This window comes from Argiope bruennichi, chromosome 3 (genome assembly GCF_947563725.1).
Source record: "Argiope bruennichi chromosome 3, qqArgBrue1.1, whole genome shotgun sequence".
Taxonomy (NCBI): Eukaryota; Metazoa; Arthropoda; class Arachnida; order Araneae; family Araneidae; genus Argiope; species Argiope bruennichi.
The window spans coordinates 77,690,897-77,835,075 of record NC_079153.1 but is presented as its reverse complement, the minus strand read 5'-3'; the positions used below and the strand labels follow the sequence as shown (position 1 = coordinate 77,835,075).

At 28.1% G+C, this 144,179-nt stretch overlaps 1 protein-coding gene and 2 long non-coding RNA genes across 9 annotated transcripts in view; all 3 read left to right on the top strand.

Annotated features, from left to right (window-relative positions):
* The window catches only part of LOC129963486 (uncharacterized), a 21,759-nt gene extending 18,684 nt beyond the window's left edge, over positions 1-3,075 (top strand). The window contains exon 3 of the long non-coding RNA XR_008783979.1: positions 2,363-3,075. This is a non-coding gene — a long non-coding RNA (uncharacterized LOC129963486). The remainder of the gene's footprint in view (positions 1-2,362) is intronic.
* A 13,450-nt stretch (positions 3,076-16,525) lies between these two features.
* On the top strand, positions 16,526-21,194 carry LOC129963444 (uncharacterized). Its single transcript, XR_008783977.1, has 3 exons — positions 16,526-16,742; positions 17,660-17,737; positions 21,063-21,194. It is a non-coding gene; the product is annotated as an uncharacterized LOC129963444 (long non-coding RNA).
* Positions 21,195-29,651: 8,457 nt separating this feature from the next.
* LOC129963443 (transmembrane protein 68-like) lies at positions 29,652-138,099 on the top strand. Of its 7 annotated transcripts, XM_056077811.1 has the most exons (10): positions 29,652-29,799; positions 64,921-64,998; positions 122,551-122,710; positions 124,381-124,555; positions 125,799-125,966; positions 126,901-127,094; positions 127,892-127,955; positions 130,647-130,722; positions 132,301-132,364; positions 136,729-138,099. In XM_056077811.1, the coding sequence occupies exons 3-10, from the start codon at positions 122,579-122,581 to the stop codon at positions 136,837-136,839; spliced, it is 984 nt and encodes a 327-aa protein (XP_055933786.1). In that variant the 5' UTR covers positions 29,652-29,799; positions 64,921-64,998; positions 122,551-122,578; the 3' UTR covers positions 136,840-138,099. The 7 variants fall into 7 exon arrangements, with proteins under 7 accessions (XP_055933786.1, XP_055933787.1, XP_055933789.1 ...); XM_056077812.1 differs by lacking the exon at positions 64,921-64,998; XM_056077814.1 differs by lacking the exons at positions 29,652-29,799; positions 64,921-64,998 and adding an exon at positions 99,548-99,684.
* Positions 138,100-144,179: the final 6,080 nt, after the last annotated feature.

Genomic DNA, 144,179 nt, shown 5'->3' with positions numbered 1-144,179 from the left:
TGATAGAATGAAACGCTCTTCTAAAATCGGAAAGGAAAGGAAATTTGATGAATTTAGTAAATATATTTCTAACAAAGTAAGAAAATATATAGTTAAATAAGAAGGCTCTTCTAATGTTTCAAAGATTTATTAGATATTTGAAGTGTCAATAGAATAGAATATTGTTCCGTGAAATATTGTTTTTATTACTTCTTTATTACTTTATTACTTTCTTTCTTCAAATATTAATAACGTCATTTTTTTTATGAAATTGTTTTGAAATTAATCAAAAAATTTTTTCATTCAATTTTTGCTAAATAAATAATTTTAAGGTGTATGTACACACTTGAAACTTCGAAAATCGTTCAAAATATTGAATATTTTTTAATTATTTAAAAATGTTCTCTAACCGTTTAGCTTTCAAACGATATCAAGATGTTGCCAATATCCGAAATATTTCTCGAGTTATAATTATTTTCCTTGAGGTGCTTACATTAAAAACTCTAGTTACGGAGTTTTTAAAACTCATTTTATGAAGAATTATATTTATTCAAACAATCATAACTCAACAAGAAATTAACCTAATACAGTTATTTATATATCAAAATAATTTGTATGAAATAGCGGATGTTTTGAGCCTCAATAAGTTATATTTATAGAAATAAATTTTTAATAGCTATTTAAAAGTTTACAGAAAAAATCTCGCAATTTCTGTTGATCGATGATGAAAAATTTGTTTAAAAAAAAACTATGTATTTTTATAACTTGATTGAGGCAGACAACATGAAGACTAATATTAGGCATAATTTCCAACTAGAATTGTGTGTCTGTACAAATTAGAATTTAAGATATCATGTTTCAAAAAATAGGCTAATTAGCTCATTAAATATTAGTTAATTAATTAATAATTAGTGTAATATGGTTTTTTCTCACTGAAATGAGTTTAAACATATTTTAATGACCAACTGTGAAAAAACTGGATTTTTAAAGTTAAAATTGCAGAAAAAACTTCTAGTGTGTACGTACACCTTAAATCTAGGGGAGATACACCTACTGGGAAACCTGCCCTGCACATAATGCAAAAAAGGTAATGCATACCAAGCGCCGTACCTCCTGGGTGATGTGGAAAGCGGCTGCATTTTAATTATTAATGAATTCTACAATACATGTGTGTTTAATTGCGTATGGACTTATATGAAATGATATTAACAAGTGAAAGGTAATTTCTCTTGACTCTCTAGCGCGCAGAGACTTAACTTTAAGGGAATGAAGTGTACCGTCTCGTTGTGACGTCACGGAAGACGGCAGAGGTCTTGTCTACAACGGGTTGTGGTACTGTACATTGAATTTTTTTCACTATAAATTGATTTTTTTTTAAAAATAGTTGAAACATTTGTGGATTAAAGCACTTTTGGATAATCCTCCAGAACTGTAAAAACAAGCAATTTTTCCAGTTTCACAAAATATAATTTCTAAAAACGTTAAGTATCATTCTTTTCAATTTCCATCTTAAGTGCAAATTCTTTGACCACGATATCAACATTAGTAAACTCGTATACATGTACTCTTTGAATTGTATTTTTTAGCTATAAGTAGAGAACAAAAATAGAGTAGCTTCTTAATACATAAGGCCTATCTCTTATTGCACTGACCTGCTTCATCTTTTATCCTATTATACGATTTAGATAACGGTCACGTGGTTCAACATATTTACATATTCCCGAACCAATTATTAAAACCTCTTAATCTGGTAATTATGTCAGCTTCGTTTAGTCCTCTATAATTCACTTCAGTATACAAAAATTTGCATTTAATGTTAGTCCTTTAAATTATGAACATAAGAATAAGTCCTCTAACAAAACGAAAAGCTTGCGGCTGGAGTGCACCTTAGTCTCGTGCTGGACAAACCTTTGGAGCGTACACTTTGGTGATTAATTAGACGCAGTCTTAGAAAGTGAATAATTGCAATGGACGGGGAGGCTTTTTTTACAGAAAAAGAGGTTACGATTCAGATTCTGATGTATCTTCTAACTAGTTGTTTGTTTTGGGTTTTATGCTACTTTCGAGGTACAGAGCTGTCCCTGAAAAAAATTCTTAACTAATTTTTTTTTCTATTTACGGAAATGTTTATATAAACAGAAGAATTGAGTCAATTGAAACACTACTGCACTAATAAATTGATTTCATATTTAATTTTAAAACGCATCTAGAACATTTGGTCCATTCTGTTTAATGTCTTCTACATATAATTTGTGTAAAATAATGAAAGTGAAATGAAGCCATCTTCCAATTGACAGGTGATACCTCCATCAAGGAAAAAATATATATATTTTTAAATTTTTTATCAATTAAATAACTAATGGATGTTCTTTTACTATTCCAGAGGCTCTTCATCCGCCGTGAAATGTAATGAAATAACGCAATTTTTTTGGCCGGAATGGGTATCCCACTTCTGCCATACGCTCGTGCAAAACGCAAAGAGAAGGAGAGATTCAGCACTTCAGGATTACATATATATATAAAATTTTAATAGTTTTATGCATTATTTATTCATTTAATTACTTTTTTTTCGAGAAAGTGATATCTGATGATTCGCAAGAAATTTGCATACTATTTCGAATTCGTTTGAAAGATAGTGTAAATTTTAGAAGTTAAGTTAAAATTCGCATTTTTTTCAGAACTTGCATTATATGTAATTAGGCGGTATACTGCATAAATCTTTCTCCTCAAGGACTGAACCAATCATTTTTTTATTTAAATAAGGATATCGCTTTTTTAATACATCGTTTTTTTTAAATCGATTGATACCGCTTTTTTAAAAATTTAGATTCAAAACAAAAGCCAAAAGATACATATGGTACACGAATTCGCGCCGAAACTGTTGGCTAATTTGTAAAATATGAGAAGGAATATACAAAATCTCATCTGAATTTTAAGTTTTATAAAATTTTATCATAAATATACTTGTGAGGCTTTTATTTATAAGGCTTGTAATGCCTAGTTACAATAATTCATATAGTTATTCAAATCAGTGATATTCCTTTTGTACACATATTTTTTAATTTGAAATTTGAAAGTATCAATTTATCAAAGAGAGAGTCAAAGATTTTAAGATAAAATTCTGTTTATCCAAAATTCTTAAAACATACAAAAATATATGAAAACGTTTTTAAATGCACAAATAAAACAAAGGAAATGTTTAACTAAAATGAGAATTTTTTTAAATGAGTAAAAAATAGATTTTGTAACCAAAAAAAGTGTAAAAGAATGAAAAGAAAAGAAAGAAAGAAAAACACATTATATGAAAAATTTTCACATAGTTTTATATATTTTTGGTAACTATTTAAAAATTGGTATTAGATAAAAAATTGAATCCAAATAAATAACAGAAATTAAAATTCTCCAAATAGAAATAAATTATTCTTAAAACTGCGAAAAATGTTCTTTTTGAGATACATCGAGAAGATCTATATGTTTGAAAACTAATTTCTTCAAAAGCTTAATGCAAGAATCACGTAGCTGAATACAATTTTCATAAGAATTTAGGATATGCAATTATTGTGTGATTCTTTTACTCTCGAAACTAAATATTTTCATTTGTTTTAATTTAATGTACAGACTGAAATAACTTTAATTTTAACAATTTCAATTTAGAGATGTCTTCAGTATTTTATGAATAAAGCAATAGAAAAATGTAGATTTAAAAAAATATTTGATACAAAATTATAGAAAAATGGCAATATTTTTAATGCATTATGAATATTATTTAATCATATGATGGCGATCTTAAATTATGTGGAAATATTTTTAAAGTATAGTAAAACAATATAATAAAAAAGTTACAATTCGAAACTATGTTAGAATAGTGTTACAAAATAATAATGATACTTAATTTAATTTTAATAAGTATGAGTATATGGCTCTTGTAATTTACATTAATGTTAATAATAAAATTGCTTCGTAATATCTATTAAAAGAAGGTATTGAGAATTTTAGATAATTGGCTGGTTTATCTGTTAAATGTCGGTCTGCAAACAGCAAATGAATTAAAAATATTGAGTATCACGATATTTAATTTTAAAAGATTTTTTGAAATTAAAGTTTACTTGAATAAAGTAATGTCCTTTCAGAAACAAATAAAAAAAAAAGATATATTTTGAAAAAAAATGTATATATTGCATATTTTTAATAGTCAGTTGTGTTTAAATCAAACATTAATTAATTAGTTATAACTAAATATACATTTTGTTTTGCATAAAAACTTATTGCAAATCATTTTTTATCATATAACTTTTATGACATTTAGAAAGCGTTTTTTGATCTATAGTTCATCTAAGCGATATAGTTCATCTAAGCGAAAAAAAATGTTTTAATTCAAATTCTAGTTAAGGTAATTGTGACTGTTAAATGCTTTAAAAATTACTTATGGTTGGAAGACTTAAATTCTTATGCAATAGAAAATATGACAAAACACCACCAGAAGAGGAATTGAATTACACACAAAAAGAAAAAAACTCAAAAATACAATAGAAGACAGCATAACAGAGAATGAAAAATCACTATAGTGATTCCTGTTTCTTGATTTTCAGATAATTGTTATTTCAGATTTTGATATATTAATCTCATCACGCAGATGTAAAGATGAGCTCAATGTCACAATGTTTAATTGTTCTATTGTTTTCTATTTTGTCAGAAGATTTGTAACCTTTTAGAAAAAATTTAAATTGTAAATTTATTATCTAATAAAGGTATGTTTTGAAATATATGGAATTATGTTTTTTGAATTTGCACGAATTATTAATGTACGAACCTGTTGTTCAATCTGATATTCAGTGCCCGTCTAGATGCTAGGAAAAGTAATATTATATATTATGAAAGTGTTAATCATTTTTTTATTGTATTCCCAGGAGTTACATGATTATTTTCTCTAATAAGATACAATATGTAGTTTTGAGATCCCTTACTGCAACTTAAAAATATTTATTTTTATATAATTTGTCTTTGGTAGGTTTAATTACCATATATTGAGATTGGCATGCACACCTTAATTCTAAACACTCACATTTATGTGTCAAATTTTATGAAATTCCAAGACTAATGCTGTGGCTTTACGGTGAAACAGCACAACAGCACAAAGCTTGCACAAAATCACCAATTTTTATAACCCACTGAAGAGACGCGGAAAAATGGCAAAAAATAACAGCACCTTCGCTTAAAAGAACCATGCAGGAGAGAGGCTTCTTTCAACTATTTACCACTCCTGTCGTCTGCTACTTTCAACCGCTTGAATTGAACTCATCTGCCGACTCACTACAGATGAGTCAGTATTTGATAAACTCTTAGCTCTGTTTTCCAGTTTTCTTATAGCTTCTGTGACAGGGCAAAGAAGCTCCTAAAAAATAAAGTAGGAAATATTTCAAATTCGAAACAATAACAATTCATGGAGTGTATTCATGTTGTTTTTAAAATTTCTTTACTTGTTCTAACTTATAATATAATATAATATAGTATTATTGGACGTCTAGATATAAATTTTTATCGGATGTGTTTTAGTCATGTATTAAGTTTATTCATTTGATTTATCATTAGTATATTTTTTATTATGCCTGTCTTTTCCATATAAATGACCTGTTATTAATAAAATATATCTAATGCAATCCAACGAATGCCTAGTTACTGAGTCAGTACTCACCATGATAAAATAATAATATTGACAGTTTGATAGTATTTATAATTGAAAATATTATATTATTGTCAGCAGAAATGTGACAAGCTTCTCACTTTTTTGAGAGTGACAGACGGTTTAAGGAGTGGACACACAGTAAAGTTGTTGTCACTTTGGATAAACGTTGAAGTCTTAAAAAAATGTTTCGTGGCATGTAATGTTGAACTGTCATTGCGCATTGTATAGCATAATATATTCGATACGATTAATATTAAAAGTGATACGATCTATTTGAAAGCAGTATTTTTTACACATAGTACAATATAAATAAAAAAAGATAAGATCATATGAATTATTTAAATCGCACGCAATGTAAATTTTATACATTTATGTATACTCGAGGACCATAAATTATACAATTATTTTGGAATCGTAATTATCATTTAAATTGAGAAAATTTAGAAGTGAATTTATTTTTTAAACATTAAGGTAAAAGAACGGTATTATTATTCCATAAATTTTTAAATAAATTGTGAATTCAGGATTAAGAAGCAGGAAGCAATTAAAATAAATTGTAATATTTAATATGCAAATAAAAATAATGAAATTTCCATAACTCATAAATATTTATTAGCTTTAATGGAGCAGGAACTTCAAAGAAATGGAAATTATGCTACTACCCTTCATCGCATTCTTTCAAAAGACGTATTTCCAAGATAATTTAATCTCGAATTTATGTTACACAAGCACTTATAGAGACTAGGCATGAAGATAATTTTATTTTATTTATTAAAATTACACTTAAGGCATGTCTAATGTCTAATAAATAGTCTTATTATATTGTTACGTAGAACTATAGTATAGAACTCAATGACACACACAAGAGGTAGACCTAAACAAATTTATTAACTGAACTCTGAATCTGACAAATCTTCTGCTTTTATACTAGCAGAGAAAGTTCCAGAATACTCTTTGGGAGACAGTAAGAAAAGTCCAGAACACTTGTCTGGTAAACTAAAGAAATGTCCAGTATCTTCTGGAACATGAAATAAAGGAAAACATAAGATCAAGGAACTAAATATTTACATATACTATGAATCGCATTGTCTCTAGCGGGATTCGAACCCACGGTCTCTTGATTGTGAGACCAGTGCCATGACTATTCGGCCATGAAGATTCGACTGTCTTCTTTCAAAGCGGCAATATTCAATTTGAATGTTCCAATTGTAAAGAACTCAGTTTCCGATGTCTAATTGACAAACATCCACTCTCGAGAGATTTGTAGAATAATAAAATAGTATGTGTAATCACCTTTTATATTTACCATTATGCGTTTCGTAGACAAATGAAAATAACTGAATATCATACAACATCCTAGAACATTCTATTTCAGCCCAAATTCCACAAATATAGTCTTTACATTATTAAAAAAGTTACTAGGTTGTATAGATTTGAATTCCGATTCTGAACATTATTTTTACAGCAATAATTCTTATTCTTTAATTCATTTCTCATTGGCCATCTAAATTTATTTTCAAAAATGAGTAAATTATTTAAAATTAGTTTAATTTAAAAATTAATAAATTACTTATATAATATTAGAATAAAAATTGTTTTAGAAAATTCATTATTTAAAAAGCATTTGTATTTAATTTACAAAATTATCATATATGTAATAATTTATGAAACTGCATTTTGTTACATTTACAAACCGTTAGAGTTTTATTCTAAACTTTAATGATCACCATGTTGGTTAAGAATGATAATCAAATGTTTTTTTTTCTTTTACATTTGTTGGCTTTCTGATTAGTTAACTAGTATAGCCATTAGTCATCCTGATGCCTATGCTTTTAAAATACGGAGGAATGATACTGCCACATTTGCATGAAACATTCTGCAAAATTGGAGATAATATTTTGCTTTCGTTTTTTAATACTAATAAAATTACTACTTACAAACAATTAATTAAAGGAAGTGAACAGATTACTTGTAATTTGATAAATTTAAATACGTTATTTAAAAGAATAGCAAATATCTTTCTCAGATACTTTGGCGCATTTCCAGGAGTCTTGTTCCTAAACTGTTTATTTTGTGGGAAAAAAGAACTTGCTTCAGATATCTATTCTTATTTGAATAACTTAATGAAAGTTTCATTCACTTGCTTCTTTTTAATGTTAAAACGAAATTTTAACGTTGACCGCTGCGGTTTTAAAAAAATTTATGACACATACTTGAAATACAAGTATTTTTGTATTCATTTTTACTTTTAAATGGTTTTACTTAAATTGTTTCATACTTCCAAAACTGGAATTATAATAGGTTGATATTCTATGAGTCAAATTTCTAAAATATATTTTAGTTGTCTATTCTGAATGGCTATATAGTATTTTCATAATTTTAAGATTCTTTGTAATTAATTAATATTTTGATTTTTATAATTATTGATTTTTATTCGTGGCATTATCTAGTAATAAATTGGATAATTATGGGTTTTTTTTCATTATATTCCACAATTTCGATTTATATTTTTCATAATAAATCGAAAAGTGTATTAAAAAATTAAAAGGTAAAGTCATTAAAAGTAAGCCTTTTAAAATGTTTTTTCATAAATGCTTTTGAATTAATATATATTTAATGAAAATGAAGAGCAATATATAAAAGAAATTACAAATAAAACACATCACAAGAATAAAATTTCTGCTTATTCAATAGAAATTTGTAGGGAAGCTAAATTAGTTGATAAATGTCGAGGATAGCAAATAAATGAAATAGAACTTATATTTTCTTAATGAAAATCCTGCACAATATTCTAAATTAAAATAAAAAGTACATCACGAGACAGAAATTCCCCAGAGTTAAAAGTTAAAATATATTATAAATTAAAATTCCATTCCACATGTTATTACTTGATATGCTTGCGTCCCTAAGGATAAAAATAAATTCAAATTGAAATATGCAAAACAATTTCAAACTCAATGAAACAGATGCTTCTTGACATCTTGCGTTAAATTAGTTTAATGTCTTCGGCTAGCGTTTGACCTTTTGGCCAGCAACTAAATCCCTATCATTTGTATTTGTTTCTGATTTGAATTATGTGGTACAAGTCCTGCAACTCTTAGGACTTGAAGATATGGATTTAAATAACAAATTTAAATAACAAACTCTTTTAGAGAGCTCTCGAAATTCAGGTCACTGAAATATTATTTTTCTAACTTTTAATGGTAATCAACTGGATATTTTTAAAGGTTAACATAGATACTTACCTTTGAAATTATGAAAATAAAATAAGCTATAATTCGCATACGAGCTGTTAAAATATTAAAATAAATATTTTTTAACTGCCCAACTTTGATTGCCTAAATGTTTTAATTCGTATTTACTGTCACATATGCCTATTTATTTGATTTTAATTCAAATAGTATTTCGATGCAATTTTCACATAATTTGTATTGCATGATTTCGTTAAGTTCCCTGCAGTTTATAAGCATACAAAATTAATTAGATTTTTTTTATTTTAAAAAAATTTAACTTTTATTTCCGAATATTCGGTTATTTTTACACACGTATTTGTAAGTACATCCGCAGCAAATATAACCACTTTTGAAAATGTAAAATTATCTTTTTCATCTGTTTCATGTCAGTCTAGAGATACACAAGGAATTAAAATTCCGTCTCAAACGTAAATAAAAATATGTTGTAAGGATCATAATTCAAAGATAGTCCATCCTGCCTTTTTGGAGAATTCCGGAAACAATAATATTTTGGTATTTTAATTCAAGTATTCGATGACATATAAGTTTTTTTAAAAGTATCAGATTTTTATTAAATTTCGGCATTTAAATTGTCTTTAAAGATGATTGAAAATTGGTTTGCTACAAGTTGATAGATTTTTTAAACATATCGATATTCAAATGTAACTATTTAAGGACGTGGCCTGTAAATTTTTTGAAGAAAGAATGACAAACAAAAATATACTGTAATTTGCAATTGTAGTGTTAAACCTTAAAGAGTGGAAATATTCATTTTCTCCAAATATTCAAGTTATCCACTGTAATTTTTAAGATAAAGCATTACTTATCATTACCAGGCACACATTTTCCCCAAATATTCAAGTTATCCACTGTAATTTTTAAGATAAAGCATTACTTCCATATTACCAGACAATCAATATGCTTCGTAGAGTTCCTTGAAATCGCTGAACATAATTTAAAAAAATAAGAGGAATTTAGAAATTTAAAAAAAAACGCTATATCCACTTCAAATATACGATCTATATTTACGAAAACGAATTTACAAATTGCGCAAAATGCACAAATCCATTAATAAATTTTCCAAACCATTAAGCCATAAAACTGGATGAACCTAATAATTTTCTTCTTCATTAATTTCGGGTTATATATCCCTAAATGCTTTCGTGAGCGAGGACATTTAAAATTTTACTTAAACGTATTCTTTAAATGGTTAATTCTCAGTTTCAGTTTAACCTACTTTTCCGAAAAATTTAAAAATTGGGTATGATTTTCTTTAAACTATTTATTTACATTGTGATTGTTCAGTCGGAATTTGCCCTACCTGACTGAAATTTTTTTTTTAAAGGATGGTTAAATACTATTTTATGAAAAATCAAAAATTAATATAATATCTGCATCCTATTACTAAAAAAAACATATCACAAAGTGTTGAGTTAATTTAGCGTAATTCTTTCTCAAATTTCTTATGCAGGTTGCCATAGCAATTATGCATTCAAGCATAATGCAAGAGGAGGATTCATCTTGAGGATCTCTTACTATTCAAGCGATAGATCTCCTTTATCGCAATATGTGTTATATTCAGCATAACTGTTCTTTATAAAAGAAACATGGTTTATTTAATAACATATATAGCATTTTGGCGAAATTTAATTTTCGAGTGGTTCTATCTGCCTATAAAGTAAATCATTTTATTGGTTATCTAAAAATTTTCGGAATTTAAAGTCCTCCTTATAAATGAAAATAGTAGTTTCTTTTATATCGATTAACGATTAATATAATTTATAATACTTCACCGAATTTAAATTACGAAATTTAACTAACTATCTTTTCGTTAAATCACTTAATTATTATCTATGAATTTATAAAACTGCATACCATTCTTACATATGAAAAAAGTAGTCACTTTTATTGCCGTAGTGCATCACTATCTAATCCGAATGAGGTGTTAGAACTAATTTCTCAAGTAATCTATGTAATTGGAATACAGACTCTGCAATGATATTTTGCACAAGCTGTTGTTGTCTAAATTTTTAACATCCATACTACCAAAGCAACTTTGCACAGTTCGTGCACATTTAGCAAATAAAAAATATAATTTTAATGGCACATTTATAATTTTTAGATTTTATTTCTGATGTCTTAATATTTGCCATAAGCAGTATTTAAAAATTCCTAATACTTTCATAGTTCTATACAACTGCCCGAAGATAAAAATAAAAAATAATAATTAGTTGTCACTAAAACACTCATCATTTATCTTTTCTTCAAATAAGATTGAAATCCATTCTACTTCATTGTCAATATCTTTCCAAATCTTAATGCCATTCAACTGGAATTTTTATTTAAGGTGCACGAAAGATAAAAGAAGGAAAAAATCAGCTGACATCAAAATCTTGGTGCTGCATCTTGTTTAAAATCTGCTTGTTTCGAGGTTTATGCTATGATAGAGGTAGAGCACTTCTCGTGACAGAAATTAGCAACTAATATTTTACATTAAAGAAAAAGATGTTTATAAAATGGGAAGAAACTAATTAATGGACTCACTTCTTCTCTAAATAATTGATTTCATATTTAATTTGAAAATATGACTAGAGCTTCTGGTGCATTCCGTATAATTTGTTTTAGATGTAACTTCAAAGACGTCTTATATAAAAACAAATAAATATTATGATGTATTAGCTTTACCTCCAACGAGAAAAATATTAATTTTTTTTAAATATTTAAATAATAAAATGACTCATGGATGTTCTTTTTCTCATTCTAGGGGGAAATCATGTGCGAATTATTATAGAATCTAAAACTTTTTCAGGACACTGCAGTGTTTGGATCTTCTATAGATGGATCCAATGTTCCAAGAAATAAAGAATACATGCTTTTCTGTGTCTGTATTTACATGCTTGTTCTTCTTTAAATCTTAACTCTTCAATGACTTATTTTAACCTTTTTAAAGTCTGTTTGTTTTCCTTAAATAAAAAATGAAATCTTTTTTTATTTCAATTTGTCCAAAAGTTTATGCGAAAAAATACTTTTGAACTATAATTAAAAGTATTTAATCGGGAAAGCTGGAATTCAGTTGAGTAATTAAATTTACGAGCTTTGATACATATAAACTTAGATGGAGAGTTTTTCTCGTTCAGTGACTTTCCATTCAACATTGAAAAATAAACTATGATATTCTAAAGCAATAAAACTAACCCAATGGCCAACAGAAACCAGAAAAAACGTCTAAAAAAACTTTGGAAAGGTTTGTTTGAAAATGCTCATCCGATATAAGTTTTAAAAGTCTCCGAAAACTCAATCCCCTCTAAGACTGAACCAATCATTTCAACATAAAATATTAAATAAATAGTACTCGAAATATATCATAATCGAAAGAAATGGAAAGTATTCTCACTGAAAAACTTCTCACCTGAAGTCTGTCGAGTGGACCTAGATACTAAAATAATACATGTTTGAAGACTAGTTTCTTCTGAAAGAAAACGTTGCAGTGATGCTATCGGATAGAACTTTAAACTCTTGGGAAATGTAATTTAAATAAAAATTAACAATGAATTTACTTAGATAATGGTATTGAGAATATAATATTTAATAATATGGCTTAACAGCTGTCTATTTAAAAATATTTAAATGTCATGATATATAATAAAGATTTTATATGCACATGGAAAAAAAATGCCTTTTCACAAACAAAAATTTATAATCTGCATCGTTTAATAAAAATCTATTTTAAATCAGTAAATAATTAGTTAAAATAAAATTCATTTTTTTTCGCATAACAATTTGTCATATTCTTTTCATCTTCATAAAATTAATGCAGCATGTCTTGATCAATATTCACTTAAGCTTTAGAATTCTGTTGTGTATTAAGTAATTCGTTTACTGGTCGAAACTTCAAAATAGTAATAATAATAAAATTTCCAAAGATATGTCTTATACGCATTCCCATCATGAAAATACAGTTGCTGGTCGCAGTATATCTGCATGTTTTTGCTAAATGCAAATGTTTTTGAATCGAAAACTCTGGCTGAGATTTTTGAAATAGCAACATATTTTATCATTGTAAAATTATTAGGAGTTTGAACTGCAATGCTTAGTCGTAATTAGGATTTGAATAATTCTTTGTTCTATTAAAATGTATAAATCAAAGGAGTAAAATTTTGTATATAAAATTCTGTAATGCAATGGGACTTGACGAATTTTTTTTCCTTTTAATTGATAATACTTTGAAGTAAATCCCTCTCCAATGAATGATCCCTGAGTAAAATATATAAAAGGATTTTACACGGATTTTTTAAGCTCTTTTTCTTTGATTAAAGCTTTTTCATCCAAGAAAATGCCCAACTAAAACAAAGTCTGAAATGTCTTATAGTATTTGAATATAATGGAGAAGGCGTTTCATTGCTGTCAGACTCCATTTTTAATCAGCCGCCTTTGGCAACTAGTTGATTTACTATGCTTATTTAATTAAATATGCATTTTACAAGGATCATATTTGTGCTAGAAACTTTTGAGAAGAGGAAATGAATTATTTAATTAATTATATGCTAAGTTAAATTTTTAAATATAAATGTGTAAGTGACATTTCCACCTTTCTAAGAATATATGAGTCAATCTTTGAAGTTCTAGGGCGTGTGATTGATCAGCATGTTATAATGCTGCGTTAGAGTAGTCACCCATATTTTTTCCTATATTTGTAGCATTCAAAATAATATTTAAAAGTCTTGTTGGTCCCTACAGTACAAAAAGAAATGAAAAGGTAAAATGCATTCTATGATATCTTTGCTAATGTATTTGAATTGCTCTGTGAAAACTATTATTTACTATCTGTTTAAACATTGAGCAAATGATGTAATAGTCAAAATCTTGTTTTCAAAATATCATACAACCTCATTGCATAGATACAAAAAATTTTGACATATAATATTTCATTATTCTATTGTTTTGTACTTTTAAAGAAGCAATGCATTTAATATTTTGAAAAGAAATTGCATATGTAATTTGTGTTTAGTAATAAAGATAATATTGAAAATGTAGGGAAATAATGTTTGTCTTCTGAATTGATTTGCGTTTTAAAATTACACACCAAAGAGGAGGTATCTCAATATGATATACATTACCGGTCTGGATGCTGAGGTAAGTTATATTAAGTGTGCTAAGATTTGTAGTAATTTTTATTGTATTAACTTTATATAAGTGGCAGGAAACAATTTCTTTAATCAGATAAAATATGAGTAATTATTAGTCACTTATAACTACCTATAAACATTGATAATCAGTTAAACTATTTTGGCTCCCATGAAAATTTGGACGATGAGATTGATGCACATTTGTCACACGCATATATTAGCACAAAGCCTTCATATTTTTCTTAAATTTTGACGAAATGTAATATTTTGTATTGTGTGTATACGGAGAAACAGCACAACAGGCGCAATAACTAATATTAAATCTTTACAACTATTATTAACTATGGAAATTTGAAAACAGGAACAAAAACAGATGCTCAAGCATATAAAAGATAAGCATACTTAATAAATAACAACATACATTTTGCATATTGGTAATAAACGATCGTAACGTTTTGAAATAAACTTCGAAGGAGAGAAACTTCATTCATCTACTTAGTTTCTCATCTTCTGCTACAATCAAGAACCTGAAATAAACTCAACTGCTCACTACTGATAGATCAATACTTGACCGACTCTGAAATCTGTGTATGCGTTCCGGTTTCATCTGTAAAAGTTTTATATACGTGACAATGTATGCAACTGTAAACTATCCATTTTACCAATAGTATTCTCTAAAACATGTTAACCACCATGTTGATCAAGCATGGTATTCAAATGATTTTATTTCTTTTTACAATTGCCGATTTCTGATTGATTAACTAGCATAGCTATCAGTTATTCTGAGAGCTAAGCTGATAAAGCTGTACTGAATGATACGAAGTACATTATTACCGAGTAATGTACTGAATCATGGAATCATTTTCAACATTTTTATGACGATTTACGAAAATAAAATATAATAATGTTACGAATAGCATAATAATGAGCCAAACAGCAATTTATTTTACAAAACGTTAAATAGAGACCCGAAAATACTGATTTAAGCTGTATATATAGTATTTAAAATGGGTCCATATTTATCATTACTCGTACATTGATACTTAGAGCATTCCTGAATTTGCTTGAATAAGGAATAACTCGGGTGGAGGATAAGGATAAGGAATAAAAGGAGACGCGGGAACAGAATTCAGTACCTTCAGTTCCAATTATTTTGCATTCGGGATTTTAAATTTTAGTATAATCCGTTCTAACAATTAATTAACTGGCGTTTTGAGACGTTATAGTTCATTTGAAATTTCGGAAAGTTATTTTTGATATCATATTGTCATATACACTATTAAATATTTATAAAATTTTACCATATTTTGCATCTGGAATTTTCAATATTAAGATCGAATCATATACAAAATCAAGATTAGTTTATCGGATGTAGTAAATTTAGATGGTTTAGATTATAAACGAAATTATAATAAGTAAATATGATATTCATAAAAAGTTTAAAAAAACAATTATTATTAGATATTATTTCAACTAATGCTTACTGATTCATTTCGAAATTCTCCTAACACTTTAAAGACGGATGTCGTGATAACAATGTTCTTAATAATGCGTGTTATAGGTAGAAAAATATAAAACATTAACAATTATACAAATATAAGGGCTACTTTTAATGCATAAATTTAATATTTTTCATACATTTAAACTATAGGAATTAAAAAAATATCATGTAACATGTTAAGTTTCAACTATTTTTTGTCAAAGGACGCTATGGGAAAATTTTCCTCTTTACATTTGTATGTAAACAAAAAAAAATGTTAACCAAAGCAGACTTATACCTGTCACAGTTTAGTCGGCTGAATGTAAAGAAATTTTAAAGCGTATATTTCCAATTGCATGTTTACACTTTGGAATAATAATTAATTTAAATAGCAAGAAGAAACATTCTCACATTTAACAATTAAATATAAGACTATCTTTTCTGTGCTATCGTATTCCAATGAGCGAAGGAAACAAGACAGTGAACAAACAATCATTAAATATTCTTTCTGAATCTGACGTGCGCATGTATTGATATTGAGAAATGTCAAAAATAATAAAATAATAATTTCATAAATTAAAGAAAAATTTTAATAAAAACATACGACTCTATGAAAATATGGAAACGTCTGCTGAAATAGTTTAATATCAAAGCGCATGCGTGGATTTTTTATATGTGTGTGGACAGTTTATTGGTTGCTCGCAGCTCACATAATACGTTTTTGAATAAAATTAGTTACGGATTTTCATAGAAATTGTGTAAATGCTCTCACTCTATATTGCTTCTAATTCATGACAATGTATTTCGGTCTTCTTAATACTTTTCAGGACCACTTGTTGCGCCTACTCCATTTTGATATTGATTACTTAGATTATCACGTATTTACCTGTATAAATGGACTCCTCCGGCAGCAGCGTAAAAATCGATTTTATCGATTTTGAATCCTTGTCTTGTGTCGCATAAATTTGTCATAAGACGCCACCTGTTGGACGAGCTTGTTCTGAGTATGCATTGATACCAACGACGAAGCTTCGGACATTTCCAGTTTCCCAAATAATTGGAAAGATCTCCAGGATTCTTTTTCGTAGCCTTTCTTTAGAAAGAGATTTGATGATTTGATTATCACCAATCTTATTGCAATAAGGATGTCATCCTTATTTCCTTACTTTCTTTTACACGTTAAAATGAAGTTAAACATTGATCGCTGCTGTTTCAAAAGATTTATCGAACATACAGGCAATGTAAGTACATTTATGTTCATTTTTATTTTTTGAATGCATTCATTTGAATTGTTTTTATGCAAACAGACAATACTAAGATCACTTTCCTTTCAATGTATCAGATGAATTTTAATGCATTTTATGAATTTTAATGCAGTTATCTATTTCCGATGTCTATATAATATTTTCATAGTTTTAAAACACTTCTTTATCAACTAATCCATTGATTTAAGTAAGCTTTGATTCGATACTCGTGCCATGATCTAGTAATGTTTGAGAATTGTTGATTTTTGCAATAATTTATTGAATTTTATTAGTATTCAAATGGGTATTTTTAAGAATATATCTTAAATATCGTCTTTTGAAAATATGAAATACAAAAATATGCTATGCCTTATACCTATAATGTTAAAGTGTAGAATAAAAATATTCATTTACCTCCAATAATAAAGATATCCAGTGTAATTTTTAATATAAAGCTTTGATGACATATTAGCATGTAATCAATGTTTTTCGTATAGTTTCCTTAAAAACTCTGCACAGAAAAACGTAAGAAAATCTTAGAATTTTGTGAAATAAGCATGATACGTTTACGAAAGTGCATGTATGTATTGTGCGATATAAATTAAATTATTCACGAATATTTAAAGACATTAAAAGCTTAAAAGTGGGTAAACCTTCATTTCTTTCTCAATAATCTCTATTTAAATGTCCTAAATGCTCTCCTGATCAAGAGCCTTGAAAAGTTTCTTTATAGATATGCATTACATAGTTAGTGTTCACGCGCAATTCGCCCCATGTCTCTAGAAAACTTCTCAAAGAGAAATGGGCAAATACTTTTTTTACCGTTAGAATATTGGTAAAAAAAATTATAACTGGAAATAGCATGTCATAATGTTGAATTTCCTTAACATATTTCTTTTAAAATTCCGATGCAGGTTTCCGCACCAATTTTCCATCCTGGTTCAGCGGAGGCGATAGTGAAGGATTTGAGGATCCAGAACTATTCCAGAAAGGTAAAAATTTTCTTTACAGCATATTGCGTTTTAATAAATGTAATCAATCAGTTCTAAAAGAAGTAAAATTAAAAGAACTAAAATTAAATTTATAAAATATAAAGTATTTTCTCGAACTTTAACTGTGCAATGGCGCAATATCTGTTTATCAGGTAAATCACTTTATTTATCATCTTCAAATTTTGAGAATCAGAAATCATTCTTAGAAAAGAAAATAATAGTCTTTTTTATATCGATGAAGGATTTTGAAGTTTAAATCGAATTTGGCATTCTAATTAATCCCACAGGCAATGGGGTTACAATTCTATGGAATTCTTCTGGGTTTCAATTTTATGTAATTCTTCTGGGTTTCAATTTTATGGAATTCTTTTGGGTTTCAATACTTTGGAATTAAAACCCAGACTGTGCACAAATATTTTTCACAAATGGAATTCTTTAACATCTATATCTTGAAAGTAATTCTGCGCTGTTCTTACATTTTAGCATATAGATATAAGAAGTTATTCATGATACCTCATTTAATTCATTTTTATTATATTTAATTTCTGAGCAAAAGCTGTATTTACCACATCTCTAAATATGTTAAATTTCAATACAACTTTTCGAAGATATAAGTTTTAAATAAAATTATGTTAACAGTAAAACCCTCTTCATTTCTTTTCAATTCAAAAGGGATTGAAATTCACTACGTTTCTCTGTCTATTTATTTATGAATCTTATTACTATTTAATAGGAATTTTTCTGTCAAGTGCTCTATATAATGTGTTATGAAACTGCGAAAAGTAATATAAGTAAATGAAATAACTACACATGTGCAAGTTATAACTGATATATAACTGCAGGTATAAAGTTAAACTGCATATGTACATGTACAACTAGCACATGAGCATTTAAAACTTATTTAGTCGAATTTAATAACATTTTTAATATCAAAATTTTCAGACAAATTCTCAGATACTCAGTAATTTTCGAATGGTTTCCTTGAAAATAACAGATGTTATGATGAACAGACAAGAGAAAAAATTTTTAATATTTCAAAATCTACATCGTTTTCAATTTACTTTAACAAAAATGCATGTAAACAATGTTCACAGTTTACACTGATTAATATAAGTTTCCAATCGATCTCCACTTTCAACGAAACGACGCGAGTTCAAATCATGCTTTTTTTTCAGTATTTGATGAGTGCCTTGAATGTTCTTGTCACCAAATCTTCACATTAAAATTTGTTGTAAAGCATGCTTTTTTACACATCAATAGTTTAGGTTTTGTCCTCTAATACTTTTTGGAGAAATTCGGAAAAATCCTGCTACTCTTAATTATTTCCTGTCTTCCTAATTATATACCACTCCTGAATATATAATTAGGATCTAAAAGCAAAAAAAAAAAAAATGGCTGCATTATTTATTTACAAAATAGCCTGTCATATAAATGTCAAATCCTTTTTTTTTTAATAAAAACCGCTTTAAAAGTAAACTTTATCATTGCTTGTTTTATGAATGTAAACGAATGTCCTTTATTCAGTTTATTAGGAAAGATTAAAAAATGTGCACATGTCCACGCATGTACAAAAATCAGAATGTTTCTTTTTAGAGATGCATTATAAAACAAAATATTCGTCATAAACTGAATGTATAAATTTAAACCAAAAATGAAACAATAAAAATATGTATTTTTATATATTGTTTGAAATATACACTATTTTAATGCGCGAAATTCATTAACATCTTTCTACTTTGTGCATAGAAAAAAATTACATAAATTATTATATGTAATTACATATTAAAATTAATATAATTACATATTATTATATTAATTAATATAAGGATTTAGCATAATAATCTATACTTATTATATTATAATGCTAATAATTGAATAGCTGAATTAGAAAAAAAATCTTCTATCAAAGAAATGTGTTTAACTATATATGAAAGACGTTTTCCAACTAAATCTCTTGCAAGGTTTTAAAGTTTCAACGTTTTAAACTCTATTTTTTTTAAAAATCTATACGTGCTGGCAGCTTCTAGATCATTAAATATTTTTTTCTTTTTAACACACAATTTATAATTCTAGTAAATATCTACAAAACAAAGTCATTATAAATAAACTAAGTAAAAATATGTTCTATAAATATTCTCCAAAAAATAGCCATGGAAAAAAAAATGTACGTTGACTAATATAAAAACATATTTTTTAAGAAGCATATGTTTTATTAATGTATTAATACACAAATCTTTGCATTTTAAGATGACCTGAAACAAGACCAACAGAAATCGTAGGTTTCATTTTTTCATAATATTCCAGTGATATTTTCATGTTTCTGTCAGTTTGTACGTGATTATCTTTGTTTGTATTCGAATTGTATTTACCTGCAGAGGGGTACTGTATATTGAAGGGTACTTTATATTGTATATTGATTTTTCTGGAAATAGTTCATAGTTTGTAGATTAATGCAATTTCGGGCTATCATCCAGAACTGTAAAATCTAGTAAATCCTCCAGTTTCACAAAATATCTTCTTAAACCGTGCAGTATCACTCTTGTCAATTTCGATGTTAAGAGCAAAAATCTTTGACCGCAATAACTCCACTGGCCAAATCGTAGGCAGGTACTCTTTTGATCATATCATTGGCTATAGCCAGGTAAAAAATAAACCTTTAGATTCATAATGCATATGTGCTATCGCTTATTTCATCAGCCTGCTTCATTTTCTATATTAGTGTAAGATTTGGATAATTGTCACTTGTTTCAACTCATTTGCACATGCTTGAACCTATTATTAAAACCTATTACTACTAACTAGTAATTATGTCAGCTTCTTTTGTTATCTAAAATTTCATTCATTTAACAAAAATTTGAATTTTATAGTTGTCTTTTAATTTATTGGCATCAGAAAGACCTCTAACGGAACGAAAATGTTGCTGAGGAATCTTCCTGGAGATAAGAAGAGGAAGCTGATATCAGAACATTGTGTCGTAACTCCTAACATTCGCTTATTTTGGGTTTTTATGCTATATTCCTGATAAAATTTAACTAATTTTATTTCGTTGGAAGACGAAATGCTTATTTAACGAGAAATATTCTGTTAATTGGCCCAATTCTACGCTAATGAATTGATTTCCTATTTAATTATAAAATGAATCTAAAACTTTTGGCCCATCCTGTATAATATATTTTGCGTATAAATGCTATAAAAAACCTGAAAGTAAAACAAAGAAATCTTCTGATAGTAGGATAATGCTATTAGCAAGAAAAAAAATAAATATTTTAAAAAAATTTCTAATAAATAAGTGTACTAATGGATGTTTTTTTTTCTATTTTTCCAGGAGAACATCGAATTGGGAAACATTAGGAGCATTTATCTATGCACGTTTATTAACCAAAATATTTACTAGAATTACTGCCTGATATTTTGGAGTGAATTTTTTTTAAAAATTGAAATATTTCTTTTTAAAAAAAACATTATTTTTTTTTAAAAAAAAAAACATTATTGTTTTAAAATTAAAATGCCATAACAAGAGAAAGAAAATCTCCTTTTTTAGTATATCCTTTCTTATCTGACTTCTCTTTATTAGTTGATGATGTCAAACCTGATATAGGATTTCTGGTATTTTAAAAATGAGATGCTTGAGTTATACAATAGCGAAATTTCCCCTAACTCTAGATTACGTTTCAACAGATTTTGCTTTCCTGAAACCTGGAAAAAGAAAGCATAAGTAAGGTTGTGTTGTGAAGAAGCGTTAGATGTAAATTGGAGGTATTCGGCTGAACTCATTCTCCTCAAGGACTGAACCAATAATTTTCGGCTTAAATGAAGACATCATTGGACATATCGCTTTTTTTAAGAAAATATTTAAATCCATAACATATGCCAAACGATACATATGGTATGCGAATTCGCGAAGATCCTTTTGGTTTAGCCTTAAAATATATGAAGAAATGCCAAACGCTGAACTGCAATTAAAAAGTTTATTAAATTTTGTCGTAAATGTATGTAATAAAGCTTGCAATGCTCTTTTGTGTTCATTCATATAGCTAGTAACATTCATAACAGTCAGCTATCTCCTTTTGTACACATTTTTTTTTTTTTAAATTTGAAATTTGAAACAATCCACTTATCAAACAGAAAGCTAAAGATACGAAGGCAAAATTCGTGTTGCATTCAAAATACTGAAAACCTACAAAAGTTAAATTAAAACAGATTTAAAAATGCAAACGAAATAAAATGAAATGAAAAACTATCAAATGAGCAACAAGTATGTTTTTAACCAAAAAAGAGAGATAAATAAAGAAAATAAAAGAATTAATTAAAAGTACAGTTTATGAAAGATATTTCAATTGCTTTATATATATCTGCAAATTATATAATAATATTTAATAAAAAAATTGAATTGAAATAAATGAAAAAAATTAAAATTCTTCGAATAGAAAAAAAATTCGTTCTTAAAAAAAAGAGCAAGAGACACTTCGGAACACTCCTCGGAAAGAACTATTCAGTAGATCTTGATACTAAATTAATATATGCTTGAAAGATGGTTTCATCTCGAGCACAATGAAACAATCACATATCAGGATATAAATTTATAAGCCCTACGGATGCGCTCTTTTTCCTTTCCTTAATTTCAAAAGTACATATTTTCATTAGTTTTAAGTTCATGTTTCGAGTTGTAGTTTTAAACTCAAAATATTGACATAATTAAATAACAATATTTTTAATTATCAGTAATTTTATTGCAGATATGGCTTCAATATTTTATGAATAAAGCATTGAGATTCTTACTTGAAAATTTTCATTGAGTTTTACAAGAATCTCCTAAAAATTATTAATGTCATATGAAAATTGGCGAAGAAAAGCTCTTTATCCTAAATGATTTTTTGGGGGGGTTTCAATATTTAATTCCATTTTATTTACTTTTGTATTGAGCTGTTTTTAATCCACCATAAATTTACGGGTTTTTTTTTTCCTTTTATTTTTTAACACATACAAGCAACAATTCTTTTTTTACGTTCCATAAAATATCTCGCAATGTTAAAATGTCTATGATAATTTGGGTTAAAGTTAATAAGATTAGGATTTCTGTTGAATTTTTTTTTCAAACAATTAGAAACAATTGCATTTTACTATCAGAGTATATAGAAAGTAAACAAAAGATTTATTCAATGCCTTATTTGTTTTTATGTGTATGCTTAATTTGTATTATATGATGCACATCAGCTATAAATGGAAGTCTAAATCACTGTCTATCAAATATATTTTATCATTGTTATAATTATGTTAGAATCTGTACTGATTTGTCATGTGTTTATAAAATGATAATGATACCATCTTCTTTATTAGAAAGGAGTATATAAACAAAATGAGTCCAATTTTTTAATAATATTGTGTCATTTAAAGATTGAAAAACATTTTCATTCCGCTGTGATGTTATTTAGGATTTTAATAAAATTGTATTGAGCTCTTATTTGTAATGTGTGCCTGCTGAAACTGATATCCTATGTGAATGTTAAAAATTCGTTTAAATTATTAGAGATTATTATTATTATTATTATTATTGTAATGAATAAATATGTATTTTTAAGACCAAATGCTGTCATCTTCTATTGTCTTAGAGTCAATGGTTGTTTGACACAGGTTACATCCTTGCGAAAACTGTTCTAATAACAAGTTTTTTCAATATTAAATCGTAACTGTAAAATAGGTAAAGAATTACTTCCTTTATTCAAATGAAATATGTGTTATGATTAAAGTAATTATTAATTTAATTTAATAGAATGCATATGCAAATAAGTTTTTCTTTTGTAACTAATGCATCTTATAATGTAATATGTGAAAGATTTATCATGCATATTCTCACACTTTTATTCTAAAACTTCCTTCTATAGACAATGCTGGATTTTTTTTTCTTCATATTTATTTCTTAAGTGTGTTTCTTTTCACTTTTGTTAGTTCCCTCTATTTCACTTCTATCTTAAAGAATTTATCAAACATTGTAAGATTTTTTAAAAAAAGTATTAAATTTAAAATATATAAAAATATTTTTCTTTACCATAATTCATATTAAATTTCATTAGTTTTCATGCATTTTTTCTATGTTTCATATATTATGTTATTAAATTATTGCAAACATAAAAAAATCCAATGCTTATGTCGTTTTTGATTTCTGGAATTCCATGACTTTGATGATGATTTAAATAAAGCATTTCTGTTCCACGTTCTGTTTCTGCTTTCTGTTCTGTTTCTGTTTATTTTAAGATCTTGTCACGATAGATAGAGATCAGAAAAAAAAAGAATTCGAAATAAAGCAGATTAGATATGGATCAAAAAGTTCTTAAATTTTATTTTATTATCGACAATATTAAGGTTTCTATTAAGCTTCACTTGTAAATTTTTGATTGTTTAATATGTATTAATTCCTAAAAAAGAAAAGATGCGAAAATAATGGACAAATAATAATATATTTTTAATGAATAATTGCAAAATGAATACTTTTTTCAATGACAAACAACTTGATTTTTCTGTTTAGAATCTCAGTTTTGTCACTTTTATATTTCATCCTACCAAATCATTTAACAGGTAGTGTTTCCATCCTTGAGAAACAGCTTTTCATTGTCAAAAAAAAAAAAAATGGTGTCGATTGAAGATACTGGCGAAATGCCACATTGGAACAAAACTTAACCACTTCGGAGTATTTTTTAAAAATGTTTTTAACTGATTAAAAAAACATTTAGAGTTTTTAAATTAGTTAATTGGTTTCATCAACAATTCGCATTATATTTTTACGGAGGAAAATTTACTTATTGAAATCATTTCTTTTGACCAACAAATAAATTCGATTTATTCGGATGAGTTCTTAATATGATTTGAACTCACATGATGAATACAGTGCATCTACAATTCACAAAGACTCATTTTTGCTTTGCATCTGTTGTACTCTCTACTTTAGTTCACTGAAATGGAATAAAAGAAATGGAATCTTATGCAGAATATACCATAATTTCAGTTTCATTGTACAAGGTGCATGTAAAAAATCCTGGCCATATAAAAATAATACATTCGAATCTCAGTGTGTAGAGATTTGTTTCTCCGAATGGTTTTAGCTGCTGAAATTTCATTTACAATACTTGTTTAAGTACTGACGAGCATTATATAAATATATGATCCTTTTATGGCTGGTCGATGTTTGTAATTACCGAACTGTGCTTTACATAGAGATTATATTTAGAAATTAAAGTGTTGAAATAACGGAACATAATAAGGCAAATTAATTTTCATTTTATAATGGGATATAAAATTCTAAAACTCTGATAAATTAATGCAATGTAAATGCAAGATTTTTCAGATAATTTTGGGAAAAATCTGAAAAAAATTATAAATCACAAATACATGAATTATGAAAATTCGATAGCTTAAGAATTAATGCTAAGGACTAAAGAACATCATCTTCGAGTCGTTGTTGGGGGGGGGGGGTAAGTAGATGTAATATGAATCAAAATGTCCAATTCACTTCTACTAAAAGATTGACCGGCATCCTGGCATAGGGGAAAAGCGTCTTCCCCTTGATCTGGGCATCCCGGATTCGAGTACCAGTTCGGGTATGGTTTTTCTTCTTCTGTGTTCTATCTGTGAGGTGTGTGAATGTGCCTCCCTGTAAAAAGGGGTTCTGCAAACGAATGTGACGCATGAAGTAGCTAAATCGTACTCTTGAGCCTAGTTGGCGCTTCTGAGAAAACAAGAGACGCTCACTCGGCTTAAATCACTTACAGATCTGTCAGCAGGCTTGTAAAGGGCCATAAGTAACAACAGACATTTTTTTTGCCTGCGTCCTGACATAGAGATAGCGCGTCTACTCCATGCTCTGGGCGTCCCGCGTTCGAGTTTGGGTTTGACCATGGTTGTTTTTCTGTGTTCTACCTGTAAGGTGTGTGAATGTGCCCCCCCCCCTGTAAAAAAGGGTTTTGCAAGCAAATGTGACGCATGAAGTAGCTAAGTTGTACTCTTGGCCCTAGTTGGCGCTGCTGAAGAAACAAGAGACGCTCATTCGGCTTAAATCACTGACAGATAACTATTAGCGGGCTTGTAAAGTGCCGTAAGTCACAACACAACAGCTAAAAGATTTGTTAACTATTAAGGATCGAAATTTCAGAGTGAGAATAATATGAAATGGAATCACGAGAAATTAGAATTTCATTAGTATTTTTATGGGGGCGTTAAATTCTATCAAAAAAGCAACTATGTTTTATTTCGTCACAAGCAGTTTGGCAAAATTAGGATTTTTGCCAATAAGGTCTGCCAGTAAGTGAAGAAAGCTATCCCTTAATCTAAATTCAGATCTCCGATCATCACTGAAAATTTTTAAGCTTACAGTTAAATACTGAATATATAAACGGTATCAATTAACTATTATTGTTCGTAATCATTATTACTAGTTTCAATTATGCGGGAATATTTGATATATATACAGAACAGTGTGTTCTTATACTGTTTCAACCATTTTTATAGATTTTTATTTTCTTGTATAAGAAGCATAAAGAAAGTATAGTAAAAGTCAAAAAGTTCGAACTCGAGATTCGGACGAATCTACAAGTTTTAGACCTACACCCTGAGTTCGAAAAACACATTTTTGAAAAAAGTCCGTTTTACTGTGTGTATGTGACACAGATGACTCAAAACGCTTTCAGCTAGATGACGGAAATTTCGTATACAGGATTAAAGTCAAATTTGTAGATTTCTATCAAATTCTGAGTGAAATCAGTTCAAAGCAAGTCTGTTTTTCCGGCTGTTCGAATATAAGTTAAAACGGAGAGAGCTAGATGGATGAAATTCAGTACGTTGTTGTTGTTTCTAATAGCACTTGAAGCCCGCTGAAAAAAGCGATTTTAAGCCGAGAGAGCGTCTCTTGTTTTTCAGTAGCGCCATCTAGGGCCAAGAGTACGATTTAGTTATTTACACTTTACAATCCTTTTTACGGGCTTCATTCACGCTTTTCAATCACAGATCGCAATTTAGACCTGAATCAGAGGACGATCACCTCTGAACCAGTACCCCCAGTGGTATTAATTTCGGCATGGAGGACTTTGTGACCACGACAGATTTATACATGTGCCAGCCACTGCACACACGGAAAGTCTTCTGCCGGTAGGGTTCAAACTCACAACCCTCGGGATGTGAATCCAACCCCCTACCAACCAGGCTTTCCCGGCCTTTATTCAGTACTTAAATGTGATATCAATGCTGTAGACACCTATCAAATTTTGAGTGAAATAAAACTAGGGGGTTGACCGTCTGTTAGTCTATACTTTCGGAAACATGTAAACACGACTTAAATATATTAAATTTGGTCAATGATTTTGCGACTTAAAGTAGTACTTAGTAAATTTGTGACTTAGACTTTTGATTTAGTAAATTTTTGTTTCAATCGGTAGGGAAGAACGCGCCTGAAAACTAAATTCTTTTTCTGGATACTTTTGATCACATGCCAGGTATTAATCGCCTAAACACTCGTCATATATCACACGGTAGATTCAGTAAAAAGGCTAAGTTCACACCAAAAATCAATACTTCCCAGCTATTGTACGTCAATACCATGCAAGGCGTTCACTTGGATAACATCTTTGTTAGAGAGTAGGCGAGAAAGTTTTATGAAGACCACTCTCATAATATTACGGATTATCATATTTATAATACGGATTATTGCTATCTGAAATCAGCTGTTGCTAAATTTTCAATAGCCAAAATTTAGTCAAAACTGTATTTTGTTGTACCAGTCTCTCTTCCAATGAAATCTAAATGTGATAAATCAGAGGAACTGAGCTTTCCACTTAATATCTCGTCTTAATGAAGCATCTGTTCTTGAATATTCGATCAAGGATTGCATGCTAACAATCTTTGATAGGTTGGATACAGTTTCGGAGGATAGGTTGTTCGTATAACTGGATATTTGGATTTTCTATTAAGTCATTAAATTTCTAAAACTAATTTGTTTCGCCAAACTTTATTATTAGTCCTCTTAACTACTTTCTGAATGAAATGCATATTCATACATGATTTATTCAGTTTTCTGTCAAAATTCTGATTGTATAATTCAAGATTCTTAGGCATTTTTTTAGGATTTTTAAAAAATCCTCGAGAATTATGAATTAAAAAAAAAGAAAGTTCCTTGAGAATTTTTTTTTTTAACTTTAATAAAATAACAAAATAATGCTTAATTTATTAAATGCGTTTCTCTTTTGCTACTTACTTATCACTCGCCTTTGAAACATGAGAGAGAAAGAGAGGCCAGTTTTATATTCGGACACTTCTACAAAATCTAATTTCTTGATACTGATTTCGTAGAATTGATAGTATTTTGTTACTGCATTCTGAAAAAAAAAAAAATTCTTCTGGTCAAGCAGAAAGACAAAGGTAGATTCCTTTAGATCTAAGTTATTATCTGGCAATGAAAATGACTTCAGCCCCTAACTTCTAAGATAATGCAATTATCGAAAACTTTTAATGTAAAGGTTGTTCGACTTAATGAGGAGCTAATTTGGATAATTGGACCATTTCTATCTTCAGTACTAAGAAAGTTATAGCGAAATGAAAATCCCTCTTTCCTTCATTTCTTCCCCTTTGAGCTAAATGGGCCAATTAACTCGTCCGAGATTTCAGTTTTCTCAGTTCAAAAATTACTTTAGAACCCATTTATCGTCTAGCAGTCAAAACGTTGCTTTTATAAAATTTTAGACACATACATCGCATATAAATAAATGTATTTAATACATTCATCGAAGCAGTTAGAATTCCAAGGGCATAAAAATAAAATTAATAATTAAAAATCTCATATGCATGAACATCATTTCAGAACTGGTTGTTTCAGCTTCATTCGAGTCTGAAATATCAATTCATAAGGTTGAATTTTTAATAATTGCAATATTTTGCTCATTTCTTTTATAACAAAGAAAGAAAGCTTCATAATTAAAACTAAAACTATTTATGGACTTTCTAAAAAAAAAAGAAAGAATAATCTCCATTATATTATATTAATTGTGGCTGCTCTTTTTACAATATTTTTTTTCTTGGCTTATTTGGTATTTTGTCAATTAAATCTTTAATCACAGGATAAAAATAAAAATCTCATAATGAAGAAATTTAGAACTTCTTAAAAACAATCAAACACTTTTGGCAAAAAGCCAATATTTCTAATCCGAAAGCACGAGGTTAGAATGAGATTAGTTTTTTTCGCACTCTAATTTTTTCTTAAACGCAAAAACTTTCTCTGCCCAAGTTATTAAGTACTGGTAACATTTTAAAATTTTAAAAACCTTATTTATAATAATAATTATTATTAAGATGATTTCATTATGATTATTTTTTAATAAAAACCATTTTAATTCACTTGAAGAAATACTGTTCAATAAAAAAAATATTCCCTTATCATTCGTATTTCATTGTTTTCGTTATTTAATTTGTAAATATTATCTTTTTAAACTATCTCGTTCATATCTCACGTAGTAAAATCTCACTTTATCATTTAGTAAAAAGAATATTACAGCAGGAAAAACGAAACTAAAATACTTTTTTAAAGAATTTTGATAAAAAAAATTTCAGTTTCTCTATGTTCGTTTGATATTAAATATATTTCAACTCGTATCCTAATTGAGTAAATAAAGTGACAGAATTTTGAGCTGTATATTTGTATTTATTATTCGCTTTACATTCATTTATTTTTTAAAAAATTCAGTTTCTAAAAAAATTTTTAAAAAAAAACGGAAGTGAAACGCAAGTGTTTTTACGATTACTGTAAAAAAGGGAACTATTTTGTAATGAAAAAGAAAACTGAAGCGTTAACTGAGACAATAGACGATAGACGGCGCTGACTGACAACAAACTGGTTTCAAATTCAGCTTTGTCAAATGTAGAAACCTCCGGCGTTCTGCGCTCCTAGGAGAAAACGCGGAAAACTTGACATTGTACATCGTGGCATCAAAATAGAATCGTCTGCAGAACAAGAACAATCACAATCACATCAGGTTTCTTGCACTCTCGGACAAAGTGTTTAGATAATTCCTTTTGGCGTTTTTAAGGTAAGTTTTTATTTATTTATTTATTTATCTTTGAAGTATTATTTAATGTGTTTGAAAAGTTAAAAAATCAAAACTGGAATTGTAAAATAAGGATGGAAATTTGGAATTGTACTTCATGACATAACAAATAATAATAATAAAATGGCATAACAATAGAGTTTGGGATTCGAATTTTCATGATTTGTTTCCAATTACATTTTATATTAATGTTTTATTTTTAGAATGTTTATACTCTTTAAAAGATATGGTTGTGCAGAAAGTTTAATTCAAACTTTTTTTGCTAAAGTTTTTACTAAGTTTTGGCTTATTTTTCAAAATTATTTATTACTTGAAATAGCAAAATTTTAATTCGCGAGCAATTTCGTTTCTTCATTTTCCTTTTTGTGCGTGTTTTCCGAACTAATTTTAAATCATGAATTATTGAAGTAATGAATTAAAAATTCATTGATGTGTATTGGATTAAAAATTTGGAACCATGTATAATGGATTAAAAATTCGTAATCACGTGTACTGGATTAAAAACAGTCTTTAATAACAGTCTTTAATAAAAGGTAAGCAAGTTTGAGTTTGAAATAAACACATTTTTTAATAAAAAGTAAACAGGTTTGATTTTATAATTTTTATTTTTAATCCAAAGTTAGTGCGTGTCTTTTTAAATATTGCTTTATAGTTTTAAGTGTGGTAAATTACTCGTGTTTGCATCCAATTTCGTTGATATAATCGATTTTCGTTCAACAATATTATTTCAGTCTTTAAATGGAACGGTTGCTCGGAAGCAATATGTGTTTTTTATTGACTCTTATGATAGATCGGCATCCCCAAATATTTTACATGATTATTGTAAGCATGTTTTCATGCACAGATTTCTGGCCCTGTATGTATGTTTCATTTTGTCGTTAACACAATTCCAATCAAATGGAGAATATAACACTTCTCATTTGTGGTACCTATTCTCTTCAGAGTAATTGCTTATAATCTTTTTAAATCAGCGCATTTACACACTTTTTACTGAAACAACTTGTTTCATGTTTTGCAAATGAGAAATTTTTCAGATATTTTTTGAATCTTTCTTGAGTTATTGAATATTTCAAAGAAATATTTTCTTGAAATATAGAATATTTTTACAGTAGTGTGCTCTCGATTCCGATACATTATCTTAATACTTTTAGAACATAATTATCAGTTAATTAATTTGATTAAAATTTTATTTCATAATCAACTGTGGTGAATTTCGGGGGAAAATGTAAACATTCCGTAATTTTGATAATGAATTATAAATTAAGGATTGAAAATCAGGAAATATTTAAAATAAACAAATATACTTATTAGTGTGTTATTATAAATTTGCTTTTACAAAAATTCAATTGGATTTTTACTTTTTGAATGAATTTTGTAGTAATGTCTGAAATGCTGACTGTCAAGCATTTTGTATACTAAGCATCTGCATTAAATATAATAACAGCTTTTAATACGCCTTTAATTTTTAATAAAGATTTATTGAGATTTTAAGCTTTTGATTTTAAAGTGATTAAAGCTGTTATATGTTTTGGATACTTTAAGGCCTCTAAAGAAATTTTGAAGTTAGAATTTTGTGTCACCACTCAACGCAATCCACTGGCATTAAATATATAAAAAAACACATTTTATTTCTGATAAGACTAGGGAAATAAATTAGAAATCATTTTATTTTTAAATGAAAATTTTAACAGCCTTTTCTTCGTTCATTAAAAATTATTTTTAGAATATGTTTAAATACTTTTTAGAACAAAACAAATTGCTGTGAAATTTCCTAAAGGATAAAAAAGAATCCCATATGGACTTCAAAAGAATAATCCATAAGTGATTTGATTCTGTTTAAAATTATTTTTCAATATTTTTGATTCAAATAATCAAAAGTATAAATTACATTTCTTATGGTAACTGTTCGCAGATTGTTTGGTCTGAATATATAAAGAGATATTGAATAGAATAAGAAGTTGAATGAGAAATTCTGGCTTCTTTCCTTTTTGTCAAAATATTTTTGTCTTTCAATTTAGAGCAATCATCTTTTTTAGAAAAGGAAAAATAAAACATCCGCGAATTTGTATTTGACCAAAACTAATCGGGACAGTTTCATGTGCACATTAAACAAGTTCTTTGCATTTGTTATACTTTAATCGGCTGGTTTCTGAAATCGTAGAAGTTTTTTTTTCGGTTAGAAGGAGATGAAAAATTTGATAATTATCAAGTTATATTTAATATTCTGTACTAATCATATAATTAGATGCATATAATAATATATAAAATAAAAAAAACTTTATTTTAACTATTTATTGTTTTATTACGTCTTAAAAATCTTTAACTGACATAATAACCAAATATGGCTATCAAAGACATCTTTATTAATATATAATCTTTCAAAGGAAAGCAAATGTCATTGAATTATTAAATGATAAAATAACGTAATAGATAAAAACTCTACAAAATAAACAAACACCCGGGTTACTGACCTTAAAAGAACTGCATTGTCTTATCAATGGCAAGTTCAGAAATGCAGATAAAAAGTAGAGCCTTAATATTACGTGATAAAAAAAAAGTACGGCCTTCATGTTTTGGTGTAAAATTTGTTAGATTCCCAATGCTTGCATTTAGGATAAATTTAAAATTTGTATATCATATCTTGCTTTTAAAATTTACAAATGACAAAATTCATTTTATCTCTTTGCCTCATCTTATCGGAAAATCGTTAAAAGCTTCAGTGACATGCGATATGAAAGTGAATACAATAAAGAAATTAATCAAGACTTTCATCATTTATTTAAAAGTCTAAAACTTTGGGATATTTGTACAATTTAGCTAGATGTATTTCAGAAAAAAATCTATCTCTTTGATGAGCATGTTTTAATCTTACAAGAAATAAATTAAACAATTATATGTTAATATTAAGCTGATATCCTACTAAATTGATTCCTTTTCTCTCTCTCTCTCTCTTTCGGAAATGTTACTTTAGAGCATTTTATATTTTAATCTTTTTTATCATTGATTTTATAATTACATTTGTCGCTTTTATAAGCTCAAATTATAATAAATCATTTAAATGTGATATTTACTTTGCAGTTATTTACTTTGCAGTTACTCATTATCCATTCAAAAATGTATTAATAATTTGAGGAAAATATTTTGATGCAGTTTCTGCAAAACCTGTTTAATGTAGGATTTTTTTTAATGTAGGAAATTTTTGCAATTATTGGAATTGAGGGGAGATTATAATTACTATTTTAAGTACAAATTACATTTGTCTAAATATACATTTTAAAATCACGCAATACCATGTGCTTCTATTGTAAAACTACAATCAAAATTATGTTTCCGTTCAAATGATTTAAATAAAATGATGGCACAAAAGACATACCATCAAATTTGAAGAAATTAAAGCTGAGGAATTAAATATTAATTTGGAATTGGTTTTACGAGAATACAGATTCCTTCTTTAGCCGGAAATAATTGGCAAGAATCTCTTTAAAAGATCACTTATAAAAGATTACAAAAGTGTAAGTCACTACTATTGAAAACGAAGTTGTAATTGGTAAAGGATATTGTAAAGGGATATAAAGGAAGTAGGAAATTGTAAAATATTTTTTATGTTGTATATGCTAACATATTTTTAATAATGCAACTTTATTAATTTTCATAATTATTGAACATTGTGCATTAATTTAACTCCATATTTCTGCATGATGTTTTACAATTATTATCCAAAACATTTCATTCTTAAATGAGACATTTTGTCATCTTTTTACTCTCTATAAGCAGCATGACTGGAAAATTTTTAAAGCGAATATAATATCGAATAATTTGAAAGAAAAAAAGCCAATATAATCAGTGCATCAGAAAACTGGTTAATTTAAATGCCATTGTTTCTCGGTTTAAAATATACAATGAGACAAGATTTGAATTTATAATCTTATAATTTGATTTTATCGGATAAACACTAAAATCTTCCGGTGGTATGCTGATTAAAAAGAAAATAGCACGCAATATAAATATTAATCGACTCTTTCATAGTTTATTTTGCTGTCTAAAAGTTTGTGAATTTTTTACAATTGCCTCTTAATATTCTTCGTTGACAGCGAATGATAAATTTTGCTAAAATTGTTAATTTGCAACGCTAAAATTCAGGAAGTGATTTTAATAGACTTTCAGCAGCTTTAAATTTCAAAGCAGCAAATTTGAAAGTACTTAATTCGATCAAAAGTCATTATTTTTAAAAATTCTTTTCAATGAAAGATTTCCAATTTTAGAGTTGAAGCTCGGCTTAAAAATGAACACACTGAACTGCGTCTACAATAAAAGAAGAAATTGAATTTTGTATGGAAAATTTCATTTAGGGAAAAAGAAACTCCTTTTTTTTTCCTTTTTTCTTTTTTCTTTCTCTTTTTCGAATATGAAATATACAGAAATTTTGCGATCGTCAAAAAGTTCGAACCCGAGATTTTGACGAATTTCCATATTTCAGACCTCTTTGAGAACGAAAAACAATTTTTTGAAACTCTGCCCATCAGCCTGTTTATGAATGCAAATAAGTCAAAAATGCTTTGGGCAAGAGAGGTGACATTTGGTATTTGGTCTCTACTTCAAAATTGTAGATACCTGTTGAATTTTGAACGAAATTCCGTTTGAAGAAATCTGGCTGTCTAGCTGTCTATCCGAATATAAATTACCACGGTAACTACAAATCAAAAAGAATTAGATAAAATTCGGTACAGAGATTTAAAGTATTCATTTTAGATAAAAGGTAAAACTAAACTTAAGTGAAAACGCATATAGAGATAATAATAGTATATGCATCGCTTTTATCAATAAAAACGTTAAATATTTATAACTTGGAACTAACTATTACAATTTCCAAAGAAGTGAAATTTTTTCTATGCTCTGAAAATAGAAACAATACTTTATTCCTAATTTTCCATTGGCTTCAGATGAAGCATATATCCAATAAGTATAAATATGGAGGTTATAACACTTTATTTCCTTATATACCATAAGAAACCATGTGGATTTTTAGTATGCTCAAATATTATTTGCTCTTCTCTAAAATGATCTTAGGATGGTCAAATGTACCACCCCAAAATTAGAACAAAATATTTTAAAAAGTACCTTAGCTTTTTTTAGATATGGAGCTTAAATTAATAGATTTTTGCTAAATTCCTGTTTGTTAATTTATTTTGAATAATATAGTTTGGTTTATTCTCAGGTTATTAAAGAACCTGTATTCTTTATTTTTCACTCATATGATTAGAATCTCTTTTAAGAATATGAAGAATAAAAGTGAAACAAAAGCATTACTCTTAAATACAACAAACTAAACTTTCCCTCTTCAGCTAATTCAAATTCTCCACTTACCTTACCCTAGTCATGTCACTACTCTCCGGTGATTTTGGAATGATTTGTCTAAGATTATATATCCGAAGATTTCTCACTATTGAAAATTATGTAAAAGATATAAGACTTGGGATTGCAATTGGAAAATTTCAACATTTTACTATTGTAAATTTGTAAATGGTACCTTATATAAATGCGATATGCACTTTAAATAAAGCGTTCATCATCCAATTTGAAAGACATATTTTTCTTGAATTTAGCTTTTATAAATTACGAGAAATAAGAAGTATCCATATAATGTATTGACAGTTTATATCAGTTCTAAATCCGAATCCAGATCTCTTAAATAGTGAAATGTGGAAGGAAATACAAGAATTTATGTATATAAGAGAAGCTACGAACGCAGGATTACCCTAATAATATTTCAGCATCTGTTTGAAATTGAAAGGTCTGGCCCCAAACAGCCTTAAAGTAGCTCCAAATATAACACTACTAAAATCAAAATTGGCTCTATATTCTTGAAACATCTCCATATTTTTTCATACTGCTTAAATCGTTTGGACAGATTTCACATTAAAACGAAAAGACGTTTCTTTAATACTTAAGACGCTGTCAAATAATCCATCAGACAGCATTTGTCATTGAAATTTAAAACTATTGTGTAGAAAAAGTGAAAGGTAAATATATTTCCATGTTATTTACTCAAAATGAATTCAAATTTTATCATTTAGCTACAAGTAAATCTAAATTTCTAGGAAGAGGCAATCGGAAAGTTCAATACAGCTTTGTATCTCTCTCAAATATCCAAACTTAATGATACGAATACTTAATATCAGGTGATCGCTTGAACACCTGATATCGGCCAATTTGTGCACATCATGTGATAACATCTTTCTGGTTTAAAGCTAACCACTCATTAAGATATCAATGACAGCAATATTAAAATTGACCCTTTTCAACCATTACCGGCAACAGGGAAAACGTTAATAGCTGCTCTAAAAAAATGAGCAGCTTTCCTTTATAAGACGTCACGGTAACCAGAAAAAACGAAGAGAAACACTTTCCTTTCAGTTTTGTCTCAATTATAGAATACAACTAAAAATGGAGAAATTGGGAAAAAAACATTAATCGACTAAATGACCCGAGGCGCTCTAGTTTGTAGCCTGCTGGAAGTCATTGAAAAATAAATGCCAGTTGAAGAAGGAAATATTTTTTTCATTTGTTTTTGCTTGTATTGTTTTGCCTTGAAAAGTTTGGAGAACTTTCCTTTATTCTCGGCAGGTTAGTAATTATAAAGGCAAAGCGAAAGACACCTCTCGTTGACGTTGTTGGAATACCCGTTAATTGAAATTTTTTACTTTTAATTTTAATCTCACTTGTTGAAAGATAAATATTTTTTTTCAAAAAATTCGTTTTGTAAGCGACAAATTGCATAATATTATTTCAGCTGTATACTCTCGTACTTTGCAGCGTTTGTAGTAAAATTTTTAATATATTAAGATAAAGTACCTTTTACATTATTTGTATATATTTACCTTTAACTACTGTAGAGAAATTATACATTTTATTTTTTTATTATTTTATATTTATTACATATTACATATTTATTTTTTTATTATTATTTTCAAATGTAGCATTTTATATTTTAATAAAAAATATCGTTTCCCATTTAGCTTAATTTTTCAGGCTCCTTTTTGCAATATTCTTTGAAACTTTTTTTTCTTATTTTGTCACTCCTTAGAATGGTGCATCATGTTGGAAATTGCAGTATTCAGATCCGATAAAATCTGGCGATATTTTACCTCCTAAATTAATTAGATTTGGATGAGCGAAGATAGCAAACTGATACAAATTTTAATTAACAAATATTTCAAAATAGTTTTTATATAATTTTTATAAAGAAAAATATATTGGTAATCGATTTTTCCTATGAAACTTTCTCCACCTCAGAATACAATTTTCTTTCCTCTTAACTTCCATCCGGAAGTAATGTTGACTGAGAAAATATAGTGTGTGAGTTTACATTTACCCACGGAAATCGATTAGCTAGCGTACAAAGGAAAATCCCAAATGCATACCGTGCATTGTCTCTAAGTGCTGTATTGAAAATAATTTCCTGATAAAAGATGATGATTTAATCTTTGTATTCTTAGATTTCTGAGTTTTTTTAATAAGATTTCGTTTCATCTAGACAGTTTTTATAAGGATGTGGCATTTGTGTGAATTCTAAGAAGGATTTTCAAAATTTTATTTTATAAAAGTTTAATAAAAAAAATACTGTAGATGAGATTTCGAAGAGAAGTCAAATAAATAATTTGATTTATCAATAATGACTACAAAATAATTGATAATAATTGGTGGGTCAATAATAACAACGTAAGGGTTAGGAACAGCATAATGGTTAGACATTATGTTAATCTCTATGAAGCTCTGAATTAAATAATTTAAATATCAATGATAACGATAAGAAATCAAAAAAATATGAAAGAATTTTCTCCACAATATATTTGAATTTTATTCAAACTATTTCTGAGGATATGAAAAATTTAGTAATTCTCAAAAATTAGTTAAATAAACTAGCTTCAAATCTAAAAGGCAATGTAATAAACGAAATATAGTTGGAGATACAATTTGTCAATACTGTTGTGGTTTCATCTCAAAGCTTATTAATTCCCATACTTCCTCCCATTGATAGGATTTCCTTTTTTTTTCCCATGGCAGCATGTTATAAGTCATGTGCAAATCATTTGCTTAAACCTTTTTAGAACATCACTCTATATTATGCTATATAAATTGAGTAACATCGTGAAAGTATTCAGACATCTAAGAGTTTTGAAAATCATGCGATATCGATTCCTCATAATAATCCACCACATATAATTTCTGGAATTTTAAAATAACGCCAGTAGATTCCAATTTCTACAGTTAACAAAAAAAAATATGAAGATACGTAGGCTATTCATATTAAACGAAAAAAAAAATCGGAAATTTGACACTTTTCAAATCTTGTATCATGAAAATAAATTAATTGGATGCAGAACTTTGTCAAATAAAATTATATAATAGTTCATAATAATTTAAATTATATTAATTTATATTGAATTTATATTATTTAATATTAATTTAACCCTTTGAAGGGCCATTTTTTTCTAGTCATATTACGTTGAAATATTTTTAGGCTTGAAATTAGAATAAGAAAAGGGATTCACTTAGCTTATTCGATAAATTTAATTTGATTAATTAATTAATTTGGTTAATGAATAATTCGGTAACAAATCAAGGGGCATCATTTTGTGTAAGATAAAGAACTGAAGCATCTAAGTTTGTCTTTCTAAAAAAATTTGTCAGAACTTATGCCAACCTACATAATTTCATACAAAGATTGATAAATTTGATGGGAAGCATACTTCCCACGGCCCTAGAAAGGATTAAATTAAAATTAATTTAAATGTTTTTTCTTCAATAAGTCACATTTATTTACATGTATCATTTCATAAAAAGCAGCTAAGTTTATTATGTTTCAATTGATTGATGCTTTATATTTTGTAACTTTAATGAACAATATTGCTAGAGAAAAAAACTTTTATAAATCACACAGATGTGAAAGTACCAATAATGTCAAGATGCGTGTAAATATCTCTATTGGAGAGAAGAAAGTATATTTTGAGTACATTAAAAGAAAATTGGAATAATTCAGTACTGGAAGTTAAAAAACACAAATAGTTAAAGTGTTAATGATCAGTAAGAAGGGAATTATGACATAAATTGTTTTTATAAATCGAATCAATTCTATAAAAATTAGACAACATTGTTAAAAAGTGATTTAACCCTTTCTAGGGACGTGAGAAGTATGCTTCCCACCAAATTTATCAATCTTTGTATGAATTTATGTAGGTTGGCATAAGTTCTGACAAATTTTTTCAGAAAGACAGAAACTTAGATGCTTTAGTTCTTTATTTTACACAAAATGATGCGTCTTGATTTGATACTTAATTATTAATTAACCAAATTAATTAATCAAATTAAATTTAATAAGCTAAATGAATCCTTATTTCTTATTCTAATTTCAAGCCTAAAAATATTTTAACATAATATGACTAGAAAAAAAATGGCCCTTTAAAGGGTTAAAAGGAAATATTTCAGCATTCTACTTGACCAAAATTTGATTAAACAGAAAGTTGGTGATCCTTCAATTGGACTTCAAGCCATTTGATTTCACTTTAGTCAGATAAAAACCATACCTAGCAGCAAAAACATGTAAATTACATACAAGAAAACGAATTGAATATCCTCAGTTGTGTTCTTTTACTTTTATTCATAAAATACTCGATTTGATTTCAGTTGCCTTTGTGTGTAATATATATATATATATATAATAAACACATCAACTTGCTTAATGTTAAATTAAAAGATGAATTTCTAGATGCCTTGCTTTTCTTATTGTAAATATTTGCTAAATTTCGATTTGAATGTTTTTTCGGAGAAATATTTTGAACCCATTATATATCATTGCTATACATATAAATATAAGAGCTGTAACCAATTAAAACTTCAAAATTAGCTAAGAAATAACACAAAAAAATGATAAAGAAAGAACATAAGAATGAAGCTGAATGTTGACAAGCAAAGAATAATAAAACTAATTATAAATCGATCATTCCAGTTTCTTTTTGCTCAGTTGCAGAGCGATCTAAAAACATTTAATACTCTCATTGTTCATGTCCTCGCTATTTTCTGTCACATGACAGTATTTCTATCTTGCGTGAAAATATTTCTATCTAGGATCCAATTCAAGTTAGTATTATTCAAAAATAAAAGAAAACAATATATTCCAGAAGAAATTTATCATATTATAAATAATTTATTTTTCAAAGCATGTGACAGCAATAAATCATAATATATTCTATTGTCTCTGATAAATAATAATTTCTTTCATTAAAAATTAAAAATATACACTTTCCCTTTCACCTCTTTCTCTTAAGTTCTGAATACTAACAAAAGTATTCGACTTCACATTTCGTATCTGCCATCTCATTCATTGGAGTTTTATAATATTCATCTATTTAAATCAAAAAATTATCCCATTCATTTTCAATGATCAAACAGGTGATAGATATTTATATTAACAGTGATATGATATTTATATTAACTTTCATTTAGATATGTTTCCTTACTTTTATAATACAAACTCGATCTTTTTTAAACTCTTTTTTCAAGTGTTGTTTTGCTTGCTCGAAAATTCTGTGTGTTTTGGTTTCTCCTTTAAAATATATTTACACAAATGCATTATAAACACAAAAAGGTATGTTTTTTTTCAACGGCAAATCCTTAAATAGGAGAATTTCCTCAGAACTTTGCAATGGAACACAATGATATGATTCATTGCAATATTCTATGTATTGTTCTTCAGATCTCTGTGAAGAAACACTAGTGTTCATAAAATGGCAAATTGCTGTGGAATGCATTTCAGAAGATGCAAAGCATTTAAAAGAACACGAATGGTGCACAAAATTTACAAAAGATTCGAATTTCCAGTTCGAAACATCGGGGCATGAAAATAGCACAGAAAACGTGCCATTGGAAATGGAAACGTCACACAGATAATCTTTCAATACCGTAACAATGAGTATATGTATAGATAAATACAATAACTAAAGCAATAAAAAATTTTCTTGTAAAAATTATTTCAGTAATTTATGAAAATTAGTGAAAGCATTGTACAGAATTAAAATAGCTATATCTAAAAGACTTATGTTTCAATTTTAAAGTGATGTAGAAATAGTTTTCGTAGTAACTTTACTCCGATAATGTGGAGGAAAAGAGTTATTAATATTTCGTTAAATTTTTTATCAAAATTTTGTGAAATTCTTTCTTAGTGAGACCTATTACACCAGAAGTAATTACATGTTAAGACAGCCATCAGGATTCGAAAAAAATCGAATTCGAATCAAATGATGAATATCGATACTCCATATCGAATTCGAAATTCGAATCAAATGATGAATATTCACTATTGAATTCGAATATTCACTATTGAATTCGAATATTCAATATTGAATATTCGAATATTGAATATCGATATTCAATACTGAATAACGATATTCAAATGATAAATATCGATATCTCCGACTTCCCCGAGTCCGAAACCAGCATTTTTCAAATTATGTTTTTATTTCTGTCTGTCTGATAATGTCTACTTTATTACTGATTGCGAATGTCTACTTTATTATTTTTTATTTTGACTATCATTTGTTTCATTTCTAATTAAATAATCATGCATTTTTGAATTATCATTTTTGGAAATTTCAGCACTTTAGACTAAAGTAATTTAATATTGTAACAAAAGGGGCTAATGTCTATTGCGAACTTACCGAATAAAATAATGGAATTTTAACAAAGATTTAAATATCACTAAATTTGAATAAAATTTAATTTTCTTCTTAAATAATTATAAAATAAATTGAGGAGAAAAAACTTCACCCATTTTTCGATTAATATAATGTTGCAAACAGAAGCTTAAAATAAAATCAGTTTAGCAAATTTTGCGATGTTGTAAAACTAATAGTCCTTCTTCGCTACAAACCAAAACAGCTCTTTTTTTTTTTTTTTTGTTAAACTTTTTAATTCTGAAATTGAAGAGAAAAATATTATTCTAATTATGAAATATATCAATTTAAATTGCAAAAGATTTAATTAAAATTATAAAGTTTTTAAAAATTTTCTTTTCGAATGAGTCTTTTATGAATTAAATTTGAAAAACAGCGTTGTTCCATGCTTAGTTTAAATGATTTTAAATGCATTCATTTTAAAAACTTTTATATGAATTTTCCATTTGTGAACAATATGATTTTCTTTTGAATAATTTCACATCCAACTTTTTTTCAATAAAGTTTCTTTTTTTTTATTTTATTGAAGAAACATTTTTATCATTCATTTTAAATTCGTAGTTCAATGCGGTGAAGCATTCAATTAACGTATTACAGTCACGAATATCTTTATGAAATATTTTCTCCTTTGCTTTCTTAAATCTTTAAGTAGAATACTTATAATTTTATATCCTTTAGTTTTCCTTTATTTGCTTCCTTATAAACAGTCAAGCAAATCCGAAAGGATCGTGTGTCTTAGTTATCACTAATCTACTAACCGGAACTCAGTTTTAATTTTTTCTGCTATGCAGGAAACGTAAAGTAACATTTCGTTTCTTGGGTTTATTAATGGGGTATGGACAATTATATATAATTATCTTCATCATCTGGCCAAATGTTTTTACTTACAGAGTATATGTAAATGAAATAACTAGTTTTACCAAGACACCCGTGCATAAAAGTTCTGCTGGAGGCCTCAATGATCAAGGCAAAGGAATAATTGTTATTTGTTGCTATCATATAGTTTTCAAAAGAAGCAGATATTCTTAACCTTGAATCGGATTCAAAAGGAAAACCGCATCCACACTGATTCACATTTTACGATAAACTTGGGGAAGAGTCATTTTCGAAGAGAAAGTAAAAGTATTGTGTACTGCCCAATCAGTGTACTTTTGTATTATTAATTGCTTGCCATTATTGCGCGACAGTTACGAAACAACATATTAGAGTACAATGTAGCAAAAGTAATACACAAGCACCAGAACGCCAAATATGTATTTTGAAAGCATTTTTTCCAGACCGCTTGAAGCCAAAATTTGACACACAGCTACAACTGTAGTAGGAAAATCGCCTACTTACAGACAGAAAGACAGCCACTTGACGGATGTAGTTTCAAATTTAATATATATCTACACGTTAGATATGAAATCCCTTCAAAATGCATCAAATTTTATCCATCTAGCTCTCATCGTTTTGTGTTTATCGTGTTATTTTCTGGCAGTCGGATAGATATAATTCCTCTGAATGGATTTCATTCAAAATATTATAGAACTTACAAATTTAATTTCATCCGCCTGTCTCAAAGGGCCACAATGGCCTGTTAGTAAGGTCTCGGCTTCAGAACCGGTGGGTTTCAAGCTCGAGTCCCGATTCTACCGAAGAACCGTCATGTAAGCTGGTTTGGTGCACGTTAAATCCGTCGAGACCAAACGCCCTCCAGCTGGTGTGGTGTGGTATGGTAATTTGGAAAGGGGGAAAGCTCGGGTGTCGCCCTCTTCATTTGACCACGGTTCAAAATTACAAGGTTCGTCCCAAATAGCACTAATATTGTTTTAAAAACGGGACGTTAATGTAACAACCAAACCGATAATCTTAAAAAAACTTTCAGTTAAGTTCATAGACAGTCGGGAGACATAATTTCAGTTTGTTTCTCGGACTCGGTTAGGTCTAAAAAGTCAAGATTCATCACGTTCTTCGAATTTTCTAACAACCGCCATACCTTCTCTGTGTACTTCATACATGAGAAAGCAAAAATAAATTGGATTTCTCATAACATTTCAACAAATGTACTGTACTTCATAAGTACATCAAACTATCGTATTTTTAAACTTATTCCAGAAAATTGAATCATTGGTAGATACTATAATTAAGCAAAATTGCACGAAACCGATAAGCATATCAAATATCCATGAACTTCTAAATAAATTCACACATTTCCAATGCGGAAAATGTCATATAATCAAACAGTAGAAGAGCTAAACAGTTACGGGGTTTAAAAGGTGTTTCCGATCTTTATATTCGTAAGCTCTCTTTTTCTTAACACTATTACGTGTATAAAAACTATTTGAGAAAAATAAAAATAAATTATATGTATATGTGGCAGTAATGTGGTCACATTTCAGTACTGCCCTTACGATTCGATGTTCAACTATTTTATTCGAATGTGAAGTTGTTACATTTAATTGAAACAAAGCCTTATTTAAGTATTTCTAATACTTTTAAATATAGAAATTTTAAATAAATATTTATCAGTACCCATCTCTATCTCACGACACTTTTTAGTGTGTTTAGTAAAATTAAACACAACGCATATTAGTATTCTGAAACAGAGTTATTAACAGAAGTCATATGATAATTTACAGAGTAGTTTCATCATATATTCAATGACTGATGTCACAATAATTTACATTTAAAATAACGTTCCGTTTGGTCGACCTCAATGTGACCTCAGTGTAGGATACATTTTAATATGCGAGGTTAGTGAGGACACACAGTATTACCTTGAGATGATCAGTAAATCAAAATAGAAACAATACAGAATTATCTCCTTGAAACTTTCCCTAATTCTCTCTAATAAATATATTAGTGTGTTTGCATACTATAAATCGCATGACATTGACAGAAAATAGTTATGAAGCAGCCTATTAAAGTGCGAGTTTTGACGATGAATGGCTGGGATGTGGTTAATAACCAAACATCAGAAAAACAAAGTAGTATTTTGGACACCGATTAAAACCAAAATTTGGCAGAACTGCAATTGTAGTCACAAAATCATTTACCAAATTTCTTAAATATAAGTTATAGCGGTTTTCAATTATCGCGTTTACACGTATGCAAGAGTTCAGAGAGACGGACTGGTCAGCCAGAGTGGTTCAATATTCAGTAAAAATCCACTTTTAAAATGCTGAGCTTGTGTGCCAAACTTCATCTGCCATTTTAGGCTTTGTATATATAATGTTCATTTGTACTAGGACAGACTTTCTTTGAATGAATTTCGTTCAAAATTTGGTAGATATCTACAAATTTGGAGAAGAAACTACATAATAAATATCATCCCTCTAGTGCAAGGTTTTTTAGTTATCTTGATCATAGACACAAAGTTCCAAAAAAAAAAAATGCGTATTTCGAATCCAGGGAGGTCTAAAATCTGGAAATTCGTCAAAATCTAGAGTTTTTTTTTTATTTGACGATATATATATATTTTACGAAAAATATAAACAGTCTTTAAAGTGCTTAGATATATTGAATGTCAACAAAAAAAAATCACTATAGTATTACCAATTATTTGCCTCAAATAATGTTTTACAAGCATAAAATGCGCAGTTACATTGGTAGGATATGCCTAATGAGGTAGAAATTTAGAATTTAGCTCCATTTATCTTTTTTTTCTTTATTTTTTGAATTATTAAAAACAAAATTCAAAAAAATAAATTATGATATGCAGTTTTTCATACAAAAACTGTGACGCATTCATAATTCAAACTTATTGCATTATATAAAATCCTAATTAGAAATTAGAATATTTCATTCGGAAGTTTATCGCTTCTAATTTTTCTGGGAGAATCAAATTTAACTTTAGAACTTAAACCGAAAAGAAAGACAGGCAGAAATTTCAGAATAAGTAAAGATTTTCTCTCTCCTACCTTACTAAATGTAGCAAATTCTTTGGTTACTAGAAGATGTGTCCGTCTAGATGAGCTGTTAACAAAATCTCGAATATGATTGTCATAGATTAGCTAATGAAAATTATAATCGATAATCTCATGCACATTGAAATAGTACTTTAGAAATAAAAAGTATGACTATATTATTTGTAATATACTTTAGATGTAAATAATCATTAACATTAGAAGTTTTGTTTCCTTAAAATAGGATCTAATTCATGAACACTTAAATTAAAATTAATCATCTAAATGGGATTGAAACAAATAGCGTTTCATTAACAAAAAATGCAGCGTTGAATACAAAATTTATATAAAATATGTAATTATAATTTTGCAGATAAGTGGGGTCGAAAAATGAAACATTTGAAATTCTATCTTCGATTTATTTCACTAAGAGAGGCATAATTTTTGTACAAGGAAGCGAAGCGATAAAATGCCGTTCATTTACATTGCGATACAAGAAAAAAGTGACAGAAATATTTCCCTTCATTGATTTTACTATAATATTTTTGTGGGGATTTCTTAGCCACCTGTTAGGCAAGCGAATCTTGAATATCTTTTGATATGCAGGAGTAAGGATTTTTATCTGTTTCTGGCGTGGGAAAGACGGAATCGGCAATTTTGTTAAGTGCGTATTAGAAATAATTAAATAAAAAAAGTGGGAATTTGATCAGGAAATAAATGAATATTTTAATATAAAGTTGACATGGGCTAAATTACGATAAAATTTAGGAAATTAACCAAGATTTAATTTAAATTAAGAAATATTAACAATAACTTTTAATTTGGGAAATATAATAAATAATGCGTGGTTCGTGGTTGGTTGGTTGGTTTATTTGGGTTTAATGGCGCAAGAGCCAAAAGTAGGCTATACTGCGCCAATCGTATGGTTTGAGATGATATCACGTGAGAAATTTAAAATTACATTAAAGATAAGCGTGGTTCGTGATCGGAGAATATAATGAATTATCATAAATATAAAAATGATAAATATTGCATATTTAAGCTCATTGATTTTTGCTACTTATTCATACTTAAGTTTATTTGCATATCAATAAATTAGATATTTAGAAAGCAAAAAAAAAAAAAAAATGTCTCGATCACAGAATTTGGAATTTTATATCTGATAAGGATCATACCAGAAAAGAGAGGAAGTTTTTAACTCCACACAGTGTTGTAGACGGCGGTGGACAATTATATACAGCCACTCAAAAAAGTATTGGGACACTTGGCATGATTAACTACAAAACTATTTATCGCACTAAAATTAAAACAAAATGAATCAAGAAATATTTTAACATTTGGTGTGCAATTTGTAAGGAAAATTGTATTCGTATTTCAGAATTATAATTTGATCTAGCTTTTCAAGTATAATTCAAAGGCAAATAGGAATCTAAAAAGTATTGGGACACTTTTGAAATGAGAAATTTAACAAACATATAGCACATGATTAGAATTGAATTTACTACCACTTTTTTAGACTATAATTTTAAGCATCAAAATTTCAACCGACAGGATTTTTAACAGAAAAAAATGGCGAGAAACAAAGATATATCGGTAGATGTGTGAAATATTGTAATCATTGGAAAAATAGAAAATTAGTTTGCTGTATAGGACATATCTTGAAACTGAGTAAGTCTACTTTTGGTATTACTACATGTTTAAGAAAACCAATAATATTGAAAACAAGCAAAGATCAGGGCGTCCAAGGACATTTAATGAAAGTGAAGAGGTGGATTGTGATACGAGTTTACTTTAATCTAAAAACTAGTGCGGTAAATTGACTCTGCAATGTAAAATTAAGTTTGTAAAATCTGTAAATTCTGAAACTTCTTAACACATTTCTATCAGGGCCAATTATCTCAAAGAAAGCCCGACATCAGCAAAGCAAATTGACAAGCTAGGGTGGCATTCGCTAAAATGGATATAAAGCAGCCAAAAATATTTCCGGAAAAAGTATTTTTTGTTGATGAAAGCAAATATAACATTTTCGGATCGGATGTCCAGCAAAAAGTTTGGCAGGAACCAAATACAGCAATGCATGTAAAAAATGTACGGCTTACTATCAAATATGGAGGGGGCAATCAAATAGTCTAGGGTTGTATGATAAGCACTGGTGTCGGGAACTTGCATTTTATTAATGATACAATTAATAAATGTATCTAACTGGAAATTCTCAAGTGAAATTTAAAGCAAAGTGCGAGCAAGCTGAGAACCTCAAGACATAAACTGTGCATTAATTTTAAGATTTTAACTGTATCAAGGTAATGACCAGAAACCTGCTGCTGATATTTGCAAGATATGGATCCTTAGTGTTATTAAGACTCCTGCACAAAGTACAGACTTTAATCCCATTCAGCATGCGTAGGATTATTTATAGCAAAAATTGTATAAATATCAAATTTCTAACAAGCAGGATTTAAGAAAACATTTGGTAAAGAGTGGGCCAAAATCGATTGATCATTTTGCCAAATTTACTATGTTGGGACGGCCCAACAAGATATTAACTTTTAAGTTTGCATTGTTTTTTTTTTATTTTATTTTATTGTGAAGTGTCGCAATACTTTTTTGAGCATGTTTATTTTTTGATTTTTTCTAATTTCAATTATAACCATATTAACATTAATATGAGAGTTTGGTTTGAATTATTATGATTAGTAAATATCAAAATAATATTCCTTTCTTTGTTTTGGTTCCATTTGTACATTTAAGTAAAATATTATGATAAAAAAAATCTGCGAATTTGTAGTGTGACCGAAACTTTTTTGACAGTCCGTCTATTTACAGTATCTGTATGCCTTACATCGAAGCATACTAAAAGGAAAGCAAGTGATCTCTATATTGTTTTCTCTCCTCATTCACACATCTCTCTCATGTTCATGTTAGATTTGAAAAAAAAAAACGTTTATCTATGCAAACTCATTTTATTTTATCTTTATCATATCTTAAATGCCTTGAAGGATCTGTCTACTCAACAGCATCATTAGCCTGTATTTTTGCACTTAATGGTAGCTTTGTAGCCTACTTAAGAGATTTCTTGCCAATTCAAAGTGGAAAAATACCATATGACTTTTCATGATTTGAATCTCATCAGTAATAATCACGTTTATCGCGGAAGAAAAGAAAGATAGTTAGTGTTATATGCATGCGCAAAATGACCAAAAGGCAAATGGAAAACGTGCTTTTTTCATGCTGAAGAAAAAAAAGGATACGTGTAATAGAAATTTGCTGATAAAATTGTGTTAGTTTGTTTTTCATAATCGAATCACACTAGATGTAGTAATGTATGTTAATTGTTTCTTTAGTGTAATACTTAACCCTGATTAATAATGTGATAAAACTCCTATAAATTAATAGAAGTTAATAAAAAAATTTCTAGGTATAATTGTATTTTGGGAATAATTTTTTTTTCATATATTGAAAATAATCATCAACCAAGTGATAATCATGATACCGAAAGAGAGAAAAAGCGCCCAATCTATTTGAACTTTCATATTAAGGAATATAACTATAAATTTTTAAACCAATTACAATATTAACTGCTCTCTGTCACCATTCAAAAAGGTGCATCATTTTGACATTTTATTTATTTTTTTAATGTTAAATTTATGTTAAAAATGATGTAGATTCATTCTGCAGGGAAACTCAACTCAACAGTTGCATGTATTTATTTTTTGGTGTAATAACCAGGTTATTACACCAAATGCAAATTACAATTATGCACCGAATTTTCCGAGAGCAAAGGGTTAATATGAGAAAAATTTAAATCGTATTTTAAAAGAGTAAATGAAAACTTTAGCATGTGCTGATTTTTTAATGTAAGCCAGATTTAAAATTGGTGCATTTCTTCACTATCTGAATACATTTTAAAGTATATAAACTGCTATTTTTTATACTTTCCTTGGATCGACTCTTTATTTTCATGCATGTGCTTTCCCTAATTTAGCTTTTGCATATACAGATTGTTATGAAAAATGTCATGGGAAAATGGAAAAAAGTTTTTATGATGACAAAAAATGATATGATAAAGTACGATAGTAGCGATTTTTACAAGTTACATTTGTAAACTAATAGAATTCACATAGTATCTATAAATTATACTGAAAGTCATTCATATTTGGATGATGCATATAGATATATTTATTGGTTCACAGGATAAAAGCAATATACAAATATTATAATTGTTCTGTTTTATTAACTTGCTATCCTTTCATAGTAAACCGTAAAATTTTCAAAAGATTCAATTATATTTTTAATTAAGTTATATTGGCAAAGTTATACAATGTAGACTTTATATTGTTATATAATATGATAAATATTCGATGGGGGTTTTTTTCTGAAAGAGTTTAAGAGAACAGAATTCTATTTAAAATGTAAAGTTAGTTAAAAATGGAGGCGAAAGGAAAATTGTCTGAGTGTAATAAAAAGCAGACTGAAAGCGAGAAACGTTTCTTTCGTTTCTTAAAACGGAATTTTTTTTTTATAATTACACAAATTTCAGGCTGTAGCTGTGCCCAGAATATCTCCTTTTAGAATGCTTAGTTAAATTCAACATGGTAATCAGTTTTTTAAAAAAATGTTTGTATAAAAATCTATATCTTTGTTTCTTTAAAGGGTTAAAAGTGTGTTACTTATTTTCTATTCAATTTGTCTTTTAAAAAATCGCGGATTTTTATCTTAATTCGATACTAATTGAGCAGAAACAGTGAGAGAAATTATACAATACGAATATTTAATTTTAACCTTCTAACAATCGAACCCTGTTATTGTTCACACATCCTGTTATCACTACTTATAAGATAAAATTAAATCAAGAACTTTATAATTCGATGCAAAAATAACATAAAATTCACAAGTACCAAGTTTTTAAAGGTATTCTTAATAATCAATAGAACATTTATAAGGTATTCTTAGTTGATCAGTAGGTTCACTAAATAAGTTTCATCTAAATTAGATCGAAAAGAGAGCAAAGCATTTAAAGGATTAATATCTTAAATATTGTCACGAATGGATTCGCTCTATGACAATTTCAATAACTGTTATCGATTTCACCCCAAAATATCCTAATTTTCGAAAAATTATACACTGAACTTTTCTATTGATGATTTTTTTTTTTTAGATATTATAGAAAATTTTGATAAATAGGTAAAACTTTTACTAAATTACGTTTTCAGTATCCATTCACATTTTCAAAAAATCGCCGAACCTCTCTTCAATTAAGCATTCCTTAATGCATTGCCTTTAGCAATCTTGACTTTCTTTTCATTAATTTTTTAATTTGGTGCATGTATTGATACTTAAAAAACGTCGTCATATTGTCTTAATTACCAATTACCCAAATTTTACCAAATTGCAATATGGTAAAATTTCAAAAGAACCTTTTATATTGTTTTTATTTTATTAAAAAAAATCTTTATTTTCCTTTTCGTAAAAAAATAATTTAAAATGTGCTCCTGTTGTAAAAGAGCTAAGTTTATATACGCAAATTTATTTTCTTTGCGATTTTTTTTATTTCATGAAATACAAATTGCAATTGTAAATTCGTGAGATATTTAAATATTTCTGCGCATTATATATTAGTATTTTAAACGACAATCATTTAAGGCCATTCGTTTCAAAACAATTGGATCCAAACCACAAAAATACACCTCTCAACTGTTTGCATTCAGGGCCAGCAGCGTCCTCAGCTTTCCAGTGTGTTGCTCTGAGGTCGGTTGCAGCGTCCGGACTGACGTGAATTCCACGGAAGTTTTCTCTTGGCGAGGTAACGTAAACTGAAAAAGGTCATGGGCATGCCAATTAATAAATGCAGCAGCTCCAAGCGTTACTTTTTCTTGCCACAAACTCGTTTCTCTTTATTTATATTGATGGCATTTTTTTTAAGCTGATGGAACTGCGACCTTTCTGGTTACAAAATAATATTTTCTTTTTTATATATTTCTGAAAATTTAAAGAAATTTCAAGAATATTAAATAAAATATCTCAATGAATAAAAATATAGTGAAGAAAGAGTAATTTCATGCGATGAAAGGAATATCTAAGACTATCACAAAGTGAAATTTTTTTTTCAGTGTACACAAAAAAGATTTTTATTTGAATTAATCCCTTTTTTAATTGCGATTGTGTGGTTTAAATAAAACAAATGTTACATTAATAAAAAAAATACTCTGGATTGGTTATTGAAAAACATTTATTCAAATTAATTTTTTAGAAAAGAAAAAAAGAATGATGATTAGTGAAATTCAATGTTTAAATAAGAAAATAATTAAATGCAATTTTAATGGGATGAAAAGAATAAGAATGGCAAATGATAAATCAATAGAAAGTAAAATCAACGAATACATTCGGTTTTGAATCTGTTAGTTGCATTAGCATTCTTTTTTAAAGCAATATAATAATTACATCTCAATTGAGTTATGGTCGGAGGATGAATATGATATTTGAACCGATACTGCTTTCTGAGGCTTTTGATAAATATAAACCCGAAAACATTTGATTCTTAACCCCACTTCAAAAATGCACTGCGTCCTATTACACTACATACGTTTTGAAGAATCGAGTTTCGAACTTGGAAACTTCCAATTTTAAAGCTGAGCACTTGCCACCAGGCCATTGCGGCTTATTCCATTTTATGAATATTCTACCAAATACGATCACATGCTTATGTATTCAGGTAAAAATTTCCCTATTCCTTAACTTTAACTATTAAGCATATTACAATTACCCCTTTGGAATTAAAAATATTACATCGTTGATTATAAATAAAGCTAATAGCATCAATTATCTATAATAATCTGATAATATTAATTAATCAATTATTAGAACAGATAGCTGGCTTAACAAAAATAACTTGTTCTCCATTTGCAGATTCTAAAACATCATAACCATGAAAATTTCGATTCCATTCCATGAGAGTGCCAAAACCAAAAGATTATCAATATTATATCATATAATACCATAGAATGTCAATACCAAACATATATAATATCATGCGAGTACCAATACAATGCATTCTACACTGTACACTTAGAATTCTCAAATGGGACATTTGTAGTATAAAGAGATTCAATTATTATTACTCTCGCCAGAAAGAAAGCAGCATGGTGAAAAAGTGACAAATTCTTATTGAAGTTTAGATTAAGGAACGACATCAAAAGATATTTTTTTAACGTTGAAAAGAATTTATCAGGTGATATTTGACATAATGCAACTTCGAGAAGAGGTATCCACAGAACTAAAAAGATCCATTAACTTTACTTTTTTTTTCTAGTCTGAGTAGAAATTACTTGATAAACGGAGACTCCAGCATTCTATCGAGAAAAAATATGAAATTTACCATCGTCAGTTATCACGAAGTCTCTTTCAACCAACTATAAAACTTTCTTTTAAAGCTCAATTCTACAGACAAATAAGCCAAGAGCTCTTAATAGGACTCGGTACCACTTCTGCTTGTATCACTAATGACAGAATTATGGCTGCAGAACCATAATATAACTTTCATCTCCTTTGATAATAGGTCATTTGCCCCTACGATCCATTCAGGTGGGTTATTTGCTTAATGATCACAAAAGCCAAAACCTGCTCTAAACACCCACACAAAAGTGTAAACCTCATGACTTCCTTTCCTTCGTGACTTTGAATTGTCTCTTAAACATTACAATGAACGCACTATAAAAATTTTTTAGCTCATTGTAAGAATCGCAGAAAAAGAGATTCTTTTCAGTAGTAAGAATCTGAATTAATGTAAATATAATAAATAATGAATAATTTATAATTATATATATAAATACAGCGGAATATTTCAGTTCATTAAACATCAATAGGTACAAAATGTAGATTTCGCAATGAAAAACTGAATAACGAAAAATTTAAGAAGAGAAAGCAACAAAAAAAATTTTAATAAAAAGAATTAAAGTCCTAAAATTTGTTTTTTTAAAAAGTAACCGGATATTTAAATAAGAACCTATTTAAATATCTGAAATTCATACGAAAATCAGATTTTTATGTAGGGTGATTAGATTAAAATGCGGTAAGTATGAATTTATAGAAAGTGAAGTATTTAGGAGATCATACGCTTTGCATCACTGAAAACGTACTTTGATATTGCCATTTAAACGTAATAAATGGATTAAACATAATAAATGGATAATAATAAGTGGATTAAACAAAGAAAACAACTTTTGCCAAAAGCAAACAAGGCAGTTGGTTTAAAGAGTGATTAGAAATTTAAAATATTTAAAATATTTTTAAGCAAATTCCTTCTCTTTTAACTATCCAATGCTGTTTTATTGTTGAAACCTAAGCTTCTTTACGATTATAATAAATATTTTGCCATTTTGGAATTTTCTTTTTGACATTTTTTTGGTTTTTACTCCAGGACATTCAAAAATAGATTTCTTGTAATATCTTTCCATTTGGAAACGTATAAATTCTTAAGATTTTAACATCTATTCCTGACATCTTAAATATTTTGTAAAATTTAATAATTTTGTATGAGTAGTCAGTAAAATTTCTATTTATATAATATCAATTTCTCAAGTTTAAGCGCTAGTCTTTCTGTTCAAAAATAATATAAAAATTGCTGAACAATTGAAAACAAACATCATGCATAATAAGTTATAGTAAACGAATTCATATCACATAATACCTTCTAGTGATTTTGAATGACACTAAAATACAAAAGTTGAAAGATGAGTTTTGAATAAAATTTCTCATCTTATTTCAAAATAAACAATACCACTTTGCATTATATTTTAGAAGTAAAATGAATATTCTTTTAAGTGAATTTTAGGGCTACGGGAATAATAAAAAGGGCTAATGAGTGACTAAAAAATTTAATATTTTGAGTAAAGAATTTTTTTTTATTGCTAAAATATTTGTCTATAATCATCTCCGAGATTAATATTTTCCAACAATTTCAGTAGATTTTTTTTTGTTATCCTTGACAATTTTTCGAAATCCAATAATTTTTAAGATATTACTTATTTAAAAATGCAATTTTATTTTGAAATTAATGTAATTAAATTAACCTTATTCTTTTCAGTAAAGTTTAAAATGAATTATATTTTATCATAGGCTGTTTTATCATTTAAAATGATTTAGATGTTTTATAAAGTGTTCAGTTTTGCTTCTGATATTTTAATTTCTCCTTATATAAATTTGCCCGAAAAATTCTACATACAAACACATATCAGTAATGCAAATATTACAATATTTATTTATAGATAATTTATATAAATTTTATCTAGATTTTGTTTTTGTTCAAAAAATTAAATCTCACTTTTAATTAATATAGCATAGGCAGAGAAATCTCTCTAAAGATAAAGAAAACACAAAAATTGTTTGAAATCTAGCATTAGTCTGAATAATTCACTTGCTTATTTATTTTATCTATTAGGTCCGAGCTATTCAAAAAACTAAACCACTACGATATTATCAACGAATTTGCTATAAACTTGTACGGAAATCAAATATTTTATATTGTAATCTTATTAAAAATTTGCAAAAGATTATATTTAATGCGTTTATTAAGCAAATATTTTTATTATTTAATTCATTGATTAATTCCTTAATTTATTAATTATGTGATTAAATGTTAATTTTAAAGTAATCTATTTATTATCACCGTGTTTTCCTTAAGTCCTTTCTAGACCAATCCGTGTAATTTAATAAATATTAATTATTTTCTTACATTTCAAGGCCTCTCTTTTGTTAGAGCTGACCCTGACTTTAATCAAAATATAAATTTAAACCAATGTCTGTAAAAGACAAAAACGTAAAAATTCATATATCCAATAATGAAATAATAGGATAATTTTTAAAATTTTTTTTATCTTGAAGACATGAAAAAAATGCATCTTAAGCTAAGAAATATTTAAATTCCTATTATAGGTTTCAAAACTATTAGTGGTCTGTTGTTTATATTTAAAAAGCATTTAATTTATTATAATTAAAAAGCATTTTTAAATCATTTTATTTATTATCCTAGGATTATCATTTCAACAAGATAACATTAGCATTGCATTGATCAATTTTGCATTAGCTTCCTTAAACAACTATTGTCCAAAGAATGATCGGTATCGATTGAATAATTTTTAATGAAAATGTTTGTATTTACAAATACTTCAAATAGATTTAAAATTGCATGAGACAAATTATGCTTTAGGAACTCCTTTTAATGATTTTACAAAGTGAATAAAACGATTCAAGAAATTTTTCCATAAATTAATTTTTTTATGCAAATGTATACTTTTATTTCCTTTGTAATGAATCTCTATTTTTGTACCGAGCCTATTTTTGATGCAAATTTACGATAGATATGATAGATCATACAGCTGCCTATTTGTCATAAATTTGCAGCAAATAAATAAATTTGCAGGTATCAATGGTATTAAGCATTCCATAAGTAGGATACAAATTTACTTTACCAGTGTTTTACAGTTCATATTTTATAATAATAAAAAAAGGGAAATTTTATTCTTATTTCTACAGAATTCTTGCTTTGTACCAAATTAAAATATATATTTATCTTCCGGTTATATTAATATTCTATCCAAGTATGCTTAATAGTATTCTATTCGTTGATGAAAGTTTTAAAAATTTATAAATTTTGTGCTTAAGAAATAACTTGATAAAATTTATTATGAATATAAAATTATTAACAAGAAAATAACTGGTAAATTTGGTAGTAAAAAAATTTGGTAAAAATAACTGGCGTTATTCGAAATTTGATATTAAATCTGAATTTCAAAGCACTCAATACTTTATTTTTAGTTAGATTATTTTAAAAAATGAAATAAAAACAATTTTTTCTAACTCACTTCTTGTTAGTATTATACTATGATATAAAGTTTTTTAAATCTAATTAATTTGTAATTCATTACTCTTTAATAATACGGTTTCTTGCAATCATATTTTCTTAAATACACTCCAGATGACGCTCGTCATTTGAAAATTAAATTAAATAACTAATTAATAACTACAATCTGAAAATCTTAATACTTGTGAAAACTCCAGCAGAAGTGATTGAAAAAATGATAACAGAATTGCATGTATACAAACCTGAAGTATTTCAAGTTAAAAACGAGTAAGAAAAGAAAAGATTTCTAAACACACAAACTTTAAAAAGTTGCAAGTTAAGCTAAAGACTTACTTATGAAACTAAATAAACAGTATTTTAGAATAATTACAAGGTTTATTGAGTATAATTTCGTTCTTAAAATTTATAATAATTTTTAAGAATTATTCAAACACTTTGTTTGTTTATGTAATCGGGCAAACAGTACAGATGAATTTTTCGGTCATAATATCTTAACTTATATTCCTTTCAGTATAAAGAATATTCCTTTTTATAAGAAAAAGAAACTGAGTGTCTCATCTTTTACTTCTTTATTTGCACAGAGGGTGTACTTATACAACCAAACCCTTAACATCAGCTCTAAAAATATTCGAAACTGGCTATTTCAACTTGTTTATCTCTGTTCTTTTAAATTAATTGAGATAAAAATTTTTATTCCAAAAATTTTTTTGGAAATTATTTAAATGGTTTTTAGCACTATTTTGAAAATTTAAAAGCTCCTTTTCTTTTACTGCATTTTAATTGCAGTTCTTTTTCTGTGGTTCAGTTACTCATATCTAAACAACTAAAATATAGAAGCTCATCAAAATCTGGGGACGAATCTTTGGTCGGTTGAAATTTTTTTTCTTATATATGTACATTACATGCAAGGGGAAAAAATAAATCGACTTTTTCACTTACACTTGTTATCCTTTCGCATTTTTGCAGCTACTCTATTTTTTTTTTTTTTTTTTTTTTTTGACATACAAGTGCTCATTATTTGAAATTATCAAGACTTCACTGAATATTTAAATTGTGATGATAAATAAGATTAACTGTTTGACTATTAACTATTGACTATTAATAAACTATTTTCGAACTTTCTTCGTAATAGTTTTAAAAATGTTTGTTGGATACAGTTTTTATGCATGTATGTTAATATTTCAAAATGCTATGGTTACATAGAGACATCAAAAGAAGCTAAATTTTATTAACTTTAAAGGAAATGGAAATAACAAATTAACCACTGCCCTCTAAATTTAACATTTTAGCAACTTTTTTTTTGACTACCCTGAAAATTACCCAATTTGTAAAGGCTGTACTTGCATTTTATTTTGTTTTTAATACATAAAATTCTTTTGAAAATAGTTATTTAAAGATTTCCTTTCTTTCTTTTTTCAAATCTAAAAAAATACAATTTATATTACTTTAATAGAAGTGGATAACTAAAATGGAATGATAATGTACTGTTAGCAATTTCTCGCCTAATACTAAAAAAAAATGCTTTAAAAGAAAATTTTAATTAAATTCTTAGATATCTAATAAATAGATACTTTTTGTCTGAAGTTTTAATTGTAGCAATAATAATCTTTCCATTCATTTATAAGCATAAACAGTGCTCTAATCTATGCATTTAAATAAGTGTTTCGTTTGTGACGAATTGCAATAAAATATATTATGTCCATGATCTGGCTATGAAATGAAATGAAAATTATGCAAATGTTTATGTTAACAAAAGCACTTATAAGTATAATTTATTTTACAACAGACTTTTCAAAATGTACAGATAAGAGTTTATCATATGCATTTTGATGTTCAATCAAGGCAAAATTCCCCTTCAAGTGTAAATCATTTCCTGTTAAAAAAATTAAATGATCATATGATAGCATCTCAGAAAGTATTGAAAGGTTAGATCAGAGTAGCTATTAAGATAATAAATAAATTTATCATAATCAGTATAGAAAAGACTACTTTTTACACTTCAAATTTCAAAAATGTTTTTTTAATGTTTTTATTAAGCTCTAGTTCATTATTTCTTCTCCATTTTGGCTGAATGCTTAAATCTTTTGTAAATTATTTAATGTAAATATTATATAATCTTATATTTAAGTTAACCTATAATACAAACATCCATTCTTGAAAAAAAATCAAATGTAGGAAACCTTTCGAAAGAATATTGCAAAATTTTTATTGTTTTCAATTTAAATACTTCAGAATATTGCAAGAATATTTAATTTTCTGAAACAGAAATAGAAACTTAGCATGCCGGCATTGCAATGAGTTATTTTCAATAAAATGTTTTACTCTCGAAGCATTTACTATGATGTTGTAAGCTTTTATCATTAAATTATTAAAACATCACTTTAAATTATTAAAACATCACTCGTATATAATTTGACTGTTAATGTGTTTTTTTATTCCTAGTTTATATAAACCAAGGGTGCTAATAAAACACCTTAATCGTAAACAAAAACATTTATTTCTATATCTAGATAAAATGGTTATAATCTTTGCAACATGAGTACTGATATCAGAACGCACAACAAATTATGGAAGTATATTAAAAGAAAAATTCAGAGAAACAGTTTTAAAAAATATAGATCGGAAACGGCTATCATTGAAATTTTAAAAAGCATTTGACAATTCTGGCAAAAAAATTAAGATAGAGAATTTGTAAACTAGATATGATTAACTGACACTGGAATTCCACCCTAAGAAAGTAATTGTAAAAGTTAATGGAGGCTTCTTGAATGTTTATTTAACCCTTTTTCCTGTTGGGCACCATTAGAAACGGAACACGTGATGTGACATGTTTTATTTCGATTGTTAAATATATCTACATAAATATATAGATTAATTTTTCGTCAAAAATCAATTAAAAATTTAATTTTTTGGTGCAATATTTAGTGAATAGTTATCCACTTAATTACTTTTCAAAGTGCAAAAAGTTATAATTTATCTTTACTCTTATTTGTATATTCCATTTCAGAATTAAAGATAATATCAATTTAAAAAATCGTAACCAAAAATAATATTAATCCAACAAATTTGTCTAAACCAATCTAAAAAAAGTCTAAAGTAAATTATTTCCTATATCTATTTTTTTAATGTGGCCTATTTTTTTTTCTTGTATACGAAGGGAAGAAAGTATTCAAATCGTCAAAATATTCCAACGAATTTTCATATTTTACACTGTTTTTAAACGAAAAACTATTTTTGAAATTTTGTCTTCCTACTTGTAAACACAACAACTCAAAAACCGAAGGATCTAGAAGTTAAAAATTTGGTAAGAAGTATTAATACTAAAATTGCAAATTTCTTTCAAATTTTGATAAATCCAGTTTTGGAAATTCTATCGTCGTATGCACTTAAATGCGATTACTCAAAAGATAATTAATTTGATAAACGAAATTTGGTATATAATCTCCATAATTATATTTTTAAATCACCAAATTCGTCAAACAAGTGTTTGCTTCGTTCTCTCCAATTGTACGAATGTAAACTTCAAAATTTAAAAAAAATGTAACAAAACTGATGAATGATGAATTTTTGCACATAATTATTAAAAAAACTGCAGATTTGTGTGTAATTTTAGATCGAATTCGTCTAATAGTAATCAATTTGTCTGCCTGTCCATTTATATAAGAACAAGATAACACAAAAATTCTTCAAACTATATCAGCAAAATTTAGTAAATAGTCTAGGCACTAAAATTGCATCAAATTTTGACTTGATCTGGCAAAGGAAGGAAGTATAAAATATATAATGCTTTATATATATATTCAATATCTTATACTACGAAGCTGAGCACAAAATATATTATAGAAGTATGAGGAAATTTCAAAAAAAAACCCTGCATTATTTAATTAGATAGATGGAGAAGAAGCATAAAAAAATTCGAGCATGAAAATGAAGAGATTAAATCTCTTCGTTTTAATGGTCTCTGTACTCACCTAACACAAAAATGTTGAAGCTGCCTGTAACATTTTATCACATGCATTATGTTTGCTTCATACCACTGCTTCAGGTAGTAAAAGAAAATTGAATCACTAAGGTAAAGTTATCTATTTCTTTTATACCTACTTCGTTTGTCGTGATCTTAGGATTGTGCTTTGGATGATAAAGTTTATTCAGTAGAATAGTTCCTCGTTCTTTTCAATACACGTTAGAAGAGAAATGAGAATCATTTTTTTAATTTAAACGTTTTTAAAGGATAGATAAATATAATTTTGGTCTCTTCTGAGTAATGACCTTTTTTTAAACATTTCCATTTTTAATTAGAGCAGGAAAAGGCTTGATGAGGCCTAGTTGTAGTATGATCTGGATATAAATAATAAATGAATTAATTTTAATCATGAAAGTTGTAAATTTGTAATGAATGAAAAATTTTAAGCATGCAGCATTTCTAAGTTTATTAATTTTTAATTATTTTCCTTGACAAAAAATAATTTAAATATGAAAGGATAAACATATGTCTTTGTTTTTACCATTTCACATTTTGCTGGATGTGGAAATGGAAATGTTTAAAGGATATTTATGCTAATTCGATTTAGTTTATAATTCCATTTTGAAGCAATTCAGGGACCATTTGTGGACTGGTCTTTAATCTTTGGGGCTTAAAATGACAATGATGACATCCGAGTCGGCATGTCCTCCCCTCGTCCTGTTCTATGTTTGGAATTTCCAAGATGGAATAAAGAAAGTTAAATTTTAACATCAATTTGAATGTGCACCATCTTTAAATAATATAGTAATAAAATATATATCTCTATTAATACTAAAAGCTTTTGTCCCCATTGCTAATGCTAAAGTTACAATAATTCCGCTCATTTTTTTTTTCTTGTTCAGTAAGTTTTAGTATATTATGGTGATCAAAATATACCGAAATAGTGGTATAAAACAAAGTATGAGTTCAGTGATCAAAATTTGTTGCTCCTTTGAAGTAATCTTTCTCGACTGCAATGCAATTCTGTCAATATTTTTCCCAGTCATCAAAATATACCTTAAAATCTTTTTTATTAGACCTCTTCAGAATTAATTACAAATCTTTTTTAGTTAATGAACTCGCATCGATGGCCATGAAAAGATAATTTCAGCCATGAAAGAGAAAACCATGGTACTGTATTAGATGAATACTGCGTTTGAGGCGCTTTGTTTTAATGATTGTTTTCAAAAATTCACGAGTGATAGTAGAATTGTGGAACGATGTATTATCATTTTGAAAAGCCCATGAGTTATTACTCCACAATTTTTGTTGTCTTCACCGTTTTCTGTATAAGAGCTTGTTTAATAAAGCTTTTATTGTTAAATAACAATCACTAAATACCAATTATCTTATCTGATCGGTATTTTGGGAATAAATCGAAGTGGATTGTCTTCCAGAGTATGTTATTCATCTGTGACAAATTCTTTATCATCATGAAACATTTAATTCCACTCAAACACATTTATTTTTGATAAATAGTTTGTCTTTAAAGGTTTTTCACTAAATTTCAAATATTTTTATTGGAAGAATTACTTTGCGCGAAAAAATTTTGATGATAGTTCTTTACTCAATTACATTTGATATTTTGGAAAATCGACAGAGTTATAGTTCAGATCACATTAAAAACAAATTTATTTTAGAGGATGAAATAAATTCCTGATTGATGCCAAATTTTTATAGAGATTTCAAGTTATTTGAAAAAAAATTGAAGACCTCATTTGCTATATATATGTTTTAAATGAAACATTTCGAATTTCTTTTTGATCACATAAGAAATTCTTTTAATGAAATTTTTGGAATTTTATAATACTTAAAATTAAGTTTTAACTTTACTTTTTTTTTCTTTGCTTAATTCTAAAGTGCGACCGTTTTTAAAAAATTGCTCTTTTTTTCTTGATTAAGATCGGATGTATAGAGAACAGAAAATTCGGGAAATGCATTCAAAACGCCATAAGGCTTCTAAAATATGAGTTATGTATATTTTTTGCTGGGAAAGCAATTAAACCGAGTTATACAAAATATTTAATTAAAAATTTTAATAACCATTAATTTAGCCGATCAACTGATCGCTGAAGTTAGATTAGTTGAATAAAATACAAACCACTGACATTACCAATATAATAAAGATATGATTAAATATTTTATTTCAGATTTCTGCGCAATGCAATTTTTTAAATGTTGTTTTTATTAATTCAAATATATTAAAGAATTCTGCGTCTTCAAGAATAATTTTCTGATAAATGTATATCTAAAATGCAGATATTGGATAGGAAGGAAGAGAGCCTATATTAAAATTTGACAATCAAGAAGCGACATTTTTATATGCGGAGAATTTAATAGTTACTAAGAGCCAATAAACGAAAGAATAGTTCTCTGAATATCAATAGACAGACGATTAATCGTAATAAATCATTTTTCTATTTAATTGCCTCGTAAATTCATAATTTTCCTTTTCTACATATAATAAATTCATTTTTGCTATGTCAGTCTTCTTGATATTTGCACAACAATTTGTTATTTCAATATCTTTCTAGAAAAGCAGTACTTCGCATATCTAATAATTGCTCCGTCTTCCTTTTGTTAAATACCATGTTTAAATAAAATTAAAGAAATAAGAAATTCTTTATTCTTTTGATTCTGGAAATAAATTCAACTTGAGCGCTTTTATTTGATTTCATGTGCTTTAATTTATAAGAATGGAATTTTGAAAACAATTTTTCATTATCTTTTTTTAGGTACTAAAATTTCAAAATTTAGTAGAGTTGTTGATTTTTAATAAAAGTAAAATATTTTAATAATTTTAGTGCTCTTTAAAAATTGTTTAATATATTAATTTAGTTTGAAATTTATTTCTTAGAGATGACGCCTTCTAAAAATTAATCTTTAGATTCGTCAAAAGTTGCAGCCATGAATTACGAAATTTATTAATGATTAAAAAATAAAAAATAGTTAAAGGTTTTAAAGCACCATTTTATTAATGTAGTAAGTAGGAGAAAAAAAACTATCTGAAATCGAGAAATATTATAAAGAAACTGATAACATATAATAATAATTTTTGAATATTAATTAGAAGTTAAGTAACTTCAATAAGAGATAGATTGGATCAAAATTCTAATTTCCGTAAAGAATTCCTTTTCGAAACTCATATGTTTACGCTTTCCTTTTCACATATTTTTCTCTGTTAAAATTAAAGTAAGAAATTAGAAATAGTATATAACGATTGAAAAAAAATATATATTTTAAAAAAGTATATTACTAATACAAACTATAGTAGTTACTCTGCTAATAAAAAATTAAATTTATAAATTATGTACTAAATAGAATAGGAATTTTTGAAACCTAGAATATTACATCGAAGGCAAATTTTTTACGATGATATTTTATGATTGTTTAAAATATGGAAATGACCTTAATTATAGCCAGCAAGCATATTTCTGCATGACGTTACAGCAGGAGTATCAACTCAGTCTATTCTTGGAAAAGGGAATGTGTTTTATACCTTTTTTTTTCATGAATATTATAAGAAGATGGGCTCTAAACTAAGATAATTCAAACTCTTGTCTTTAAAAAATAGTTTTTATAAATGCACCAAATAAGAAAAATAATTTTATCTAAGATCTGAAGTTCAATCAAAAATCTGTCGCGGATAATAATAGGAAAGTATCAAACTGCAATAAATATTGTGAAATGTTCTTTTAAAAAATCCCTATAACTTCAATATATAAAAACTTAATAAATGGGGTTACAATTTTGCCCCTCGCATATTTGCAACTTTTTTTCGACCAAATTTTCAATAAAAAATCATTTTTGCTCTTTAATATATTGACAAACGTGTTTTTCCTTTTCCTTTCTTTCAGTTTTTATATACGTCAATTCTCTCATTAGCTGACACAGTAACTTTAGTAAGGTTTCAATTATCGGAAAATTTGATTTGTGAAGATATTAATTCTTTAACCTATACTGTAAAGTAAAAATTGACTATCTTAAAAATAAATATAAAAGAGTACGCAAGACCCAAAACTCGTATATTCCCCATGAAATAAAATGAAACCATTCAAATATTTCCAATGTTATCATTTTTTCAAAAACTGCTAAATATCAACAGGGCTTATTAAATTTTCCCTTACTCTCCTAATCGAAAAAAAAAAAAAACTTTCTACATTGAGCAAATGATGTCCTTACTTTTAAATAGAATGAGTTGCTTTCATTACATTTGATTGTTTGGAAGCAGAAGAATAGAATTTAAGCTATAAAAACCTTATTATAAAGAAAAATAAATTCGAAAAGCCATAAATCTATGGATACAGGCATAAATGCCTTTAAATATCTGTTAACGGATTGGTAACAATTAAGAATAGAAGAACTGTTATTACAGTTAAATGAAATATGAATTTTTCTTGCTTTTTTGTAATCATTTTATATTTCGATGTATTAAAAGGCTTAAAAACATTTTTAAAGGGTTTTTTTTTTCCTTAATAAATGAAGCTTTACTTGAAATTCTATCAGTTATAAATTTTATAAGTCTTTTGAAATTCAGAATTAAAATTGCTTTATTCCGTATTAGTTCTGAAATGACTTATTGTAATCCATCCGAATAAATTCTAACATATTTTTGTTTTTGTTTTGCAGTCTGAAACCGAAGAGGAAAGTCTCTTGCTTTCACTTAGAGCTCTAAACATTTCAAATTCTACCAAATCCTTTACAACAGTAAGTTTTTAAACTCATTTTTTTTTTAATTTTAAGAAATAATGGTAATTAATTTTTGTTTCTTAATGAGTGTAAAATGCTTCTCTTAATAATTGGAAAACATTTCGTTGGTGTAACGAATTTGACACAAATACGCAATTATTTGCAAATATTTGGGACCTTCGTAAGGAAAAATAATATATTCTGCGTATCGCATTTATTACTTTCATACGACGAGACAGAAATAAATATTATGTTTATTCTTGTATAGTTCTTTTCTTTTCATGCCAGAGACTTATATTACGCCATTTTCCCTTTTCGAGGTTATTATGCTATTTTCATCAAATATATGCCATAATTTCTTGTAAGATGTAAGCAGAAACAGACTCTGCTAATTTGTGAATAGAATATGGAAGAAAAAAATAGCAGACATGAATTGTAACTCACAAGGCTTTAAATAAACATGTAACAGACGAGTAACATCTGTTCGTGAAACCACGGGCTCGCTTCAGTGGTTATAGCGGGCGATGTTACCTTCGGCCTTATCGCATTCGTCTACGACAGAACACGTTTAGTCCCTAGCGCTTTCGCATAGCAAGAAAAATCCATTTTGAAAAGCTACATTTTGCTTTAGGCAAATTTAGCTTTATCTCATATAGATTTTACCCTCTCTAAATTGTTGAGTTTTCAAAGATATTACGCTTATATGTACCTAATATGTAATAATATATTTAAATCTAAATTAAATTTAAATTAATTTTCTAATTTTTATCTTGAATTATCCATGTTAACTTCATTCTGAAATGTTCCTTCATTTCCTGATCCAATTCCCACTTTATTATTATTTCTAATACACACGCTAGAAAACTGATACGTTTGCATTTCTTACATTCAGAGCGAAGGGCTGAAAATCCTCGATGCTTACGAGATTCTTTTAAAGATATCTAAGATTCCCTTTCCCAAGCCAACACGTGTCAAAGATATCCTTATCAGAATATCATAAAAAAAATCACTGAAGGGAATAATTTCCCTCATTTTGCTCTTATATCACGATGTAAACAGACGTCATTTTATCATCACTTCTCTCGTATATTACTGAAATTTGATTTATTTTGGATTAAAAATTTTGATGCATATACCCAATTTTAATCGCTTATTTTGAGATCATCGTGTTAATGTACGGATATGATTTTTTGGAAAAAAAAGTTTGTCTTGAATTTTGAGAAGTCAAAATCTTGAAGTGAAATTTTTTGAGGATTATAATTTTTTTATCTGTGTATTTTTCTTAAAAGATAATAAATATACTAAAATTTGCTAGAGTATTTATGGAGACAAAATATACCATCAATTCGTATGTGAAATTCTATCAATGACCTAACAAATATTAATCTTTGATTATAATTAAATACTGAATGCAAATCATGAAAAATTATGAAAATGGCATCTTACAGAAAATGGTCTTTTGAAGCAATTAATTACGCAAACCATTTTTAATAACAAAAGCAAAATTTTCTATAGTTTCAACTTATTATAAAATAGGCGAGAAAAACTAAACTTATTTAATGAAAGAGATATAGAAAAGAGAACATTCGCCTTTGTAAGTGAAGTTCACATAAAAAGAATTTAGATTTTTGTCTCTTGTATTCCAATTAATTCATTTTTTTTTCTTTCTATCCATTTATTTTAAATTTATACTAACCATCAAACGTTTCATTAATGTTTACAATATTTAATGTTTTTTAAAAAAATTTTATTTGGAATTTTTTTTCTCTTTTCTAATAAGCAAAAATTATAAGTATTTGAAAAATTTTAAAACGAATAGTTAAAGACTTTCCTAATTTACTTGATATATTAGTTCCTTCAACAATCTATTGCCTTTAAACGAATAATTATACTTGCTCTTTTGTCCTCTGGCTCAAGATTAAATCTAAGCATTTTTCTTTCATAAATTAGGTTCGAAGAAATCTGCAGGCCTGTTCCAATGTTTATGTCGCGTTTTTTTATGTTTTGAAGGAAAAAGCTTAGATAATTCTTAAGTGCTTATATAATAATGTTTTCCTTTCCATCAATTATATCCAAATTTGATTAAGATCTATAATTTGAACGTCATGACCCTACATAAAATTTCTTTTTCTTAGTTTTCATTGTTGAGTTTGCACATTCGACAGATCAACCGATAAATAGACCGACAACAATCAACCTTTTAAAGGATGTGGTTCAAATGCGATAGAGATACAATTTAATAAAATTTAATTAAACAATTAAATTTTACTATTAAACAATTTAATAAAATTTCGCCATTTCTCTTTATGAGTTCGGTAATCGGCTTCCCATACACATGGACGGACAGACAGACAAATTTTCAGTTGAGAAATTTCTACCAAATTTGATAACGATTTCAGTTTTGATGTAAAAGTCATATTAGATTTCACTTGTCTATTTTGTTCTTTTTTTCTCGCATGTCCTCCAATAAAGGTCTGATCTCGCATTCCCCGTAAACAGTTTCAGACTTTGGTATGGTCTCATGTATGTCTCTGGAGAAAAAACTTACGAAATATAGATCTTCAGCGTATATTTAACATTTTTATTAGATATATATATATAAATATATATATATATATATATTGGATACTTTTTATCCAACTAGTTGGAACCAAATTTTATACGGGACTAGTCACAAGATAAATACAGAATTTCATTGATTAAAGTCATTGTGTTTACGAATTATTGAATTTACATGAAAACGAAAATACAAACCAACAGGCGGCCACCCCTTTACAGATTTTGCTCAAGCTTTGATAAGAATCTAAATTTTCGATGCATAAATTATTTATTAATTTTTTATATTTTGTCGCTTTCGATTTCATTTGTACACGGACAACGCCAAAGGCGGACTTCCTGTAAATGGATTTCGTTCAAAATTTGACGAAATATATAAATCTGGTTTAAATGCATATCCCAATGTCATTTTCTGCTTGTGTTTTTTATTATCCTGTTCACATACAGATAGACAGACAGACAGGTATAATATCATAAGCGAGTTTTGGAAGATCTAAAATGTGGATATTTAGCAAGATCTCAAAATCAATTCGTACATTAAAAAGTAATGAAAATGAATGATGTACTCTTGCAGCCGAGAACATAAGCAAGTTCGAATTTTGGGATACTGAAAAAAAAAGTTTCGAAATATTCACTTAATTGTCCGAGCCTAAAGCCTTTAGCTAGGTCCATCTCATCATTTTGTGGGTTATCAGGTCTCTAGGATGGAAAGTGAAAGCGGTCAAGGGAGAAGACTGAAAGTCAAGGATTCCTCCAGTTTGACCAGATTTCATCTTTCCCATTCTTTCATCTCATAAGAGTCGAAGTGACATAACATACTGAGCAACCAATAGATATTTGGGACAAACTATTCGTTGACGATGTATTTGGAGACAGGGTTTATAATATATCGATTGCCTTAAGAAAACTGAAATAAATTGGAACGTATAGGCATATTTCTTTATCTATATGCATTAAATAAATTGCTTAAAAATTGAAAAGCTTTTTGTATCGAAAATTGTATTTTTAGAATTAGGGATAAGATATCCAAATTGTAAAGCATCTCAGAGTACACGGTGAATGAATTTTCTCGTTACCGAACAAATTTCTAAAATGTTTAAATATAATTCTAATGAAAGGGTCTTAGAAGTTTCAAATTCCGAAGAAATAAAGGTTTGTTTGAGTTTTTTTTTAATTACTAATTTTAATTTGATAAAGCATGTACTGACTTGGACCATGGAAAAAGAACGGGGAATGTTCATAAACCTTTCAACTTCTTTTTTTATCATGTGAAAACATGATTTTGTTTTGCTTTGAGGTTTTTCAAGCCTCAAAATGCGTAGACAACAAATTGGTGTTTTGTCGCTTTTGAAGCATCAATTTTTGGCTTTTAGGGTTATTAGAAAATAATGCAGAAGGTTGTCATATTTGGTGATTTATTGCCAACTGAAGTTACAACTTGATTTTCAAATTATTTATTCTTTGAATTCTTACAAACTGTCCTAATTCATTTAATTTAAGTCATTAACCAGTTTAAACCGGTCGAGCTCCAAAACTTTGTTTGCCAGCTAGAAAAATTGAAAATGAAAGTTTTAAAAAATTATCATTATATGTATAGATAAGAGAGAAATAGCGATAGAGACAGATAGAGAAGTCTCGTGATTGTTTCAAACCGATTTAACCTGGTTAATGACTTTAATTAAGACAAATAATGACTTAATTAGTTATAATGTTCTCACATCATAACTTGAAATTTGCGATCATAGATTTCATTTTTTTATTTTGACATGACTGACACCAACATTGAAAAAACTCAGAGACGAGAAAAGAAACATTAAAATATATATTTATAAATTAATCAAGGAAAACTTTTAATGAGAAAACATCACTTCTCCCAATTCGAACCTACTCGATCACAGCAATCCATTTTTTTTTCGCCAAGTGGCACAGTTTTTTAAAGTTATCTGCGCATAACTTATAGGTACTAAAAAAAAGTCGGTGATTCTTGAGACTTGCTTGTTGTTCCAGTAACCTCTACTTTTTTAATTCTGCTACAAAAAAAAATTATTGAGACTGTGACAGAACGAAAGTTTTGATGTGGAAAAGATATTAATAAAATCAGAATGAATACTATTTCTTACTTTTTCATATACTTAAACAATATATTGAGTGCTATGTATAGAGCCTCAGCTTGATGAAAAACATTGAATATGTATGTATCTTTACCTTTTCAACAATTGAATCCAGAATGTATTGAATATCTACAGTTTTAGTTACAAACCCATTTAAAAAAGAATCTATTAATATTTCTACTTATAGTTCCAGTAGCAAGATTAATAAAATAGAATGTTTGAAATATTTGAGTTCTCGCGTTCATACGTCTGTAGATTAAACAGTTCCACAAACAAATAATGCTTCGACAGAATTGAGTTCAGAATTTTGTACGAATTTACAAAGTTGATATAAAACTCCGTGAAATTTGATTCATATAGCTTATTGTGTTTTTAAATTTAAAAATTGAAATAACTAGATAAAACTGCAATATTAAAGCAATATTGTAGATCCATATAAAATTTTGGATGAAATCCTTCAAAAGAAAGTCGATATGTCTCTCTTTGCCTTTCCATATACTTGCCAATATAACAACAAAAAATGAGTTTTATGGGTGTAATATAGCCCACAATTTTATAAATATAATTTTTAGGTCTATATCGAATTTTAGAACTAAATGTTTTTACTCATTATCTATCTATAGGGCGATCTTTTCTTTTATATATGAAAGCACTCATTTACGAATATCACGGGTAATTGGATACCTTATAAGATTTGAATCAAATACGACAAGATAGACTTTTCAATCTATTTATGTCCGGATGCATCAGATAACGCAAGAAATGAGTAGTTAAAGTAATAAAATTTTGTATAGTATTTTTTCAACAAGGTTGTATACAACATACATGCCATTAATAATTTTTTATATGCGATCAAAGAAAAGATCCAAATGCAAAAAAAAAAAAAAATCATGACTTTGCAATGAAAGTAAAAACTATAGAAACATTAATGCCATTCAGCGTAAACAGTTGGAAGATTCGCTCTGTAGAGCCAGAGCCAGAAAAAGATTGTTTCCTCACAGAGCACTTCGCTTTATGCATTCTTTTGATAGGGCATGACGCCATATCAAATTCTCCAAAAGAATATTCGTGTCTCGGATCTAATAGAGAAAGGGTCATAATTTTTACATTTACCAGCAACTTCACTTTTTTTTTTTTTTTTTTTTTTTTTTGGCAATGTCGACAAATCTTGGAATCCGTTGAATCCGAAACCCGGACTGGCCACAACGAGCTTAAGTGGACCCAAGAAATGTTATATTTTTTTCATCTTCAGTTTCCACATTAGTGGATTTGCGAAGATCGATGCCGTTCTGGGCGGGTTATTATTCTTCAATTTTTTTCACTGATTTTAGTTCAAAAAGTGGATTACACACTACGCTTTCACCGTGGTCTCGAACACTTGCACACAGAGAATGAATATCTCCACTTTCTTTCAGTCCTACACCACTGCTTTTGAGACTGTTGCCAGACTACATTCCGAATATGCCAAGCATAACTATAAATGATAACACGTGAGAATTTTCGCCAACTTTGTAAAGTTGTTTCGCCAACTCAGTAAAAGAAGCCAAGATTGTACAAATGTTAACAAAATTTTTTGTGGAGTAGCATTTTCTAGCTAAGAAGTACGCTTGGTGACAATGCTGTCTTGCTAGAGGAAAAATCTACCCTTTTCCAGAAATAGTAACTTACTCGGATGAATATTGCGTAAGAGGAAAAATAAACTATTTTGAGTTTAAAATTTTAGTGAACATTATTCTTATTTTTCCTCGAACACCAATTTTTCAAATGATTGAGAATAAAGGATTTAATTTAGATTTATTATTTCCTAAATTTTGTTTAAAACAATAGCGCATATTCATTAAATTGCTTCCTTAAACGTTATTACATTCATAACTGCATCAAAATAAAAAATAAAAACTAAATCAATTACATAAAACTTCTTTGGATATGTAATAAAACATTTGAAATGTAAACAGCTCATTTTTCATATTTCAAAGGAAAAAATGAATAGTTTTGAAATAGATGGAAATGTGCATATTTATTTTTTCATTTTATAAATTTTTCTATATTTAAGATATAATTATTGACAAACAAATTATATCAATAATTTCATAATTATTGACGGAAGCCATGGTTTAAAGGAATTTTATAGAAATCAATATTATCCACTCAGTTATTTTATTCTTGGAGCATTTCACATCGCTTGAATGTAATTTTGCTTTATCTAAGTAATACAGAGTGATGTGTAAAGATTACATTAAAATGTAAGATATATTGAATTCACTATATTATGATTTTTTATTGTGATTTCTTTAAAATGTTTTTCTATAAAATCAGTTAATACATAATTATAATAGTTAATAATGATAACGATATTTAATAGTTTAATTAATGATAATGAAGTTATGATTATGCATTAAATGAATTTAACTATCGCTAAATATAATGGTCAAACAGTCGTAATCCTTATTACAAGAATTAGGGTTGAGCTGGTTCAAAACGATCTTTGAAAGAACAAGATGTTATTAAAGCCTCAGATGACAAGGGATACATACAGACAGTTTTTTTAATATTAGAAAGGCAGATGCTTATAAACAGCAATGTTTTCTAAAATACATAGAAGTCAACACTTTCTTTTCCCTTCTTCCTTTCTTTCTATCCTGTTTCTATAAACCTTAAATTTGAGAATGAGATTGTCTTTAGAGGAAAAGAACAAACTCACGAAAGTTGTGGCAGTCCCTTTGCATGAAAATTTCCTTTCTCGACTTCAGCATGTAATGACATAGTATCGTGTGTTTTGAAATTCATAATACAATGAAGAAAACAGAGTATGCCTTTTGAATACCTTCGTTTCCACCAATTATTGGACCGAAAATTTGAAACAAGTCTGCAACTTTGGATAGGCCGGAAACAAAATTTTATTTAAGTCATTGCAATTTTTTTCTTTTTGAATTACAGCATTCACTTACATGTGTACTTTCAGATCAACAAATTACCAACATTCTGTTATATTTGGTCTTATATTTAATGCACATCTATAATTCTGATGATAAATCTATATATCAACCTACATTCTTTTTATGCATTTTTGAATTATTGTATTCATTTGCAAACTCACAGAAAGATTTTCCTTCACCTGTCTGTTTTGATAGACTACACAACAAATTTCATCACTCTTATTCAACGTTTTTTTTTAATGATCTTGTTCTCAGATAGACATAATTACGAAAATATGTTTCTCTGGGGGAATTCTAAAACGTGGAGTTTCATCAAAGTTTCGAGATTCCTTGATGAATACTTTATATATTTCGTATACGAAAAAGTAAGAATAGCGATAAAATCATGATAGCGACAAATGTTTGCAAAATTTTGTGAATTAAATATATCTATAGTTAAAGTATTATTTAAAAAATGTTCGCAAGTTATCTTAAAAAACCATTTTATTAAACTTATCATATGAAATTATTATTTAAATCCATATAACGAGTTCTTTCAAAACTTATTTAAATTTCGAAATAAAAAATTTAATTCAATATATGTATAAAATAATATGTACACATCACTTTGCAAATGCGTGACCGAAAAAAAGAAACTTTTGTAATTTTAACTTAGATTTATTTTACCAAGGAAATCATAATTTGTTCAAGACAGAAGCGATGATAAAGTGACATCTGTTTACATTGCGATACAAGAACAAAGTGAAAGAAATTTTTCCCTTCATTGATTTTAACATGAGATTTTGATAGGGACTTCGCCACATGTCGATTTAAGCAAGGGAATCTTGGGCATCTTTTTAAAAAAGATTATATTCAGGTGTTAAGGATTTTTTTTATCCCTTCGTTCATGGTGTGAGAACGACGGAGTGAGCAGTTTTGTTAAGCGTGTGTTAAAAAGAATTAAATAAAGAAAACGGGAATTGAATTATGAAATAAGAGAATATTTTAGAATAAGAAAGTCTAATTTTAGATAAAAATTATCAAATTAATTAGGATTTAAATTAAGTTAGATCATTACATATGTATATATATGAAAATTTTGTCCCCAAGTGTTTAGTTGTGTGTGATGCTTAAACCTCTAGTTTTGAATTCACTCTGAAACATAGTAGTTTGCGTTCCATTGTTTGATTTTAAAAAAAGCAATAAATTTCTAGAAAAAATTAGTTATTTATTAATATTTTTAAAAAACTCTTGTATTCCATCCGAATAAGAGATTGTTTTGCCATAATTATTTTTTTAAAACCATATTTCACGATTTCTGAGTAAAAGAAAACTAACAATTAATTTTACTAAGATGTTCCTGATTTCTTGGAATCATTCAATTGCATTTACTGGCATCAAAATATCTTGTAATTAATTTAATAACTACATTTTTTTAGAAATTCTTTTAGTGGAACTTTTACACTTAATACTATGTGTAACCGAAGATAGACCACCAAAATTTTTAATCAAATAAAGCAAGGCTTAAAGAACTTCTGAAGTGTCTTCGTGAGCTCTGTTGTAAGATTAATAAAGTGAAGTTGATTGCAGTAAATTGAAATTTCCCATCATTTCATAGTATGCATGATTAGTCATGCATACTATGTGGAACATATGCCCTTTGAATCTTATTTTAGAACAATTAATGAGATATGTAAATTATGGTGTGTCCAATTCGTGTAATCCTTTGGTTATCAGAAACCATTTGTCTCAATTAAATACTTTATTATCTTTTCCATTTTATAAATTATACGCTAATTTATAATTTTAACTTTCTCGTATTCAATGAGGGAGTATTCTATATTTATAGTTATGAAATTTTGATCAATTTTACATTCTTGAGACAAAAATATATTTTTTTAATTTGGTGGTCTAATTACGTATGTTTCAACGCAGTCATTCACAAGAAATAAGCTAGATAGGTGTTCTATCCTTAGATTAAAACTGGATATTAATTATGTTTTGAATAAAAATGTTCAATAAAAAGGGTTACTTTTTTTAAAAACACTCCATTTTTTTCCTGTATATTCAAATCAAAATATCACCTTCCATCTCTCTCTCTCTCTCTCTATATATATATATATATATATATATATATATATATATGTATGTATGTATAGTGAGAGAGAGAGTTTATATATGTATAGTGAGAGTCTATATATGTATAGTGATAGAGAAAGTTTATATATATATAGTGAGAGAGATAGAGAAAGTTATATATATATATATATATATATATATATATATATATATATATATATATATATATATATTAGTGAGAGAGAGAGAGAAAGTTTATATATTAGTGAGAGAGAGAGAGAAAGTTTATATATTAGTGAGAGAGAGAGAGAAAGTTTATATATTAGTGAGAGAGAGAGAGAAAGTTTATATATTAGTGAGAGAGAGAGAGAAAGTTTATATATTAGTGAGAGAGAGAGAGAAAGTTTATATATTAGTGAGAGAGAGAGAGAAAGTTTATATATTAGTGAGAGAGAGAGAGAAAGTTTATATATTAGTGAGAGAGAGAGAGAAAGTTTATATATTAGTGAGAGAGAGAGAGAAAGTTTATATATTAGTGAGAGAGAGAGAGAAAGTTTATATATTAGTGAGAGAGAGAGAGAAAGTTTATATATTAGTGAGAGAGAGAGAGAAAGTTTATATATTAGTGAGAGAGAGAGAGAAAGTTTATATATTAGTGAGAGAGAGAGAGAAAGTTTATATATTAGTGAGAGAGAGAGAGAAAGTTTATATATTAGTGAGAGAGAGAGAGAAAGTTTATATATATAGTGAGAGAGAGAGAGAAAGTTTATATATATAGTGAGAGAGAGAGAGAAAGTTTATATATTAGTGAGAGAGAGAGAGAAAGTTTATATATTAGTGAGAGAGAGAGAGAAAGTTTATATATATAGTGAGAGAGAGAGAGAAAGTTTATATATATAGTGAGAGAGAGAGAGAAAGTTTATATATATAGTGAGAGAGAGAGAGAAAGTTTATATATATAGTGAGAGAGAGAGAGAAAGTTTATATATATAGTGAGAGAGAGAGAGAAAGTTTATATATATAGTGAGAGAGAGAGAGAAAGTTTATATATATAGTGAGAGAGAGAGAGAAAGTTTATATATATAGTGAGAGAGAGAGAGAAAGTTTATATATATAGTGAGAGAGAGAGAGAAAGTTTATATATATAGTGAGAGAGAAAGAGAAAGTTTATATATATAGTGAGAGAGAGAGAGAAAGTTTATATATATAGTGAGAGAGAGAGAGAAAGTTTATATATATAGTGAGAGAGAGAGAGAAAGTTTATATATATAGTGAGAGAGAGAGAGAAAGTTTATATATATAGTGAGAGAGAGAGAGAAAGTTTATATATATAGTGAGAGAGAGAGAGAAAGTTTATATATATAGTGAGAGAGAGAGAGAAAGTTTATATATATAGTGTGAGAGAGAGAGAGAGAAGGTTTATATATATAGTGTGAGAGAGAGAGAGAGAAGGTTTATATATATAGTGAGAGAGAGAGAGAGAGAAGGTTTATATATATAGTGAGAGAGAGAGAGAAAGTTTATATATATAGTGAGAGAGAGAGAGAAAGTTTATATATATAGTGAGAGAGAGAGAGAAAGTTTATATATATAGTGAGAGAGAGAGAGAGAGAAAGTTTATATATATAGTGTGAGAGAGAGAGAGAGAGAAAGTTTATATATATAGTGTGAGAGAGAGAGAGAGAGAGAAAGTTTATATATATAGTGTGAGAGAGAGAGAGAGAAGGTTTATATATATAGTGAGAGAGAGAGAGAGAAGGTTTATATATATAGTGAGAGAGAGAGAGAGAAGGTTTATATATATAGTGAGAGAGAGAGAGAAGGTTTATATATATAGTGAGAGAGAGAGAGAGAAAGTTTATATATATAGTGAGAGAGAGAGAGAGAAAGTTTATATATATAGTGAGAGAGAGAGAGAAAGTTTATATATATATAGTGAGAGAGAGAGAAAGTTTATATATATAGTGAGAGAGAGAGAGAGAGAAAGTTTATATATATAGTGAGAGAGAGAGAGAGAAAGTTTATATATATAGTGAGAGAGAGAGAGAAAGTTTATATATATAGTGAGAGAGAGTTTATATATATAGTGAGAGAGAGAAAGTTTATATATATATAGTGAGAGAGAGAAAGTTTATATATATATAGTGAGAGAGAGAAAGTTTATATATATATATGTATATAGTGAGAGAGAGAGACTGGGTAGTTGCTTCTTAGATAATAGATGCTTGCAGAGGGTGAAATGAAAGTTATTTTTTTTAACATTTAATTTTTGATAATTAATCTTTATTTTAAAGTTTTGCTTTAGTAACTTCAAAGCAATGCATAGCAGGAAGATCATTTATTTTAACTTAAAGACTTTTGCTCTACTTAAAAATGGAAACATACTTTGTGACAAGAATTGTTTCACGAAATATTTTTCTATGATATTAACAAATTTTTAAAAATATATATTTTATAGCAATTATTTTTTAGGTTTTTTTTTAATTACTGCCTTTATATACAAGCATGTTGCGATGACATTTCTTCCCTTTGCTCGTTATCATTGTTGTAAAATCTTAAAACTAATCCCTAATGACAGAAGAACAATTGAATATAAAACTGAAAAATGTTTCTTATGTAATTGTCGTGTTCGTATTTTTTTTATCCAATAGATAGTGCAACTAACGTAGAAATAGAGGTTTTTGCACTCGATTGTTATCAAACTTTAATGCGCTCTTTGATTCAATGAATTCAAATCGATCCTTACTATTAAATGTCTAATTTGAACTTACTTACAGAACTGAGGGTATGCCAGTTGAAAATATTGATGCACTCAACGGTAGGATCACAGATCCTGTATGTAACGTGATCACAGAATTGTTGGGCAATGCTTGATGACAATTGGAATACTGCCTCGACATTTTTCGAGTTACCAAGGGTGCCAACACTGAACTTTAATTACGTGAATTATTTTATTAAAACCTTTATAAACGCTTTTACAATATGACAAAATGACAAATTATAATTTTTTTACAATAATTTTTTACAATCAAGAAAATATTTTGTGATCACCGTACATAATTGTCAAATTCTTAAAAATAATATGAAAACAGACGAATCAAGTATAAAAATGTTACAATTTTTCATACAATAGATTCGGATCTCCTTTAAAAAAAATTTCTACTTTAACCCTTTAAAGGGCCATTTTTTTCTAGTCATATTATGTTAAAATATTTTTAGGCTTGAAATTAGAATAAGAAAAGGGATTCATTTAGCTTATTAGATAAATTTAATTTGATTAATTAATTAAGTTGGTTAATTAATAATTATGTAACAAATCACATCATTTTGTGTGAGATAAAGAACTAAAGCATCTAAGTTTCTGTCTTTCTAAAAACATTTGTCAGAACTTAATGCCAACCTACATAAATTCATACAAACATTGATAAATTTGGTGGGAAGCATACTTCCCATGGCCCTAGAAAGGGTTAAAGTGGTGTAATGACTTGATCCTCTCTGATCAAATAAGAGGGTAGCGTTTGAAGACAATTTTTTCATTTTCAGCCTTATGTACATAAAAACAACTCGTTCTCATCTAGGTAAACAGGAATGATAATATTTACAATACAGTTGAAAGTTAAACAAGAATAGTCCCTCGATTAATTTCGTAGAAACAACCTCACAATGAAAGCTATCAGGCAATTAGCGCATCAGGCTACTACTACACGGGTAGCTCTAGAAATCCACCGATTTCCATCGGGTGGATCTTTACTCAGAAGCCCGAATCAAACGAAGGTTCTGTGACTTCTCCTCAAAACGACTTTCTCCCTCCCTTCTTCCAAAAAAATCTCGCATTTTATTTTCTTCAAAACTCCGCCTCTCATTTTCTCAGTGTTGCACATGAGCTCCCTGTTATCCAATAGCAGTTCAGAAAAAAATTCAAAAATTCAGTGGTCTCCAGTCGACTGTGGGAATGTCCTTTAATGATTTACCCTCGTAAATGACCCTTCACAATAAAAAAAATAAAGATTTACATCCGAGGGGTTCGACTCTCTTCCCCTTCGAAGATACGATTTATTTCCTAGGAACGACGAAAACGCATATGTGGTTCTTTATCTGGACTCAACTAATGGCAAGATGACCCTACTCAGGGAGAGGATCCCCCATCTGGCAGTCTGGAGGCGCTTAAGAATGTGAGGGGAGGGTGTTACACAGTTGGTGACACAGCTGGCCGGAAATGCCAGTTATCACGTATGGGAACCGGGGAACGTTACAGTGGTCAACAGGTGTTTCAGGGCAAGGAAGCTGAATCTTTACAGTGGAGAAAGTTTTCAAAGTTATCGCCAGAAAGCAACAAAATTACGAAATTGAAAATGAACAGTTAAATGTCAGTGGAAAAAGTAAACAATGCGTTTTTAGAATATTTCCATGGATGTCAGTGGAAAATATTTAATTACATAGCAATTTAAATTGACGAGTATTAATACCCATCTCCTCTAAAACGGCTAGCAGCCGCCCCAAACCGACCCACTTGGACGTTATAGGGTAAATTCTCAAACCGCCCCAAACCTGGAATTGAGAGGGTTAATAACAAGTTACAAATTATGTTTTTATATGGAAGCATACTGGGAAATCCAGAAAAGAACCCTCCTCTTGGTAAAAGAAAATACCAATTTTCGTTTATAAGTAGTTTTCCATTCCCCCAAGTTTTACAATCACCATGACCCAAAACTTTGCCTCATTACGGAATTCAAAACCTTAAAGAACGAACTAGAAATTTCAGAGAAAGAACCAAGTTGATGCCATTTTTTTTCTTTGTTAGGATAAGCCTGAATGGTTTTTAAAATGCGTCGCTGTGGTTTTAAACTTATTCTTTTTATATGTCAACGGATTTTAACTTCTTCTGTTATTCTCTGGTGCATGACCATAAACTAGTAAGTTATTCTTTATAAAAAAGAAGAAAGAAAAGGGGACGAAAACATTACATTTTGAAAAAATGCTGTTTCTAGCATTTTCTTTGCTGTAATTACTTTCGCTGAGATACTTAACATTAGTTTACGTATATTTCACTTATAGCTAAATTAGATCCATTTCTTCGTGTTTATTTTCAAAGTCTCTTTTCTTTGCATAAATTCCCCGTGTCTTTTGTTTCGAGCATGAAATTTCCATGTCGTGTATGCTAAAATTGTTTTCTCTTTGTATTGATTTTTGCACAATATATCAGTTGCTTATACCGCAAATTGACCAAATTTTTCTATAGAAGAGCATAATTATAAAGCATTTACTTTGAAAATTGAAATATCAGAGTACGAAACCTGATTCCATCAGAGATCTTATGCAATCCTGATTTTGTGTATTTTCTCACTTTTTTTAACAATTAATTAGGATTTAATCAGACTCTGGTCTAGTAGCTAAATGATTGCTAAATGATTGTCGATAGGTGGTTTAGTACATTCCTTTACTATATCAACAGGGTCAAAGCACTTAATCACTATAGTTTTCTTGTTATTTAGACTCCACCTTTAATTAGTAAGAAAATTGTGTCATTTAGTTTCATTTTTAATACTATTTCAGAAATAGAAGAGTAAGACACGGATTTCAAGGATATTTTATTGTATTTCCGAAAAGACTTCCTTTTGGAAATTTTGTGTCTTGTCAGTCATATATATGTAAATATGATTAATCCTATGATTATAATTACTGGTGATTATAATCAATATTAACTACACTTAATTTTAACCTACTGATTATGAATAGTTATCAATAATTATACATAACCACCAGTCTATTACTTTTACCCAACACACACACACACACACACACACACACACACACACACACACACACACACACACATATTGCGCTTGAGTTCTATAATGATTACTAGTTCTTCAGGCTCTCTCTTATTTTCTCTTATAGTAATCTCTTATTTTCAGACTTCATTACCGTTTTTATGGGATGAAATATATCATATGTCATATACATGGGGCTAGTGCACGTTAAATCATAATCGAGAGTTGATAAAATAAAATTATAGAAACGTAGGTCTATTTTGAATATACAATAAAATGTTTAAATTAAAAAATTTATATATCACGTTTTTAAAACGAAATAAAGAAATATAAAATGTCTCCTAATCCCATACCCAATAGAAATTGTCTTGAAAATTTGTATTTGTAAATTTTAAAAATACACAATCCTAAATTTTCTGGAATCTGTATAGATTATAAATCAAGGTGGGGTTAGGAGAAATTTTTTAATATTTTTTAGTCCGTTTTAAAAACGTGGTATATTCATTATTTTTCTTAGAATTATTTTCTGCTTTTTATTTTTTAGTCTTGTGTGTAAAATTTTGCAATGAATTTTAAACTAACTTACCGATGAGATAATGGCTTGCCAAAGCGTTATTTGTTAGTAATGAAAGTTTTTAATCGATTGCAAAATCCATACCGAACAATTAGGCTAACAAAGCTACAAGTTAATAAAAACACGTTAATAAAAAGGAAAAAGAAAAGACAATGATAATTTTTAATATTTTTCCCTGACATGTCACGCTTTTGCTCGATTACCACCTTTCCTAAAAAAATAGCTGCTGACAAGCAAGATATTCTTTAATTTTAAAGCTGACCCGAACTGAATGTCAGCAATTCGATATTTAAAAGAAAACGTTTTCATTTTCATAAATGACAATAATAGCTCATTCCAGTAACTACTTCCAGATATGGAATTATTATATGGCAGTTTTCGAGTATAATAATTATCTGAAGTAAAAAAAAAAAACATTAAAAACTTTATTAGATGGTCTGATGTTTGTCATGGATCGTAACTGCGACATTTTAAAATTAGAATAAAAAAATTTAAATAAATATCTTTGAATTCTTTAATTTTGGAGAAAGACTAATCTGTTAGCTAAAAGAGCACTGGGCGCTCTTCTCCCTGTATTAAAATTAATGTTGATTATACATCCATCAAAAGAAAAGAGATGATGTGAAATGCAAGTTCAGTAACAAGTTTTCTGCTATAATTTTCAGAGCTTAATGCTGTAAAACTAATTCCAGACTTTTCATTTTTATTTTATATAAGTGAATAAATTCGCCTATTTTCTACCCAGAAAACGTTTAAAAAAATAAATCGTTTGTAATCATTTCTTTTCACTTACATTCATCTCAAACTGATCAGAATGACCTAAGCTCTAAGAACGGGGATATGACGTAGCTTAGTAGTATAATTCATAAAATGTAATTTCGGTGTTTTTATTATAAATGTCGGATTATATCCCCCTTTTCCAAAAAGTGACAAATCAAGATCAAAGTACTGCGAAAACAATGATATATATCATTCAGTTTAGTTAAATACTTTACCATAAGCATAATGCTTTTAAATATATTTCAAATATATGAACATAATTCAGTGTTAGTATAAATCAATAATATTCTGTGTGATAACTCTCTAAATTTAAAATGAAAATTATTTAATTTCATATAGCTTTTTCTGTAATTTTTAATTGTACTGTCGTGATTCGATTTTTCGTTACTTCTTACATCCGGCCTCTTCAATTGTTACTAAATAGACTCGACATCTTTTTATTCTTTTATAACCAACCAATCAAACTTATAGTCATTATGTATATATACAGGTGGGTATCAAAATAATGAAAATACCACTAACGAATACAAGAATCTTTATTAATGAGGCGTAGAGCCATATTTTGTGTAATACAGTTTAGATTCAATTGAAAATCGAATAATACAAATGATGAACAGTGTTTAGAGAAATATCGTAACATTTTTCATGCAGATGTGGCCAATTGAGATGCGCGAGGATAGAACCTGGAACCTTGTGGTTCGCAGCCCAGTAACATGACCACGATACAAAAGCAATTTTCGGGTAGTGTAGCTGCTAACTGGCTTATAAGCTTTCACCACACAGATATTGAGCAAGCTCTGGGGCAGATGCCGGTAGAGGACATGGATTCTGAATCTAACGAAAATAGACCATAACGGTTCGATTATAATGGGGTCGGGTGACTGTGCGTGTTAAGATGAATGTTCCACTTCATCCTCGTGTTCATCAAACCTCGATTGGACAAATCCCTCTGAAGGAATAGGAGTGTTATCAAAATTCTAACACCAATCAAAGTTTGCATTATAGGATGGACTTGGCCAGCTAAGACTTCTCTATATTTCTCTAAAATGGTCCTTCCTTGAGGGTTACGATTGGTCTAGCAGAAAACCAAACCACGGTTGCTATATCATAATAGATCCACCTTCATGCTTGATAGAGGAAGCAAACAATCATGATCATACGTTTGTGAAGTTGCCCCCCAAACCTGTACTCGTCCTGTTGTGAGAAAGAGTATGAAAGATGATTCGTCTGATCAAATAATTATCTCCCATTTATCAATCGGCTTGATTCTGAGGTTTTGGTACCACTGCAGACGACGTTTGGCATTGATACACCTATGATAAGTGGCTTAGGAATTGTTCTCTTTCTAGAAATGCTTAAAAATTGGGATGTTTCGGTCACAGTTGTTCCAGCTAGTCAGGCTTCTACAATCTAGCCTTTATCAAAATCTGTAAAGTCTGACATTTTACATTTTTGATAAAACTCCTTGATATATACAACTTCATTAAAGCTACATCATACTACTGTGATATAAAGTTTTTATGTTAAAAGAACTGAAATTATATTTTTATACTTTTATAGGACGTATTCTTAAAGGCCATTTTTATTCAACGGTCTTTTCAATACTGTGATAACCACCTGCTTATTGCCTGGTTAATATATCTTAACTCTTCAATCGAAACAGGCTTCGAATATGCTTATAACGTATCTTAAATCTCATTATAAATGATATTCCATTCAGAGAGTTAATAATCTATTAAAAGGAATTATTTAAAGTACTTTCAATAAACAGATATAGCATGTAAATTTTATTGAAAAAAAAATCACACTTTGAATATTTTCATGCCTTTAGAACACATTGGCATTTTTCATGATATTTAATTTTCATTCATTTCATTTTTAATTCTTTATTTTATTAGTATAATGTTTGTAGGATAATTTCTTCCTAATATTTGGAAGTTGACTTCCATTTAATCCATTTAATTTTGATAGATCTTCTTGATTTCCGGGACAGCATAATACGTTTGAAGATCTTATATCAGGTAAATCAAAATGTTTAAACAATCTGAGCATTCATCTATCAGGAATGGAATCACTCTTGAATTAAAAGTGTCGTTTAAAGTACATATTAAAAGTACTGTACCCCAACAATACTCTTTAATTCAATTCTGTCTGTTTAACGTAAGAATAATGAATAGTTGATTTCAGTAATGTTGACAGAGCCATTAGAGATCGTAAGTATGAAAATATATTTTGCATTTGGATTAATTTCAAAATGGATTCTTCATATTAGCAAATAATCCTATAGACAAATTTAATGTGATAAAAAATGTATATTTGGCTCCTGGGGAAATTTTTTAAAAATTGTCCGTCCACATGTGATGCATTGAGACAGTAAATAATCAGCTAACAACTGATCTTTCATCCAGTTGAGAACTATGTATTCTGAATACCCAGACTCCCTTGGAGACCAGTTAATTAGTTTGATGTTATCGTGTTTGGATTGGTATATTTTCTCTAATTAGTTAGGAAAACAAGCAATGACGCATTTTCACTTCATCTATCTAGGTTGTGATAAAACTTTTAATAATTACAGCTAAGTAAAATTGATTGCATGGCGTACTAATTATGATTACACTAATTTAAAAAAATTAAGATACATTTCTTTAAATTACCCTAATTAGTTAAGCCTTCAAATAAATTGTATTTAAAAAAAAGTTTGTTTTTAATTTTAAGCTTGCATTTACTCTAGATTTAAAACAAGGATAATAAGAAGAATTTTTAAGATTAAAGAATGTGTTGCTTGCGTAAAAGTGTTCGAGATCTGAAACCCCTTTTCACTATCTTTTTTGAAATTAGAATGATGTGGACTGACCAAAAAATGACATGTTAAAACTGTAAACGGCTACTTATATTGTTATCAAGTTTAAAGCTAAATCCGTCAAGATGTTGACGGTCTCTCTGCCTGATGTATATTCATTGCAATAACTCAAATATGCAATGCTTACATCTGATATTGATTTTATGACAAAAATTGTTGGCGCAGCATGGCCAAATATGGCCCTTGCGCCAAAAAAATCGCTAACTAACTAACTAACTATGACAAAAATTGTAATTCTGTATACAATTTTGATTTTAATCGATCGAAAAAAAAGAGGTAAATACACATTTGGTTGTCTGGTACTTGTGTATTAACTGCATCTCATTGATTATTCACCAAAAAAAATCACCAAAGTGGTCACTCGATTAGATTCTTTTCTAATTATTGCTATCCAAGGGCATGCGCTTAATAATACGCTCGTGTATTCATTGGAGAATACGCAAGCAAATTTCACAGAGACTCTCTGGACCTTGTGAGAGGGTCATATACAAAATTCCATCTAATTATCTCTATGCGTTTTTGACAGACAGATCCTCAGACAGATATATTATTCCTAAAATGATTTCTTCGGAGTCAAAAACTCTAAAGCATAATGATCATATGAATATCGAGGTCGATTTTTTTTGTTGTTGTTGTTTCCTTTCTTTGTTTATTTCATACACCAAACAAAAATTAACCCTTAGATTTTTCAATATTGCCTTGCAAAGACGACATATCTCAAAATACGAACTTTGTATGATGAAATGGGATTAAACATTTATCTTATTTAGCAGTTTTCACAAACATTTATTGATAAGTGGAATTTACCTTTTTTAGCAGTTTTTACCTTTTTCCATGAATTTTTTTCTGCCTCTTATCGAACATGAGTACCTCTTATCCAACTTCGCGTGTAGCTCCTGAAAAATGACACTGACATTAAACCTCAGATATCACCCTACCTTATCGTGCATATGTTGGAGAGAAGTGATAAAATGTCAAAATAGAACACACGTGCATTCTAACAGTCAAGTGCAGTTATCGTGAGAATTGTGGGTACATTCAACCAACAATAACTTGCAGGGTTGAAATTTCGAAAAATGGGAGGGAGAGGGAGGATTGCTGAGAATGTATGCGCGTGTATTTTGTTATTTTTTGTTGATCGAAAAATATACATTGCCCTCACCTATATATCTCAGGTTACATAATCATATGTTTTATGTTAGGTAATAAGGAAACATTGCAAAAGAGGTCAATGAACTAGCATTGTATTGGCAGGTTGTTTCTTTTTTTTTTTTTAAATGTGTTTACGAAGCTTGCATTTCACATTTTTGGAAATAAATATGCTAGTCATCGCTTATGATTCACCCTGCTAAGTGCATTGATATCTATTTTTATTCAGTGAAATTTAGTAACCTCGCATTTAGTCATAAAATGACGCATTTATGTAAATGAATCATTTTCCTTGGAAAGAAGTCAACAAAATGGAAAATAAGAGAATATAGAAATTAATATGGCTATTGAAAGAACTTAAAATTTTTAACAGTTAAGTTAAAAACTAAGCAGAGAAATTTTATATATTTATATTTAATAGTACAAAATAAGACTTTCAATCATGTACTTTCTGTTTTTTTATTTTGAAAGCGAATACCGATTAGCTCAATCTTAGAATAATTTTAACTGATAATTTTACTTTAATCCCTGTAACTTCAGAACTATTTTTTACATAATTTCAACAGTCGTCATATAAACCCAAGGGGTGTGGTCTCTCCAAAGCTTTCTCGCATACTTTTTTCTCGCAAAACTTTCTCTCAATCTTAGAATAAATATAAATCACAAATTAGCTTAGGACCTCATTGTCGAAATTCGGCACTGCTATTAATATGATAGTCGAGCAACTAATCGCTGAAAACAGCCAGTTAAAATAATAATAATAATCAGCTTATAAAAAATGCAAATATTGTCACTTACAAATTTTTCATTATATATAACAATTGTGTGCGCTGTTCAGTTGTTTTATAACATTCTATCAGTTTATGGGTATTATGTTAAAAACAAAATAATTTACATAGTCATAACCAAGATAAATACGCTTTTCTTGCTTTAAAAAGACAACATTTCTTTGTCACTAAGCATATTAAATCGAAAATAAAATTAAATAGGTAAACTTCCAATAGGAATCTACCTAAAATCGTGTACATTTTTCAAAATAACGTGCTCCAAAATTTTTAACTTCAAATTCACTGCTTCTATAGAAAGTTTACTGAGCAAAAAATTTTCTACGTTTCAAGGTTAAGAAAAGCACATTTAACGAAGCGAAACTACATTGAAATTTTTTAAAAGGAGAATCAGTAGAGCATAAAAACGTCTTTGTGAAACCGTCTCTTTTGTTAACTGTTTTATAGACATGCGCATCAGGTTAAAGTTTAACGCTTCGTTTCTCTTTCGTCTAATAAGAAATATTTCTTTATATCTTTCAATTTCCTGTCTGATTCTTTTATTTCTTTTACTTTTTTTAAATATGTATGAAGGCTTTTCAATGGTAGGTTTAGGAATTTCGAGGCTCTAATCATTACATATTTTGAGGTCTTACTTTTAATAATTGGTCAATTCTGCTTCATATTTCAACCATTAACTTAAAATGCTAATGTTTCAATTAGGTCATTTTTTTATTTTGGTATCTTTGTGAAAGTATGTTTTTATTTATTCTCTTTTTTATTTTATAATAGAGTATAAAAATTAATTAATTAAATTCGTGAAGTGCTAGCCATAACTGTTAGCAATTTCTTTAATTATATATATATAAAAGTATTTAATTGTTAAATAAATGATAAGAAAATAATAAATTCCAGATAAACATAACATTAAAAAATTATTTCATATAATTTATCAAGTGGAATACTTCATTACCAGGTAAATGATTAATCTGTTATTAATAATTATACTTTGATTTATTTGATAAAGATTCTAATTCTATATGAATACATCTTGATATTTTATAATTCACATATTCAATATTTTACAGTTCGCAGATTTGCATGCCTTTTAAACTTATATTTGATAATATATAATATTTGATATTTTAAACTTACATGAGCTTTTAAACTTGAATAATAGCATTCTTTAATAGAACTGAATGCGACTCTACCTCTGTGCAGAGACCTATTTTTGCATGGTTCAGAAATTCCATTCTACAATTATTTTCATTCTTTTAAGATTAAAAGAATGAAAATGTTTTTTTTAAGCTTACGATTTTCTTTGTAGGATAATAAAACAGAATCCTGTATAATAATAAAACCACAATTCCTACGTTTTGTCTAATGTAGTTTTTAACTAATATATCTTTCAGCTGAATCGCTCATTTTGGTTCTTTCAATCAATTTACAAATAATATAGTCCTGTAGTGTGTCAAACCAATAATTTCAATTCGAAAAAGCGATGTAAAATTTGGATAAAAAAATGTGCGATTTAATAAAAAGAGCTAATTTATTTTTATAGCATGATATAAGAGTTAAAAACTTGGCATTATGATAAAAGTAAAAAAGTAAATATTTCAGTAGTAAAATTTAATGAAAAGACATTAAGCTTTTCATATTTATAATAATAAAATTAGTTAAAAATCAAATCAGAGGAAATTAAAATACATAATTACATCAAATTAATAATAAACGAAATATCGGAAAAAAATGTAAAGTCTTTGAGATGAATTTTGATCATCGGAATTTTTAAAAGTTGTGATATATTAAGACTATTTCATGTCTTAAAATTGTGGCACCGATGTGCAGAATTTTACTGATGTCATCGGAGCAGTTCCGTTATAGCTTTGCTTGACTGTACTACTTTGCGGACGGAACTGCGGAACTTACTACGGAACTACTACTACTACGAAAATATAAAATATTTTGTTTGACGGAACTACTCCGTCAAGCAAACTATTTTATATGCTTGATAGGCAATCGAGCCTTTGCACTCCAAAAAGTGATACATATGTAATTGTAATTACTATACATAGGGGAAGGTAAGGATACCTTTCAGTGCTTAAGAAATTCAAAAAAATATAGATTTGCTATAATCCCTAAAAATTAGTTTTTGTTATTATACGGCTTTTATACCAGTCATTATCTAGCAAAAATGTGTAAACATTGCATCCTCCAAAAAAGGAGGATCAGACACAGGATACGATTGCAAAGAATTAAGATTTATCATAAGGAAAATTCTTAATGATATTGTATTCTGGGAGACAAAAAAAAATACACAATTTTTCTTACCTGATCCGGTACTATTATGACGCACGTAACTTTTGAAATCGATCTACGCCAATTAAGAATCTGAACATTGATGAAATGGAATCACACCTTTCGAGGCTTCCAAATACATTTAACTGACAATTTTGTGTTGTTTGGGGAGAAAGTGGAGAAAAGAAAAAATCAATAAATTCTACTAAAATGAAATTCACAATACAATAAATAACCTACCTATTCAAAAAAAAAGCAAAAACAAATTTTATCTGAAGGTTAATATTCCTTATAATGTATTTCGTTATTTTGAACCTCAAAACTCGAATCCCTTGGATCCCAGAGAGGAGGTGAGAAACTAACCTGATTAACTGAAGAATAGTAGTATAAAAATGGAAAGCGTTAAAGAGTTATAGCTGCTTAAAGATTTCACGATACTTTTATGATTATTTTTAAAGACAAATTCAATAACAATGTGAAAAAAATGTCATATTCCAAGTACTATTTATCCCTTGTTATGTCATTGCTGAAGAATTATAAGCTCAAAATCAGATTCCACAGAAGATCTATCATGGTACATGTTAAATACTTAAAGTATCAAATGATCTGTTACTGATACTGGTATGGTTAAGAAATTCGTTTACTGGTTTGTATGTCGTTCTCGTCCTCTAAATGCAATTTAATACTATAGAATTCATCCAATAAGTAGCAATCATGTGGCTTCAACACGACATATTAATATAACTAATAAATCGAACATGAGGATCTTGGGTTCAAACAAAATCGAAATATCTGGTACCCATCGTGGTCCAACATTCTCCAATTAGCATAACATGAGAATTGGAACAGTAGATTAGCAACAACTGTTTCGCCTGCACTTTCTGATTTCGATTTAAATTTTTAAATCCATTTCAAAATAGTCCTGAAACAATACCTAATCGGTATATTAATCTCCCTAAAATATGCTTGCAATTCTTGAAACTTCAAAGAGTAATAAATAAGCGCATTCGTACAATCTTGTACAGTCAAGTTTCTAATGGATAGGTATGATTCCATAGCTTATTTTTATAAGTATATTTGTTAATATAATAATGATTTTGAACAGCTATTTTTCATAATCACTATAATATATTATCCTTATTTTAATGACAGAAATCTGAGGCCGAAAATAATCATACTTTTCTTATTGTAGCTTGATTTTAAATTATCAGGATATAAAAAAAATTAATTATTGCTTATCTGAAGGTTTTTAATCGCATTAAGCTAATCATTCATATCAACCTTCCAATAAAGTATCTTTAGTAGCGAAGCCGAAATTAAACGCAATACATTTGCTTAAGGAAAGGATTCCAATAGAAATCAGTAATTGCATCTTTTTATAAGTGTGGTCATATTCTGTAATAAAACTTTCCTCGTCGTGACCATCTAATTGAATAGCGAAAATGATTGACGGATATGACATGCTCTAATCACATGTACAAAGGGGAGATTCCCGATCTTTAACTTTATTAAATAATGGGAGGAGGATGTTTTTTTTTTTTTTTGCATACTCTTGATAAAAAAAATCAATTACCCTTTTCACATCAGAGTAATTAGTGCATTGTTGTTGGTAAAATTCCGTATACAAAATCTGAGAGCTTGATTACATTGCAAAGAAAAATTTCAAGAACTTAGGATCAAATTTATAGATTAATTATCTGTTGCATAAAAATCAATTTTTGGATACAATTCAGATGTTTTCGAGTCCTTAGCAGTCCTTTTGGAGAAATATTGTTTATTCTAATTTTTGTAGATACATTAATTCAAAAGCTTAAATTTTATTCATTTAGTTCTAAAAAATTTTTCCAAAAGTTATGATAATTCCACATTACCATTCTTTATTAAAAAATTTTAATGTTTTTAATTGAGCTAATTATTTACCTACCTGTTGCAGCTCCGCCATGAGAAATGAGTAGATATAATCTTTTACGAGCCTGCTGTCGTTGTATACATAAAAATGAATATTTAAAATGAGATTTTTTTTTAAAAAAAAAGTGTTACAGTGTTACTAAAAGAAAATATTTAAAGGATGACCAACTCAGCTTTTGTCTTCGTCGTCTGATTACAACTACATATTTCAAAGTGAATTCCAAACAGCATTGTGTATTGTTAAAATCAAATCTTATCTGATAATAAATGAAATAAAATGTTTAGTATTGATCATAGATTTTCTCAAAATTTTGATTTACAAATAAATTTGGAAAAAAAATTACTTAATAACTGTAATATAGTGTAACTGTATATATAACTAGTTCTGTCTTAAGTAATTTATACCTTAAGAACACTTTTTTGAAGCTCATACTATAAACTGCAATCAACACATAATTAAGTTTCTCTTTTTTTTTATACCACGAACAGCTAATGAAAATATAAAGTTAAATAGTGTCTTTCAGAAATTTAAAGGAAGAAAATTTTTAAATGAAGTAATAATGAAATTCATCAATGTCAATAGCCGATTCGTAGAGTTCATTGAATTTTGATCTATGTATTATTAATCTTGAAGTGAATTGCAATAATTTTTAAGCTGCGCACCTTGCAAATGACAAATAGGATAAAAAGAATCGAATTGAAAAACGGTGATTGTACTAGATTATTATCTTCTGCTCTTTATTTTTGCAGATAGTAAAGTTTGCCTCCCCCCCCCCTTTATTGTTTGATATTTTATTTTCATCCAATTAACTTAGATCCGTCGACAATTCATGTCATTATTGTTTGTACCTAACTATTCAATCCTTCTTCTGGTCTTTTGTTTTTTCACTACCAAATGACATTACTTTTAACACTGTACTGATAGGAATTCTTTTGTTTGGCGACTGTAGGTTTGTTGTTGGCGGTTTTACGAAAGTTTTCGAGAAATCATAATTTTCATTTTCATAAAAGAAACAATTAATTAAAATAATAATAATTTTAATACTATAAATAATAATAAATAATTAAAATGAAATAAGCAAATTCATAAAATAAAAATTCGAGTGACATCTATGTGGTTTCATTGGCACTTACCCGGTAGCTTTCGCACGACCCTGTCGATACGGCATCGTTCAGTGGTTGGCTGTACACAAGAAACTTTCATATCACATAAACATTGTGTTACTGGACGGCATAGTACTAATATTCTGTCCCGGATTGTTATGAGCGAGGATAGAACTTGGGACCTTGTGGTTCGCAGCCGAGTAACAAGACTACAATACAAAAGTAATTACTCGTGTTTCATAGCTGTTATCTGGATTATAAGGTTTCCACCACAATTCATTAACACATTGATGGACAATACAACCTTGGTGGCAATGTCTTCTGAAACACTGCTAAATTTCATACATTGTCTATAGGCGTAAGGTCACAACGCATAATTATAAAATTATGTGATATGACAGAACGGATTCAGCCGCTTACGTCGTAAGGCGTTCTGTCGTATCATTTTCATGAGCTTGACAACTGAAAGTGTTATTGTCCATCAACGTGCTAAGAGAGAACATTAAAAAAAAATTGTACTGAATGAAAGTATCGTATCTGTGCTAAAAAATACCGAATCAATTCGACGAATTCACTAAGGTGTGAGAAAAGGCTCATGAAAAACAAAATAATGTTTACAAAATTCAAAAAGTTACGAAATAAAAGGTGAATAAATTAATGTAACAAGTATCTTAAGAGTTATCATCTTACTCTTATTTGGAGAGTAAGACAGGGTCGCGACGACCTGGTGATAAGATATAGTTTTCAGGTCGGAGGATTCCGAGACCTGATTCCATCGAAAAACTATCGCGTCAACGGGTCTGGTATACGTTAAATCCGTCTGGGCCCCATGGTGTAATTCGGAAGTTTGGAGGGGGTTGCCAGCTCAAGTGTCGTCCTCGTCATCTGACCGCGGTTCAAACGTACGAGGTTTGTCCCAAAATAGCCTAGTGTTGCTTTAAGATTTAATAAAAAATTGTTTAGGGCTTTACTATATATTGGCAATTAAGCCTTAAAACTACAAGCAGCTCTTTCTCAAATTATGGAAAAATACGTTTTTTTCCCCGTGGTATCCAACCATCAGACCAGTAAAAATACGTTAAAAAGTAAATTCCACCATTTGAAGATAATTTTTATCCTTAAAGAATAATCTTATAGTTTTGTATTCTAGTTTATACATTTCCTGAATAAATTAAACACATTAAGTTGGAGATGATATTTCCTGATATATATTCGTTTTTCCTCTTTCTTATATTTTTGCTCTTCGAATTATTTATAAAATTATCTCAAAGAGTAATGCTGAGATCAAAATTATATAAGATCAGCTTTTCATCATGGTATTTTAAAGATTTTATCAAAAACTTCATTTATTGTAAAGACAACATTGTTTCCAGGGCCATTATAGTTAATCATGATAACGGCATAGGTAAAATTATCATAACTTTGTACATACTCAATCACAGACCTACGATAAGATCATGATTCTATCTTATTTTCATGGCAAAGAAATAAAATCTATTCGCTTTTTAATGTGAATTATTTTTTACGAGTTTTGTTTTTATCAATATTAACAAAATTCCAATTAAATATCTGATCATTACCAAATTGGCTTAAATAACCTGTGTTTAAATTGAATGGTGCCAAACTCGCCATTAACTTACCAAATATTAAAACAGCCACTATCTTGAAATGTAATTAATGAAAAATTTCTTACATATGACTTTTTATGTGATATTAAAAGGCATTCAGGACAAATCCAAAGAAAGTCAAGCAATGCACTCAGTTGTAATAAGTCACAAATTTGAAAACGAGATGTCATACTACTGAATTGAAATCAGACCTAGCTGCTTTCAGTCAATGTACCATCGTGGTCTTTGAGAAAGTATGGGAGACTTATTATATATGTTTGTGATGCTGTCTCAGAAACTTATCATGCTTTTAAGCCATTGTTTCAGAGACATTGCGAAATACTACGTGCAAAACGGCAAGTTGTTATTTTGTGCGGGCTTTTTTTAAATGTAAAGTTTTGAATTTCGCGTTTTTCTAATTTTCAGGAAGTAGCTGCTGCATTATGAAGCAAATAAAAGGAACAGATTTTCAGAAACGTCAAAATGCGTAAACAATCAATGAGCATGAGCTCAGCTGAGATAAGTCGGACACCTGTTACTAAGCACAGTAATGAATGGATTAGTTTGTGGTACTCATTATGAGAAACGTGAAGGATTATCCTTATGTTTCCACCACGTATACGTCTTTAAAAACAGTTCATGTTCTGCAGATTATTAGTTAACGCTGAATAAAGAGCCATAATGGTTTCTAGGAAAGATAAGATTTTATGACATTTTTTTTCATACCCTATAACTCATCATAAAGTTCATCATATATGTAGAAATATTAGCGTTTTTTCTTGATGTAATTTTTTTGTGCACATTAATAATGTAATGCCGCAAGTAATCTCTTAAGCAACATGTTGAGATAAGAATGTTTTTTAATGTTAATCTAAGTTGGATGTCTCTTTGGAATGATGAAAGTCTTAATTGCCATGACACGAAATATTTCGAGTCTGTTTTGCATAATTTGAAACCTATTAATTTTAAATTTTGCATTTCTTCATCAAAATGAAAGGAGAAAAACGTGCAAGGCATGATGCAAGCTTTTAAATAAACAAACAAAAAAACTACTTTTGTAATAATTTGAATACATGTAATTACCGACAATCAACCTAAAGAATTGAAAGTGAAATAGTTTTTGTAAAATGTTTTTTTCTTCATATACATTGGAAAATATTACAAAAGATTCCATTCCATCATTCCAGATGCCATTAATATGTAAGCAACAAAAATGCACTAGTTCAACTTTCAAAAGCTTTTTCAAAATTATATTTTAGATAGTGATGACTCACTCATTCTGCAGTACGTCCTTGCAATTTCTTCAAAATTTTATTTTTTCATTTTTATATGACATTTATCAACATTTTCTTTGTTAATCTTATGGAATTTATTTTTATCATATTTTATTACCTCAATTTGGTTATGAAAAGTTACTTTCCTACCGACTATTACCATTTCAAAAGAGCTTTTGGAAGGATTTCTTGGTTACTATTCTCACAATTATTCGAAAAAACATGTTATTACTCTTGTATAGAGTGTATATAACCATGGGGAATTAGAGAAAAACCGTCTTTATTAGAGTTACAAAATGAATCAGAATTCCTTCATATGGTAAAAGTTCAAAATTATAAATATCGTTCCAAAGCAGTCCATGTGTTGGTTCTAAACAGAGAGTTAATATAACTAATTAAACTACCTGAATTAAATAATATTCTCTAATCGAAGAAAAATTCAGAAATTTGCAACGTTTTTATGTTTTAATAATCTTTCTCTTCTCTCTTCATCCCTTTTCATATTTTTTTTTAATCTTTGGACTTCTTTTAATAATTTAATTTCTGTGATTATTTCGTATTATTTATATATATTTTATTTCTCTTTGTATAAATCAATAAATAAAATATTCTTCTGAAAGTGAAATAAAAATGTTGATGTAAATTTTCTAAAATCAATGCTCCAGTCCAATGTTATTAAAAGATATTAAGACTTGTTCATTTAATATTCTCTCTTTAAAAGCTATTAAAATACAAACATTCCAAACTCTCACAATCTAAAAACTTGGGCAAATAATAATATTAATAGAAAGTGAGTTTTAATAGCTTTTTCAATGTTGATCGTTAATATGTTGACAAATTATCACTATCCTAAAGTAATTAGCAAATTATCGAAATGCTTAAATAAAAGTATCATGTAAATGTCTGTTATCCATTAAGAAAAGAGAGATTTGTTTGATGTTTTTTGGAGATTTAGCATCAGTCCAATTAATTTTTATTATAAATTTATGACTGGCAAATCATCTGCTATTAAATAAAACAAAAATGTCAAATCACTTGTATATGAAAAATCTGAGCATTGTCTTTTAGTCATTCGCTTCTTTCGCTCATTCTTTGTTGGAGAATTTGAGGAAAATGGTGTGTTTGACTGGAAAATAAATGTTGCATTTCTGTCTGAATCGGGGCATAATTCAAGGTCCGTTCGAGGAAAGAGGAAGAAATAAATAACATCATAATCGTTTTTAATACAATTGGGTACCGCAACCACCTCTTTGCGGGCACTGTGGCAAGGTCAACATTGCGTGCAGTGTCTGTGGGAAGCATCTACAATAAACATCGAAAGTTTTCCAGTATTTCTCGCTTTTTGAATTTCTTTTTTATTGCTGAAAAAATTTCCATATTTAAACATTTTAATCATAAAAATGACTGGTTGATATATATATATATATATATATATATATATATATATATATATATATATATATATATATATATATTCGAGATTAAACCCTTTTCTTGTTATTTTAATATAAAAAATATCTTTGTATAAAACATAATATTAAAAAAAAAAAAACCTTTTTTCATCTAAAATTATCGTCTACTTTTAATTGAAATCAGAATATCAATTTAACTAGACAATTTTTAATAAACATCAATTGCTAATTTGTTCCGTATATTATTAATATCCGTTATATTAGTACTGCGACTTTTGTCCCCAAATGTTAAAGAATAATAAAGATTGTTTCGTTTGGGCGACTGACTTTAAAGCATGATTATATCACTACTTAAAGACAAAAAAAAAAGCAATGTCATAGTATTTATTAAAATAAAAAAGAAATTCGAAAAAATAGTGTGGAATAGTTCAAAATTCAAATTTTTATTAATTTCTAATTAATTATATGTTAAATTAAATTTTTCACTTTGAAAAGTTGACACTATTCGTATTCTTTCTCGTGTCTTCTGTAATGAATATACAAAATTTGGTTCAATTCGGTATAATCGCTTAGGAAAATACATAGTTATAGTTTTTATTATATTCATTTTCCCACCATAGGGTCCTAACAAAAAGTTTATATAATTGACAATAGGTCCTTAAAATTATCAATAAAAATTTATCAATTTCTGTGTCAATCAATAATCTTGAATTTTGATATTTAAGATGAAATATGAAATATTAATAACAATAAAGATATGCAAGGAAATATTAATAAGGACATCGAATTTTCATTATATTGCATATAAGCCATTTTCTAAAAAGCACGAAAGAACGTTTGTGAAATCATTTGCAAGGAATGTGGCTCCCTATTTGATTTCCGGTCATTTACTTTAAATATTATTTTCAAAAATGATTATGAATATTAGAACACCAAACAGTTAATGATAACTTCGGCATATGATGGTTTTATTCCTAATTTTTAATTATATGCTTTAAAAGCTTAATTTTTATTTTAGAAAAAAAAACAGTGAATCATAATAAATTCTTTGATGAAAAGAATGAAATCTAATTTATCAAAAAGAAAGAAAAAAGTTGTTTTTAAAGGGATAATATGGTTTATAAAGTAATATAATATTTTTAATACTATAAAGGTGTTTACTGTATATTTGAGTTAAATTCTATACTCTTAATTATTATTAATTAATTTTATTCAAAATGCAAACAAATTGAAATGCAGTTGTACTGCATCGTCACAATGAACTAATGCTAGATAATATTTGCAGTTTCTTTTGTCATATGACCATGACGTCAACTAAATCAACTGCTGATTACAAAGGCGTCTTGTTACTTCAAAATATTTTCTTGCAAGTTAAAGAGAATTGATCCGAATCGTATAGTTAAATTAATTTCAGAGCCGATGTGTCCTAGTGGTAAGGTATCTGCTTCAAAGCCGGAAAGCTTCAGGTTTGAAACTAGATTTCGTAAGAAATCCGTCTTTATACTGGCCTGATGCATATTAAATTTGACGTCATGAGTCAAACGTTGTCGATTTGATGTGAGAAAGTTTAGAAAGGGGTGTGAACTCATGTGTCGTCCTCGTCTTCTGACGGGATTCAAAATTATGAGATCCTTCCCAAAACAGTCTTTGTGTTTCTTCTAAACTGGAAGTTAATATAATTATATTAGTTTTGTGTTCCATACATTATTAAAAATTACTTCTCTCAAAAAAGGAATTATAAGGTAAATACTTCACACTCAATTCTAGAATACCTTTTAGTAAATTTCAAAATTCCGTGAATATCTAATATTTTTGAAATGGATTTCACCGACAATTTTGCTTACGTGTTAAGAAAAAAAAAATATTTTATATTTTATTGGTTAATTCAAGGAATTTTGGGTTTTGTAAAACATTATGATTTGGACGGCACTTTTTTATCAATTTATATTTTTCAAAATTTTTATATTTGTTAATAGCGTTGACTTTTATATTTCTCCTCGATAAAGGACATCATATTGAGAGATATTATTGACAGACTTTTACAGCTCGTCCATGAATTTGAATATTGTAAATGTTCCGCATTCAAGTTTTTTTTTAATTATTTAATTCTGCTAAATCCCAGTTGTTGCAAATTCTTGAAGATTTGCATGCATTATTTTACTGTATTTTAATTATTATATTTCTTGGTTTACTTTAAAACACTTTCTTGAAAGATTATATTCCGGTCATCTTTTGTGAATTTTAATAAATGTTATTGAATATTATTTCGGTATAATGCAAAAACAAACATGAATGAAAAATTGAAATTTTGGCAATTTAATTTTCTCAACCTATAATTACAGGGATGTTTTCTCATTTAGATTCTGAGAATAATGAAATATTTCACTTGCTTAGCATTCAGACAATTTTTTAAAAATTTAAGCTCATTAGTATAAAAATACGATAATTTGATGCATGATTTCAGTTTTTAAAAAACTGTTTTCTGTCATTTACTTTTTACTTCCTTCTTATTAATGAATAAGCTGTAATACCATTAGCACCGGGCTTCTCAAGTTATTTAAATTTTATACTTCATGTACAAAAATCAAAATGATGTACTATATTGTTAACAATTTCCGATTTAAAATAAATGCATCCTAAATGGAATGAAAAATAGATAATTTTATAAAATATCTATTCTGTTATATTCGCAAATGAAACTAAATGTTATTATCAATGAGGATTATTGCAACGAATGCGCTTGTTTTTTAAACTAATTTCGGCATGTCCAGCTTTATCTTTATTAATTTCAGTTTTAAATCAAAGCTGCAACCATGCAATATATTTTTTTTAACTAGTCGCTACGACGTAGCTACGAATAAATCTATTCATATATAATATTTTCAACGCGAAAATTACTTTTTGTATAAAATATTATAATGCATAATATCCTTTTTATATTTTAAAATGATTTTTTAATGAAATTAAATTAAATATCAGATTTCACCAAAATTGCAGTTTTACCAGAACCACACAATTTTTAAACAGAATGTTAATATTTTTCCATAAAATATTAACATTAAGTATTTTGAATCTAAAATTGTGTTAATGTTACTTTCATTGATATTGTTCTTAACTGTACAAGTAATCTCGTTATAAAAAAAAAAGAGGGCGGGTATTTCAAAATGAAATAAATAATACCAACCTTCGAATTCTAAGTGTTTACACGAAAAAAAAATTATAAAGCTATTAAGAGTATGGTCCAGAGAGAAACGAAAACCGAAAAAAAGAGTCAAGAACTGGATCGATAGTAGGAAACCAGTTGATCGAGTTTCCCAAATCATAAAACGGTACTTCTGTCTGTTTGGCAGAGCGTTCAAGGTCAAGGATTCAGATGCAACCATGCTTTCCGCTATTGGCCAGAACACAGGAGTAACAGCCTCAAAATTAGTAAACGCTCTGGTGACATAGGCGGAATAACTTTTTTTAGGTCTCTCTCAGTAGGATTACGACTTTGCATTTACAACAGAAGTATCTGAGCTTCTTTAGGTCAAATATTTCAGGTATTTATGAAAGTTTGCTTTTTGTTGATATTGCTCTGCTGTATAATGGTGAAGTCCTATAAAGGTTTTCTCACAGGAAGATTATTCCATATCTCTTTCTTACACAGTCAGGCTTACGAATCTACTAGTATATTTTTTGACACTCAAAGAAATGAAAACTAACTTGAGTATTCTATATTTGGCTTTCATTTATACACCATCCTGTATTTTGTGTTTAGCTTTAAAGTTTCATAATGAAAAATCGAGTATGCATATGAATCTTTTTTTTTTTTTTTTTTTCGCATAGATTCAAAATTTTATATAGGACTCAGAAACCATAACAAGGAAAAGTGGTGACCACGACATATAATTATTTTTTGTTTAAAATTGTCATCAAAAATTAATTAAGGAAGTGTGTCGCCGTGGGGAAGTGTTATTTTTTTCACTTTCCCATGATATTTTGCTTTACAAATTGCCATAAACACGTTAATGTTTTGATCCATGATCCCCGGTGCATTTACCTTCCCCCCTCCACAGACACACACACAAAATGCAAAAAAAATCAAGTGGCGTTGTATGCCACTGATAAGTGTAAAATTTTGTTGTAAGAACCACATATTCAATTTCTATACATCTTGTTTGTGTTTTTGAGTTATTGTGCTAAAATACACAGTAACTAGTAAACGGAGACAATGGAACCTTTCATTGATTTATTCCGAAATCAGATGCAAATCTACAGTTTTGATGTGACGATCATATGACAAAATTCATACATTCAGAATATTTCATTTTTCAGTAATTTGTTGATATACACATAAACAGATAGATCGATAGATAATGGATCATTTGTGGAATTGGGTTTAAAATTTGATATTAAAATAAAGGTTGAAGTTTAAATAATAAATACGTATTGAAAATATCATCTAAGCATTATCTCTGAGTTATGATATTCATATACTTTAATTATTAATTATTCATTAACATTAATTATTAAACAAAATCTCTGTTTGGCGTAATAGATTAAATATTTGATAGAAATCTGCAATTTTGGTGAAATCTGAAATTTGATTTGTCCATCTTGTTAATTGCATTTTTGAGTTTTCGTTTCCAAAGACCGGCATAAATCCAAAAATGTTTGTATTTAATTAATTATTTATTTATTTAGAGATATCTTGGAAGTACAGATTCATGAAAATTTTGATATCGAATTTTTAATGTTTACATTACTTAGTTTACTTTGTATAAGAGAAAGTAAATATATTCAGTAGGACCCATTTTTCAATATTATTGACATGACTAGATACAACCGCATGCAATTAAGCAAAAAATGAAACTGAAATTTTGAATCAAAACTTCTAAATAAGTAAAATTTTATTTCGATTGCAGAAATATTTTATTTTATTGAGAAAATTTGGTCCTTGGTATCTCCTGAAATCTTTCTATGAAATTTTGAAAAACAATTAATCCTTAAAAGTTTGGTAATTTTTAAGTTTGCTTATATTTTGCCTTTTTGTTACTAATTTATAAGTAGTTCGTTTGCAGACAAAATAGCAATAGCTGCTTGCTCACATAACTAACGAATATATATATATATATATATTATATATATATATATATATAATATAAAATTTTCCTGTCAGTGCTATCTTACTGGTATCTCGGCGTGATTAATTAATGGAAAAATAATGTATTATAGAATTATAAATAAACTTTGGAATGACATATTTTCTTGAATAAGATCTCTCTCTCTCTCTCTCTCTCTCTCTCTCTCTCTCTCTCTCTCTCTCTCTCTCTCTCTCTCTCTCTCTCTCTCTCTCTCTCTCTCTCTCTCTCTCTCTCTCTCTCTCTCTCTCTCTCTCTCTCTCTCTCTCTCTCTCTCTCTCTCTCTCTCTCTCTCTCTCTCTCTCTCTCTCTCGTTGTGTTTGTGAGTTTCCGTGTTTATTTAATTACTAATAGTTAGATGGATACAGTCCATCTATAACAATTCTAGTAACAGCATCATAGTTTTTATTTATCTATCTCGATGTATTTTTCAGATCATATGCACACGTACAGATAAATTAATAGTGTTACTGTTGATTGATTCCATTCAAAATTTGGTAGAAAGCTACATTTTCAAGTACAGGTAACATACTAAATTTCTTCTGTTTATTTCGCATGAAAAAAAGAAAGCGAAAACCCCTTAACATTTCTAGGTCGAATTTTTTCACGATTTCAGTGTATAATTCTTCTCTAAATCAAATAAAACTTTTACATACAACATGGAAATTCTTGAATATCCAGATTGGAATCCAGAAACCGTTAGATTAAATATTATTTCTGTAAAGACCCCACGGCTTTCTCTCCTTCGAAATGGAAAGTGTAAAAATGCAAGCAGTGGCCTGGTGATAAAGTTTTTAGTACCATAGGATTCTGGATTTGAAATATCCAAGATCTGCCTTGTGGACGACACTTTGTGCACTAAATGCATTAAGATCACATATCTTCCTACTAGTGTTGTATGGTATAGAATAGAAGCTTGGAGAAGGGGTTGTTTATTCAAGTGTTATCCACATCATTCGGAACAAGATTCTCAATTTTATGCAGAAGAAGTAAATTAAGGTCTTTATTGGAGAGTACGCGAGAAAGTTTCGACGAGACCACTCCTGCTGTTTCATTTCTATTCTCTCAACCAAATTTCTATCGCCACACAAATCATTCTTGTGTATGGGTGCCAGGAGGAGGTTCCTTTTTCTTTTCAATTCATCTGCATTTCCACCTTTATAATATTGGATTTGGTACGGCATTGCGAAATAACCTGAACAAATCAATCAGTCCTTCCAAAATAAGTCTTGTGTAACTTCAAAAGCGGGATTTTAATCCAACAAAGCTTATAGGAAGCCAGGACTGATCATTTTGATAAGTCTATCTCCTACACATTTAATTTCTTTTTCTTTCAATTGCTGAAATAAAAATGTTAATCTTCGTGAAATATTATCAATTTATTTGCCATTTCATCAAAAAGAAAGAAAGAGGCTCGTGTGAATGGAGGAGATTTAAAGCATGATTAAATGTTTGTAGAAAATTAGCAACTAAAAAAAATAACGGAAATTTAATTCAATGAAAAGCAATGAATGTGCATAGATATAAAAATCATCATGTCGCTAATATAAAAAGCTAAAACTGCTGCGTTCTATGAACAATGGGATGATTCACTATATTGCGAAATTTTAATGAGAAACGTCAAATTTATTAATCAAAAATTGGATCTTTACAAAGAATATCAGTTTTTTTTCTTTTTTTGGAATTACTAGATAAATAAATAAAAAGAAAGAAATATTATGAAATAAAACATATTACTCATGGTTTGATTGTTTCTTGAGAAATCCCTTTAAAAGTTAAAAAAATCTTTGATTGTATTTTTCAAATTGGGAAAATATTTGGAGGGATCCCATCTAATCGAAATGGTTAAATTTTTTTTTCACTACTGGTGAGATTTTTAGGGTTTCAAATTCGTGTGTGAGGGCTTGGCGGATGTAAAGCATGACATCGAGAATAAAACAACTCATTAATATTGTATGGTGTGGAAATTACAGGAATTATAAGGCCAAATTTCCAATTAGGCTCACTAAGCATCGCAAGTAGATTTATTGTAAAACCCTATTTTACTAGTTTGCAAAATAAATAGGTTCATAAAAAAAATACCTTCTCTTTGAATGATAAAGTATTAGGATAAAATTAAGTTTATAAAGCGTAATTGTTTAAATTCTTATTTCATTTCGTTCAGTTAGCTTATTTATTGTTAGCTCAGTTATTGTGTGCAAAAGTGGATGTTAGGCACCTAGGAATCATAATAAATAAAAACATATTCACAAAATGAATAAAATAAAAAATATTAAACTAAAATAAATTACTGATGAATTAAAAATGTGCTGAAATGTGAAACAAAATTATTTATATAATCGAAAGAGAGCGCAAAATCCGTAGCTGGAGAAGGAAATGCCGTTTCATCTTCCTTATCATCAGATCGCAATTCCAAACTAGTTTTGTTTCTAAAGAGCCCTATTGATTCAAAATAGACGTTAGTATTAAACTTATTAATACAAATGAATTAAAATAGATGTCTTTTCGAATTAGCATGTTTTCTAAATTTGCTCGAAAAGTGATTTCTTTGCAAATACGTTACTTTCACATTTCAACACTTTATAGTTTAATTAGTATATTAAAAATTTATTTTAGTATAATTGTTTATTTTAGGAACTTTTTAACTTCTTTGTATTTATTTTTATTTATTTATTATGCTTCATCCCTTAGATTCATATTTTTATACAATATTATTATAACAGATGGTCGTTAATTATAAATGCCTTAACAAACAAATGAATACAATGAAATTAATTCCTCAGCCTCCTTCAATTCTGTCAACCTGAGAGAATTAACATTTTTAAAGGTTTCATAATTAATATAAATATTTTATCTTTTACTAATTGGTTTGGCAATTAGTTAGGTTCATTCAAATTATATAATTACATGCGGCATCAATAATCCCTATGCAGCTGACAAGTCTGTCTACTAGGAAACCTCTAGTTGGGCCTGATTAAGTCCTGTAGGCAGCCCTTAGGCAATGGAAATATAGCCCTCTACCCGCAACTTCTAAAACCAGGTGTTTATATTGATTTTCATTTAACCCTTTAAAGGACCATTTTTTTTAGTCATATTATGTTTAAATATTTTTAGGCTTGAAATTAGAATAAGAAAAGGGATTCATTTAGCTTATTAGATAAATTTAATCTTATTAATTAATAAGTAACAAATCAAGACACGTCATTTTGTGTGAGATAAAGAACTGAAGCCTTTAAGTTTCTTTCTAAAAAAAATTTGTCAGAACTTATGCCAACCTACATAATTTTATACAAAGATTGATAAATTTGATGGGAAGCATACTTCCCACGGCATTAGAAAGGATTATTAATCAGTTTATAAGCAATTTTTAAATAATGGATAAGAAACACTGAAATAACAAGACATCTATTTGAGGATGACACCCTAGAATGTTAATTTTAATACCTCGATAAAAAAAAGTTCATAATCAAATTTTTTTTAAAAAGAATAACAATTTCAAACAAAATAGCCAAAAAAATGCCAAATATAAATGCGCATTATCTATTGAATTGAATTATTTTTAATTCATAAAATATAAACAAAAATATTATAATGTAGGATAAACTATTAATCAGTTTTCAAGCAGAAACATTTTGGCAGCTGCATAACTCGCCAGTGAGTCACACCTACTATCTAATTAGATGACACCTTCCTTTCTCCAATTAAAAGATATAAAAAAGCGGGTCGTCTAATTAGATAGATAATTAGACTCGTTTAAATCATGGAAGCGAATGTTTTAATATAAAAAATATGCTTTTTGCGTATCTATTATTTCCTTTTTCATTAATTTATTTTATAACAACGACTTCTTATTTTATAACAACGAGTCGGCAACAAAATGTAAATGCTGTCAAACTCGAAAACATGTGGAATTCGTAAATGAAATGTAATTATATGATTTGTAGAAACCACAAGTCTTCTGGTAAAGAAGAGAATTTTGCATTTATCTTTAAGGGATGTTGAGTGGATATCGGGTCAATCCTCCCCTCCTTAGGCATAGCGAGCATTTGGCGAAAAAAAAATAAAGAATCCAAAATGTTCGAGAATCTTGGCGATAACTCCAATAAAATGAGTTCCTGTGTTTATTCTAGAAAATTCGTTGCTCTGCCACAGGAGCTAGAAAAGAGTACACGAGTAGGTACACGGTGAATAATCTGCAATTAAATTGAGTAAGTTCTAGTGAGTATTCGAACAAAGTTTCTCTTTGGAGTATTTATCTTCAGCGAATTCTGTTTCGGCATTATAAGTTGTTATGGTTATTTAATAGAGATTTGTTGCTTGTGGATTTCTGCAGATATTGTTTCGCGTACACTACATTTGTGTTTTATTCACTGTATATTCGTGTTGATTAAAGCGTCTTTAACCGTTATTGATCTTTCGGACTTTTCACTATATAACTATAGGACAGATTACGTATTTTTCAGTAACAGTAACATAGCATTAAAAGCATATAAATTTTTTTAAAAAAAATGTGATAAAAAACATTAAGGTTTTTTTTTATCTGAACAAACTTTTTAAATTGTTTAAATAAAATCCATAAATACTCTCAAGAAAGTACAAAATAAAATCACTTATAGATTTGAAAAAGATAAATATTTCAGCTACTCATCACTTTTAACAAATTAACTTTTTTTACTAACTGGAGTCAAACTATGCATCAGTTTTAAGACATTTGTGATTTTAAATTACATAAATTTCATAAAAATAGAATCAATAGTTTTTATATTTTACCTGAATAAAGCGATTCGCGTTTTTGTTATATTAAATTGAATAAAAATATTTGGCTCATTCTTTCACTAAATGTTAACAGATTTTTTTTTCTTTTTTTTTTCTTTTGCGTAATTTTTAAATATAATTTAAAGTGTGCACTAGTTTTGTTTTGAAACATTATTCACGAATATATGCAACAGAATGTAAAATTGGTGACTTTTTTGAGACTACTTCTGAAGAATCAGTCAAGCAAATCAAATTTACAACTGTTGAAACCTGAACAAATTATTAGGGGAGGGGATGATCTGGAATTTGGATTGGTAAATTGGTTAAGAAAGAACGAAAATAATTGTAAATGCAGTGTTTCTCGAAATTGAGTATACATCACATTGATTCATTTTTTTAGGGTTCAAAGAATATTGCTAAGTCTGTTTTAAGTTTTCAGGAAGAATAAAATAAACATTAAAAACTTTATTTAAACCAAGAAACTGAAAATATAAATTAATATTTTAATTAATATAATTTTTCAATCGGTTACTAATTTTTACATCACAATATTGTGTATACATTATTTGAAATTTGTTTTCATTTTGAATACAGGTTGAACTGTAACTGGATTCTGGGATTTTCGGGTCACGAGGGGTCAATTTGTTGGACGAAAAGTCAGACCCCTCACAGAAAAAATCCCTGGTTTGAATCCTTGCCTGAGGGTGACCCTTGAAAAAGTCTTCGGGCCGGATTCAGTTAATCTTTCTTTTTGATTCTTTGACTATTAACTTAATATTTATTTCTAATTTGGTATATTTCATTAAGATTCCGTAACCATCGAATTGGGGCCAGATCAAGTAAGGATTATCTTCCATTTTAATTGTCCAGATTTTATTAAGAAAAACTTAGACCATCTTTTTCACAGGATCTAAGATTATTGCCTTTGAAGGATTTTGTTGCCTGAAATAAAAGCTAATTAACATTGAAATTAAAGTTTCTTTTAGTGTGAATGTGATAAATTATCTCTTTAAAATGATTTGTGCCCCAATGATTCGGGGGAAAGATGTTAAAGATTATCTTTTCATTTATTTATGATGTTCATTAATGTAATTATCATTTCCTATTTTATACTGTAAGATAAAAATGATTCAATGTTTGAAAAAAAATGTTTAGTAGCTACTCCATAGTGTTTTCGTGTATTATACCTGTAAATAAAATATTATTTTCAGGTACTTTAGTAATTGGAATTGTTTAATTCCAATTTTTTTATATAGTAGCAATACTCCTGTCCGTCGAATAGCCATGCATGTTTATGAGAATATTTGCTGATATCAGAAAAACTTAATATTGCAGGATTATTTTAAATATGTTTGATAAATTAGATAGGTTTATAAAAAAATAAAGTAAGATAAAAAAAAAGTTTTAGATTCCACAATCATAACTTTTAAAACTGGTTTTTCGAAATTCAAATCTTTAGGCAGATAAGACATGGAGTCGGACATCATTTGCATTAGCGTAGGTGACACTCGAGAAACATGCAAATGGAATACCGGTAGTTATTTTCTTCGAAAATTTGAATTAATTTAAAAGGAATTATTGATACTTTTATTAACTACTGGTCTTTTTAATTCCCAGTTGATCCGAAGAGCTGTTTGAAATCCTGAATGGTGAATAAGATTTCTTATATACTGTAAATCACGCTGATATTGAAAGAAAAAAAAAGATTTTTATTGATAATTTGATCAGAAACAATTTCATCACTAAAGCTTTGGTAAATATACTATATTCAGCAAATTAAATTGAATTAAAGGAAAACTAGTAATCAAAAATAGACTAAATTGAAATCGAATGCTTCTAATATCTCTGGCGCAAAATAACATTAAATTTCATGATCTTGTGTAAAGAAAAAAAAATGGACAAATTGAAAGAACATTTCGATATTACAACAGAAAAAACAATGAATTTCGAACGAATCGACAAATAATATTTTATTTTGGAATACAGTGTCTGTAAAACCAAGTCAAATGTTGATATTCTATATAATCTCGTTTCTAAGGATCGTAAACTTTAGTAGAGCATTTAAGAATAATTTGTTAATAATTTTACTTCATTAAAAAAATGGCCTTCAATAATAACTAATATTCACAAAGTAAAAGGTTAAAAAAAATAAGTTGAGCAAATCGTACACTCCGATGCTTTAAATTAAGTTACATTGTATTAAAATGGGGAAAACCGTTTTCTTTTAAACCAGAATTAATAAAAAGATTTTAGTTACTTTTTACAAAATGGTGTCATTTGTCAGTTGCTTCCATTTTATTGCTTATAAAATATGATACTCAAACCAGTTTAGCTAAAATTGAAATGTAGTTTCTATGATTCTGAAATACCTCATATATTAATAACAAACATGCAGAATAACTCTTAAGTTATCTACAATTTTTTAATGAAAAGAACATGGATGCAATTTAATGGTTATTGTTTATGAAATGAGTATCCTTAGAACTAATGCAATAGTACAATTAGGATAATAAATTTCCATATACAAATTTAAATATTTCTTTTTTTTCATGCTTCAAAATGAGATCATTATAGCATTTAAGTTAATAATTTTTGTTTTTTGAATAATATTTGTTTTTTTATAAACCAAACGTAATTTAAACTCATTCTGTAAATTGTCGGTTTCACTCAACAAATTAAAAATTTCGCTATCAAATCAAATAAATCTGGTATCTCTTTATGTACATTTTTCTGCATTAATACAATTTGAAAAGGCAATGAATTTTAATTACAAACACTAATATTACTAAAAACAAACACATTTAAAATGCATAAATGAGTGATTTAAAAAAATCCGATTAAATTTTACTTGGCCCATCCACTGTAGATCATAGAATAAATAAAATATGGAATATAATTCTTAATATTTAATTTTAAAATGAAATGTTTACAAAAATTTCCCCAAAATTTAGTTGCAAAACACAATATTTAAAGTCACACAAAGTATTGGGACACAATACAAATTTGCAGGATTTTAACGTATGTAACTTTTAATAGAAATATAAAAAATGTTTATCAAAATGTGACATGCTTCATTTTTTAAAGGGAAATCAGTATAACTTAAACAAAATCCATATATTAATGAAATTAGAATTACGATTTAAAGTAAAAGAAATCAAATCAAAAAATAAGCTCAAAAAAATATTGGGACACATTCCAATAAATTAAGAAAAAAATTTAGCTTGATAATTAATATCTTGTTGGACCAAATTAATAAGAGCTCATAATGCCTTTGCACTTTGAGACCTTACAGTTGATTTTACGTTAATTTGATCAGTTTTGTGCAAAATGATCCGTTGATTTGGTTTAATCTTCAATCAAATGTTTTCTTAATCCAATTAGAAATGTTGTGCTTGTTGATTTATTGCTGCAGCATTCTCACACATGCTCAATAAGATTAAGTTCTGGACTTTGGGAAAGGATCTTAATCACATCAGGACTATGGTAGAAGATCATAACTTGTAAATACCAGCAATATGTTTTTGGTCTTTATTTTGGTACAATTTAAAATGTCTTGAGATTCCCAAGCTGCAAACATTTCGCTGTAAATTGCGCTTAAGAATGTCAAGGTAGACATGCCTATTCATTGCATCATCTTAAAGTCTATGTTTCCCACATCAGAACTTGCTATGCAACTCCATACTCCAGATTGCCATCTCCAATATTTTGCAGCGGGCCGAAAATTTTTGATATGCAATGGTTTATTTGGTACGCGCCAAATTTTCATTTGCCATCCGATCTGAAAATATACTTGCTTTCTTCGACAAAAATGATATTTTTCCAAAACTCTGTTGATTGCTTTATATGCATTTTAGTAAATGCCAGTGTGACTTTTCGTCTGTTTTGTACGCTTTGCTGATGTAGGGCTTTCTCAGAGGTACTTAAAACATTTCTGATAACTTAAATATTTACATATTTCTGGAATTATACTTTATTTCCACGTCCATTTTATTGCACTAGTTCTTTGATTAATGTGAACGTAACTTACAACACACCTCTCTTCGTGGTCACTTGGACGTCCTGACATTTTTTTAACACTGTTTTCTGAAACTTGAGGATAATATTAATAACAGTAGAGTTACTAAGCTTCAAGATTTGCCATATACAAAGAACTTATTTTTCCTTTTTCCTGTAGCTTATTACCAGATTTCGTACATCAACCTAAATATCTTTGTTTCTTGCGACTATTTCATATGCAACACTTTCTATTAAAACTTTATATTTAAAATTATTGGCTAAAAATGTGGAAGTAAATTAAATTTTATTGATAAGCTATATATTTCTTAAATTTCTTATTTCAGATGTGTCCCAGCACTTTTTTGACAACATTTTGTGATTTAATTATATTTAAAAGACTATATCAAATTGTAATTCTAAAATAGTAAGAAAATGTTCCTTATATACATCTAGAGCAATTAATTTTGTCTTTCTTTTAATGTTATTAATATTTTTATAAAGAATTTTTTAAATTATGCATGTCAAGTGCCCCAATAATTTTGAGAGATTGTATATTCGTGTAGATCTTTTCCAGTCAGTATTTTAATGGAGAAAAAAACTGGTGAAAGCAATTTGTTTTAAAAACTCAAATTTAGCTGAAGCGTAAAATCGGTGAGAAAATTTAGTGCCAGAGGTGAAAAGGATAAAAAGCAATTTCTGTAATTAAAGTGATGTGATTGTTTTAAGCAAACAATTTTGAACCTTCATTATTTAACACAATTTTGTGATTTTTATTCCAATAAAATGATGAAACGAGTATTAATAACGAGTTTATTTCATCATCCAAATCAAAACCACCTTTTCAAACAAAATTTCTGTCAAAAACAAACAAGAGAATTTGTTATTTTATAATTTCTTATCAGAACTGTTGTAGTTGAAGCTGTGATTGGCTGCTATTTTGAAACTTTTTACCAACCTTTGATTGCTGAAAGCTTTCTATAATTAAATTTGTAAACCATATATTTTAGAAATATTTGAATATTTCATGTCTAGTGCCAGTACTTAATAGCCTGTAAAGGTCACCAAAAGTTGATTTACCACAAAGCATAAAAAATTAAAGTACTATATTAAAATGCAAGTCTTCATCTTTGAGATAGTATCTCAATTTTTTTCTCTCGTTTTATGTACTAAGGTTTCAATCTGATACATTACATGCACAGTTCTTTACGTCGAAATTCGAAACCAAACCAGTTTCCTTTTGATAATCTCTCAGAAGAAGAAAAAAAAGCGTGCATTTTTTTTCTTGTTATTATTCTTTCAACCTTTTCAGTTCCAGAATACTATACAACTGTGGTATGTATGCTCAGAACAATACTAGTTTTTTCTACTCAATGTAATCTGGACATATTTACTTTCCTTGTTATAATAAAAGAACTTTGCGCTGTATTTATGATGTACTGCTTAATAAATCAAAGTTATTTATGGCGTTTGTTGGGAAACGTAATATATTGCTTCGTCACTACAAAAAGTACATCTGAAGATTTTACCCGTAAGCGATATGAAAATTCCAGTGAGTGAGAGAAAGAGAGAGATTCATATTCTTGAAAATAATTATATTCGGTAGTTATCTATCTTTATCTGCATATAATTGAATATCCTTTTGTTTGATTGTTTGAACCGTATATAATTCATTACTTTACAGAATTGAACGAAATTTAGTGCACATATTCCTTAGAACCTAGAATGATTAAATGAGCTATTAAAAAATTGCTATATGAGAGTAGAATGGTTTTACATTTTTTTTTTCACCAAGATTTCAAAACATGTCAGTGGACAAAAATTTTTACACCATCTTAAAATTTAAAAAACTGGCTTTTTTGGTGATTTAAAATTCATTTATGTATGACTGTTTTTCTAATTAAAAATTTTTTTTTCTAAATTAAATGTATTTACAATTTAATTTAATCACAATTTTTAAAAATTTCCCTTTTTTCTATTGAAGTTAAGTTTACATATGTAAATTATAATATTGTATATAATATTGCATATAATACAAATATGTATGTAATATTAAGTTTATATATGTAGAGCTAAAATGGTTAAAGGAATAGCGTTTATCCAAAATCTTTAATATTAATTACTATTTTTATTAAGTTAAAGGCTCTAAGGGATTTAATTTTGATAATAAGAGTTTTCTTTCAAGAGGGCTTATATAAAATTTGAGAACTGCACGAAAAAATTTTTATGGTTTTAATTTTTGCTTAAAAAAAAAAGCTGCCACGAGTACAGGACTGGCACATGTATAATATAAATAAATCTGATGAAATTCATTATCAATAAAAAAGTGATTGGAAATAAATATATTACTTTCAATAATTTTAACAAAATATACTTCTAATATTAATAGCATATTTTGGAGTATAGATGTCGCTGCGCAATAAAATCCTATATAAATGCGCTAATATCACTTTTTACAACCAAATATGATGTAAAGGGTGAAAAGTAACATGGTCCCAGCTTTATTTACGTTTTTAAAATCACAACCTCCGCGAAGGGGGAAAGAAAAATCAAATAATGAACTGGGCACCACTTATCTTCTTTAGCTACTGTAGCTACTGAACGCAGTATCCTTTTATTCCACAAGGTTATATAATGTTAAGATTTCCTAAATGAATTATAATAAAAGTATAAATATATATGAATGTGTTATTATGAATTCATTTAATAATGCGATAAGAATTTTATAGTTTTGATTACCAATGCTTGATGACACTCGAAGAATTCTCTCAAACAGAAATAATAGTTATCTTCAGTCAATTGATTACAGAAATTTTCACTCCGCTGTTAGAAAAAAAATTTATCACAATGTTAAACACGTAAGCCAAGTTTTCTTTGCATCTTATTATCAATATAACGTTTAATTAGAGTATAACATGTATAGGGATTTTTCTTGTAACAGCGTGTATTTTCATTTCATGATTAGTTTCCTCAGACAATAGCAATTAAAAACCTCAATCTGTTTTTTCCAAGTGAATGAAGTGAGATTGTATTGAAGACTTTTTGCAATGTCATGAAATCTAATCACGAAAAATAATACTAATAATATTTATAAAATTGAATCGGTAGAATGATAATCAATCTGCAGTATGTACATCTGATTTAAAATTCAAGAATAGACGGATATTTCTTTTTCTTCCTTCCTTTTGTTTTTACTTCATTTGTATGAAAATCGGAGATGTTTCCATTAATATACACACATGTGATGCTTCGGCGCTTCAAGTTAAAAGGATCCAAATTTGAAGGCATCTTTCGTCCGTTGGCGCATCAATTGGGCTGAAAGCTGAAACGGCTGCAGTAATGTATACACGGAAGTAGCACATTCAGCGTAGGTTTATAGTGGCAGCAAGCACTATAAATAAAATCCTACTATTACTTCCTGTTCATTTTTTGTTGTTGTTATTATTTCTTCCGAATTTAGTTTGTTTCCTGTTTCAGAAAGAAAGACTAAACAGTCATTAACCTCTATTTCGATTTTGGACATCATGACATTTATTTTGGGAATAGTTGATGGGATATATACACAGTAATACTTTGAAGTTACGAAGTAAGTGAAAGTGATGGTAAACGCTTAACATCGCGTTGGATTCATTAGTTGGATCTAATTTTACCTGCAAATATATACGAATTTTAATCGGTCCTTTTGAAGGCCCATTTTTTGAATTGCTACTCAGATGTGACATTTGAAAACAAGTTCGAATATTTTTAACCCCTTGATCTACGAATTTACTTAACCTCGTAATCAGATTATACATCTTGTTTAGAATAATTATTAGTTCATCAGCTTTGACATTTAGAGACACCTGAGATATTGAAGTGTTTCCAAGTGATCTTTGCGTTTCAGTTTACTTTATACTTTCATTAACAGTAGATTTGAATGTAAATCCTCCAGCTGCTTATACCACGATTTCAGCGGTTTGACAATCAGTCCATTTTCTGTTGCATTCCGCGTTTTTCGCAGTTTAGAGTGTTTATTTTTACGATTACAGATTTTTATTATAATATTATTAACGTGTAACATGTAGTATCAGTTCATCTTATTTGAAAAATATTTGAATTTATTTGCAAACATCGCATCTAAATAGTAATTTAAAAAATTACGTAGTCTGAGGATTAAAAATTCAGTAATTGATGCAAGTGTTAAACACACTTTGTAAGTGAAGGGATCAAAATGATGAAAAATGTTATATATTACTCTAATAGCATAATATAATTTTGTAATTGTAAATTAATTTGCTAAACAAAGAAACCAATTAGCCAGCGAAAACCACGGGATGCAACATAAATACTTGGAAGACTAATTAGAAGGAACGAAAAGCCTGTTTTGAATTGTATCATAAAGAAATGCTGTTTACGAACATGTCAGTAGAAAATTGTTCTATTTAAAATAAAATTGATGCACAAAATAGAGATATTTCGATATCAATATATGAGGGTTGGAACTTGAATAATGGCAACTATTTATTAAATGGAATACAAAAATGATTCAAGTCCCCCTGTTTTACAGTCCTTCAATATAGTGGCCAGCATTATGTACAACCCGTTTCCAACAATGTGGAAGTCGCAGAACTATTCGAACTATCAACAGAACAGCCCCTGTTCTGTTGATAGTTCGAATGGATCGGTCTACTGCCGCAAGAATCTCTGGGACAGTCTTGAAGCGAATGCCACGAAGTGGTTCCTTCATCTTAGGAATTAAGTCAAAGCCACAAGGGCCGTGGAGCTGAGGAGTATGGTGGATGTTTAAGTACTTCCCAGCCCCACCGATCTAGCAAATCAGTCACAACTTGCGCTGCATGCGGCCAAGCATTGTCATGCAAAATGATAAGGACGTTCTGCAAAATGTGTCGTTTTTTTGCTCAAAGCTGGTCTGAGATGGTGCTCCAAAAATGAGCAGTAATATTGCGCATTGACGGTCTGCTGTGGGGAAATGGTATGCGTTAGGATGACACCATCACAGTCGTGCACAGGAATCAGCATAACTTTGACATTGCTGGGGTTCTGAAGAAATTTCGAACTTCGTGGTGACCCGTAATTAAATTTTTATCCAACTTCGTTGTTCTTGTTTTGAAAACATCCTGACACTCTAGAGCGCAAGCTACTACAACAATCAGTTCTTCGCGTCACTCGTCATGCGTAGGAAGAACGAGTCGTTTTGCTGAGAGGTAAGGTAGGTATGTAGCTAACGTGTGGTATACGTGACATTCTTTGGTTTTGTTGCATGGCGTTTTTACAGAAGTGTTGCCATTATTAAAGTTCCGACCCCCGTATAAAACGTTTCCAAAATGTGTAACTCTTTTCCAAGTGTCAATTCCTTCTATCGGGTTTGAAACTGTCATTTGTTTCTGAAGTGCATCTGGGTCTGTCAATTTTTACTGTAACAGTCAATACATAAGTTCATTGATATACTGTTCTACTGAAACGACCACTTTTCGACAATTCTTTCTCATTAAAAGGAGAGACGTGAAAGGATGAATGCATTTGCGGAATTCTTCGTCATTCTTTGACCTTGATTTTCGCCTTATTAGATATTTTTTGTTCATTTTTTAGTCTATGTGAATATCGTGTGCCGTTTCTGACCATATTATTTTAATTCAGTGCGCGAGTAATCCGAGTTTATTTTATTGTTAAATGTAAACATTCCCTCCTTTCATCTTTCCTCTCATCCCTATTTTGACGAATTAAACCCATCCTAACGCATGCGCAAAAGCGTGAAGGATTTTAGGTTCCTTTGTCAAACAATAGTTGCTTTCAATTACCAACACGAGATTGCCTACTCTCTAATAAACGAGAAAATTGTCCAGCTTCTAGCTCTGTTTCCAGTTGATTTTGGAAAAAGTACCAAATTTTTATTTTACATCTATAATTGGTTTTAAAATGTACGTTAGTATAATAATCTAAAATAAGAAATACTCGAAAAGGGGATGGGAAATAGCGAATATCTAGTTAGTATAAGCAAAAGTATTGTTGTACTTTAAACACAGTAAGCTATTTCACGTAACCTTGTGGTTTTCTCAATTAATTCAAAATCTTATTCTTGATTTTTAGTCTCAGTTTTAGGATGTAGTTCGACATCGCAAAATATTAAAACAATGAAAATTTGCTAAAAAAGGCTTAGATTTTGTGTCATTTAACAAAAGCAATTAAATAATAAATACAACTTTTTATTTGTAACAAAAACTATAAATAGTATTGAAAAATTGTTAAACTACTTTCAAGCGACTGAAAAATTATCAGCTTTAACCACTTAACTGTTTTGCCCGAGTGCCATACGTGCATCGATTTATCGAATTTTGATAGTTGCAAGCAAAAAAATAAGCCATTCATGATGATTATAATTCAATATTAAAATTACTTCAAATACATAGATAAGTCAAGTATGCAATGGATTTCTATTTGAAACAAAATAAGAAAATATTCCCAAAATAGAAGGTGTCATCTTATTAGATAGTAAAGAAAATGAAACAGTTAAGGGGTTAAGGTGGGTTCACCGAGGCTTTTTATTGTTGTCTCTCTACTGTTGTCCCTCTATTGTCCCCATGTGAACAGTTGAGACCACGTTGATGGGACAATGGCTAATAGTTGTCCCGACGGGACAACCATTTGCCATTGTCCCGTTGCAGTCACGTGATTTCCCTGAAGTAGGCGTGACCTTCTATTGCGCGCAATAATAAGCCTCGTCTGAACCCACCTTTAGAAAGCAAATAAAATTACTTCGGATTGTATCATACGAATAGTGAATACTAAGGTGAGCACAAACTTAATGATTCTAAAAAGGCATCATGAAAATACCTTGATTTTTTTTTTTTTGAAAATTTTTTAAAACACTCGGATATCAAGAAAAAAATTGGAGAAGAGGGGGATGGAGATTTATCGGCATTTTTTTTCTTTCATTCTGTTAATATTATCGGGAGTTGAAGATAAATGAAGTGCTCTTAACTTTTATCACTACTGCACTGAAGTACCGTTTAATATGTTTATGTTTTATTTAGATTACTTAAGATGAATAACTTTCATTTTCATGTCGTCAATGTATTAATTCTAGAAATTAAATCTTACACTTTTGAAGAAATACTTTAGCAAGAAATCATTAAATGTCAGAGGTTACTCGTAGTTCAGATAAGCAATTAATAATTAATTTTGAGTTGATTAAATTCGTTTAAGAATTATCCTGTAGGAAATTTGTTTGTAGATCAATTAAACCGTAGTATTACAGTAATCTTTTTATGGATTGTAAAAAAAAGTATCGAATAAAATATATTCGTCTAAGAATGAATTTTCTTGTTATTAATTTGAATTTAAAATATTATTTGTAATCAAAGATTTAAAATTTGCTATTTTGAAACCTTTAATTTATTGTTAATAAATAAACACTAGAAAAGATTTTAATATATTTTTTATTTTTATTTTATTGTTGTTACAATTTTGCTGTAAAATATGATTTACAAAATCTCTTGTTAGAAAAATAATTTCTGTCTGTTTGACATTCTTCTCTCAGAAATTGTGAACTCATTTTGAGAATCGTATACTAATTTGTTTTACAGAGTTATTAAATATATTCTATGTTAAATTTAACAGGAAAGATATATATATATATATCTTTGTATTTTTACTTACTAGTGTATGAAATAAGCTGTAATCGTTGAACATTTTCATTTCGATATTCGATTCGTTTCGTTTCGTTTTAATTTTCGATTCGTTTTAAATCTCTCCGAACCCCAAAAAAAAGTATTTTTGAAATTACGTCTATCGGTTTTCGAACGCAATAACTCAAAATCACAATAAAACATGGACTTGAAATTTGATGCATGGACTTTTAACCAAATTTCAAAATTCTTCTTAAATCTTGAACAAAATTCGTTAATGGAAAGTCTGTCTGTTCATGCTTCATCAACTTTAGCATAGCAATTAAAAAACAAAAAAGCTAAATGGATGAGATTCAGAAAATTGATTTATCATCAGCTTTGTTGATCGTGATCCAAGTTTGGATATAATCCGCCAAAAAGTAAGTAGATCATCTGTTGTTTGAATATTGCAAATGTAGGAAAGCTATAACTGTAAACCGCAACAATTTAGACAAATGAAATTTTATATGTGGTCTTGTTTACAGCCTCATAGATCTGCATCAAATTCTGGACCAATCAATGGAAAGGAGGACTTTCAAAGGAATTACATTCAGAATCTGTGAAAGGGCAAATCACGTTCAGTTTGTCACTTAAATGAGAATTTAAAAGGGAGGAATTCCCACTGGTTTTGATTTCTGTTGTTGTTGTTTCTGATCCCAGGTGGTATAGAGCAGCTATACCACCTCCGTGAAACCAAAGATTCTCTAAAGAGTCCAAAATCAATAGCGGATCCCTTAAAATCTTAAAAATAGTAGAATTTAAACATTTAAGAATTTGATTGGGGGAGGCTTGATCTGCCTTGCACTAAGAACATTCAGCAAAGATCCTCCGTCTGTGTTGTAAGGTAAGTGATTTGGTGTGTCCACTCAAAAAACGAGAGAGAGCCGTTTGCTCTTTTCTAGAAATATTCAGATGGTGACACCAAGCAGGACTCTTACCAAAGTACCAAGGGTGAGCAGTTAGGATTCACCAAAGTGCACTCGACTCCATTTTTTGGATAGACGAGATTTCAAAATAAGTTAGTGTTGCATCACCATGAAATATGTCAGCTGAAGCAGTCTTAGCTAAGTTATCCGTTATCTCATTACCATTTAAACCAACATGTGAGGGAACCCACTGAAAGTGTAAAAAGTGTTCTGCGGAGAGCATGGCAATAAAGTCTAATATATTCATGTTAGCTTGTCCCCACTTTCGTCCAATGAGAAAGGTGCTGTATAGACGCACAACTGTCCGTTAAAATCCAAATGTCCCCGAAGACAATTTCAGAGAACGTGTAGATATATTGAAGTCCCTTATAAATTGTATTAAGTTAGGAGGTTCTGATATCTAGAGTGAATTATTATTTCGTATTTCAGTATGTTAACTGGAAAAAAACTCTTATACATTGGACAAATTCCATGAAAACTATTTAACTTTACTCTCTTATTACTTGTTTCAAACTTTAAATCAAAAATAACTTATTTATTATTCAAATAAATGTTCATTCTTTGTATAAATTTGGATTGAAAATATCGAATTTATTTACAAAGCACTGAACATTGACATAAATTTTCCGGTAAGATAGTATTCTTTCATTTGTTGGGGAAGGAGGGTCTAGATCTAACATTTTATCCCCTCCATTCTGTTGATCTGGAAGGGATTGAAGAGCAGGTGCCGGTTTAAGAATCTTTTACAGCATCTGATCAAGATTCAAAATTAAGTTATATAAGCTTAAATATGTGGTTCAGTATTCTGTAGCGATGTCTTTTCAATGCTGTGGAACAGTTATAGCAACAACATATTTTAAATAAGCTCACAAAAGGAAGAGGAAGGGACTGAAAGAAACTGAACCAATGATGGGGGAACTCCGCCCGAGATAAGAAAAATATATATATTTCATATTTTCACGGGAAAGTGTTGCGATGGGAGGAACTCGCATTCTAGTGTTGTGCTTTGTGGTCCCGTTAGATTATTTATTCCTTTTGTATACTATAGAATACCATTGAAAATAAACGTTTTGCACTGCCTCTTCGGAATTTGAAATAAGAAATCATATTTTTAATTTTTTAAGAAAAGGAAAGAATTTAAGATAGGCGACATGTACTCTTTAAGGAAATAGATAATCTATTACAGGTTCGAAAATTTGAAAATTTCTATTTAAATTTACTTTTAAATATATTTTTTGCCATTAGCTGGGCTGTATAACTTTTTTAATAGAGCATTAGCTCTTTGTAACTTCATCAATCCTACCCTATAAATACAAAAAAGATATCTGCAACATTTGTCCAGCATCTGAAATGTCGTTGAGTGTCTTGGGATAGTATGATAAATAGTGATAGTTTTGTAATGTTGCATAATGTCATAAAGATATCCCAGAAATATTGTAGAACTGTTTAGACTATTAGTAGACTAACACATTCAATTTTATTTATATAAATATCGTTATATTTTCGAGCTACCTAGTTACGTGCGTGCAAATATACAGACCGGCAAACTGTTCCTCTTCTGACGGATTCAGTTCAAAATTTGATCAGAACCGGTATTTTAGATGCTAAATCGGAACACCAAATTTCATCCGTCTAGCTTTTTACCTTTTCCAATTATTGTGTTCGTTTGTACTCGGACCGGTGGAAAAAACCCTATGTATGAATTCCGATCAAAGTTTCATAGAAATATACTATTTTAATGTAACACCAATTTCTGTATTGTGTTAGTGTTGTATAATATATGGTGCTAAGACCCCATACTAATTTCATCCACGAAAGCACTTTTCAGTTATAATTTTCAGAAATAGACAGACTTTGTTTCAATTTTTTGGAAAGGGGGTGTGGAGACAAGTCAACCAATTGAAAAGGTTTTTTTTTTTATTAATACTTTAATATTGTATACTTTATATACGAAGAAATAAAAATGTTTCTAATAGATGTCAAAAGCAAATTCACCGAAGTTGCTTTTATGCTTTATTTTTTAAAAACGAAAATTTGAATTTTGAAAGGGAGAGGAAGAATGTTTATTTTTTTTTAAAAAAAAAGTCCGTTGTATCTACATAATTTCTTAAAATTTATTCTAATTACATAAAGATTGATAATTGTGAGTTTTTCTAAGCAAGTTCAACATGAAAAGCGATTTGTTAAATGCCCTAAAAGCAGAAACATCTCATGAAATGTAGGTCACTACATTTATTTAGTGGCAAAAGAGAATTTCACTAGAACTCACTTTCTACAGTTGCTCGTTTTGAACTCAGAGGGAAATGATTTAACATTTATATTCTACCTTCATTTCCTAAACAATTTTCTGTATTTATTTCCGTGCCTTGCTTGACGCAAATGCTGCGATAACTTAAAAATCACTTAAAACGATTATTATAATCGCCACCGTTTTCATACCGGAAACGGAAATCATGTTTGCCAGAGGCAAAACAAAAACAAGCAAAATGTGCAGAAGTCAAAGAACTCTACTGATCTTCAAAAAGGTCTTCCCCATTAGAATAATTGAATGTCTGTAGTAAGAATTTGCATCAGTATACCCGCAAATTCTGTGATAAACCTTTTTCCATTTCCTTGCTGATTTTTATAATATAAATATCGAAACTTCGTCTTCAATTAATAATGATATTAACTTTTCTTGATTATCTTTCTTTTCTACTAATGGAAATGAAAATTAAGTATTTGTTTCGAAAAAGTATTCAATTAACAATACATTATGAGCAATTTCAATAAAGCTTAGAAATTTAAAGAAAAAGATGGAATGAATTATCATATTGTTAAAAAAATCAGCTTTTTCCACAAAGATATTAGTTTTATTTTAAAATGAGAATCTAATAAAATTAGGATATAAGCTTTAAAAAAGTTCCCTTCCCTCAAAATATTTAGATCCCCCCCCCTCAACTGTGGTTTTTATTTGTCTTATCTACTTTAAGTAGTGTAATTTGAGAATATTTTTTACTGAGCTCTTTGGAAGGGGAAAAAATAAACCATTTTTTTACTGGTATTAATCTTATCTTTTTGCTGAAGAGCTGGTGAAAGAAATTGAAGTGCTAAAAATAGTAACTAATATTTGTCACTAGTGACCTGCATTGGGAATATTTCATCTTAATTTCAGATAAGAATTCTTGATAATTCTTATCCTAAAATAAAAAAGAAAATTAGTTTCATATATAAATTGAAAAGTACTGCTTGTATCTGATGCATTTCAAGTTGTTATGTTTTGTGGTGAATTGATTTCTTAAAGGAGATAAGATCGGAAGCATGCTGTTACTATGAGAAACTGTTGAGCTGCATTGCCTTATGAAAATTTAAATTTGTGTAATAATGAAATATGTTTTTTATACTTTTTTATATGACAAGATATATCATTCTTCTTTTATATTTAAAATTATACTTTACTTTTATCATTAATTTATGTAAAATATTTTTAAGAAAATTATTTTTTAAATGTAACTCTGATATTCATGTTTTAACTTTCATTTTATATTATTCCATTTATAACTAAAATTACATCTATCAGATTTAATCAGGATATGTTATGGTTATAATATACTTTAGCTTTTGATTTATTATGATAGTATAGATCAAAAGATTATTAGTTTACAGTCTGATATTTCTATTTTTTTAACAAAAAAAAAAAAAAAAAAAAAACTGGAATTGTTTTTTTTAATGTTGGAAAAACTATTTTCATCACTGCCATAATTTTACTCACATTTTATGCCATGTTATTAATTTTAAAAATAAGTGTAAGTATTTGCTTTGAAAATAGAAACAAATACTGAATTTTTGATTCAATGCTTAGAAAAGGAAATATCTTTAAAATAAAGAATTTAGCTTCATTTTTATGTATTAAATATTATAGTGTATCACTTTTATATTAAATTCACATTTTTTATTTATATTTTCAGATTTTTGATGATCTGCTGACATCTAATTATGGCTGAAAATTCTTACTTTTCGACTATGTACAGTAATGCAACTTATGATGTTGTTGGCAGAGATCTACTGAACCTGTATTTCCAATATCAGACAATGATATGGGGAGTGACTCTACTTATACCTGTTGTGGTATGAATATTTTTTTTCACTAATATATTTTACAAACACATGGATAAATTGAAAATTACATTAATTGTAATCTTTTAGTCTTATTAAATTTAGTTTAGAGAAACTTTGGTTTAATAAAAACTGTTTACAAACTGTAAACAAAAGTATTAAACTCTTTAATATTTAAGTAAAGATTAGTCATAAAACTAATTTTTGTATATTAGGTTTTACAATGTTTTTTTATTATTATTATTATTATTTTCTAAACTATGTTTATCTTTTTATTTTATGTTTTTTTCTTTAATTGATTTTCTTAAAATATTCATATAATAGATATTTAATTATAATTCATATGATAGTAGCATTTTACTCTTTTTATTATGTATGTAAAATTTTTAAAAACTTAGTTTTCCCAAATATAAATATCTGAATTTTTAATAAAATACTTACTTCAAAACAATTTGATAAGTAGAAAAAATGCCAAACAATATCATGGCGGAATAATGAATTTGCTCTTGCTCATTATTCAATTTCCTTAGTACATTTCAGAATTATTTGAGCAGCATCTTGTTTTATATCACTGATTTTTTTTAATTTAATAATTAACTATAGTTAAATGTAAGCTTTTGTCTTTTTTCCTTCTGGGATTGTTGGTTCTTATCTTTACATGAGTTGTTTAAATTTTTAGACAATGTCGTTAAATGCAGCTGGCATACCACTTCAATATGGAATGTTTTCATTTAAATATGCTGAGCATATTTTATTTATGTTAGTTCAAAATGTATATAAACTTGAAATCTCATTAAAAACATTTGAAAAGCTGGTTAAATTTATAATAATAAGCAAAAATGAAATATTGCTAGTTTATTAAAATATGTATCCTAAATTTGTAATTTATGCTGTAAATTATATTACAATTAATATTAAACAACTCTTATAAATGAGGAAATCAATTTAATTTAATTACTATTTAGGTGAAACAAATGAAACTGTCTGTTTTGTATGTTGTACTAAATGTAAAATTACACTTAAAAATTTTTATTACAATTTATTTCTCAATATTGAATTTATGAACTATTTGGAATAAATTACTTGTTTTACTGAACAAAATGAAAAAAAATATCCATGAATAAATACTTTAAAAAATTAATCATGGTGTTTAACACAATATTGCATATTATCTTGATATAGGTAAAATGGCCCTAGTGTTGCTTTAGTGCATTCTCTGCCATGGATCATGCCTGATATTCGTGCCATCTATCTAATTAGATTACACTTTTTTTGCTATCTCTTAACTGTAGTAGAGAAGAGGTCCTCTGATAAGACAATGGTTTGATGCAATTATATATTATTTGTAACGCATAGGTGCATAATATGCCAGTCAATGTGTTAAAAATGGATGTTAATATAATTAAACTATGGATATGAGAAAAATAACCATCTTGATATTTGAGGTTATAATTTTACTTTAAATTTATCTGGTATAATTAGAAATGAGATTGAATTTCATTTAATGAATTGCATACATTTTTACTTGCCTTGTTACAATTGATTTGCAATACATAAATCTTTGTTGCAATTATTTTGTATTTCAGTATAAATAATTGTTTAGCCTAATAACTATACTTTATTAAACAATGTATCTTTGTTCCACACATGCCTTTTTTTATTAATATTTTTGTCATTTTCAGGCAATATTTTTCCTGCCTTTAGTTATGATGGGCTTGGTGTACATATCTGCTTTATATTTAAAAGCTTATAGGTACTACTATAAAATAAATGGGTATACTTTTACTCCTGAATGCTGGAAACCAGCTAGGTATATGTTAGCATGTCTTTGGGATTTTCAGGCTCGCTTCTGGTATGGTAAGATTGCAAATTATTTATTATTTTTCTTTATTATTCCAATCCTGAAATATTCACTTAAGTAATTATACTGCTTAAGATGATTTTCTAAAAATCCAAAAATATCATTTATAAAATTCAATAAATTAATAAGGGAACTAAGGAAATTAATAATGTGGTACATACATATGTATTCTATTTCTGTAAATAAGCCATGAAGTTATTTTAAAGAATTAGTTAAACATTAATCAATGTTTTTTATATCTCATGTTTCAAAATCACTTCTTTTTTCCCCCCTGGATATTAAAAAAAAAAATTATTTGATTTACTTTTTTTGGTGGGTGGGTAGGGGGGGAGAAATGATTTAATTTTTAAGAATGATGCAAGTTCATTAGTCATTGTTTGCAAATGAAAGTTTCATATCAGTAAATCATTTTGACAAAATTAACAGCTTTTTGTTGAACTCTTCAAGTGAGATTAGAATCTGATATATATATATATATATATATATATATATATATATATATATAATATAGGTTACAAAAAATGTATTTTGGCAGCATTGGAATTTTTTTAATCATGACATACTTGGAATTGATAATAAAATGTTTTCAATAATTAAAAATTCAATTTTTTTACATTATGATTAAAAAATAATTAACCTTTTCCTTACATATGATACTGAGGTTGTAAAATCGGTTTTGATTAATTTTTCCTTTACATATGGGACATGTATAGCTGTACCAGCAATGATGAGTGTTTTTTCCTTTTGCTACTATCATAATTTATAGTGAAGAGGAAAAGAATTGTTTCTAATGCTCTTAAATATTATTTTGCTTTCCTATCGTATTTTAGTATTTGCTTATGATGTCGAAATTTATTTCCAATATAGAAATACTAGAGTAAATTTCTCTTAAAGTGATTGATTGAAACTACAGATCTTACATTCCAATAACATGAAAATGGAGGAAGTAGTTTTCCTGTTTCTCTTCAAAACTTCATTTAAAGATAAGATGTTTTAAGTGGTCTTTGTCCCTTATATTCTAAAAGTTAGGTATATATATTTAACCATGTCAAAAAAAAAAAGTTTTAAATATGTATTATGAATTTAAGTAGCATATGAGAAGCCTTTAAAAATAGATTTAATGTTCTCTTGACTTTAATGCTTAAAAATATTTGGATCTTAAATTTATATATTGATAAGTGTTAACTGTGATTGCACCATAATAAATAACTATTCAAGCAATAATCTATTTCTTTTTAGGCTATGAAATTCAAGGCCTGGAAAATATTCCAAGTGAAGGCCCAGCACTTGTTGTATTTTATCATGGAGCAATGCCAGTAGATTGGTACTATTTACTGTCCAAATCTATCTTATACAAGAAAAGATTAATATGTGCTGTTGGAGATAGATTCTTATTTCATCTTCCAGGTTTGTAAATTGAAATAATGTTAAACTCTGATATTTTGTAATCAAGAAGTTGTTTGAATCAGTAATTTTACTGTTTTAATTTAATAGGATGTGGAAATAATTTGTTTATTTTTCAAATCAGTGTATGTAAGCCTTTAATATGTGTGAAAGAAATTTGCTATTAATGCATTCTACATCATTAAAAATTGCCTGACAGGTTTTCAAAATTACAGATTAGGCTATCTCTATAGAAAAAAAGTGCATGAGGGTTTCACTTAATTTTATGGGAAACAGCTATGTGTATATTTTTTTCCTTATATGTTACAGTTTTCAGTAAAGCTAAAATTATTCATTTTGAAGATCATTAGTTTTTTCTGATGATTGGTTACTACTGATAGTATTTAGTATACCATTATAATTTTTTAAGTTGCCATTTTGAATATCAAATTCCATCAAAATGAATTCTCCCTCAAGGTGCAGTTTTTTTATATTTGTTATGCAAGAAATACAATTTTAAAATTTTCATATCTTTATCATTTTTTTTTTTTTTTTTTTTTTTTTGTCAAGCAGAGTAATGGAAAATGATGAAATACTCATTGTATTTCATCATTTTTTAAAATCGGAATTTTTTATGTATATTTTAATTATTTTTTCTTCCTAAATTTTTGATCTAATGATCAAAATGTACTTAAAAGTGCAATAAAATAAGACTGCTTATTAATATTTTTTTATGAAGACATTGTTTTAAAAAAACATGTTGATAATGTCTAATAAAAACAGTAATGTTTTGTTAAGTACTTTTTGTTGATTATTTTTAATTTGTAGCCACTAATTTTACTTCTTGGAGTTTAAAAAAAGATTCATTTTCACAATGTACAATTTTTTTTTTTCTCCTGTACTATTTTAGTTAATAAATTCTAATTTACTTTGAAATATTTAACAATATCTTTTATAGCATTTGATGCTTTGATTGATTGCTTCCAAGTTTATCCTGGAACGATTGAAACATGTGCAAACATTCTGAAGAAAGGCAATCTCCTTGCTATAGCACCAGGTGGTGTACGTGAAGCTCTATTTGGAGACGAAACTTACCCTATCATCTGGGGCACAAGAAAGGGTTTTGCTAAAGTTGCCATGGAAGCTAAAGTGGTTGGTTAATCATTATAAACTATTAATTCTAAAAATAACATTTATCTTTAAAATATTGTCTCAGAAAAATGTATGTTACTAATTGTGCTTTTAATTCTATTGAAGTTGGTAATAAGTTCCTTCAGCATTTAAAAATGTATGCGATCATCTAATTACAGGTAAAAAAAATAGTTACAATATCTTAAACAATGTAATATTTAATCTAAAAATATACTAAAATAAGTACTAGAAAAAAGTTGTTTTATAGTTTATAATTAACTAGTGAATTTCACATTTCTAATTAAGTTTTCAATTTTGTTCTTTCTTGAGTTCCAAAAAATTCATTAAGTCCGTTTTTTTTTATATATATATATATATTCTTTAGATAGCATTCTTAACTTGGAAAATTATTTTAAATCACTGTTGCTTTTTTGTTGTATTTTTATGTGCAAAAATTTCTCCTAAATAATGAATATTATAGTTTTTAATATCCTAATTAAAAATATATCAATTCACTTTCTGCATTCATTCATTTAGATGTGATAAATAATATTGATTTACTTTAGTTTGCATGTAGTATTGAATACCCATTTAGGAAAAATAAAGAATATTTTGAAATAAAGATCAGGATCATTTTTTGATCAGGACCATACTCTGAAGCACATTTTTTCTTCTTTGTTTGGAAATATGCATATTTATATTGTAAACATAGTAAATGAAACAGAATGCGTGTCCAATTAAAAAATTTTTTTTTTTTCTTTAGAATTTTTTTCTAAAAGTTTATCATTTTCTTTGAAAAAATGCAATTCTTCTTTCAGCCAGTTATTCCAGTTTTTACAGAAAACATTAGAGAAGCATTTTTCACGCCCACTTTTGGAAACAGTAAGTAATGTACCTTGTTATTCATTGTACTAAGAACTCTTGTTACTGTATTAAAGTATGTAAAACTTAGTGTTTGTATTTGTTGAACTCTTTATGTAGATTTTAAATGAATGTCTTTTTCTCTTATTTATATTTAATTGTAACTGCAAATCAAAAGTACAAAAAAGTTTTTCTTGTGTATAACATATATATTTTTAAAATTATAAAATTGATTTATTCATCTCAAATTTTAAAACTGAATTTATTTTTGTAATGAATGTTTCTAAAATAAGATACTTCTGGAAATTAAATATAAGTTATTTGAAATTTGCAAATGTATATCAGTATAAATTCTTTATCTTTGCATCATGTATTTGCTTATTCTCAAGATGCTATGTTTAAAATCGTATCATTTTCCAAAAACAAATTTCAGGTCATTGTTATCTAAAATATTGTAAGTTGTTTTCATGTAATTTATTTATTAAAATGTCATTTCACTCATGCAAGAAAATGAAATGTTATTTTTCTTTAAATACTAAATTCCATTATCATATTCTTTGGTGATGAAATTATTTTATTATGATCCAATGCACAATTAGGGTTGTGCAGGCAGGGCATATTCACTGGGCAACACTATGGGGGGGGGGCACAAAACTGAGTGATCAGTTAGTTGCATTAGCTTTATTCTGTGATCATTCATTGTACGATGATTTCAAAAAGAATAAATATATTCTTAAAGATTTTAAAATTGAAAATATGATAAAGAGCCATACTTTGGACTGCAAGAATGTGTACATTTTAGATATTTTTTCGAAACAAAAAAAATAAATAATAAGCAAAATTTTAATGTTTCTCGAAGAAAATTGGTATCCAAATTTTTTTACATTTTTAAATCATTAAAAAGTAAAATTTTAGCTTAACTTTTTTTTTCTATTTTAATAAAAATTTGTAATGATTTGTAATAGTAGTTCTTATTAATGAAATTTAACACTAACTTAATTATTTTATCATTATTATTGTCATTTGTTTTTCTTGTGTTTAGATTTTTCTCTCTAGATATACGATTTTAAGCACAAATTAACTTTTATATAAAAATTAGGTTTGTTTTGTGGTATTTTTTTAAGTGTACCTGAACTATTTGAATGAATTAAAAAATTTTCAGGCGATAAATATTTTTAACCATGTATTAAATAAGAAAATGTCAGTTTCCCTTATTTTAAAATATCTAAAGCCCTTAAGTCTATCCCCTGTAAAGTATCTTTTGTTTTATATCTGCAATATAATCAGATTAAAAATAACTTTCATTGATTAAAAATAGTTTTTAATCTAATAAAAAAATTATTATTATAATTATTTGAATCAAAGATAACTTTTAAAGCTGAAAAAAATTATATTAAAACAGTTTTAACTTATATGTATTTTCTTCATCAAGAAATATATATTTTCAGATTTTTTGCTGCTAATGAAAGTCAGTTTTTTTTCTCGCTTGTGTATATTACTATCAATATATGTTCATTTATATTTTAGAATTATTATTTGGTATGTGTTGCTTATGTAAATGAATGATTTAAACGTTTGCTGTTATAACTATTTTTTTTTCTGCATTTTTGTTATTTGCATTTCATTAGTTAATAATTTTATTTGATTCCGAATAAAAATACTTCAATAATTAATTTATTGTTCAATTCTAAGTAGTTTAGATATGTGCTATATAACTAAGCAATGTGGATTTATTGTAATTTAGATTTAGTCATGCTTGATCAAAATAATCTATTAAAAATCTTACTTTTAGAAACTTAATTGCAATTTTCCAATGTAAATAACCAAATAAATATTGGCTGTTTGAGTACTTAATCATTTCGGAGTTTCATGAACAAAACAAGTTTTTTTATTACTAAATATTGGTTGACATTATGAAATTGAAGGTATTTTGTAAAATGTTAATCATGTAAGTTCAAAAATGCTTTCGATATATATTTTGGTATCATTGAAATCTTAGCACAACTTAAAGTTTCAAATTAGAAGGGAAAAGGAGATATGCTGTTTATGGTTTTGATAAAGAGGAAGAAGCATGACACTATTTTGCTATTTTCCCTTGCCATGCTATGTAGGTCTGACTCTACTACCATCCTACTTAAATTTTTATTAATTGCTGATGAATGCAGTTAAAAAAATTAAATATTTTTTAATTGAACTAATTGGTTATTTTGATTTCCATACAAGTGAAAACTGGAGCCATGTATTTTTATGAAAGTGACTAAATAAATTGATTTTATTTATGTTTTAATAAGTTAATGTGTTTTTAATAACTATGAATAACTATGTATATTTTAATAACTATGAAATTAAAATACATCATATAATATAGAATGGTGATTGAGAATTTATCAAACAGTTAACTATATCTTATGTAAATGCAGATTGGCAAAATAATGTTAAAATACAAAATTGCTGGAACAAAATTTTATTCAAAAAATTATCAATAAAATTTTTGACACTGTTGTTCTTCCAAAATTAATTTTCATAAATTCACAAATGTTTTACTATAAAATTAGCATTGACTTCAATCCAAATAACTTTTTGTACTCAAATTGCAATGCATCAAAATTTTTAAAAACTGAATTAAGAATTCTCCCGCCATTAAAATATTGTTTTTATAACTGTCTTACTTAATTATTGTAACTGTACATTTATTAGATTGTTTTGTTTCAGAATGGCTACGCTCTTTGTATGAAAAAACTCGCATTCCTCTTGTTCCTATCTATGGTGGATTTCCCACTAAACTGAAGTGAGTATGCAGATTTTCAGTTTGCTTCTAACCTACAGTTTGATTTTAAGATTTAATGAAAAATTAATTTTTGACTTAATTCTGTAATTTTTTTCAAACTTACATATATGCTCCTCAAATTAGCCAATTATTATTTCAAATGTAGATTAATATAAAAATTACCCTTCTTTGCTTTATGAATAATTATTTTAAACACATTGATTGTCTACCCTGTGTTTCACCCAAGATGCTACAAGACTATTGGATTTCTCAGCACCGTTTCTGTTTTGATGCATATCTGTAACCAATGTTAGATGGCACATTGCAAGATTTCTTCAAATAATTTTGGCAGTTAGTGTGCTAAGGATATTAAATATATATTGAATTCTACCTTTATTTAATTATGATTCATTTATTAACACTCCAATTAATTACACAAAAAGATATTAAAGAAGGAAAACAATACTTCTGGAAAATGTTATTTTATTCATATACACTAAAATAAGTGATTCAGGTTAAATTTATTCCAAGAAAAGAAGACAGTTAACCCAAAAATACAGTCTGTTGCAAGTGAAAATAATGCTTTATGGTGATTTTAAGACTAATCATCCTTCCTCATAGCGTAAATATAATGTATAATATTACATTAAAACAATATTTGCAGTATGATATAATATTATTGAATATTAAATAATACTATAGAGTGCAACATTCTATAGTATCCGAGTTCTTATAATTGTATTATTTAAGATTTTTTCACTTCACAAATTTTTATACTGTTATCCGTTAAGAATAACAACGTCCTTTTCTTGATATTTGGCATTCACTTGCTAACTGGATATCTTTTTTACAATAGATTTGTCACTTTTCCTGTTAATTTGTCATTCTGTTAATTTGCAAATTTCTTATAGTTAATCTCCTCTCTATTCTGATTCTGACACTGACATGTAACTAATCACAATGATCAGTATATATGTGTCCAATGGGGGAAGAAATTAAATGTTAATCTAATCGAAACTAATGTTAATCTTTCTAGCAATTAAAATTTGAAATATATCATCAAGATAAAAATTTTTAATTTGAAAGCTCATTAAAACTGCTTATATTTGAACAAAAGTACAGTTTATAAGTTCAAACATTTTAATTTTTAACAAACATTTTCTTATCTTTATCCCAATTGTATTGCTTCAAATTAGGACATAATTTAGTTTTCTTTAGTTATTTTCTCTTTCTTTGTAATTGTGGTGCTTTCAACAGTGACTCATGGATAAAATGAAACAGGTTTTGTATTCTTGCTTGCGTTTTAATCTTACTTCATCGATAAGTATGCCTCTATTGTAAATATTTTGGGTATTGTTTTACATAAATGCATAATTGTAGCAAAATACAGGACTGATTATAGAATGCTTACTATATCATATAGGATATTAATGCTATCAAACAGTATAATATTACTTTTTTTTTTTTAATTCTTTAAAGTGTGTTTTGATGCTTTAAGTATTTTGATTAATAAATTAAATGTTTTCAAGTCTTTAAATTAGATTTTAATTTTAAATTTTTTATCAGTTTTAAGTAATAAATATTGATTTAATCTTTTAGGACATATGTTGGAGAACCTATTCCTTATGATCCTGCCATAACACCAGAAGAAATGGTAGAAAGGGTAATATTTAATTTTTTTCTCTTGTTTAATTATAATCTAATAGTTATGTAATACTATGAATTTTTAAGTCAGTGTATTTTTCATTTAATATTTTAAAATTATTGCTTTCACTTAGATTTAGGATTTATTACATACTTTTGACTTAATTTTTTGTTACAGATTTTGCATGTACTACTCTGTGTAATTTTTGCTTCATTTTTAAAAATCAGTTTTCTACTTAACTATTTCTTAGAGAATGTAAAGCTATGTGAAATTCCCTATAGCTAATATTTTTATATGAAAAGTTGCATGTCCTATACCTATCATATTATCTAAAAGTATTCTTCTATATTCTTCACATTTTGCTTTCAAACTACATATAGATTTTTTTAATAAGAAAAATTTTTTTAGATAGATCAGTTTTTAATAAATCATTATTTTAATAAAAAAAAAAGGAAAAAATTTTTATACATAAAACAGTTTTCCAGGATATAGATATGCCTGTGTGACAGAGATTAAGTCTATAAATCAGCTTTGCACTGAAACTTATTCTAAAAAATTAAAGAATTTATAGTAATTATATTAATTAACACTGATTTACAGCATTAGTTTGAGAAAATTTGTCTTGAATATATTTTAAGTTTAACACTATTTGATGTTTATGTATTCTGGGAGGAAAAATGAGCCACCCATATTTATTGTACAATCAATTACCTTACCTATAATCAATTATTAATTAATCAACAAGAATTACCATTTTAAAGGTACTAATAAATACTAAAAGATAATTGCATAAAATTTTCATAAAGTTTCGTTTTTTACATGTTAAAACTGATTGCTACTTCATTCTTCACAAAATACTTGTAATGAAAATTTTTGAGAATTTTTATTCCTTAACACAAATATTAAAGAGCTTTCAAAGTTTTGCTGGAAGTACAAAAATTGAAAGTTTTGTTATATAAGTATGTGGTGGTAACTTCATAAGCCAGATAACAACCTCCGAATTAGAGCAATCACTTTTGTCTAGTGTTTATGTTACTCGGCTATGAACCCTAACGTTGCAAGTTCAAACCTCAAATAAGCACAAGTAAAAGAAATAAAATGAAATATATTTTTTATTATTTAAAAGAAATGTCAATTTTAATGTTAAAATTATTATCTTATCGATTGAGAGAGGAAAAAGTTAACTAATTTTTATTCTTTTTACATTTTATTTTTACATTTCTTAATCAGTATATGCTATTCCTATTACCATTGCTTACCATTTATAGACATGAAATAATGTACCAATGTATTTTACAAGCATAGAAGCAAGCTGATAAATATTAATCAGTTTTCTTCCATGCTGGTAATTTAGTGTTTTATGCAAATACTTTTTTGGTTGTGAAAGATTTCATTTTATGAAACTATGTGTGCAGGTTTATAAGCATGTTACAGATGAGAAAAACAAATTGCAGGACATCGCTCTAAATGTTCACTGATATCTGTAATCTCCATTATTCCATTTTTAAGCAATATTTTTCATAGGTTTTGTTGCTTGTTATATGAATAGAAATTTGAAAGAAGATATAATTTATAAGAACTATTATATATAATTATAAGAATAATTATTCCATGGATGGCTACATGGAGAAACCATTAATATAACTTAATAGTCAAACTTTTACATTAGAATCCATTTGCTTAAACACAATAGAATCAATAGAGCATGTAATAAAATCAAAAGTAATACCAATTGTAATAACATATCTAAATGTTATTTTCTACAAATGAACATAATTAATCTTAAAAGTTTGGAATTCTCTTCAAAAGGACAAAGGACAGCTTTTTATTTAGTAAAAGAATTGAAATTTGTTTTTCGGTTTTATTTTATTCACTTTTGCACTTTATTTAAATATTTAAAAAAATAATTTTATGCTGACAAAAAAATACTAAATAAAATATTAATCGGTACTTTGGTGAATAACTGGAATTATTGGAAATTAAATAGGGAATAAATGCAAGATACATTTTGCATCCAAAATATTATTATTCGATACATTATCGAATAAAGTTTTAATGGCTGAATTTAATTTCATTATTTTTACAATACTTTTAATTACAGTAGATTAATCTTATAAAGTTTGAGGCTTGTATGAGAAATATGCACTTAAATAAACCCCAGTAAATTTAAGCAGACACAAATTATCCTTTTTTTGTTAAAAAAAAGTATGAAGTTCGTTATCTATAAATTATTAAAAAATATATATATAATAAATTATTAGTAAAAAATAATTCATCAGAATATTTATAAAGTTAAATAGTTAATCCTACCTATTTATTAGAAAATAAAATTCAATTTTTCTATAATTTATTATATTCTGTAAGTGAAATTATGTGAACCAGTGAGTGAAAATTCTAACTTGCCAGAACAGAGACTATCCTCTACATTTAAAAGTAACAACTATTAAGAAAATATTAAAGAATAATTTTTTTGTTACTTTCATTTCTTTCTTTGCCTCACCCCTTGTCATTCTGACAAATGTTTTTATATATATATTCTTATGTTACAACAACATGAAAAATTATATTTGCTTCAAAGAATGCATAGTCAGTAGCATTTCAATGTCAAATAAAAAGCTATCAACATTTCGAAAGTTGTGACTGAAAAATTAATGTAATGGGAAAACTACTCTTAGGAATAAACTGAAATTTTGCATGTCCCCATAAAATGGTCTTATTTTTCTATTTATATAAATTTAAATATGTTGCAATTTAAAAAAATTTTAAACTGTAATTTTGAAATTTTTGTCACATATTAAAAATTATGTTTTGATGTTATATATATATATATATATATATATATATATATATATATATATATATATATATATATATACAAAATGAGTAAGATACATAATATTTTCATAAAGAAAAGAGTTTAGGCCAAATGATGATTTTAGTTTTAAAGATATGAATAAAAAAACTAATATTATTTGGTCTAAATAATGACATTTGTTTTTTTAAGTTTTTCTGGTAGAAAGTCAATTTTGTCAGCTCACTTTCGATTCGAATAGACTTAAACTAATGAAGATTAGTTTCCAGGAATAATTTTTATGTAATTTAAACTTTGATGAGAAAAATAATTGACCTTGAGAATTTTCAAATTCTTTCTTATTTCAATATATAAATGGCCCTTTATGAAATTTTTAATTCAAAAATCTTTGAGTATGTTAATTGATATACCTTTTTTTATTGGTGAACCATGTCATAATAAAGTGGGTGGTTACTTTTTTTTTCTGCAATTTTACATCAGAATTTATTGATAGTTTCAACTTTTTAGTTATTTTATTTCTATTTAAAAATGTTTTATTAGTTTCAAATACATAAGTGATAATGATACTTTCTGCTGAATACTAAAAATAACTATTTAATATTTAACTTACAATTAACAAGTCAAATATTTATAAAGCATATTAAAGGTATTTATTTTGTTCCCTTTATTTTCGTAATTATGTTTCTGATTTTGGTACTAATTTCCATAATTATATTCATGATAGTTCAAAAATTTAATGTCCATTGTTTTGTGCTAGAGGAAGAACATCAAATCAATTTTGATCATTCTAAAAAAATGGTAGTACCTTTCAAATTTTTCTTATGATCATTCAAAATATTTAAGTAATAAATTCAATCTTCTTGCACTTTTAAAATTAATTAATTTAATTTTTTTCATCAAACATAAAAACATGTATTAATTATGTCAACTATTGGTTTTTCCTAATCCTCAAGATCTAATTCCAACAGTTTTTGTGTCTAACATAGATCTGATTATACAAATAGCATTACAATCTTCATAGAATTAGAGTATCATTGATTTTTCATAGTTTCACTTCTTAACTGAAGGGAAATTTCAATTTCAAATGTATAAGCATTTAGATACTATTGCCATTAATTTCTATTTTATGATTTATTTCACACATTGTGTTTTTCTTAATGATCTAGGCTTGAATAATTCAAAATAAAATCTTAGATTTCCTTAATTTGCAACATTTTTTTCCTTTATCTAAGATATATATGATATGTGACCAATGAATCCACAATAAAAACTTATTTTGGGTTATTATCTATGACTGCAAAATCCTTCAAAATATTTACTCTTCTATCGGCACTTACTTCATATAAAAAGATAATTTGTAATACTTCATGTTTCATTTAGAGGCTATTGTAGTTGCTTTATTTTTACTCATCAAGCTTCTAAATTTTTTAATCTAATTTGCAAAGTTCAGAATGAGCTGGAAAAAAACTCATTGGTCACATCATAATTAATATTCATGATGCTTTTTTCTCTTCTATTAAAAACTTTTGGAAAATACAAATTTCTGAACTTTATTTTTCTCTTTTGGTAGGTATCTAGTAAAATGGAAGAAATGATCAAAACCCATCAAAAGTTACCTGGTAATGTGACTCGCAGTATCCTAGAGAGATTCCAGTACCTCTTCAAATCGAAGCATTCCTAAAAGTTAGCCCATCTAAACAGCATTTCATTTCAAGTCTGTATTTGCAACTGTTCATGATCATCATCCACTTGCAAAAATGCATGAATGTATTTGCATACAATTCAGACAGTATTTTTTCCCTCAAATTGAAGTATATATATTTGTGAAATTTTTTTAAACAGGAAATTGCATTTACTAAAGCTACTTCTAATTCAACATTTTAAAAATATTTCACATGTAATACTATTTTTGCCCCTTAATGAATAGGATGCAATTATTTTATACATTAATCAGATTGATTCTTTTTAACGAGCTTTTCAGGATTGTACAGCTTTTTATATTGTATTTCAGGTTGTGAATATTCAGTACATTAAATAACAATTTAAGTAAATTTCAAAAGAAAAAGAAATTAGTACAAATTTTGAGATGCCATATAACTTGGTGGAAAACTTTTGTGTATTCTGTAATTTAAATAATCGGTCTTTTCTCTCTTAACATTTTAAAAATTCTTATATTGAATTTGTAATTCCAACTATCCTTATATATAATACAGATTAGTTTTTTAGCACAGTATAAAATGTTTAGAATTTTAGCTGTATATCGAAAAAATAACCGAGTACTTAATGAAAGGATTTAAAGATACTTTCCGAGAATGTGTTATTTTTAATTTTATACAGGGTATCTAGAAAAAAAATCAGTATTACTATAATTATATGTGCTTCCAATATTTTTTTTTATTTCTATCGGTAGTGTATTAAGCTTTGATTATTACCAATGTACAGTCACACAATTTTTTTTTTATGTCATTGTATGTTATCGCCTAAAATAGATTTTCTCCATATTGGTAATTGAAGTGACATCTGTCTTTTGGAAAGACGTATATTAAATGTAAATATTAGCTCAATTTTCATCACTTAAAAAAAAAATTTCATATGTTGTTAAAAATTTTAACACCTTTTTTTTTTTTTTTTTTTTTTTTTATTTCTAAGTGCTAATAAAACATATTTCCTAAAGCATTAAAATCAGTTTTAATCATTCCATAAAATTTCCATTGGTATCATGTTAATTAATCTTCATTGAAATTAATATTTTTAATAATAAAAATAACTTAAATATTTTTGAAATGATATGAGCTTAGAATGCAACCAAACAAAATTTAGACATACTTGCATAAGAGGAAATTAGAATTTGTGGCAACTGCACTACAATTGTTTCTGTGAAAAATTGATCCTGAAATGTGTGATTTGTGTATTCCTTAATTTGATTTTTTTTTTTTTTTTTTTTAAGGTTTAAGCATTACCCAGAAGCTCTTAACTACCTTTTTTACAATGATTAATTTTTTAAGAACTGTTATGTATACAATAATTTTGATGTTGCTTGTATGCAAAATTACACTTTTGTATATGAATTAGGATTCAGCTATTTAGAAATTTGCTTTTAATGAGTTTTAAAGGTTTAATTTATAATTAAAGAATCCACTTTTTTTTTGTAAAAAAAAAAAAAAAAAAATGTAACTGAATACTTAATGAAAGGACCCTGTATATTTTATTTATGTAATTGTCTTTGTTGAATCTTTTTTTCATATTTCCCCAAATTTCATTCCTTATTTGGAGAGAAAGATTCTTTCTCTCAATAGAGGCATTTTTACATGTCTTACTTATCTGTATTCATCATTTTCAAGCATATTTTTATTTGATTCACTTGAATTAAAAATATATTTGATATACATTAGAGTAATACAATAAATTTTCAAAGGAAAATAATTTACAGATTAAATATACAACACAAGTGTAATAAAATAGTTTATGAAAGTTACATCTACATATAATAAAAGTTTGCAAATATTCAAAGTTTCAACATTAGACGCATCTGGAAACTGGTGAAAACTGTTTTTTAAATTATGAAAGTTTTGCACATGTGTGCAAATAAGCAATAAATTGGGGGAAAAATTATTTGTAAATAGCAGTGGTATTTTGATAAAAATTATATATGTTTGTGAATAATTTTTATTTAAATACTTTGTGTATATAGTTGAAAAATATTTTAATTTGTTGAAATTGACTGAAAATTTATGTCAGTTTTTTTTATCAAATATTTATATTGGTGAATTTAAAAAATCTGATGTGCTTACATATCTGCTATTTGAAATCTTTCTTATGATATTCATGCTGGTCATGCATATATAATTTATCTCAAGTATTCAAATGTGTTAGAATTGTGAAGTTTTCGGTATAGGTGTATTTTTGTAATATATCATTTTGTCAGTTTTGTTTGTAATAAAGTTTTTTAATAAATTGTTTTTTTAAATTTATTTAAATTTTACTCAAAAATTAATCAATGCTAGAATTGCCTATTGATTAACTTGAAATTCAAAGCTTTATATTTGGGACCATTTTAGTTGCAGAAGAGTGCAACTTCATTTAAAAGAAGAAATTTTTAAAAATAGAATTAAGTTATGTTTAAAAGAAAACTTTTAAACATTACTTAAATAAAAAATAAAGTTTTTTTTCATTCTGAAACAAGAATAATATATAAAATTTAAGACATTACAATTTTTTCAGAAATGCTTTTGTTATTTAAAGCATTTTTTTTTAAAAATAGAAACACATGCTTACATCTTACATATTAGAAGTTAGCTAGTGCATTGCAATTAAAATTAACATGCTATGTGTTATGTCTAAGAAAAATATTTTTTATATTTTTATAAATTAAGAGAAAGAATTGTTCTCCTCAAGAAAAAAAAGAAAGATTTTGATGAATCTGCAAATTTTAGATTTTCTTCTTTAAAAGAAAATTAATATTCGTTTAATTTGGATAATATGCTTTTGGGAATGATAAAAGCAAACAACTAACCTGCTGAAATTTTATATGTGATCTTAGTCCAAAATTGGCAGAAATGTATAATTTTGAACTAGGTGTTTGGCAGGAAAGTGTATAAAATGCATCATTTCTGTTAGTATACCAGAACTTGATTACTACTTGGCTTTCTAGAACGAATTTTACTTAGATTCAGATGTACTTGCTCTTGAAAATTTTATAAATATACTACAATTAAGTAACAGAAGTTATGAAATTCGTGTTATTCTCCAAATTTCGAATAATTCCAAGATTCGCTGCAAAATTGTGACGCGAGAATATATTTTAGATCAATTTTATACTAAAGCATAAACTTACCTTTATTGCCATAATATAAGTAACTATAAAATTCGAAAAATCATTTATGCATGTACAATAGGCTGAACGAAAAAAAATCAATTTTTGATTTTTAATTTGTAATAGCGTTGAAAAGTTGCCTTTTTGTGTAGATAAAATGAATTAAAAATATGAAAAATATTGGAGTAGGTCTTGAGGTACCGTAAAAACGTTAAAGTTTCATAAAATTGAAATTTTTGCGACATCTTAAAGTTTTTTTACAAAATAATCAATTTTTAATTTGCAATAGCACGGAAAAATTGACTTTTAATATACAGTGGTGTCCAAAAGTGTGGACATTTTTTGAAAGTTTCATGTTTTTCAACTTTGCGTGCTTGTAGAATATATTAATTTTCACTTAAATACAAATGTTTATATATCAAATTGAAGGTAATTTAATGTAAAATTTAATAACAAAAACAGTATTACAATATCTGTATTACAAAAAAAATTACGCTCATTTTAGCAAGGTCTATTTTAGATTTGCATTTTTTTAAAGTGATACTTACACAATCAATACTTAGTAGGATAACCCTTATTTTTTAAGACAGCTTCACAGCGTCTTTTCATCGAGTGAACGAGTGTTTGGAGTTCATCTTTCGTAATCACATGGTTCCAAGAATCAATTACAGATTCAATAAATTGTCTTTTATTGGATGGACGTTTTTTTCGTATAAGAATTTTCAAACGTCGCCACAAATTTTCAATTGGATTGAGATCAGGGCTGTTTCTTGGCCATGGTAATACATATATGCCTTTATTTTGAAACCATTCTTTGCATACCTTTTGCTGTGTGGCATGGAGCTGAATCCTGCTGAAAAATAAATGGTGCTTTGTTGGGGAAGAAATCCCTGATGGAAGGTATCAATTTTGGTTCCAGGACAGTTTCGATGTATTTTTTGGCATTCAGGATGCCATCAATCACTTGAATTCGGCGCACACCATCTGCAGACATACATGCCCAAATCATGGCATTTGTTGTTGTTTTTATAGTTGCTTCAATGCAATCAGGATGAAGCGTTTCACCTACTCTGTCTCACGTATTTTCTACCATCACTACCAAAGAGCTATATTTTAGTCTCATCGCTCCAGATTACTTGCTTCCATTCTTCTGACCATTTAATGTCTTCTTTTGCCCACTTAACTCGTTTTCAGCGTTGCTTTTGATTTAAATATGGTTTTTCCTTGGAATTCTAGCCTGTTGTCCAAATCCTGATAACCTTCTTCTTATTGTTCTTGAACTTACTACAATACCCGCTGCATTCATTTCACATCTAATGGCATCTGATGAATTTTTTTCTATCTTGAAGGCATAGCCGTTTAATTTTTCTATCGGCAGTAGCACTTGTGCATTTTTTTCGGCCTGATTTGGCCTTATTTTCCACTGATTTCGTTTTTTCATAACGTAAACAGAACTTTCGTACACCAGAACAAGTCACTTAACCACCAACTTGTCTTGCAATTTCAGCATAAGAGAGGCCATTTTCTCTCAATATGGCAATTCGGCTTCTTTTTGTAGATGTCCAATCAGTTCTTCTTGTTGGTGACATTGTTTAAAATTAGTTTAATTAAAATAAAGGACTTAAAATATTCAAAAACAGCAATACTCTGTTTAATTGTACTAGTATGCATCATTCCGCAAAATATTTCCACAATAACTCTTTTACCATCCAAATAACCTAAACTATAGTTACAGATATTTGATGGGTCCTCAGAACAGTGTTTGTGATTGGCTAGTACGCTTTTATTACAAAATACATCATTCAAAACGATTTGTGTTTGTTTGTTCTACTAAAATGAGCGTAACTTTTTTTGTAATACAGATATTGTAATATTGTGTTTGTTATTAAATTCTACATTAAATTACCTTCAATTTGATATATAAACATTTGTATTTAAGTAAAAATTAATATATCGTACAAGCATGCAAAGTTGAAAAACATGAAACTTTCAAAAACTGTCCACACTTTTGGCCACCATTGTAGATAAGATAAATAAAAAGTATTAGAGTATATCGTGAGGTGACGCAATGACGTTCAAGTTTCATAAAAACACACTTTTTGTAACTTCTTAAGGATTTTTGCTTGCCTCGATTATGAAATAAAATTCTTTCATTAGGTATTGTCATATGAATGAAAGTATTAAAACAGTTTTACTATTGCACTGGCATGGCACTGAGCGGTTGTTATTGAAGTAAGGCGGTCTGAGTACGGTGACAAAGGCAGAGCTGGTTTCAAATCGGTAACTTTGGCGAGTTCAGTTCAGTTGGCGTCTCCCCTCCGTCTATTATGTTACTGATTAACGTAACTGATTTGTTTGTGCTTGTTTGCTTTGCTGTGAGTAAAATTGGTTCAGTCTAAATTAGTAAAGGCAAAACAAATATCGGAGTGTTCCATTTTTGGGAAATTTAGCGATTTGCTTGAAATTGAATACACTACTGGCGAATCTAGTGCTACTGTAATATTAGACATAACCTCAAAATTGCTTCAGAAAAGGATCCTTCTGTAAGGGAAATATGTGACACTTTAGTTCCCATAATAGAACAAATATGGGCATGAGCTTCTATTCCCGTTGCTTCTAGCAAAAGAGTTTCACAAATGATAAAAGCGCATCATGCTAAATACAGGAATATTTTGAAGTCTAAAAGCAGAAAATGTTCAGATAAATTTGATTTCAACTTCACAGAATTTAGAGAAAAAGCTAGACGTTTATTTGATATTTCTGACTTGTATAAAAAAAATCCAGTTATGGAATAAAAAGTTTTAAGCGATTAATGCTCTAACAGGAAAATGGTTATGCGAGTGTTGGAACTTTAATAGTGACAACTACTTATTTACATGGAATACAAAAGTGATTCATGTCACCATGTTTTACAGTCCTTCAATATAGTCGCCCAGCATTGTGTACAGCCCGTTTCAAATGATGTGGAAGTCGCAGAACATCAGTAACAGCGCCCGTTCTGTTGATAAGTCGAATGGACCAGTCTACTGCCGCAAGAATCTCGAGAACAGTTTTGAAGAAAATGCCACGAAGTGGTTCCTTCATCTTAGGAATTCAGTCAAAACCACAAGGGCTTAGATCTGGGGAGTCTGGAGGATGATAAAGTACTTCCCAGCCCCATCGATCGAGCAAATCAGCCACAGCTTGCGCTGCATGCGACCGAACATTGTCATACAAAATAAGGACGTTCTGCAGTAAGTGTCGTTTTTTTCGCAAAGCTGGTCTGAGATGGTGCTCCAAAGATGAGCAGTAATACTGCGCATTGACGGTCTGCTGTGGGGAAACGGTATGCGTTAGGATGACGCCATTACAATCCTACACGAGAATCAGCATAACTTGAGCAATAATACTGCGCATTGACGGTCTGCTTTGCTGAAACGGTATGCGTTAGGATGACACCATCACAGTCATGCACAAGAATCAGCATAACTTTCGCATTGCTGGGATTCCGAAGAAATTTCGAACTTCGTGGTGACCCGTAATGACGCCATTCGTTTGATTGGTGTTTCAGTTTTGGCTGGTACGATCTGGATCAAAGTCTCATCCAGCGTAATGATACGGGTAAAAAAGCCTCTCCTTCGCGCTCATAGCGCTCCAGGTGGGTTCGAGCAGCATCGTATCGTAGCCATTTCTGCATTTCCGTCAATTAATGAGGAATCCATCGTGAAGCAATTTTTCTCATGCTCAGGCATTCCTTCAGAATGTGCAGCACAGTCATATGCGCAAATCTTGTCCGTCGGGCCAGCTCACGAATGGTTTGGCATCGATCACTGTCCATTAGTGCGGCAACAGCATGCACTTCTGCTTCTCTGACACTAGAACGGCCTGGCAGATGCATGTCTGCCACATTTTGGCGCCCTTCATTGAAGGCTTTTACCCATCTTGCAACAGTTCTGTAAGGCAAAGCAGATTCCCCGCAACCCTCTTGAAGTCCTAAATGACATTGTCGTGCTGTAAGAACTCTGGCACATTCAATTTTTACCCAACTTCAATGTTCTTGTTTTGAAAACATCCTGACAACACTTACTTTATACCGCAAGCTACTAAAAGAATCAGTTCTTCACGTCACTCCGCATCCGTGTGACGCAGGACGAACGAGCCTTTTTGCTGAGAGGTAAGGTAGGTATGTAGCTAACGTGTGGTATAATTGACATTCTTTGGTTTTGCTG

What these genes read in the sequence shown, in the direction of transcription:
- LOC129963443 (XM_056077812.1), top strand. Translation starts at nt 122,579, where the DNA reads ATGGCTGAAAATTCTTACTTTTCGACTATGTACAGTAATGCAACTTAT. An exon ending in GGATTTCCCACTAAACTGAA is followed by an intron (nt 130,723 to 132,300) that starts GTGAGTATGCAG and finishes TTAATCTTTTAG; the next exon opens with GACATATGTTGGAGAACCTA. An exon ending in CAGAAGAAATGGTAGAAAGG is followed by an intron (nt 132,365 to 136,728) that starts GTAATATTTAAT and finishes CTCTTTTGGTAG; the next exon opens with GTATCTAGTAAAATGGAAGA.